The sequence below is a fragment of the Mauremys mutica genome, chromosome 14 (genome assembly GCF_020497125.1).
Source record: "Mauremys mutica isolate MM-2020 ecotype Southern chromosome 14, ASM2049712v1, whole genome shotgun sequence".
NCBI classification, from domain to species: Eukaryota; Metazoa; Chordata; order Testudines; family Geoemydidae; genus Mauremys; species Mauremys mutica.
Window position 1 is genome coordinate 18,172,944 of NC_059085.1, and position 143,155 is coordinate 18,316,098.

Below are 143,155 nucleotides of genomic sequence, written 5' to 3' on the forward strand. Positions count from 1 at the left end.
CTGTATAAAAACAGAATAAGGCACTCAGGAGTTGCCCTCAGATTTGTGATAGTCTCTCAGAAAAACAGCTTGTCATAAATAATGTGTGGAGTCACAGCTAAGAAGCGACTTTTCCTACCTTGCATAAATGTCTTCCAGGAGTATAGCCTCCAAGTGAATAGACAGATTTTGGTGCTTGCACTTGTTAAGCCTCATACAAAATTCTTCTCTCCTCTAGAAATTGGGTTGCCATCCCTGTCTGCCCATCATTTTTCTGTCAGTGTTGTTTGTGGATGAGATCTCCAATAAAATTTTACATTCTGAAGGGCCGTATGAAATCTGGAATAGGCTCTGCACTTCTGCTATTTTTTTCATTTTGCAAATGACTTATTTGTTTCATGAGTGTAAATATTTTTGCTACATGGTACATGTTGCGTATGAGTGCACTGTATACACACCATACGCATTTCAACCATTTTTTGCTTCCAGCATCAAGCATATAAAGCCGTGAGCAAGCGACCAGGGAGCTTTGCGAACAGAGGCCACTAACAGGGAGTTTTGTGAGGGAGTTTGGAAGGGGAGTGGGAAGGGGGTGAGGTATAGTTGCCATTCTTTAAAACCTTTAAACTAAACTATAATCACAACTTCTTGATTTAAACAAAAACCCTATCATTAACCTAGGTAGCTGTAGGAGAGAATGCAGGCAGAGCCCAGCAGCAGAGTGGGGGCTATCCTGTTTATTGCACTCAGTGTAGCATGTATGATTACCTGCCCTGTGGGCGGGTAGTGTATGTGTGCATTCGGTGCAAGGAGCTCCTGGCCCTCAGAGACCGAGTACGGGCTTTGGAGGCCAGGCTGGCAGAACTGGAGGAGCTAAGAGAGGCAGAGAGGTATGTTGATGAGGCTTTCCGGGACTCTGTAGATTTGTCCCACCTCTGGTCAGACAGTCCCTGCGCTGTTAAGGAGGATGAAAAGCTCAGAGAAGCAGAGCAGTCAACAGGAGCAGAGGGAAATCTTCCCATAGTTGGGACCCTCCTTCCAGATGATGTTGGGGTATCCTCTCACACTGAAGTTACCTCTCTGGGTGAGGGAACTCCAGTCATTAGGGAAAGGCAGGTGTTAGTAATGGGAGATTTGATCATTAGAAACATAGATAGCTGGGTTTGTGATGACCAGGAGAACTGAACGGTGACTTACCTGCCTGGTGTGAAGGTTGCGGATCTCTCGAGGCATCTAGATAGACTTATACTGGGGAGGAGCCAGTGGTCATGGTACATGTAGGTACCAATGACATAGGGAAGGGTAGGAGAGACGTCCTGGAGGCCAAATTTAGGCTACCAGGACAGAGACTGAAATCCAGGACCTCTATGGTAGCATTCTCAGAAATGCTTCCAGTTTCACACGCAGGGCCAGGCAGGCAGGCAGAGTTTCAGAGTCTCAATGTGTGGCTGAGATGATGGTGTAGAGAGGAGGGTTTAGATTTATTAGGAACTGGAGAAACTTTTGGGATAGGGGGAGCCTATACAGGAAGGATGGGATCCACCTAAACCAAAGTGGAACCAGACTGCTGGCACTTAACATTAAAAAGGTTGCAGAGCAGTTTTTAAACTAAGAGATGGGGGAAAACCGACTGCTGCAGACGAGCACGTGGATTGGGCAGAGACTTCTCGTAGAGGAGAGCCTATTGACAGAGATTTTCTAAGAGGAGAGGATGGAAGACGATAAAGTATGGGCCCAATCAGACAAGAAACATACACGTAAAAAAGAATCTGGCACATCAGAAAAGGGCAGACAAATAAACAGTGACAAGTTTTTAAAGTGCTTGTACACAAATGCTAGAAGTCTAAATAATAAGATGGGTGAACTAGAGTGCCTCCTGTTAAAGGAGGATATTGATATAATAGACATCACAGAAACCTGGTGGAGTGGGGACAATCAATGGGACACAATCATTCCGGGGTACAAAATATATCGGAAGGACAGAACAAGTCGTGCAGGGGCGGGGGGAGGGGAGGGGAGTGGCACTATATGTGAAAGAATATGTAGAATCAAATGACATAAAAATCTTAAATGAATCCACGTTCCATAGAATCTCTATGGCTAGTAATTCCATGCTCTAATAAGAATATAACAGTAGGGATCTATTATCGACCACCTGACCAGGACAGTGATAGTGACGATGAAATGCTAAGGGAGATTAGAGAGGCTATCAAAATAAAGAGCTCGATAATAGTGGGGGATTTCAATTATCCCCATATTGACTGCCTACATGTCATCTCAAGATGAAATGCAGAGACAAAATTTCTCAATACTTTAAATGACTGCTTCTTGGAGCAGCTGGTACAGGAACCCACAAGGGGAGAGGCAATTCTCGATTTAGTCCTGAGTGGAGCGCAGGATCTGGTCCAAGAGGTAACTCTAACAGGACCGCTTGGAAATAGTGACCATAATATAACAACATGTAACATTCCTGTGGTGGGAAGAACACAGCCCAACACTGTTGCATTTAATTTCAGAAAGGGGAACGATGCAAAAATGAGGAGGTTAGTTAAACAGAAATTAAAAGGTACAGTGACTACAGTGGCAAAGAGTCCTGTGGCACCTTATGGACTAACAGATGTTTTGGAGCATGAGCTTTCGTGGGTGAATACATGCATCCGATGAAGTGGATATTCATCCATGAAAGCTCATGCTCCAAAACGTCTGTTAGTCCATAAGGTGCCACAGGACTCTTTGCTGCTTTTACAGATCCAGACTAACACGGCTACCCCTCTGATACTTACTACAATGAAATCCCTGCAAGCTGCATGGGCACTTTTCAAAGACATCATAATAGAGGCCCAACTTAAATATATACCCCAAATTAGAGAAAACAGTAAAAGAACTAAAAAAGAGCCACTGTGGCTTAACAAGCATGTAAAAGAAGCAGTGAGAGATAAAAAGGCATCTTTTAAAAAGTGGAAGTCATATCCTAGTGAGGTAAATAGAAAGGAGCATAAACACTGCCAAATTAAGTGTAAAAATGTAATAAGAAATGCCAAAAAGGAGTTTGAAGAAGAGCTAGCCAAAAACTCAAAAGGTAATAACAAAATGTTTTTAAAGTACATCAGATGCAGGAAGCCTGCTAAACAACCAGGGGGGCCCCTGGACGATCAAGATACAAAAGGAGCACTTAAAGACAATAAAGTCATTGCAGAGAAACTAAATGAATTCTTTGCTTCAGTCTTCATGGCTGAGGATGTTAGGGAGATTCCCAAACCTGAGCCATCCTTTGTAGTTGACAAATCTGAGGAATTGTCACAGATTGAAGTGTCACTAGAGGAGGTTTTGGAATTAATTGATAAACTTAACAGTAAAAAGTCATCGGGACCAGATGGCATTCACCCAAGAGTTCTGAAAGAACTCAAATGTGAAATTGCGGAACTATTAACTATGGTTTGTAACCTGTCCTTTAAATCAGCTTCTGTACCCAATGACTGGAAATAGCTAATGTAACACCAATATTTAAAAAGGGCTCTAGAGGTGTTCCCGGCAATTACAGAGTGGTAAGTTTAATGTCAGTACCGGGCAAAGTAGTTGAAACAATAGTAAAGAATAAAATTGTCAGACACATAGAAGAACATAACTTGTTGGGCAAAAGTCAACATGGTTTCTGTAAAGGGAAATCATGTCTTACTAATCTATTAGAGTTCTTTGAAGGGGTCAACAAATGTGGACAAGGGGGATCCAGTGGACATAGTGTACTTAGATTTCCAGAAAGCCTTTGACAAGGTCCCTCACCAAAGGCTCTTACATAAGTTAAGCTGTCATGGGATAAGAGGGAAGATCCTTTCATGGACTGAGAACTGGTTAAAAGACAGGGAAAAAAGGGTAGGAATAAATGGTAAATTTTCAGAATGGAGAAGGGTAACTAGTGGTGTTCCCCAAGGGTCAGTCCTAGGACCAATCCTATTCAATTTATTCATAAATGATCAGGAGAAAAGGGTAAACAGTGAGGTGACAAAGTTTGCAGATGATACTAAACTGCTCAAGATAGTTAAGACCAAAGCAGACTGTGAAGAACTTCAAAAAGATCTCACAAAACTAAGTGATTGGGCAACAAAATGGCAAATGAAACTTAATGTGGATGAATGTAAAGTAATGCACATTGGAAAAAATAACCCCCAATATGATGGGGGCTAATTTAGCTACAACTAATCAGGAAAGAGATCTTGGAGTCATCGTGGATAGTTGTCTGAAGACGTCCACGCAGTGTGCAGTGGCAGTCAAAAAGCAAACCGGATGTTAGGAATAATTAAAAAAGGGATAGAGAATAAGACAGAGAATATCTTATTGCCCTTATATAAATCCATGTACACTCACATCTTGAATACTACTTACAGATATGGTGTCCGCATCTCAAAAAAGATATACTGGCATTAGAAAAGGTTCAGAGAAGGGCAACTAAAATGATTAGGTTTTTGGAACGGGTCCCATATGAAGAGAGATTACAGAGGCTAGGCCTTTTCAGCTTGGAAAAGAGGAGACTAAGGGGGGATATGATAGAGGTATATAAAATCATGAGCGGTGTGGAGAAAGTGAATAAGGAAAAGTTATTTACTTGTTCCCATAAGACTAGGGGTCACCAAATGAAATTAATGGGCAGCAGGTTTAAAACAAATAAAAGGAAGTTCTTATTCACGCAGTCCACAGTCAACCTGTGGAACTCCTTGCCTGAGGAGGTTGTGAAGGCTAGGACTATAACAGGGTTTAAAAGAGAACTAGATAAATTAATGGAGATTAAGTCCATTAATGGCTATTTGCTAGGATGGGTAAGTCATGGTGTCCCTAGCCTCTGTTTGTCAGAGAGTGGAGATGGATGACAGGAGAGAGATCACTTAATCATTTCCTGTTAGGTTCACTTCTTCTGGAAGGGGCGGCTCTAGGGATTTTGCCACCCCAAGCACGGCAGGCAGGCAGCCTGCCTGCAGAGGGTTCGCTGGTCCTGCGGGAGGTCCTCCGAAGCCATGGGACCAGCGGACCCTCCGCAGGCAAGCCGCTGAAGGCCGCCTGCCTGCTGCCCTCACGGTGCCGGCAGAGCGCCCCCCGTGGCTTGCCACCCCAAGCACGCGCTTGGCGTGCTGGGGCCTGGAGCCGCCCCTGCCTTCTGGGACACCTGGCATTGGTCACTGTCGGTAGACAGGATACTGGGCTGGATGGACCTTTGGTCTGACCCAGTACGGCCATTCTTATGTTACACTGTTAATTTTGATTTGTTGGAGGTTTGAAGTAGGCAGACACTGACTGAACCTGAAGTTGATTACAGTATTTTTTTATAGTATATTTTTTTTGCCTTATGCCATGCCTCTCTGGGATCAGCGTAGAATAAGGTGCAGGGATCTCAGCACTGGAGTCTTTCAACTGGGAGGTTGCAGTGGCTCAAGGCAACCATTACCTCCCCTCTCCTGGGATGTTTGCAGTCAACATGTTGATGGCTCTGGCTGAGGAGAGCCTATGGAAAGTTTGTTGGGGTGACGTGCTGATTCCTGCGGCATCCCAGATGGTGCTTAAAGGTTTTCCTCTTACGTGGACTCTATGAGAAGCAATCATAGGTGCTGTCATTTGGATTTCCCTGTGCTAGCAGGAGTGAATCGAGCCACAGGATGTAACAAATATTAAACTGGTAAGAGCACGATCGGGACAATGTCCCCCTTTTAAAATCCCATGTTTTCTTTCAGGTGTTTGCAAAAATTAATTTAGGACACATCATGATTGGTGCTGGTCATGTCATTTACAGTTTACAGCCCAATCTGCCTATACAATGCAAAATGGATCAGCTTCTTACACACACGTGCACACACCTATGTACATACACATACATATATAAGACCTGCCCACATTTGGTTATGAAATGATATAATGAGGAGGATTGTCAGTTTGGACTGTGCAAGGGCCAGGGTTCTGGTTGTATGGGTAGCTCTTATACTTGTGCAGTTCAGACCTCAGCTACGTAGATGTCTCTCCCTCATTTCCTCAGACCCATGAAAGTACAAGAAAATTGTACTTATCTAAGCCCTGGTCTACACACAGCCCCGGGGTCGAACTAGGGTACGCGAATTCAGCTACGTGAATAACGTAGCTGAATTCGAACTACCCTAGTTCGAATGACTTACCCGTCCAGACGCCGCGGAAGCGAACTCCGCGGCTCCAAGGTCGACTCCGCCAACTCCTCCTGCCGCGGTGGAGTACCGGAGTCGACCGCGGCGCTTCCGGAGTTCGAACTATCGCGTCTAGATCAGACGCGATAGTTCGAACTCCGAGAAGTCGAACTCGCCGCGTCGACCCGCGCGGTAAGTATAAACGTACCCTAAATTTTCTTGTAAGTTAGGAGATTTAGACACTAGCCTGGTGGACGCTAAAGTCTGCAGCTGCCTCCTTCTGTGGAGCCTTTCAAAATGAACATGTTTAAAAAATAATCTAGGCACTTCTTTGTATAACATATATTTTGTGCTGAAATCCTTTGCTTATTTTTTTTTAAATGATATTAAAAACCTTATGAACACAATACCATTTCAAGAACTGCAACGTGTACAGGAATATCCTCTCTTCTCAAGAGGATGAGCACCTTTGGACACACATCTGGCCAGTTTCTACTGGTGGTGGGTTTTGAAGGATTTGCAGTTGGGTGTTAGGGTGGACCTACACTCAAAGATATGCTGCCTCAGCTTCCTAACTGCTGGAAGTTGAGAGGAGGGGCTGCAGCCTTCTTCTGGATCCACAGATCCATCTTTTCTCTGTCCCTGGCTCCTTCACAGTCTGGGGTCACAAGAACCCTTTCTTTTTCTGTCATCTGGTTTTATGAAGGGTAAAATGAACAGATGTACAAGACATGTCCCCTCCTACAACAATTGTACAGAAATATGAATGCTACCATACAGGGTCTTGTTTAAAAGTTCTGTGACTAACATTTTCGGGATACAAAAGCTTCCATAGATCTCTATGTGACAGCAGTTCCAATAGTGTGGTGACTATGGTTGAGTAAACATATTTAGATTACTATTCTCCCTTTCACATTGGCTTCCTAAGAATTTGAGAGAGAAAGAGAGAGTTTTTGTGGGGAGGCTATTATGTTTTAAAGCCTTAGTCTGATATTATGCTAGAAGAATCTTTTTCTTTCTTCTACTTCCAGGTTCAGCTAGCTATGAATCAATAAAGTACATTACAAAACAAGCTGCAATTTAAAAAAATGCAGTGGTGGAAGTTACTCACCTACAATCTTTCAAGAAAATAGGACAGGAATTGAAAGGTCCGGTTACATCCAGTTATTGGAATACCTTTTGAATACAAAACAAGACCAAAAATAAATAAGAAGGAAAGAAAGTTTGTCAAATGAAAACAAACTAAAAGTATGGAAAATTATTAGAATTTTTTCAAGTGAATAATGGTCTTGTGTCTCTAGATACAAGATATGGAAAGTGTTGAGGAGGAAGGAAAGGAGTAGCTCTTGCTAGGGAAACAGCAGTCTGCTCTGAGAGTCCTAGAGTGGTGGATTAGTAAGAGGCAACTATGAAAGGGGAAAAACAAGATGGGAAACAAAGGAGCAGGAAGGACTCAAAGAGGTGGGGGAGACATGGGCATGTGGATTAAGGGAAACTGAGGAATAGATGTGGGGAAAGGGAAAAATAGATCAGAGCAATGGGGAGGGGTAGGCATGTGTGTATATATGTACAAACTGTTCACTATGTGTGTATGCATGCATTGTACACTTTGCATGAACTTTGCATTATGTTTACCTTGAGTAGGCTATGTACACTTGCATGTGTAGCTGTGTGTGTGCCGTCTGTATGCACTTTGCTTCATGTGTGCATTTATATGTTCACCATACACACACTGGGCACTGTGTTTGTGTGCGCATTGTTAATATTTTAAGCATTTATATAACACTCCAACTGTAGCTTTAAGCCCTGTGCATTGTATTTGTGACTGTGAGTGCACACGGGGTATGTGCTGTATACTATATATGTGACTGTGTGCAAGCACGGGGCTGTCTCTGTTCACTCCACACTTGGTATGGGATGGGGTATGTGCCCGCACTATATTGTGTGTGCAGGGTGTGTGCGTCTATCTGGGCAAACATTGTGTGGCACTGCCAGCGCACTCCAGGGATGGATGTGCGGTGTCCTCTGGCGCTTTTGGGCTGGGTCTCTGCTCTGTAGGTAGCTGTGGGCGTGCAGGTGTCCATGCTCCCCGAGTGTGCGCGCAGTGCGTGCGCACGGGCGCCGTGTGGCGGAGCGCTGGCAGGCAGCCGGGGCGCAGGGCGCGCCAGCTGCTCGCCGTGGGAGGGGTGGGAGCGCGGGCGCGGGGAGGGGCCCCAGTCCCTTGTTCCACCCGCTTCACTTCTTCATTCCTCCTGGGGAGCGGTGCCAGGAGCAGCAGCGGCGGCGGCGGCGGCTCCTCTGCTTCTCCGGCACTTTGAACTCCGCTCCGGGTAGCCGAGGGGGGTGGGAGCCTCCCCCCCCTCGCCAGCGCCCTCCCCCACCCGACCCAGCCTGGTCGCACCCGCTCCCGGGCAGCGGGGGTGGGCAGCGCTTTCTCTGCCGCTTGCCTTGCAGCCGGGCGCGGGGCTTGGCTCGTCTGCGGGACCCGGCTTGCTCCCCGCGGGCAGCGGGGCAGCCCTTTGTCCCCCCTCTGGCCAGAGCCCCGCAGCCCCTTCCTGGGGCCGGCAGGGCGCCGTGGGCAGAGCCGCTGCCTGATCAGCGCCGGGCGCGTGGCTTCTTTGTGTACAGCGGCTCCCGAAGGCGGAGGCGAGCCCTGGGGCTCGGCACCGAGCTTCCTCAAACCCTAGCAGCCCCTCCTGCCTCGCCTCTCCTCGCCGCCCCGGCAGAGAGAGACACCCACCTGGGCTGCTCCACCTCCTCCCTCTCCCGTGCTTACCTGCACTGTCCCACCGCCTTTCTTCTCTCTCCTCCCCCGGTGCCTTCCCCGGGCTGCCCCCCTTGCCTCGAAGGAAGATTCGGCTCCCTCGCTAGCTCCAGCAACTTGGTCCTTTCCCTGAAGCAGAGAGCCAGGGAAGGGAACGGAAGGTGGATCTGTTATAACCTCCCAGCGCTTTGCTCGAAGTGCACTTCTTGGACCAAAACCACCCCCAGCATGGATGTAAGATTTTACCCAGCTGCAGCTGGGAGCTCTCTTCCCGGAGACCCTTCCAATCTGGACTTTGCCCAGTGTTTGGGTTACTACAGCTACAACAAGGTGAACATTTCTGTTCTTATTCATTATTCTTCAGGTTGCTGTTATATTGCTTATCTCTGTATGTATTAGAGTTTGGTGTATGCCGGGGGGGGGGGAGGTATCCGGAGGTGGGAATTTTAAGTACTGATCCAGCAGGTTAAAACTTACTTTTCGAAACTGCAAAATGGGACACAATGTCCTTAAAAAGTTTAAATGCTCACTTTTCCCCCTGCCATGCATTGATGGAGAGAGCCGCTGTGATTTTTGCTCTGTGAGAATATGTCCATCTCCCCCCCAGTCTGAAAGGCACAGCTTTGTAATGTTGCATTTACATCTGTAAACACAAATGTGTTACACTTTGAACAGCTACATCATGTTACCGCTTGTAGCGTTTCATTGGCCACAAGAGAATTACTAAGGAACCAAGTGTTTTCATCTGGGCAAAGGATCTTGTTTAGTTTTTTTTTAAATATAACTTTAAGATGCGCTGCTTTTTCCCCGCATGTCGGGAACAATGGACACCTTCTTTGTAGTAGCAGAGTGGGATTTCTATCCAGGGCCAGCACTTCTGAAGTTTTTCAGGGGCTGGACCCACTTCTGCTCCCAGTGTTATGTTATAGCAGAGTTCTGATGGAAATGGTGCTTCAAGACAGTGCATCTCTGTTGTGGGGGAAAGAAAGACATTATTTTAATAACTCGTTCATTCTGTTCTTTCACATTATTTCAGATCAGTTTGATCAGTCTCTAAATAAAGGATTATTACAAAGTGGAGGATTATCTAGAGGTTTATGTACCTCAGCTGCTAACTTTAAAAGGGAATAAACATTTTGATTTGGATACTGTCAAAGAAGTTGCAGTACTGCTTACTTTATTTGTTTTTCACACCTTTCTTGTGGCTTGTGTGGATTTCAGAACAGATGTTGCTAGTCAGAAGGAGTAGATGTTCCCCAGTGGGTTCTAGCCCAGGAAAGCTTATGCCCAAATAAATTTGTTAGTCTCTAAGGTGCCACAAGGACTCCTCATTGTTTTTGCTGATACAGTCTAACACGGCCACCACTCTGGAACCCAATGGCTCAATTTATTCACAAAATACGTGCTTAAATAATATCAAGACGGTTTGTTTCACAAATTACCAAAATCTGGAAAATGCGAAGTTTAAGAATGACACTGTGACTCATGCTATTTTGAAAAAGACTTAGCTGTTTGCACTGCGATGTGTCAATAGCACATTGAGTTATTAGCACTGGGCCCTCTCACATGCACATAAAGATCCCTTTCACACTGTGTTTTGCTTGGTGCTGTGTTTGCCCAACCTCTGGGGCCTTTTGTGATGTACTATATGAAATGTTGGGGAAAGAAAGGGTGCTGCACAAAGTGTTAACTTATGTTAACTCTGATTCTAGAATCCTTTGCGAATGCCCCGTTAAAGTTTGAGGAAACACAGAGATCACTTTAAGGGAGAAATAATTTGAGATCAAAATAAATGGATGAAACAATATCTGAGTATGGTGAAACTTTCTCATGAAAAAATGACATACAAGTGGCTATCACAAGTATATTTTTCTGTTCCTCTTCAAATAATTCTAACTTCAGTTGCTGCAATGTTGAAGCATGTGAGTGCTTGTTTGGGGGGCTGCCTTGCTATTCAAAACAGATATACTTTCGCTGGGAGATGTAGAACAGACTTCCCGGGAAATGTACACGACTCACACATTGCGCATGCTCTCAGCGAATCCAACACAGAGGCTATTGGCATGCTGCTTTGTTAATAGTTAATATTAAAAGAAAACATGAATGAAGGTAACATAAGTGTCAAGCTTTGAATGCTGTTAAAGGCTTCAGAAATGCTAAAATGCCTAGTAAATATGCACTGTTGTTTGGTACGCCAACTAATTTTGAAAACTTGAGTCATTTACTTGACATAAAATTATTTATTCATTAACATTTTTATTGTATTATACACCTCATGTACTTATTTCAGGAGCCACTACAGATATTGTGTAAATTCTTCTTGATTCAGTGATTGTTACATCCAAAATCTTGAATAGCTCCAAAACCAGAAGTTTGTTGTGTAAACTCAGTTGGTGCACATGCATATAAAGTTCACATCTAAAATCACCATACTGATTACATTTTTATTGTGGCCAGGAAAGGAAATAGTGCACATATGCAGCAAACATTAGAAGTAACCAACTTCTCGACCTGTAAGATTTTTGGAAAACCTAATGCAAGTTCCATTTTTCTGTACTTGTTAACACACTTTTCGTAAAGACTAGTAGGCCAAGCTTCAACCTATAGCAGAAGACGTTTTTATGACCAGAGGGGAACTTGTAATAGATCTGCATTGTGTGAGTTGTTACAGATAAATCTTTGCATATTAAGGGCCTGATCTTGAGCGGATGTGTGCACTCACAGTTCCTAGAGATGTTATTGGGATTGATGGGTATCATTTCCCGTTAGGATCAGTCTGGAAAGCAATAGCATACTGTGCAGGTGTTTCAAGAACAGAAGTGCAGTCTGTGATTGAGTTCCTAGAAGGGAGGCTCCTGTTCTGTAGTAAGTTAGATTCAGCTTCAACCTATACTAAATAGCTCATCTAGTAGTTACTCTCCTGCATGGAAAATATACTCCCCACCCCTTAAAACCAGAGTTCACAAAAGAAGGTTAGACTAGACAATCACAATGAGCCCTTCTGGCCGGGGCCGCCCAGAGGATTCAGGGGGCCTAGGGTCTTCCCGCTGCCGAATTGCCACCGAAGGCCTGGCACTTCGGCGGCGGGTCCCGGGGCAGAAGGACCCCCGCCGCCGAATTGCTGCCGAAGATCCGGAGCGGAAGAAGCTCCGGGGGCCCCGTGAGAGTTTTCTGGGGCCCCCTGAACGAGTGAAGGACCCTGCTCAGGGCCCCCGAAAAACTCTCGTGGGGGCCCCTACGGGGCCCGGGGCCTGGGGCAAATTACCCCACTTGCCCCCCCCTCTGGGCAGCCCTGCTTCTGGCCTTAAAATAGATGCATCATTTCAGGTTTTCTTATTAAGTTTAGTTATGAAGGATTTTTCCCCCCCCAGATATGCTTAGCCAAAATAAACTATTTTAGTCACTGGGCTCTATTTAAAGCATAGAACTCAGGGGTGAAATCCTGGCACCATTGAAGTCAATGGTACATCTCCTATTGACTTCAATGTGGCCAGGATTTCATCTCAGGTCTTGAAGACTCCCAGAGTTCCCTGTCCACTTGACCACTCTGCCTCATTGTTACAATCTGTATTCATAGTCTTCTTGTAATGTGCCAGTGACATTACCTGCGACAACTGAGTTGCTGTGGAAAAAAATGGTGTGATTACAAGTAAAATGGTTTCATGTTGGAACATATCACTGCATAAACAACACAGTTTCTATGAAAATATTGCCAGTATGATTAAAAAGTGTAGTTGACGATTCATGAGTCAGCCACTGCAAATTAATTGTTGAGTTATGATGTCTAAAAATTTCAACACAAGCACTGATGTTGGGTAAATACACTATAAAGATAATCATTGGAGCAGAATTCTCTCTCTAACATACTGCTCTCACCCTCTGCCTAAGGGACAATCTCTCTGTCACTCCTCTGAAGGCCATGTGACTCTGCCTACCCCTAAACAGAGCTCTGGTATAAATGTCACAATCTGCAGGTATGCAGTACACAAGAAGGCTAACTTGATTTCTTCCACCTGAACAGCCTCTAAAAGTTGCTACTCTCAAGCTTAATGTCACCCTGTTGGTTACTCAGTGTGGTGGTAATTATTTCCAAGGGGTAGCACCTTGAATCATAGAAGATCAGGGTTGGAAGGGACCTCAGGAAGTCATCTAGTCCAGAGTTTCCTCAAACAGGTGTCGCTGCTTGTGGAGGGAAAGCCCCTGGAGGGCCAGGCTGGTGTGCTTACTTGCAGCTCCCATTGTCCCAGACCTGGGGACGGGGCAGATAAACACACCAGCCTGGCCTGCCAGGGGCATTCCCTACACAAGCGGTGACCCCTGTTTGAGAAACCCTGGTCAAGTCCAACCCCCTGCTCAGAGCAGGACCAATCCCCAGACAGATTTTTGCCTCAGATCCCTAAATGGCCCCCTCAAGGATTGAGCTCACAACCCTGGGTTTAGCAGGCCAATGCTCAAATCACTGAGCTATCCCTTCTCCCTTTGATTTTGAAGACTATTGGTTTTGGAAATCAGATAGGCCCCTCCTGCAGTATATTTAAGCACAAGTTTAACTTCAAGTACTAGAATAGTCCAAGTATTGTTGTTTGTATTATAGTAGCTTCTAGATATTTCTAGATTAGGATTCTATTTTGCTAGTCACTGTACAAGCACATAGTATGCTCCAAAGGGCTTACAAAATAAATAGCTAAAGAGCAACAGGCGAAACAGAGGAACAGAAAGGTGAAGTGATTTGTCCAAGGTCACCAACATAGCCAGGAATAGAACCAAGAATTTAGACCAGTGCCTTATCTGGTCCATACTGAATCTCATTTACTTCAATATGATTAGTTACATATTTAAAGTGAAGCATGTGCTTAAATGCTTTTAAGGATTGGGCCAGTAATTCATAAATTTTCCATACAGTTGTGATGGTAGTTGGGTAATCAAAGTACATAACCTGCCCCTCTGTGTGTTAGGACTGCTGGTGGTTCTCAAGGAGGAGATCCATCTCTGATTGGTAGAATTGTATGAGGGACTGCAGTATGCCTCATTTTAGTTCAGGCCTGTTATATTTATATGCACCTAAAAATCACCATAAAAGAGTTGTAAAAAAATTTATTAAAAGTTGAAAGAGACCAGCTGTTACACATTCTGCTTCTGTCTTGCTCCCTTTTATGGTTCTGCTGACAGAAAGTAATTTTGGACGTAGGCTATAGTATAATGTTTTTTTTTATCTAAATAAACTTTTTCCAGTTATTGAATAGATTACATGCCTTGAACTGAAAATATTTATGGAACTTTTTGTCATAGAGAATAAGGAAGTCTGTATAGCAGCCACAATTTTCATGGTGCTTTTAAAAAAACAAACCAAAAATAAAATAAAAAAAAAAGCACCACAGCCTGGTGCTTAAGTGAGTTATCATATCAGAACTGAACAAAATTTGCTGCATTATTTAACAGTTTACATTTTTATTGAAATACAGTGTATTTATTCCATATAGATGCTCTCAAACATTTCCAATTTGGGTGCCTATTTTGATGCCAGAGTTGGTGTTTTTAGCTGAAATATCTTGTATCGTATGGGTTTAACAATGAGTTTATCCTATATTTTAATAGAGTTAGAGAGACAGCAGTAGCCTGGGTCATGAGGAGCCTTTAGGCTGGCTGTACAGTAGTGAATGAAAGGAAAACTCTGTTTCCTTTTGGTGGCTGAGGATCCCGGGCACATAAGCTGAATGCCTTAAGACACATGCAGCAGTGTGCGTTTTCAGAGAGAAATATGAGTTTTAAGTTGTCTGTAACACTCTATTGCTGCTCAGTCATGTTTACGCTGATCATATAAACATGTCCCAGACAACTCATCTAAAGACAACGGTTATGAGATGGGAGACAATCCAAATAAGGGTCTGTGATCTCTCCCCTTATCACCTCTTTTTGGATTGCCATTTTATCACTAGTATAGTTCAGCGATCCTCCTGGACAGCTGACAAATGTACTGAACTGTCACTTGCCCAAAATGGTAAACAGATCTGTCAGCATTTCAGCACTGTACAGACAACTTCTGTGGGGAACCACAGAATAGTGCAAAATGTCCCCCCTGACCTCTGGGGACCAAGAATATTCCATCTGAAATTCCCTTTGCTCCAAAGAGGCATGAATTCCGATATCACTGAAACCTTTGTCAAGCAAGTGAGCTTTACTAATACAGACTTCATGAGGAACAGTGAAAATCCAAAAGTAGAATAAAAATTAGTTTGTGCCATCACTAGCTCTTGCAGTACGTTGTCTTTCTGAAGAATGATCTTCAGCTTTTCATGACTTGAGTCTTCTTGAACAGCTAGCTTAGAAAACAAGCCCCCTATATGTCAAGGGCAGCAACTTTACAAAGGACTGTGTTGTTTTGAAGGAGCTTGTGCATAGTGGTGACACTAATTGGATTGTGTAAAGTATAATTTTTTTGTTCAACTAATACAACTTTTGTATTGAATAAACCATTTGTATGTATGACACAGGGAGAAATTGGTTTTAAAAACAGTTAACATAGCAGAAGCTCTTTTCTCTTGATGATTTGTCAGCAAGTTTCATTACAACTAATTACAATTTAATCAGCAAGGACTTTTAATGAAGTACAATAGTGTGAGAAAAGTAAAGTGCGATAGTTTATTGTTAAAGGTTTTCTGAAGTACATTTAATATGGCACATGAAAAGCCCAAATGGGTATCATTTAAAAATTTGAAGTGATAGTTTGTAACAAATTAATTCTCATAAAAATATTTCCAAGAACAAGGAAAATTATTTTTAATTATCCTTTTGAGACCTGTTCTCATAAGATTGTTTACTTTAAATATTATTCTTTGATACAAGATGATCATGTTCAGTTCTACCGAGGAAGTGAGGTGACATTTTGGTAGCAATATTACAGGTAATCGCTTACATTCTACCACAAACACTTGTGCACGTGAGTAAACTTCTTTTAGATTGTCAGCTCTTTGGCTGGGACTGCCATTCACCGTAGAACCTCAGAGTTACGAACTAACCAGTCAACCACACACCTCATTTGGAACCGGAAGTACACAATCAGGCAGAAGCAGACACCAAAAAAAAACCCACCCAAAAATCCCAAATACAGTATAGTACTGTGTTAAATGTAAACTACTAAAAAAAAATAGGGTAAGTAGCATTTTTCTTCTGCATAGTGAAGTTTCAAAGCTCTATTAAGTCAATGTTCAGTTGTAAATTTTTGAAAGAACAACCATCATGTTTTGTCCAGAGTTACCAACGTTTCAGAGTTATGAACAGCCTTCATTTCTGAGGTGTTCCTAACTGAGTTTCTATTGTATTATATTTTTGCACAGTGCCTAGCACAATAGGCCAAACTGGTTGTAGCCTTTAGGTGGTACTTATTGCAATGTAAATATTATAATTATTATTGATTTGTTGTGTTCTTGTAGCCTTATTGGTCTAGGATATGAGACAGACAAGGTAGGGTGAGGTAATATCTCTTAGTGGACCAATTTCTCTTGGTGGAAGGGACAAGATTTTGAGCTTAATTATTATTATTATTGTTACTAATAATGTATTTGCGTAGTTTAATTGAATTCAGTGACACTATAAAAACACCCAAGTTATGTAGACATAAAATAGATAATTCAGTGGGATTATTCAAATGCCTAAGTGTTTGCAGAATCAAGATCTTAAGTGCACAATATGCCCTTTTGATCTGTAGACTCCCATTGATGCTTACAGCATGATGTAAAATTGGGTTCTGCACTGACAATATGCAGCCAAATACCTAATGGCAAGGCTGAGTACTCAGATGCTTAACTCTCTTATCTGATAGCAGTTGTCCATACTGTTACCTCTCTATCTTATGTATTTATAGAGTGCCAGTCACCATAGTATCTTGGAGATGATTTCTACCATAATTGAGAACTTCAGGGAGAAAAACTAATCAGGAATTTAACAAAGTCACACAAGACCCTTCAGGTCTCTACCATTGTTAAATTAAGATGAAGCCTTTGATGAGATCATGTTTGCCCATTATTAAATGTTTATTTTTATAATAAGGGTACCATTTCATATCTGTTTCCTTGTGTCCTAGTGCTTGGCAGCCCAAATCCAAATGATATTTTTGTGTATTCTCTCTACTTGCAATGAAAACAACATATTGAAAATACAGAAATTTAATACAAATATTGAACTTGTAATAACAGAGGGGAAAAATCCTTTATTCTAGAATTACTCCTCAAATTTGCAGTTTTCATATCAAAATAGATGGTTTATTTGACCACACTTGGTGTGTATATATAAAGTCATTTTCACTATTTCCCCTGTATAGTCAGTTAGCTGGTCCGTTTCTCTTTTATGAGCGACCCCTTACAAACATCAGCATGGGAGCAGAAAAGCCCTTATAAAGTTTAATAATTTCCTCTCCTCCTTCCACCCACCCCCCAAAAATTAAGACCTATTATTAGGTGTTCTTTGTCAAACAGGAATTTTTGAAATTGGTCAATTAAAAAAAAAATTCAAGTTGACTGTGTCCCTTTAAGCTGATATAAGGTTTCTTGGATAGAAATGCACTGTTTCCTTTCACTAGCACTTTTGGATTTTAACTTTGTTTATATTTAGGTCTGATCCAATGTGGGAATTATTTCATTGACATATATGAGCACTAGATCAGGCCAATTCTTGGTGTTTCATGGGAAAAATAATGTACAACTCAGTATTTTGTTTTTGCTACTGTAAAGTAGAATCCTTCTCAATGTGTGGTTCATCTTGACCCTACATTATTCTTCCGGGCCACAAGTTTGCACAGGGATATCCAAGAGCTAACTCTGGTGGAGGAGAGGTGGATGTGGCATACACAGAAGGTAAAAGTAGAGGGTATGTTAGTGTGCGACCGGGCAACTGCTAGCGGCAGGGATCTGTTTGAGTTCTTTTCCTGTATACTGCAACTGTTTTGATTTGGATCTCATCAGCTGCTGGTCCTGGAAGTTGCTGTGGAGAGGCAATGGTACATCTCTCCTTCTCTTTCTCCCCATTTATGTATAAAGTGAATGATTTGGGCCTCAACACCTTTACATCTGCATTTTCTTATCTTCAGTTAACTCTCGCCACTAAGACAGCTTAATGGAACTACCACATAAGTAAAGATACATGAGTAAATGAGATTCAGAAGCTTATAGCTACCTGTATTACAAAGTCAATTGTTCTTTCCTATTTTACTGAAAAATGCATCCAGTTTTTGGAGTGAGTGCCTTCTTATGAGTTGAGCTTTTGTGGATGTCTCTTATCCACTAAAGTAAAACAATAGTAAAGTTTACATGTAATTTTCAGTTTGAAAGCTACTTTCCCTTTCAAACAGTAATTGCAAATCCTTTTGTTGTTGTTGTTGTTTTTGTTGTGAAACTGCTTTTACTATGAAACAAACTCTTCACACCTGGTGTAAAAACCAGCCGTCCTCATTTGCACTTCTACTGGTGATGCTGAAACTTGGGGGTTCTATTTAACACTGAAGAAAGGGCACACTATTTGCATTGAAATCAAGTAATTTAAAAAGGAAAAAAAGAGCGTAATACAAGAAAATTAGCAAACATTTCAAAACTGGGTATCTGAAGTTAGGCACCTGAATCCATATTTAATCCCTGCAAACACTTACACATGTGAACAATTTTATGTGCATGAGTAATCCCATTAAGATCAATGGGATAACTTGCATGTGTAAAGTCAGTCACATATGTAAGTGTTTGTAGGATTGGGGCATATTTAAATACCTAACCATTGATTTAGATACCTAATTTTAATGTGAAATATTTTGTGATAATTCTGCAAAAATTGACTGAGAGGCACAGAAGAGCTGCTAATTTTCAAAGCAGAAAATATTTATCTCATGACTGAGCTCTTTTACAGTTACTCTATTTATAGTTTATCGTTCTACTTTTATAAATAGCTGCGTTTCAGATGGTTTAGGAAATTGGCATACTGTCTTATTCATAAAAGCATATTTGTTAAATTAAATTATACATTTATTCATAAGCTAGTTTCTGATTGGCAGAGGTTTCTTTTTTTAGCAGTTTCAAGTTGGTAGAATAAACAGTATTTAATTTAATTAAGTTAAGTGTTACTTAGGTATTGGAAAATTGATATTCAGTATGCTTTAGAAAATAGAATTTTTTAAAGAATAACTTTGTTAGGTTTTTAACCTGTAAGCATAAAGATATAATACTACTAATAGTTTCTTGTCTATGTACTAACTACAAAGATATAATTTCACTGATAGGCAGTAATAACACACACTGTGGTTGTGGTTTCTCACCACAACCCAAGATGGAGTTTTTTTCTATTGCATTGTTTAAGATGGTTAGGAACACTTTAACCTTGCACTTAAACAGTTACAAGTCAACTTTGGCCCTAGTTACTTCAGTATAAATTACAAACATATATGAGAGCACAACTTGGGCCTACAACATGAAACATTTATGTTGCATATAGTCATGGATCTCAGTGGAAACAAAGACTTGTACATGTGGAACTGTGAAGTCTGTGACTCTCTAAGAATTTGCAAAACTATATACAATGTGATGAACTGGCATAGTTGACTTTTTGCAGAAGAACAATGTATGCTTTGTGTAAGCTTTTTAAAAAATAAAGTCAAGCAACATGTGTTCCTGTTTTCCTTTCTTTCCAATATTTCTTTTAGACACATTTTAAGGTATCTTTCCTCTGGCACAGTGATGTAATGGGGCTTTAGTGTGATTGAGAGTTAGGCTCAAGAAGCATGTGTATCAAGCATATGAGTGTATATAGATGAATTACACATTACTTCTGATGGTGCAGTCTGACATCCTAACCTAAACAGAGACTTGCATGGTTGCTTTTTTGACAGAGCTCTACCTGTTGTTTGTGCCATAATAGATGTATATACAACAGATAAATTACGTCCTCTATTTTATTCTGGTATCTTTGTCTTTAGATTTCAGCATTTGAAAAGCACATTTCAGAATAGTTAGGCTGTATTACTCATGGAAGATGTTTACAAAAAAACCCATCTGTAGCTTGTTGAATATACATATAGAATTGTTACTCCAAGGACTCAGCTGATACTCGCCTACAGAATTATGCATTCTTCATGTGGGATTTGGAAGGTTCTAATATAATAGTCTTTTTTAAATGGTATATGATCAGGTGGCTTGATTCACTGTGGCTGGCTCTGGGGAAGTCTAGCAGCACCCCTAGATTATTAGGAGCTGCTTCAAGAGAATGAGGATTTTTGTCTGGCGAGGGCAGGTGGTGATTTGCTAGCAGAGGGCAGTTTTATGTTGTATCTTTGGCTCCCAGTAGCAAATGCTGTCTGGGGAATGTTCTGAATCAACCCACTCTTTGGGTGCTGTTGTCATGCTCCACCTCTGATAGTGCTTCCCACTTTTGACCTGGGTTGGCTGGTTCTAGGTCATACCAGCCACTTTAATTACTTTTAACTCCCCCAAACCCAGGCAGACTTTCACCACCCAGGCCTGAGGTATGTCTGTAAAAACTAGCATAATCCAGGGCTAAATATAGCCCCCAGTGTTTAGCAACAAGTTGTACAAAAGGAAATCATATTTGTTATGCTAAATGGAAGGATATGGTGAGGTAGACAAACGACTAGGCAACATAGATTTACAAAGCACTTTGGCACTGTACATATGCAAAGCCATTTGTGGGATAGTGTCAGATTTGCAAGCTTGAGATGAGTCTTGAACTTTCTACTTGAAATTTAGCTCTGCTCTGAAAAGTCACTGGAAAAATGGCATTATGCAGTTCCATGGTTATTGTGTCACAGTGATTTGCAGATCTAATTTGCTCATTTTAAATAACAAGATGTTTTTACTAAATGCAAATAAAACAGTGCTCTTTCTGTCTTCCATATTATGAAGTGTATGGGAGTTCTGCTTGAGTGACGACTGCAGTATTTCACTCTAAGTTCCAGTTGCAGAACTGGATTACTGGTGACACAACATAGGCTAGAAAGCTTTTTTCCTATATTACTATATCCATATCTTTAGCCAGTAGGAGTTTTGCTTGAGTAAAGGTCACAGAATTTGGTGCTTTAACAACTCTGATGATAATGTGTGAACCAGAAAAGAATCCAGCTCCCTCGCATATAGATGTGTTGACTCTGTAGGACTAACAGGAATAAAATAAACTTATTCTTTAGAAAGGTTTGCAACCATGACTTGTAATGCACACAGAGATGAAAATTGTTGAGTCAGAAAATGACACTTTTATATAGTCTCTTTTTAAAATGTTATTTGAATTTAAGGGTCTGACTCAGTTGAAATAAGCTTTCATAGCGCCACAAAAGTGGTAAGAGGCTACTTTTTATTGTGAAGGGTTAGGACTCTTTCTTTGCCTTCTCTAGAGTCATTGAATTTTTTATGGCATGCTTATGGTCCTAGTCCCCCATATACCTACTGTATATGACTTTCTGGCCCATTCAATGCTTGCCATCTCTGCATCACATTTCACACTGCTTGGCAATATGCATATGCACAATTATTTATAAATAGATGCTTTTAAAAGTTATCTCATCATGAGAAATGAGCAGTATGGTATGTGATGATAAAGAGCTTGATTCATGTGATGATATGTGTGAGCTTTATGCTATTTTAGACTTTATACACCTGCAGAGTTTCTATGACTCAAACAACTCATAATAGGCTCAATTAAAAAAATAAGGACATCAGAAGAGTTGGATAGGGTGTAGAAATCACAAAAATGTAACAGGAATCTATATGGCCTCAAACTATATAAAGTACTTGAGTTTAATTTATCTTCTGCGTGGATGAGAATTGACATCAGACATATTCCTTGCTGTCTCCTGCAACTACATTTCTTCCTCACAAAATGTAAACTTTTTCATTGAAAATAAATATGAGACTAGAAAGGAGTGTACATAATTCTGTAGAGTAAAATCAGTTCTGGACCTTCACAGTCACTAGTCCAGATTGATGGGTTGCAGCTGCTTTTGATGAGAGACAGGTAGTTCTGTTGTTGACATCTGGCCCAGAATTTTGACAGCAAGCATCTCCATCTCATACCTCTCACCATTATTTTTATGCTTTTTCCCTACTTTTCTGCTGCATTCCTCACCTTCATTCTCTACTTTCACATTTCTTTGTGAAGAGGCAGTCACACTAGTGGACATAAAATTCTGAAAAGGCCACGTATTTTTTAAGAAAGGAAGATAGCTGTGGTGAACCTGCAAGAAGAGTGAAAATAACAGAGTGAAGGGTTGGAGAGCATTCCTACAGTTAATAATTTTGGGGTTGATTTGTCTTTGGTGCCCCTGGGCTCTGAAACATGCAGTTTCTGGGACTGAGGATGCCTGCTGTCTTCCCAGAGAAGGAGAACTCCTCATTCAAAAAACAGAACATTGATAGTAACCAGACAGAAAAGGAAAAAATGGATTCATCCTTTTTCTTCTTTCATCCTGATACCTAGCAAGGGAGCTCACATTTGTAGCACTCCTCCCTTACCTTAGTAGTTCAGGTTATCAAAGTTGTTAGCACGGATGCTGCATTAATGTAGTTGAATTTAGAAACATTAAGAAGATTTCAGACAATTCATCTCTGTGTGGGTGGAAGCAAGTGAAGGGGAAGAGGCAGTTATTCTGTTCCAACTGCAGAAGTTTTCTCTTGGAGAAAAGCCCTTCTCTTAGAAGTTCTTATTCTGAAAAGAAGGATCATGACTCTTCCAGACATTTAACCTAGAGAAAGCACTAAACTTTGTGCTAAAATTTGTCAAAAACATGTGTGACTCCCTCTTCTCCAGCTCTGGTTTCCAAAGTCATCTAAGTGCAGGAGAAACTGGATAACATCACCCTCCCGTACATAGTTGTAAGTTCTCTGATGGAGAATCTGTGGCAGGTTGAAGATAGAAGTAGTTCTCATACTTCAACATTTGATCGAAGCTTTATAAACTACTTGCTAAAAAAGTAAACTGGGGGGTACTGTAGGAATATCAGCTGTCTCAGGCTCCGCAGACCTGGGTTCTAGTCCCCCAGTTCTTAGGCATCCATGATCTGAGAAGTTAAGGCCACTCCCTGATGCTGTTTGGAAAATAAATGGAATCCGTGACAATAATCTGTGCTACAAGAGCATCGCACAATGTTAGTAACCATCCATCTGGCTGTTAAAGCACCAATTTTCATACAACAACCACTACATGCAGTGTCTGTCTCAGCCTCACCTGCAGCAGCAACGTATCTGCCTGATAACGAAAATGGGTTATACAGCCATAAACGAAGTCATAAGACCTGCATTCTTACTTTATGAAGCGACAACTGTTGTTATGTTCTTCTACAGCAATAAAACATACAGAATTGCCTCATGTGCCATGTCCCTGCACTCTAAGGTGTTCTGAGTTCCAGCAGAAGGATTGGCTAATCTGGTGGGAGCAAGAGAGGTTTTCTGCTTTGACAAAGCAAACCATAGATGGGACAATAATCCAGAACCTGCAACAGAAGGATTTTAGAAATATCCATCAACCGTCTGTGCAGAATTTCAAGGAAATTAATTTTTAGAGGGCAATCAGGTCAACCAGTATTGTTTTGTGAGTCCACATTGTCAGACTGGAGGGAGGCTAAACAGGCGAGTGAAAGCATGAACCGATATTTCTGCAGACTGCTGTTTGAAGTCAGTAGTTAACAGAGGTTGTTTGTGTAATTATAGTGATTCCATCACCTGGTTGGTTCATTTCCTCTCCTGTGTTATGTGTTACAGACAGAGACAGATGACATCAAGCCTGGTAGATAATCTCCTTGGTATCCCGGAATAGAAACCAGTTTCTCCTCTGGAGGCATGCTCAATCATTTACTTAATTTATTTTGCCATCTCTAAAAGATAACAGAGGTAGATGGCCAATTCTAGATCAAATGGGTGACTCGTTTTGTAGTGAAGAAATGATTATGAATGGAAACTGCAAGGGCTCTGCTGTGGGTGATTATCGGGCATCCCTGGACTTGGAAGGATCACATTCTTGTTTCATTAGAAACATCCTGAGTTTTGCTCTGAGGGATGATTATCTACAATACTAGTCTCTCCACACTGAATTTATCTCGGCTCCAGAGTACTGTATAATGTACTGCTGGGGGGAGTCTCCAGGAACCTAGAAGGAAACTATCTAAAGTATCAGAGAGGTAGCCGTGTTAGTCTGGATCTGTAAAAGCAGCAAAGAGTCCTGTGGCACCTTATAGACTAACAGATGTATTAGAGCATGAGCTTTTGTGGGTAAATACCCACTTCGTTGGATGCATGTATTCACCCACGAAAGCTCATGCTGCAATACGTCTATTAGTCTATAGGGTACGACAGGACTCTTTGCCGCTTTTATCTATCTAAAGAGATTAAAGGAATTTTCCTTCTTACATTAGATTGTTACCGATGCCACTTCTTATGGGTATGGGGCAGATCTTCAGCTGGTGCAAATTGTCAGACCTCAAAATGAAACTTCGATGGTTTACATCATCTTAGGATATGGTCCATGGGACTTGAAGTGGTTGTTGGCTCAGGAGAGATGGTTCCTTTAGCAGTGTTTATAAATCAGTTTCAAGGCTTGGGAAGTGTTCATGACATTTTAAGGATATACCCTTAAGAAATGAAGCCCTCATTAATTTGGGCAATGGAAAAAAATAGATACCTCTTCACAGAGGATATGTGAAGTGATTGTGAGTTCAGCTGTCCATAGACCTGTTTGTGTACGAGGTCAATGCCAGACTGTCTTAGTTCTGTGGAAAGTAGTTAGAGCCGGAAATTAGCACAGTGTGTGTCTTTCCCTTTTTGCTAGTCCACAGGGATAGACACACCTTAACTCTGATCCCATTAACGTAAAAAGTGGTTTGCAAGATGCAGAAGGGTTTGGCCATAAGCATTCTAGGAATTCCACCCTAGGTACTGCAGTCTGAGTTTGATCCTGTGCAATTTTCAGTAAAGGAATAGTGTTCTTTCCTCATGTTTGGATTGAAAGCTGGATACTTAAATCCACCCTGACTATTGCCAGGGGTAGTTTGTGTGTGGCAGAGACAGGAAAATCTCTGTTTGCCCAACAAATTATTCAGCATTTTCTAGTTACAATCTGGTCACTGATATTTTTATTAAAGGCAAACAGAACTGTTGATGGTAACATATATATATTCATATACAAGTGATCGTATAGTTTATCAGATATAAAAGTAAAGGATTACAACAGAGTTGAGACAATGTTATAAAAGTTATATCAAGGATACATTTAGAACTACTTAATTCCACTATGACCATCTATCCTCAAATAGTCCACTAGCTAATCTGATTCAGACATAAATTGTTCCATTTCATTTAATGGCTTTATTCTTGTCATCCTCATATGTATAGTAGGTATTTGTTTTTTGCAGCCATAGTAATTAAGTGCAATTTTTTGGCTTCAGTTACAAGGATTCTTCTGCCTTTGTTTAACTTCAGTAAATCAGGACATTGCCTTAACACCATAATTAACGGAATTTGGAGCTTCTTGAAATGCCTCTTGTATCCATTGTCTAACAGCACATCGGAATTCTTTCAGTTTGGTACATTCCTGGAAGAGAGATAAAATGATCACTCATACCATGGCGCACTCGCTAGAATTTTCTTGTGAATTTTGCATCGATTTTGCTTTTTTAAGACTAGTGTACAGAAGTTTCCATAACTAATTTCCCACCTCCCACAAAGTGGGTGAAGTTGTACTGTTCATAGCGATTAGGGTTATATTCTCTGAGATATGCTTGTTCCTTTCCTTTCCTAACCTAGTGTCATGTTGTCAGTATTGCCCTCTAATTCCATAGAAAAATGTGTAGCTGTGTATTTATTTATGTTTATCAGAGATCAGATTATTTTATAATTTCCTAACATAGTCCTCTTGTTGGGATATTGATAGTTTAAGCTTCCTCCAATTTATTTTTTTCATTTCAGAAGGGATCACCAAGCAAACCCTGTCCACCACTTTCCAATACTTAAAAATTCACTTCTGCCACGAGCCTACAGGACGAGAGGGGAACTAAAGAAAATATTAATGAAAAGAAAAACAATCATGATGTGTATATGCCTTACTAAGTAACTGCATGGTATGATTGTCAGCCCACTTTTCCCCTCCTTTATTCCCCCCTCTTGACTGTTTGAGTCTCACATGTTGTGCATGACTGATTTAGATTTCTTTGGGGCCAAGGACATGCCTTCATTTTCTTTTTGAGGTTTCTGTCATATATTTGGGTACTCTATCATCATCATCACCACCCCTCATCCATTGTTCATCATTGTATTATGAATTCAGAGGGAATTCTCCAACAGGTAAAATGGAAACGTACTAATTTAAGCACTAATTTAAATTTAAGCACTAATTGGTATTAGTATTTATTCAGGAAGGCTTGGACAAAGGCTAGTACTTTCAGAATCCACACCTCTTCTTTAGTGCAGTTCAGGGGAAAAATATCTGGTCATTAGATGGAATTCCATCTTCTTGTGGTCTCTTCCTTAAGAATGTGGCTCAGTTTGTTGTTGGAGTCAAAAGCTTGATTCTAAGGCTTTGACAGCATCCAAATGGTGATAAATGGGATATATGGGGTTTCTTCTAGGTTTCACTTGAACAAAGAGATATCTCTCCCTACTTTTTACTTGCACACTGCTTATTATAGGATTGTATTTGCTACTCCCTATATGTCAGAGGGGTGAGTTGTATTTGAGGATGCGGGGGGTGGGGGTGAAGGAAGGAAGAAGAATAAGAATTAAGAATATCAAGTCATCTTTTTATCCTGTGAAGAGATCCTAAAAAAGGAGCCATGATGTCCAACTTTATGATTCCCAGATGGATTAATGGAGGGATTTTGGAGGCATGCTTGCAGAAGGGATCTCTGGCTGATGATCAGAGTACATCCCACAAAGAAAGTGGCCTCTTCCTGGTTGGAGAGATGAGGTGAAGGAAATCTGCAAACGCCCTTCATCTCTTCATTTTGTTTTACCACCATAATATAAGTTTTGTCATCTGGTGACTGGTCCACAAAATGGAAAAGGAACTTACTATGACTTACATGCCAGGGAGATTTTCCTTTACCTCAAATGGTACATAGCTGTGCTTTCAAGCTGAAGCACTGGGATTCCAATCCCAGCTCTGCAGGTGTGTGTGTTTGTGTGATTTACCTAGTAATTGTGACTGTTGTCTGCAACATATGGATTTGTTACACCAAGCTGGACGCTTTTGACTCTGCAGTTGTGTGTTCAGGCATGACATCCCAAAAGCAATGATTTCTGTTTAGCTCCACTTAATCTTGCTGTAAGAAACTGCTATTTAGAGCCCATCAGCCTGGGTTGGTGGATCTAACGGTGTAGAAAATAACAGTGTGTAAAGGCTGTTTATCTCAGATACACCTGTCTGGAATATCCCACACTGATATCTGTGCACTATTTTATACATCTGAGTGTTAGGGCTGCTGTTTTCATAATTCCTTGTTTCCCTTTAATGATTACGATAAAGTAACATTATAGTTTTGATCCTTTTTAGTCAGTTTTTATTACCGCTGACTGCTGTAGTAATCTCATCTAGGGAAAAGATAGTTGAGAACTCAGGTACCAAACTTGTAGGCTAGTTCTCATAGATCCTGCTACTTTTAACTCACAGAGAAAGAAATTACAGTTTGTCAGTACACACTTGGAGAAGCAGAAAGTGTCTTTATAAAAAAGAGTGCTACTTTCCAAAGATAAAGATAATGGAAAATAGGTCTCTTGATAGAAAAATGTTACTTTTATAGTAGGTACGAGTTAATGCATTCTTCCTGTCCTCCTTCTCCTGTGTAGTTCTGTCCCCATTTTGGATTGCATACTGATGGGGTGCTTTAACAGATTGTGGGGACTCATGTACAAAGAAAGCATAGAATCCAGTTAATTTTGAAAGGAGACACAAAGGCTGGGTGATATATTTTCATACACTAGTTCCCGATAAGGTGTTTGTGGAATTTAATTGCAGGGCCTAAACTGCAGAAAGCGAGGGCCTACATTTTTCTAAAGTGACTAATGTTTTTGGGTGCCTCCTTTTTGGGTGCCAAATTTGAAGCACTTTAAAAGTGACCTAATTTTCAGAGGAGGTCCACTATATGGTCTGAAAATCAGCCCCTTGAGGTGTCTCAAGTTGGTTCCCAAAAATTGAGAAACTCAAAGTCACTAAACACTTCAGAAAATGTAGGCCCTGCAGCATTTTAATGAACTGGATGTATGACTACTCAAGTTATGAGAATCTCAGATCAATTTTTAGCATGAGAACCATCATGATAATGGTACAGATCTGTCTTACCAAGAGAAGATCATAATCACATGATTCCTGTTTAAAAAAATAATTGGAAAGAACTTGTCACTTACAAAACTGTTTTACTGTTACTTGTATTTATTCTAGTCATGTATGGGAATGGTAAGTTTAGCAGAAAGTATTCAGCATTTTTATGTCTGTCTTAGTAAATTTCATAGCTACTTCTTAATTCTTACTAAAGGACTTTGTAATCACAGACATTTATTAATCAGAAATAATTAGCTTTTCCAGCTTTACACATGTAAATCACAGAAGTCCTAAAGAGTAAGAACCAGGACTCTTACATCTGACAAATACACCGGGCATCATTTCCAGAAATAGAGCTTGATGTTCTTTCTTCTCAGATAACTCCTCCTTCTTGAAAAAGATGCTCATCAAAGAATGTTTTATGAAACAGAAATACACCACTCACAAGCCCCGTTGGATTCCACAAGTTATTAAATTTCACATCCGATATGGTTTATTTTTCCAGATGCACACTTCAGAATAATGTATTTTTAATACTACATACAGAATTCAACAGATTCATAATAACACATGACATCTTAATATCCTTTGTGACATCCTATTGGTCATATCCAACTGGGCTAAACAGTTGTGTATGCTATAAAAATGACATCTATTATAAAAATAAGGATAATGCAAAAAGATACAAACAATCCCTTACATTTGTGAAGACTGTTACAAATCTTGAATGTTAATTTTGAAGGAGAAAATACATGCTAATGCCAAGTTTATGCCTTCAGTTAATAGCCCTTTATTCCTCCAGGAAAAAAAAAATCAAGCAGCTATGCTTTAAATGAATTTAATGAACTGCAAAGACTGACATTTTCACTATAAAAGTCACACTTCATTTAATGAAGTAGTTAAATATTGATGCTATATTAAAATACAGGCTGAATAAAAATGGCAATATGGTTTTCAAAATAGGAATTCAAGGTTTTTCTTTGTTATATTGAAAATTTCATGAACTGAGAAAAGGGAAGTACAGTACAGCAAGATATCTTCATGATAAACACAAAATACAGGGTTGAAATAACATTAAGGTTGAAAGACATAAACCCATAAAAGCAAGGAAATTGAGTTAAGCCTTTCATTGCACTCTTAACTCAGCCCCTTAGTACTTAAGCATTGCAGTGTTATATGAATGGATCCCTCGTAATTCTCCAGTGTCTGCGTCTTCTGTGGGTCTAGAACAAATGCCAACAGATTGTAACCCTGTAGTACAAGTGGTACCCAAAAGAATTAGCCACATATTTAATCCATGTCATTAAAATAAATATTTCCCCACATGTTCTATATGTTTCCTGGTTTGGTGTTGGTTCAAAAAAATTTTTTTTAATGTTCACATTTTGTGACAATAGTCTGACTATATTATGGGTTTCTATTAATGTGGCCTTTTTCATTTATCTTCATTTTTGTATGTAGACTTTCATCATCATGATCTTGATAAATTTGTCATGAAGCAAATAAGGTCAAAAAAAAAAACCTGGATAAAGAAATATCATTGATATCCAAAGAGCTTGACAAAGAGGGGAAAAATGGGAATCTTGCCACTGACTTCAGTGGGAACATGACTGGTCCGATAATCTGAAAATTTAGGACTAAATTTTGTTGTTATACCATTTAAAGTCATAACTCCACTGACTTCAGTTTTCCAGTGCTGTAAAACACACAAGGTGAAATCTTAGCCTCATTGAAGCCATTGGCAAAACTCCTGATGACTTCAGTGGACCCAGGATTTTCGCCCTCAGAAGTTAACTTGTAAACCAATGGCAAAGAGTTCTAGCATATTATTTTCTTGTGTCAGATCTTCGGTTGGTGTAAAATGATTTCTGTATTTTGAATTTAGTAGAGCTGATTTACACTAGATAAGAATTGTGCCCTTACGCTGTAAAGTAAGAGTTTCTAATTTTAGGAATAACCATGGTCTCATTTTGTCCCCGACCGACTATTTCAGAACCAAAAGATAGTGATGGGTACTGAGAAAATGGGGTTGTTTAAAAAAAATAGTGTTAGGTATACATTTAGTAATACTACCCAATAATAAAGACTGGTTAGGGAACATTAATTAATTTATTTCCATTTCTAACAGCTGCCATGAGTGGTCTATCTGTGTTGGACTGGTTATTTTTTCTGATACATAAAACACAAGTTTAACAATTTGTTTTTAAGTGCAAGGTTGGAATATGCAGACCTTGTTACATATGTATGTGATAGAAACTGGGTTAGGGTTAGTGGCCATCATAGTTTCCACTATGTGTCATAGTGTGTTTACTGTGTCATAGTGTCTTTACGTTACTGCTAACAGTGTTTTGACGTGGCGGTGGCTGAGAAGGGAAGCAATTTCAGTCAGATCAGTGGAAGTTGTCCTTTTGTAAAGCAGTATTGACTATCACTAAATTAATCCAGAATATTATCAGAACATTGAAGAATAAATTCTCAAACTAGAAATTGTTCCAGAGAAAGGGAAGGAAATGCAAGGATATAACGACTGTCACATGTTCATGCTATCCATTGTTCTCAGAAAGTAAACCATTGTGCAGTGTTTGGTGCTGCAAATGGATTCATTTTAGTAATGCTAGCTGTTGCCAGATCCTCTTGCCATTGAAGACAGTGGCAAATTTCCCATTGAATTCAAAGGGAGCTGGAAGTGACCCTAAATACATTTTTGGGGGTGTGTTTATCAGTGTATGTCCTTCAGAAATGAAAACCATTTAAAATGGTAATTGAGTACTTGAGAAATGTGGCATCCATAAGACATTATTGTAATTATTCAGCAGTTGTATATTAGAATACTTTTATTAAAACAGCAACAGTGCTGATATCCTTAACAGTAATACAGGGAAGAAAATGTTTTATTAAATGCTAATTTCACTTGTTATTTAAGAAGTAGCTAGCTTTGAACACGTTAATCTCTTTTTCTTTTTAATTCAAGGTTGATGGTCTAGGTCTTACACATTGTATCTATGAATAGGGCACTCAATAACTATGCAAAATATCTATTTCTCCCATGGGTATTTGGGCTTTGATATATTCTGATCCTTATTAAATTTAAACAGGATCAAATTTATACAGCTCTGGCAGAGATTTATTAAAATACACTGAGTGGACAGCTTGTGGGAGTGCAGTGTACAGTAATAACATATGCCTTTTACCAGAGAATAGTAATTATGGAGAATCAAATAAATCTGTAGGAGGTTAAGTATATATGGAGTAGATATCAATTGTAGTTTTCTAAAACTAGACAGAAATACTATCTGAAGATATTACTGTATGAAGTAATTAACTTCATCCTTTAAAAGTCCTGAACCTTCAGTAGTATTTGGATATGTCATATTCCTTACTAACAGATCTAATATTAAGAAAATCTTCAAAAAAGAGTAAAATTAACACTTGTTCAATGACATTACATACATTAACATTTAGCAATATCCATCTGCATAAACACCCGTTTCCTCACTTATTTCATACTTTTATTAAATGTAAATTAAAACCACATGCTCTGGAAAGTTTTTTGCTAATTCTTTTTCTTGAACAGAATCTTATTCCCTTTGAAAATGAAAATCCAAAATAAATGATTGCAGATTAATGAAAGAGAAAATATCTCTTTTTTTAAATGGATCGTATAATGTAAACATTTCATTCATAGTTCAGTAAAGTTCTACCTAAAATTAGTTCAGGTATTTTTATTATTTAGATTAATGTCTGCAATAACTCCATTGATGTAAAAGTATGGACCAACTATGGTAGTGGCAGTGCAAATAATAAATATTAAGTATTGACATGGGTATAAATATAATACTTCTAGCTATTGTGGTAACCAAGGTTACTTTCTTACATAGCTAATGTTTTGGGATTCTGGAGACTTTCATGACAATGGAAGTTCAATTAAAAAAATAAGGAAAATCCTTTTTCAATTAACATTTCTTACATTTTGGAATTTTAATATTACAGCGAAGCCCACTTAAGTACAAAACTGTTTCATATGCCTGTCCGAGCTTCTGCAGTGGTTGAAAGAATTGCGGTGAATAGACAACATAAAGTAAACAAAGACCAAACCATTAATGATAATTTTTCATTGGCTTCAATGGGCTTTGGATCTGGCTCAGACCCTGGTCTCCAGACGGGCCCCAGGCAGTGAAGTCAGTGTTCAACTGGGGAGGCAGGATTTGAGCCTCCTTAGCCAGAGAGAGAGGAGAAGGGGTCACTCTTGTGCACCATGGCACACTCTGTTGGGGGAATGGTGCCAGATTAAGGTGGGCAGTTCCATGTTAGTCACTGTTTGGATCTTTTGCCCTTCACTATGCTGAGGGGTCTCTCTTGGAGATGAGATTACTTCAGCCATCAGCCTAGAGTAACCTCCATGGAATTGTGCTCCTGTCGCCCTATGGCCTTGAGGACCCCAGTCTTTCTCTCCAGTATGTCGGCTGGCACCCTATGGACACATTACTGGCTGGGGCCTGAAGAATGGATTTCTCCCATTAATTGAACATTAATTGAAGCCTCAGTAATTTTGATGACATAATCAATTTGTGATAGGTCACTATCTAGGTCTTAAAGGTGAGAGAAATTATCTTCCAAGCTACCTGAAGGTAGTTAGCACTGGAACTCATTTGTAGTGAGGGTCTGCAGGGTATATGCAAAGTGTGTCCCAGGAATCCTGCCACACTGGGCTGGGCTACACTGAAAAGTTACAGTGGCAGAGCTACCTCTCTCAGGGGTGTGAAAAATCCACAACCCTAAGAGATGTAGTTAAGCCGCCCTAACCCCCAGTGTAGATGGCTCTACTGCCTCTTGGAGAAATGGATTACCTACAGCGATGGGAGAAATTGCTAGGAAAAAATGGTTAAATAAATTGTTGTTTTGAGAAAGTTCCAGATACGTTTTTCCTTGTCTCAGAAAAAGAATGTTATAATTCTGCACAGAAAATAAATTATACATACCATTTAGTATTTTAAGATATTTTCTTTTATAGGAAAGTAAGTATAGAGGAAGGCTGTATTAGATTTAAAATTGGATCCTTAGTATACCAAATTGTTGTTTTTCATTATACACATCTAGTGTAAGCAATTTGGCTTTTCTTGCAACAAATGAAAAATATGTCATAATGTGGATAAAACATATATTTCTGCGTGTGTACGCGTATCCTTTTTTGATTGATCAAGCAGTGATTCTCTAAATGATACTACCTAGAGATTGTTCTTTGAATTTGTAACCTGAGACTTATCAATGCAAGACGTACATCATCTCAGTATTTTCCTTAAAAAATTCATGAAGCCTGATCAGTTCCCATTTAAGTAAAAGTTTTTGTTTCTTTCCTTTTACTATAATAGAATGATTAGAAGTACTTGGTGCTTAGAAGGAACATATGGTGTACTGGTTGAAGTAAAGGACTAGAGAGTCAGGATATTTGGGTTCTATTCCTTAGATTGCTGTGTGACCTTGGGCAAGTCATTTACCCTTCCTGTGCCTCAGTGTCTGTATCTGTGAAAAGAGAGACATTAATACTTCTCATCCTTATGCTAGTGTTGTGAGGCTCAATTCGTTAATGTATATAAAGTGCTTTGTGAGTCCCACTTCGAAGACACTGTACAAGTGCACAGTAATTATTACTATATGTATAAATGTACTTGGGTATCCAATATTACCTCAATTTGTTTTAACAAATGAATGTTTCAATACTGTTGCAATTTTTGTTCCTATCTAGTATTTCAGTAAAACAGTTTAAAGATGTATCAGGTTGAAATAACACTGATTTACTGTATCTCCTCCTTGAAGGCCACAATTTTTTGCAGATGTCTAGTCTTATATGCTATCTGTTTTGATAGGCACATTATTACAATATATACATGGGATTTTAATAATATGAAATGAATTAAAAATAAAGTGTAGTTCTTAGTTTAGCCATCTTTATTGTATGTTAGGTAACTGCAGAGTTGTTCTAGATTTTTTAAGTTAAAACTATATAGAATTAAGCAATGATGGAATAAAAACTGAGAATCTGTTGTTCTGCAGTTCTTCGAAAATCTCTTAGTGCTCTTCTGTTAAATATTTCTGAACCACTCTTTTTCTTTCCTAATGCAGTTTTTTAAAAGAACACTGTTTTGCAGCTGACTTTTGCTGTGTTTTCCTGGAAACATACTGATGCTTTTGGTATAACATGGATTAGGGAGTCCTTGCTCTGCCTGTGGCCAAACATAGAACATCGTCTGGTTTTCACATGGTAATAGGAATATATCTGTTAAAAAATTGGACGTTATCCTTTGATAGCGCCTAGCCATATGGCTTTGTGTTTTATGTTTACCTCTCATTAGATATCACATGTAATAAAAACTCAGATTTCTTCCTATGTTTAGTTTCTTAGGAGGAAAAGTATATTTTACAAATCATTTCATATTTTAACTTCTCAAATTACTGTTGTTAAAGGTTTTGCTACAAGCTATTAGGCTATGACTTTATTTGTTCATCACAGTAAATCAGTTTGGCAAAATGGTTTACCAATATCGACCATGATCTCTCATCTCTTTAGGATCAAATCATTAAATCTTTGCACAGTTGGAGTTGGCACCAACTCTTATGTGGTTTGGTACTAATTCTTGTTTAGTATAAATCTAATAGCAAGGAATAGTCCTTGATTCTGGTTGAGGGAAATATTAATTTAAGGAAATAAAGCAGAATCAGTCTTGTTGCTAAAATTATTCCTACATTGCAACAGTTGTGCAATGCAAAGCATTTTGTATATTCTAATCTGTGTTTTTGTGTACAAATAAATACTAATCCATTTGATATAAGAACACATACAATAGAGAGGATATAGTTATGTGGAGGAAGAGTGGGCTGAAGGCTCATACCTGTGTAATATTTTTTTAACAGTTATCTAAATGTTAGGTCTAAAAATTTGATAGCTATGATGACATAAAAATATTGGTTATTTCTCTTGAATTATGTCTCTGCACTCTTAGAACATTGATTAATTAATATGGTTTAAATAGTAAAAGTTTTAATTTGAAGGTAACATATTGAAGTACAAGATATTAATTGCACCAAAGATAACATGCTAATTAAAAGGTTCATGCACAGTTGTCTAAGGTTAACAGTGTGCGTTGAAATACTTGGAATGGAAACCTAATTATATTCTAGTCTCAGAATGCTGTATTTTGCAAGGGAATGAAAGACATGTCTTTTGTGCTGTCCAATTTTCCTTTTCCTGAGAAGAAATCTTTTTGCATGTTGTTCCTTTGTAGTGAAGCTGCACAGATAAGAAAGAACAAACATTACAAACCATTGATTTGGGCAATATAAATAGATTCACATTCAGAATTAGTTCCAAATGCAATTGCAAGGATCGTGTCAAAACAAACTTGATTTTTATTTACAGTTTAAAAGAATAAGCAAAATACAGGCCTCTTAAATTTACCCATGTACTTACTGCAAGAAATCACAACATCCTTAAGAATATCTAAAAGAAGCATTTGTGTTTCTACCCATTAGACATATCAGTTTGGACAGTGGATGCATGCACACTGTAATCTGAGAAACCAATCATGATTTTAGAATGCTGGTGCCTTAACAAGTCAAGTGGTACACCCCGTCTGTGTTCAGGGCCAACTTCAGGTCTGTAATTTTAACAAGAAAGGAAAGGAAGAAAATGCAACTCCTGTGACCGTGCTATGATTTATTTCATTACAAGACAATTCTCAGCCACACCAGTTTCCTCAGTTTTTTCCTTTAGGCTCAAAAACCCTTCAGGATCTGAGTGTCATCTCAGAGGAGGGAAATAAGAGCTTCTGGCACTATAAAGCCACAGGCTTCCTCTAAAGGAAAACTGCACCCATTATTGGCTTCAGTTTTCAATGACGCCTATTTGCAGATCAAGCCAAACAAAATTAAAGTAAATAGGAGATATAAATGCATATGTTAGGTTAAAGACAAAAAGGTTTGTTGAATTATCTCCTCTTGGACATTTCCTTCTATCCATTCCCCACAAAGGCAAAGTTCTGGAATAGAAATAAAGCTTCAATTTACTTTTTAGGAGTTCTCAGTAGAAGAAGGTGAGACAAACAACCTCCACTGGCGTAAAACTGGATTAAACAGTAGTGAATCACCTAGGTATCTAGGTAAGGATTCAGGGCCTAAGTCCCTCAGGACTGATTTTGATCTCAGACCAGTATTACGTCAGTGTAACTCCACTAACTTTGATAGAGTCCCTCCCAGTCATGAGGCAAAAATCAGGACGTAAAACTCTCTAGCTCATTGTTAAGATTTAATACCCCTAAAAATGTAATTCTGTAAGGAGAATCATGGTATTTGTGATATGATTAAAAAATACGTAAAGAAAGGTTGAGGCTCACCTGGCTGTAAATGTCCTATGATGAGGGAGGAACAAAAGCTTTACATATTATGTGACTCAGGCCAATGAAGTTCAGTACCAACCCCCCCCCCCCAAACCCATCAATGACTTCTTGTATCCATGAGTGGCTATTCTGTTCTGCTCACTGGGGTTCTGTAATATTGAATGAACTGATTCACTGAAAAATGGCTCTAGCCCTTAGAAAAGGTTATGACACACTAGCTAAATCTTTGAGTGTGAATGTATTATGTATCTGTTAATTTTCTGATTGGTTTAACAAACTAATTAAGGAGCCTAGCACGAAAAAGTGTAGAAAAGATTAAAAAATCACTGTTAGTGATTTTAGCTGTCAATTCCCTGTATATTCATGCTTCCATGGATATTGTCATCTTTCCATCCCCAAATTTGGCATATAATTTGGTGGCCCTCTCTGTATTAGACCATGGCCCGGTGGTTTAATTTCCATGGTTGGCTTGGTCCTGTTGTTTTTACTTTTTTGGGGGGTGGTCTTGGTTAAACGACTTAACACGTTAAAAATCCTTCTTCCAGCAATCCTTAGACCTTTCCTCACAAACATTACAAATTCAATCTCACAGATTTACCTTTTGTGGGATAGCGAAGTATTATTATCCCCAATTCCTAGACAGGTAACTGAGGCAGAGAGAGTAACTTGCCCAGTGTCTCACAGGTATTCTGTTACAGAACTAGGAACAGAACCCAGATGACCAGATCTCTTGAATCCACTCTAGTGATTTAATCAAAATATCATCCTTCCTCTCCTACTAAAGCGTCTCTGGAAGATGGGGTAATAAATTTCCCACCAAATTAACTAAATATAACTTTAACAATATCCATGGAATATTACGTATAATTCTGGAAACCCACCCTCCACTTCCCTTCCTCAGATGATTTCCTTGCACGTAAACAATTAAATGATCAAACTGAGAAGTCTTTACAGTGGTGAAAAATCTCATTGGGCTTTCTAGGAATTTTGTCTGCGTAACAAGTAAAAATAAGAGCCCAGTTCTGAAAACACTTATTGCTGGGAATAGTGATTACTACCATAAAGCAATCCCATAGATCACTCTACAGCAAATCGTCCCAAACAGATGTGAGTAATGGCAACTTGAACCAGACAAATAAAAATTCACAGGAGGACATACCCTTTGTTTTGATCTTCTGAGAATAGACACCTAAGTGCCTGACCTAGACCTAAAATAACTCAACAATTACACACTGTTCAAAAAGTTATAAATGCAAATTCTCCAGACACTGATTTCACCCAAAAAACAGGACTTTTTTAGCATCAGTAAACTTGCAAGGAACAAGAGGTATCTCTGTTTTTTCATAACATTCTTTTACTTTGTTTTCTTTACCCTTTAGACTTGCCACAGCTCTTTGAGATTTTTTAATTTTTTTTTGTTTTTTTTACCTCAAGAGAAGAATTTGCAATCAATCAAGAGCATGAAAACCTATTCCTTCAGCTTCAAAAAATAAAAAGGTTCCTGAACTACAAAGCAGGTGCTGACTCTGAAAAGACACATTCAGTAATACACACAGATGGCTTTACACTTACACAAATTCAGTAATAAGACAAAGACTTCACCTTAGTATATAAACCAATGCATGTGCATGTACACTTTGTCTAGTTAGGCTTGAAAATCCAGGCCTGTGTTTATAATTTTTTTCCTTTTGTTTGTTTAAAGGGTACACTCAGCCCTACAAACAACTAGTAATTTTTAGCAAAATGTATACATTTTTCTTTGAGAAATACAGAAATGGATTCCATATCCCATTAAATTAGTCACTTTATGTAGTATCCCAAATACAACTTTTTCAAATGAGACTGTGGTAGCACCTCATTTTTTTCCCATGAAAAATCCTTGTTTGAGTAGCAGTAATTTTAAGATAATGAAGGATTCATCTTATACTTTGTCCAAATGACTGGTTAACAAAAGCTTGGTCATTTTGAGCAGTTGCCAAAGTTCTGGATAATTTACAAAGTCTCAAGTTTCTGGTAAGTACCAAGAGGAGTGCCTTTGTTTTTATGCAAGCTCTGTTCATTATGGAAATGAGCACAGTGTTCCCCAAAACAGAGAGGATACAAAAATACTAGTTTGAGTGAAGCAGATTCAATCATTCTGCAGCCCTAAAGCAACAGATATTTTAGTTCTTGTGTCTGAACATTGCCCAGTGGACATGATTACTTCCAGCCAGGGGTACAACAGCAGCTAAGATAGGTTATCTGAGGGCTTGTCTTCTGGTACAGCGCTACAGTGCTTTAGTGAAGATGCTACTATGCTGCTGGGGGAGCTTCTCTTGTCAGACTAGTTAATTCACCTCCCTGAGAGCCGTTAGCTATGTCAACAAGAGAAACTCTCCCATTGACAATAGCACTGTCTACATGCAGAGGTAGGTCAGTATAACACGTCACTCAAGTGTGTGGATTTTTTTCACAGTTATATCCATATATGTCTAGTGTAGACCTGCCTAAGATGGTAATGATAGCTTAATACCTCAAGGCTTTTCTATTGCTGTTGACTATACCAGAAAATCTGCAAATAGGAGTTCCATTATAAGAATTGTCTTGGCAAGTTTAATGTACTTTCAGTTCCAAGTTGTGGAGCGCACTGTCAAGAGAGATCAGTTGGGTACCATACAAGGAGAATGGTCAAAGGAAGAGAGGAAAATGACAGATATTTTCTAGTTATTAGTTGTGTCTTTTGATCTTCCAGCTCCAAAGAGCTGTCTTTGCTACAGATGTTAATAAGAATGATTTATCAGTGGCAGTGAATTTGAATGAAGCAGAAGACGTCAGCAGCAATTCTTACCAAACAAGAGTCCTTCCAGATTCTGTTCTGGACAGCAAAATACCTATTGTCTATAAAAGCTGTATATTTGGAATGTTCATTAAACAAGAATGTGGATTAGCTGTGTCACTATTCGTTCATTTGGGGCTGCTCATGGAGTATTCAAAATGAGAAAGGAGGGTAGAATGGGGCCCCATGTTGCAGACAGCACATGTCGCACGTGAAATGCACAGAGGATACATTTGTCTAAGAATATTAGGGGTTTTTTTGTTTCAATTTATTGTAAAGGGCCTGGGACAGAATTTACTGGCACGGTTGACTGTTGGTGGACTTCCTAGATAAAAATGAGTTTGCAAAGTCACGACTGAACTTTCTGTATCTCAGAATACCCTCCTTTTATGGTTAAATGGTTCTTTAGAAGTTGAGCTTTTCTCCCTTTAAATTTTTAGCCCTTGTTGGCCTTAGGGAATGCAGTTGGGGGTGGGGGATCCCTCTCTCCTGACAACCCCCACTTACTGAAATGGACCTTGGGGGTTGTTCAGGCAACTGGCGCAACTTAGGGCAGATCTACACTGGGAGCTTACATAGGCATAGCTATGGGGAAAAACCCACACCCTGAGAGATGCAGCTATGCTGACCTAACCCTCACTGTAGACTGGGGTAGGCAACTTATGGCACGCGTGCCAAAGGCAGCATGCAAGCTGATTTTCAGTGGCACTCACACGGTCCGGAGGGCTCTGCATTTTAATTTAATTTTAAATGAATCTTCTTAAACATTTTAAAAACCTTAGTTACTTTACATACAACAATAGTTTAGTTATATATTATAGACGTATAGAAAGAGGCCTTCTAAAAACTTTAAAATGTATTACTGGCATGCGAAACCTTAAATCAGAGTGAATAAATGAAGACTCAGCACACCACTTCCAAAAGGTTGCTGACCCCTGCGGTAGACCATGCTAAGTCGATGGACGACATGGCTGCTATAGCATTTTAAATGAACAGTTACCATTATGTTACTCTCGTGGGCTAATCTGGCCTGCCAACTCAAGGTTGTTTAAAGATGCCTTTGTGCCCTACCTTCCTGAGCTGTGCTGGGTGTTCCTCAGTCCAAGCTCCGAGTCTGAACTGTAAAGAAGAAGGAATTTCTTAGCCTCTAAAGGTTAATCAGCTCATTTTCAGAGATGCTATTGGATATCCACCTATCTGGATTGCTACAATGGACATGTAGTTAAGGAGTGTAGCTAAGGAGCAGAAATTCAATTTATAGGCAAACGTTAGGTTTCCATTCCATTAAAAATTGTGTCAAAAATATGACTCTGATTTTAAAAGTAATAACAATATGGTTCATACTCCAGTTCTGGTTTGTTGGAGGTTTGCTACTCTATTCACAGAATCTGCCTACACTTCAAAATTCGGTTACCAGATTTCACTGAAAAATCTTTCATTCTTCCCATGTTTATCAATCCTTTAAAGAAGAAAGGAGGAAATGTTGTTCTTTCCTATGCAATGGCAACATATAAGGTCAGCTCCAGTTTTTACAGAAGACAGTAACTTTGGTGGGATTGCTGGTGTGCAGTATTTGTCCCAGATTCTAGATTAGTTTGGAATAAGTTATGGAACCAATTAATTATAGTGCAACCTTGCATACTTTTTTTGAACTAAATTTACTAGTTTCTAAATGGATTCAGTATCACATTAGAATATCTTCCAGCTTAATTTGTTAAGTGCAAGAACCACTGAACTGTAATGTCAAACTTTAAAGGCCCAATTTTGAACAATATGGGAGCATAAATGTGCCTGCAAAAAATTAGTGTGCAAGTACAAGTCAATTTGCAAATGCAGCTTACCCTGGTTTCACATACAACTTGAATATTTGCCTAGGCAAATGCAGAGTTACAGATCTGTCAAGCTGTAAAAGATTAGTTGGCCTTTTACTCTGAATGTTTCACCTATTTTCATTAGTGTTCTAATTAACTTATTAACTTATTTTTTTCCACCTAGTTTCTCCATGTTTCTGCTTCTGTAACAACCATGTGTAAATCCCGCTTGAAAATTTATAGACATTTTTTTTCTTGACACCACACTCTTTCATATTTTAAAAATAGAATAAGAAAAACTGAGGAAGGCAAAAATTGTTTACTTTTTATGTAATAAGTAGTGAAAAGTGCTGTTAAAATGTTACAGCAGAGGATAAAGAACATCTTAACAAAAGCTTCTTTATATTGTTTTTACACATTAGAAGTTCTAAATGTTAATTTTACAAAAAGACAATAACATCATACCTTCCTGTAAAATATCAGATGATTTTCTCCATTGTTTATAACATCTGCTGAAAAGAATCCCTAAAGTGCCATAAATATTTTAAATATTTTCACAAATGTATATTCATATTCTCTTGAAATGTTGCACATCATTATTTTCCAAATTAAGTCATTAGCATTGATATGGAAAATGTTATTTTATTAATTTTCAGTTTGATATTTTTTTCATAACAAGTTTAACCACTGTTTCCACATGTACAACATTGACACAGTCTAATAAACGCACTTGAATTTAGTGTGTTGGGTATATAGGACTCTGTTTTGATGGTTGATAACAATCACGCTGCAAGATATGTTTTTCACTGCATAATGCAGAATACAGGTCACTGTAGGTAAACCTATTTTAATCATAGTTTCTGTGAACATAAATCCATTAACCTGCAGCGATAACCTCACTTTGAAGATTTGACATAAACAATACTGCATTGTAAATTGTATAGTTTCATGACTGAACTGTATTTGGAAGGGCATTCTGAATAAAGTTAACAAAGTTATGAAGAAGAAGTTCACTGGAGTTTAACCTCAATTGTCTGCTGTTTAGATACAGCTGAATACTCAAATTCTGTATAGTGAAACGCTCCTTCCATATATGCAGAATCTTGCATTTATGGGTACATAAGCATCATTTGTCCAATATGGTACACTTTCAATGTGCTTTTTTTCTTAAGGTGTTTGGCAAATTTTTTTTCAAGTTGCTTCAACAGTGCTCAGTCTAAGAGTCTCTCAAGTTACTCAAATCATCAAAGGCCATAACATTATTTTTCCTGACCGATAATGGGTATGTAATGGTCGTAGTGTTATGACAACACAACATTGCTGCTTCTTCAAATGATAGTCCCTATTATATGCCACTCTATATGCACATGTGCTCTGTGCACGTGAGACTAAAAGACTATTGCTTGCTTGCAGTATCCATTGGTCCGCTCCTGCTTCTCTCTTGTGCGCTGAACTGGGGCATAAAGCATGGTGCAGACTGACTGCCTTTCGAATTTCTTTCTGCTGCTCGTGGACTGAGACCGAACATCTTCAGTGTCCGCATCTTTAGCTGGCTTACGTATGCTTAAACTCAAGTTGTTTAAAAACTATATTTACAATAGTTATTTACCATCTTTAGATGGATTATAGTTAGTTAGTTGTTCAGGACCCTGCCCTCTTTTTTTAGGGGCACCTATAATGCCCAAGGTCCTGAGTTTCAAGAATTGTGTGGCTTGCCCGCAGCTTTTCCAGGCAGTGACTTCTGTGACACGTCTCTATCTCAAGAAAGCCCACATCCTCTCTATGTGCAGCATCTGCCAAGCGGAACCTGTCCAGCCTGTGAGTACAGACTTTGAAGATTCCAAATGAATCATGCTCTGAGACCCCAGTCCAATCATGGCCCATCAGACCACACTGTACCTTGGGCATAGGCACTGAAAAATAACCCTCCGAGCATGTAGATCTCTGGCTCCAGAAGTGATAGGAGTAGAACAAAGGATTCCTCCAAATAGATATGAGGAGGCTAAGAAACGCTCTCACAAGAAACTAGAGAAATCCGCCTGTAGGTCCTCATCCAAAAAAAAAAATAGACTTCCTCCCCAACACTCTGCAACTCGAGTGAGATTCTCCACCCCAGTATGTGAATGTCAGGAGCTCATAGGGAGCGTATCCCTGTATTTACAGCACCAAAATACAAGAGCACCCCAAAACTGGCACTAAATGAAGGAGAGGGACCATCCCTGGTACCAGTGAGGAAAAAATTACAGTGTATGCCTCCCACACTGGCTCTACCAACATGATATGAAAAGGAGTCGTATATAGTGAAGACCACAGCAACACCAGCTCCATAGAAAGAAAAATGCCTGAATTCATAAAATACCACCGGGGTCAAGACAATCCTCTCCATGCAGGGAAGAACCTCAGCCGCCTCAAGAACTAATCAAGGAAGAGGAGGATCTGAATCAGGAAGAATCAGGTTGCCTGGCCTCATCATCTCCACTGCATAACTAAAGACAACTTCAAGGACTACTAAGGAGAATCCTACACACACTCCAGATCCCTCATTAACTACTATAATCCTCCAGAGTGCTGATCCTGTAGGGTGGCATTCCCAATTAATGAAGCCATTTTAGAACCAACTGCGACAGTCTGGCACAGTCCCACTTGTGCTCCCAGTCTGAAAAGAATAGAGAAGTGCTTTGTGCCATTTAAGGGAGCAGAATACGCACTATGCTCTGAACAGGCTAGTGGTGCAAGCCATTGCTGAAAAGAGCAGATAACCCCACCCTGGAAAAATGTTTAGCTTTGTACACTCTTTCTATCACCAAAGGGTGTACAAGCCACCCAGGAAGTGCCAGAGAATGCAGTACAGCAGACATAATCTCCCACTTCATTCTCCTTCCAACTCTGACCTCTCTCTAAGAAATACTCTAAAAGATTTTGACGGGACTTCTGAGAGCTTCAGGTCAGTCCCTAAACCACATCTGTGTGTTCAGGACTCTGTTACCCAGTTTGGTGGCTGCCTAGTCCATTTTTTCTCAGGCTTTGCACCTGATCACAGACAGGTGGGTTCTGGAGATAATCACCACAGGTTACATCCTTCTCCGTTTATTTTCAGGGACCTTTTTCATGGGAGGATGCTCAGGGAGCCATAGATTCCTACTCAGCACAGAGGGAAAGGATTTTATTCAAGGTATTTCCTTCTTCCCAGGAGGAAGGGAGGATGGAGGCCTATAATAGATCTCAGATTGCTGAACATCTTAATCCATTGCTTGAGGCTCAGGATGATCACCCCAGCCTCTAGAATTCCCTCACTGAACAAGAGTGATTGGGTCACAGCTCTTAGACATCCATCCTGCAAACAGGAGACTCCTGAGATTCACTATGGGCCAGTACTACTACCAATACAGAGTGGTCCCTTGGCTTTGTAGGAGTGCCAAGGGTATTCACAAAGGTGTTATTGATAATGTCTGCGCACCTCCACTAGCAGGGGTTCACTGTGTTCCCCTACTTTGATGGCTGGTTACTCACAGGGAAATCTCATCAGGAGCTATGGATGACAACCCTGTCACTGTTCAGTCTCCTACACTCCTTTTGGGCTCCAAGTAAACATAGAAAGGTCCACTTTAGTTCCCACAGAGAAAACAGATATATTTGGGGTAGACCTAGACACAATCTGTGTCAAGGTATATTTGCCTCAGAGCAGATTCCTGGTTATGAGGAATCTCATTACTCATCTCTGGCTGAGCTCCGAAGTGTCACAGACAATACTGGTTCCTGAGTATTCTCCAGATGTCCATCTGCCATACCTCCATATACAGCTTTCCTCCAGACCTGTTGACTCAAGGCAGAGGTAACATCAAACATTTCAATCAAGCATTCTTTCACTATAATGAGGTGGTATTTGGATGGAAAACAAACCTACAAAAGTCATGTTTGGTGGTGGTACATACTTAGCAATAGTAGGAAGAATGCTATGAGGAAATGCTACACCTCAAAGTGGAAAAGATTTTCCATCTGGTGCCAACATCATTTGAAAACCCCAGAGGATGCCAACATCTTGCCGTTTTGGATACCTTCTCTCCTTAAAAACTCCAGATCTATCCCTTAGATCTCTGCCATTTCACTTCACAACTGTCAGTGTCTTTTACTTTCTGGTGGACAACCATTCAGTCTTTGCCTGGCCTATTATAGTATGCTTTCTAAAAGGCCTGGTTAGAAACTTTCTTCCAATAATAAAACCTACCCCAACATGGGAGCTCAATCTAATCATATTGGCATTGTCAAGGGAGGAGAAGCGATTTCTTCTCAGAGACTTTCCATATGGATTCCAGGCTGCATTCTGCTTTGCTATGACTTAACAGCAATCCATCCCCCACAAAATAAGGGCCAACTCAACTAGAGCCTTGGCTGTATTGGTAGCATCACTTTCTGATGTCTCTGCTAGAAACCTGTAGAGGGGCAATGTGGGGCTCCATTCACAGCTTTGTGAAGTATTATGTCCTGGTGCAAATTTCTACTGCTGATACATCCTGTAGCAGTGACTGCAGGACTGCTGTGCTAAAACAGGTGTCCTCAAACCCACCTCCTCAGCATATATTGCTTCTTAGCCATCTAAAATGGAATACACATAGAGACCATCACTTGAAGAAGAAAGAAAGGTTAATTACTTTGTCCTGTAACTGGAGTACTTTGAGATGTGTGGTCCCTGTCTATATTCCACTACCTACCCAACTTCTGCTGCATAATTAATCTGGGGGTGCAAGTAAACCCAGTTCTGTTGAAGATGCTCATCTTAGAGGAACAGAAATGAAAGTTAACAAACACATATGGAGGATTCAGCGTTTCTCAGAATCCACAAGCCAGTTTCTCTTGAGTCTCTCCATGTTGAGGGTCACCTGTGTGGTGCTGCATTAGGCCAATCTACCCTTGTAATAATCATCATAACTAGGGCCGTACCAAATTCATGGCCCATTTTGGTCAATTTCACCATCAGAGGATTTTAAAAATCACACATTTCATGATTTCAGCTATTTAAATCTGAAATTTCATGGTAGTGTAATTGTAGGGGATGAGTTGGGGGAGGGGTCGCAAGGTTATTGTAGAGGGGTTTGCAGTACTGCTACACTTCTGGGCTGCTGCTGGTGGCAGCGGTGCCTTCAGAGCTGGGCAGCTGGAGAGCAGTGATGGCTGGCCGGGAGCCCAACTCTGAAGACAGAGCTGCTGCCAGCAGCAGCATAGAAGGAAGGATGACAGTACTGTAACCCCCCTAAAATAAACTTATGACCCCTTCTGCAACTCCCTTTTAGGTCAGGACCCCTAAATTGAGAAACACTGGTCTCCCCTGTGAAATCTGTATAGTATAGGGTAAAAGCACACAAAAGACCAGATTTCACGAGGGGAAACCAGATTTCGTGGTCCATGACACCTTTTTCGTGGCCGTGAATTTGGTAGGGCCCTAATCATAACCATTGTCAGAGGGAAGGATGCGGTGCCTACTCAAACACAAGGAGAGGCCAAGGCATATAGCCTCACAAGTAGAGAAGACAGCAAACACTTAGAACTTCGAGACATCCAAGAAGGTCAGAAGGCCTTCAGTATCCAGACACATTCTAATAATAGGAAACAAATCCTCTGCCATTGCATACTTGAACAAGTAAGGTGAACCGATTTCCTCATTTTTCAAAGAGAGGCTCAGTTTCTGTTGATATGGGCATGTATAATGCATATCAAAGGGGAAAACTATCTAATAGCTCATAAACTCAGATGGAATGGAGCTTGATCAATCAGTTTCTTATGAATTGTACATTTTCTTCTAAAAGTCTGGGGAAAATGTTGACAGGAGTTGCTCCTGTTTGATCACTTAAGATAGTGTACTGTCAGCAAAGCAGTATTTGGATAGAGGCTAAAATGGAGTCCCAGCTCATGCATACTACAGTATGTGCTATAATTATGTATTATTTTTATGGTAGTGCTCAGTGTATGCTAGGTGCTTTTCAGACAGACACGAAGAAAAGGTCCCTGTCCCGAGATGCTCACAAGATAAGAACAGAGAGAAATAGGGGTTAACCTTGTATTCCTTACTCACACAAATATTCCTTTTTACTTGGGTAGCTCCACTGGCTGCAAAGGGATTATTTGTGTGAGCATAATAGACCCAGAGAGGCTTCTGTTTGGTTAATTTTTTCCTTCATCATCTGGTACTGAACTAGATTTTTTTTCCCCCAAAAGGAGCTGCTTTTTGTGCCATAGATTTAGTTAGCCTGTTGAAGTGTCTGCCATGAAAGGAATCTAAAAAATTACATCTTTGTCCTTTTCCATTGAATGTAATGAAATACATTTTACTAATGTGTACTTTATTTATGCAATCTTAACTCATGATGAGTAGCACTGCACTTTCACATGTACGTAGTTCCAGGGAGGTGGTAGTTCTTTGGAACTTAAGTGTTACTCAACATGAATGAATTGGATCGCTAGTCGGAATATATCTGGATACATTTTGACTGATACGGTACTTTGAGTTTTTTACACCAAGTATACAATGTAGATACATTTAGAGGATCCTTTTAAGAGAAATGATCAAGTGGTTTGTATGGTAAAGAGAAGGATAATCTGTTTACATATCTGAAAAATACTGTACATTCAGCCTGGCTTAATTGCTGCAATAGCATGAATATCCAAGGTACTTTTGATGTCAAAGGTTTCACTCCCTTTCAGTACCTTTTGCCTTTTTGATTTCCCCTTGTGATCATAAAGCTATAAACATTCTTTCCAGGGGGTCCCTGAGAATCCTATTAGTAGCTTTTTATTATAGTGGCAAATTCATATTGAATTGGTATCCATTTTCACTAATACAGCATAATCAAATTGGTGTCATTATTATTGTACTGTTCAAAAAGAAAATAATAGTGTAATGTAAAACTGTCAATGTGGTGAAACTCTCTTATTGTGTTAGATTAAAAATGCTGTTCCAGCTCACTTAAAGCAGTGATTGAGTAAGGAAATGGAAGACACTTCATTTGTGATAAGGTCCCATGTACATCCCTTATTTGAATGTGCAATTGTCGTTTTGTGGCCAAAAGGGTGATTGCTCATGAACATATGTGCTTTGTGTGTCAGCCATCATGTTGGTTTTAGACTTGTGAGCATGATACTGTATATCTTATTTTATGTACAGTGCTGTGATTTCCTTTTTTAAATCATGAGTAGCATTTGATGGTTCTGGCTCCAGAAGAAATACTTTATATATTCTTTTATGTTCATGTGAGCTTTTTAAAAAAAAGGGGAATAGGGCCTTTAGAGTACATTGTTAGAAAGTACAACAAGCCCCTGAAGGTTCAAATTTGACAGGGATGTTAGGAGGCAGGTCAAGTGGCTGCCTAATGAAGATGAATGGAGAAAATTGCTGGTACAAGAATCATGTGGTGGGTGCTCAGCCCAGGTTGCTGAAAAAGTGTGATGGAATCTCACAGCTTCATTTATCAGTGTCATATTTGGGCTAAAAGTGAGCAGTATTGTTCTCATTTCTCCCAGATGGATAGGTCAACTTTAATATTTATTGCTCTTGTAGAACATTTGTTTGATGTATTTCCATTAGCTAGGCAATAATAGAAAAGCAGTGGAGAGAAACATAAAACAGCTTCCTTCCTCTTCAGTTGAAATACAGCATACACTAATATGTAAGTATTGCTAGGAGTGACATTGATTTTTTTTATGTTTGATTACTTGATCATATATATATTAAAGATTCTTGTAAAAATAATGGGGAAAGCAACATCAAAGAAATATAAATTATACATCTGTTGTAGTATAATTTTTCATCACATAATATTTTCCAGGATTCTGTAGTACATCTCATGCATGTCTGTGCTATAAAGATAATAACTTCTTTGTTGTATGCTGTCCTCACAAAACAAGGCAAAACCACTGCACTACGGACTGTTACAAGAGCAGAAGCTAATTTTAGTAAAATGTTCACACCAGTTTGGATTTGTCAAATGGAACAGAGAGACGTTTAGGTTTTTTTTCTCCTTTGTGTCCTGATAATGTTCAAATTATTTGCTTTAATAGAAAACCAACTAACCATAACCCAGATTGTCTCCTAATATTGTAAGTAAAGAAGGAATTTACGTTTTCCCAAATGTTGGCACTGCATAAAGATCTACTTACCAATGTATTAACTTTGTATATATTTTATAGTAGTCTGAGCACCAGGCCTAAGGTGTTTGACACATTATTTATATTGTAGAAGGAGCCTAGCTGTTTGTAAAGCAGGTGTTGTGTTAAGTGCAATGCAAACATCCTAGCCATATGTTTCTATAATTTAAATTAATTTGGTACAGTCATACTGTTAATCTTTAGTGACTTGTTGATTGGCATTTTGCAGACATATTTCTGGAAGGCACCCAATACCATTTTCTGCAGTCTTTCTGGCAGTAGCAGAGAGCAACATTTCCACAAATTGGAATCTTGTACCGCACTGGGAAGTGAGCCAAGATTTAAATTAGACAATAACCTCTGCTCTGTATATAGCTTCTATTCTTCAGCTGTAGAGAGAGTGATTTGTTTAATACAGTCAGCTCTGTAGCATATAATAGACTGATATATGAGTCACTCCTTGGCAATGTGTGTTTCTTAAATTTATATAGATTGAACAACTGGTTGGTAATGTACTTAGTTACAGTTGTGCAAACAATAACTATTAGCAGGGCAAAGCAGGCCTGGAAAAACTGCATGTGGAGAGTGTTTATTATTAAGGATTCTGCAGAACTGTTGAATTTCAGAACAATCCTTCTTTTCAGGTGCAGAGGAAGCTATTTCATAAACATGAGTATTGTATGTTACTTTAGAAAAGCAGCAAGAAAAGTTTGTATCATAATTTGGTGTTTCTTATGCTTTGTGCATATAAATATTGACATTGGAACATAATGTTCCTCAAAAATTAAATTTAACATCAATCTGTATTTGTAGCTACATAATTAGTTTGCAGTTCTTTTTGGTTTGCCCTTTTCGTTTCCCCCCCCCTCTTTGCATGTTAAAATGTATTACTGACAATTGATATCCATGGATGCAAAGAATTCTTTTCTTTCCAAACAGCAAGAGTCTTTTTTTTTTTAAAAGGGGAGCTCTTTACATCATGTCAGTTCATGTTTATTTAAAAGCTTAAAATCATTAGACCAAATCTCACTTTTTGTCCCAAAGAAAATTGATTTTGCTTACAAAAATGTGTGGGTCTGAGAGAGAATATTCAGAAATATGCAAATATAGCAGAGAGAGAAATCTGTTTGAGCGGCTGAACAAAGCAATCACATTTTTACCATTGAAAGTTTATTTAGTCTTAGTGTGAACATTTCTGAACAAAATTGTCAGCTGCTTTTAGTAAAATACTTCTTGTAGGAAAGGGGGTACTCTTTTTAAAGCTGAATTGTTTTTAATACCCTACATTTTCTGTCATTTAGAAAATAAATGCACACTGTAAATATTGAACGATACAGAGATATCTTTCATAACAGTTTATGGTACACTGCACATTCTGGATAGATGCCAAGCAGTAGTTAGTAAAAATTAAATGCCAGTCAAAATTATTATAGCAAGTATAACCTGTTATAATGCAGTATCTTATCTTAAAGTGTCAACTTGATATAAGCCAGATCTTTTTCTTAAACTCTTACATGTATAATTCTGCTTGTACTAATCCTAATTCCCTCCCATAGGCTCATTGGAAGTGCAGCATAGTGAAGCATAAACTATCTGGCAGTTGTATACATTTTAATCAGTGCTGATGATAATGGTCCATGCATGGTCCATGCAGTTTATTCCTTAGTCAGGGAAGAGTGCTATACAGACTAATTGCAAGATATTAGAAGAGCTCATTTGCCATTTAAAGAAATGAGGGTCAGATTTTCAGAAGAGTTCAGCATCTGACTTCTTGAAAATCTGGCCAGCTATGTTGGTCCCTAACTGGAAGCTGAGGTTTTTTGAAAATATGGTTCTGAAGGGAAATCCTGACCCATTGACGATAATGGGAGTTTTGCTATTGACTGTCAGTGAGGCCAGGATTTCAACTCAGCTATTCACTACCATGTGGCACAAATGGACTACTGTGTATGACCTTTCCTTGCATGCTACAGATACATTAAAAAAATCTCTTCCTCATTGCTGGTGCTTGTTTAACATTCTGAATGTTGACAACAATATTTAGATGACCAAAGAAGCTATGTGAAGAAACCCTATTGTAAGTCCTTTATGCTTTAGAGCAGCACTTTACAAACATACTGGGTTTGACCTCCCTTGTAGTTTTGGAGGAATACATGCGTTTCTGGTCTCTTGTGAAATTTCATCATTGAGATCCTAATAATAAAAATCTATTCAAGTTGCTGAACTACTGTGGGCCTAACAAACTGAGCTCAGAAAATGTCCACACTGTAGCACTGAAGAAGACAGAGACTTGTGCAGAGCAGCAACACCTAGAGCCAGTGATGTGACTTCAGAGGTAATGGAGAAGGCCAACAAAATGCCCATCTTACCTGAAGCTAACCTTTGTAGAAGGCAAGTCTGCAGAGGGGAAACATGATAGTTCACACTCAAGGGTGCTGAAAGCCTTCCATAGGAAAATAAGACTTTGCCACTCCAGAAAAAAATCTGTTGTTCAGCTAATCTGTTTCTGAAGCATCCTGTATAGGCTACCACTATTTGAAAGGAGTGTAATTGCCATTCACACGTGTGCACACACACACACACACACACAGCATTTGGTTAAATCATATAATGGGGTAGGAATTTCTTCCTGTGATCAAAAGATGATCTGTTTGTACCCTAAGCATGAAAAGTGGTAGCTCTTTTACTTTTTTTGGTATCAAATAGTATAGCTACAGATGATATTCCCATAATACAATACAGCTACAAACATGTGAATCAAAGATTATTGCTTAATCCATGTGAGCAAATGGCCTCTTTCCTCCTTCCTCACCACTAGCACTACTTGCAGGTGTTTTATTCAGGCATTTCTTTATTACTCCTTATTTTCCTGCCCGACCCTTGCACAAAAGGTTGCTTGCAGTTTGATTTTCTATGAGTTTCTTTTTTCTTCTGAGTCGCTTTGAAACCAACCCTGTAATATTACCATTATCAGATTCCCTTGATGATTCATTTGTCCTAGCAGTCCTTATGAAATTGAGAACTTGTTTCTTCCTCCTCTTTCTCTTAATACTTGCTGTTACAGTCACTCTGTACTTAATGTAGAAGAGGGAGGAAAAGATCTCTTATAAAAGCATTTTCATGGATCGCCAATTTTGCTGTTTTAAGAGTGTTGTCTGAAACTTGTTTCACTTTCTCAAATCTCCGAGTCTGAGGCAGTGATGCAGGTTTTAAGTTGATGATGCAAGATAAAGAAACAGGAGGAAATAATATGAGGTCACTTCTATGGAAGAATGTGTTTTTACTTTTTTAACTTCAGACCAGCCCAGAGCCTTGAGTAGAGATTTGGGTGAGTGGAGAGGCTCTGCCCTTGGGAATATCACTATTTTCTTATCCAAATCTTGGGCCAAAAATCCCAATAAAAACACTTAATCTTTATGCACATCTATAAGGAAGTGCCCTTTCCCTTAGGATTAAATAGTCACAGAAATATACTTTGGCCATTGTTTACTAGGGCTTATATTGCTTTTCCTATATTAGAAACCAAGTGTGGCAAAGAAGATAATTATATGGGTTACCTTTTAAAACTTTAATATTTGAAAACCTTTTCACTGAGGCAAAGTTCTCAGCCTGGACTTTACATCTGTCTGCTTCTTGTACAACCACCTCTGTGACTTCTTCCATGTGACCCTCCGTGCATGGTATGACCTCCCTGATCTCAGCTGCAAAGCTACGACACTGTCCACATTTAAGACCCTCTAGGAGGCCCACTTCTGCCTTGTTGCCTATAGTGAATCACATAGACTTACATATAAATGGATTGCTGATGCTCCCCTTCCAACACCCTTTGTCTGCTTGTGTGTCTTTTCTTAAGCTTATGAGCTCCTTGGAGCATCATTCTTGAGTATTTGCAAAGCACCTAGCACGTAGTGGGTGCTGTTGTAAACAAATAATGTATAATAATATTGAGAGGGAAAGGTTCCCCAAACCCATGGAGGGATATTATGTGGGGGTGGAAGCAGGGCTGCCCGGGGGGGGACGACAAGTGGGGCAATTTGCCCCAGGCCACCTAGGGGCCCTGCGAGCCCTGGCCTGGCGGCAGTCCGGGTCTTTGGCCGGCATTTTGGCAGCAGGGGGGCACTTCTGTACTGCCGAGGACACAGAGCAACTGAAGGGCTCCCCGCCGCCGAAATGCCTCCAAAGACACAGACTGCCGCTGGTGAGTACAAGCTCCGCAGCTCCCCCACTTTGCCCCAGGCCCCCTGAATCCTCTGGGTGGCCCTCAGTGGAAGAGCCAGGTGAAAAGGTCTCCCATTTCCCTGGAATGATTTTGGGTGGAGGGTTCTAACTCTGGTGGTGGTCTGCTCGTCTGTCTTCAGTGTGTTCATTGTAGGGCCAAAATCATAGTGCTGACAGCTACCGTCGTCATGTTACTAGATGCAGGCTTGTATACAATGAAGTAGAATTAATATAAGATTTAAAAAGTAAAATAAAATGTGCTGATTTTTCATTTGATACTGAGCAGTGTTTAATACAGGGGTCGGCAACCTTTCAGAAGTGGTGTGCCGAGTCTTCATTTATTCATTCTAATTTAAGGTTTCGCGTGCCAGTAATATATTTTAGCGTTTTTAGAAGGTCTCTTTCTATGTCTATAATATATACCTAAACTATTGTTGTATGTAAAGTAAATAAGATTTTTAAAATGTATAAGAAGCTTCATTTAAAATTAAATTAAAATGCAGAGCCCCCTTGACCGGTGGCCAGGACCCAGGCAGTGTGAGTGCCACTGAAAATCAGTTCACGTGCCGCCTTTGGCACACGTGCCATAGGTTGTCTACCCCTGGATTAATAAAATGGAGACTATGCCATCACAGAAAAAAATGAAAGGAACTGTAGTGTCAATGTGACTAAGAAATGAGATATTTAAGATTGCATTCATGTATTGTATTTAGCCTAAAAAGTGGCTTGACTAATCTTCCATTATGATCATTATAAAATGTCCGTATGTGCTTCACTCTTTCTCTATCAATTTTACATTTAAAACTTGATATAATTTGTTACTGTGTAGTACAGTTGAAACATAGTCCAGAATGGAATTTACAATTTTTGCTGAAGTGAGTGAAATTCGATATAAAATTCTAAGAAAAGCTACTTATAGACCAATTGCAGAATAATCACATCACTTTAAATTCATGTGAGAAAATGTTACGGTAATCTTGAATGTAGTGAGATAAAACTATTTCTTGGGATTCTAAGAATAAAATGCTGTCATTATGTTAAGAAATACTTACATTCAGTACTTAGACAGCTTATATAAAATGCTAAAATAAATGACACCTGATTAATGCCTTGATTGTATTAACTTAGTGCCTTGAAGATGAAGGCCAAACCCCAAAAGTTCATATTGTGGCAAGGCACCTTCTCAGTCTCCCCAGCCTCTGCTGCTTTTAGCCCTGGTGAGACAGGCTTGGGTAATATGGTCCCCCTTGGGACACTGGGGAAGTCTGCTCCCCGTATCTCCACCAGTCCTGTTTAGAGTCTTTTTACTCCCTTGTGGGAGACAGTACTACCTCTCCTCCTGGTGAGGCTCGCTGTCTTACTGCTCCAACACTCCTGGCAGTAGGGCTCCTTCTCTCTCTACTCTGCCCCTCTTTCCTCCCAGGGAAGGGTTTAAAAAGGTCTCAGGCAGCTCTAAGTTGGAATCAGCTGATCCTAATTAACCTCAGGTAGCTCCCCCTCAGCTGATTCTAAGTGCTACCTTGGTAACCCTTTCTCAGCTGAACCTGATTGACCTGTAGTTGCCTCCCAGTTGATAAGGAGGAGGGCCTTTTAACCCTCTGGGACTGATTCCTACCCCTCCCTTGCAGCTGTCCTGAATTTATCACAATATAATGATGATTGATTCCATATTTTATGGTATTGCTTTCTTTTAGGAACTGTCTCTGAATTACAGCCGACCAATTAAAAATAAACGGTTGAAACAAAGTGTATTTAAAGGAAGTGAAGAATAAAGGGTCAATTGATTGACTCTGCTTGTGCTAGCCAATAAAAGGACTATAGAAAGGAGAGCAGGACCAAGCAGACTTCGAAGCTGAAATCTGGCGACACCACTGTATGATTTCTGTCCTCTTTGGAGAAGGCATAGCCTCAGTTGGAGTAGCCTTACAGCCATAAGGCCAAATCCAACTCCTGTTATAATCTTGTAAAAGACTGCCATTGACTTCATGGTGATTTGCACTGGGCCTAAGGGCCTCACAAAGGGAAGGGGTAGGCGATCCCAGAGCTAGATCCACAGAGTTGTGCTTGGCCTTTGCTGCAGATCCTTTTGTTGCACAGAATTTGAAAGCCACATCCATTCTGTGGGGCTGCAAGTCCTTCTCCATTGATAAACCTTGCAGAGGTTGGAGTAATTAATTTCCATTCTCCCGTAGGTGGTTCTGTGGGGAGGGAACAATATGGCTCTATCCTGGCTTGTGCTCTTTAGAGAAGTTACAGGGAAGAATGTAATTTAACCTCCTCCTGCCCCTGGATCTCATCAGGAATGAAATCTTATGTCTCATTTGAGCTATTTCTTGGTAAAAGATTTTAGATAAACAAACCAATATTACTGTTAAATATAAAGAACAAATGAAAAGTTTGGTAAAAACTTTTCCCTGTGGAAATCCAGGCAATCCTAAAGACATAGAAAAATGTATGTAATCAAGATGTTTTGCCATGTGAGCAAAGACCTTCTGTTATTTTGCTGTATGTTCCCTTCCTTTACATACAATCAGACTGATTCCAACAGGCAGACATGTGCTCATGAGATTCATCATTAAAACAGTTTCCCAACTCATCAGTGAAAAATCTCTGAAAAGTAAAATTAGGATAAAATTAACAAAGCAGTGAAAACATTTAAAAACACAATTCTCAAGTTTTAATATATTTTTTTTAAAATGTATTGTCTCGGTAACAGTGGGTCTGTGTGTGTTTATCTCAGCATTTGGTCTTGAAAGTGTTTTAAGCCTTGGGTGGCAAGAGGGTGTGATGACAGTGACTGTAGAACTTCTTGAAATAACATCTGTAGATCTTGTTGAGATAATTTTTAAATGAAACGTAGGGTACCTGGTTTAGATAAGCTTAATATTTGTATTAACCTCTGAAAGAAAAAAAAAGTGATATTAAGTGTGGTAATAAAAGGTAATAATTGGAGATATACCCATCTCCTAGAACTGGAAGGGACCTTGAAAGGTCATCTAGTCCAGCTCCCTGCCTTCACTAGCAGGACCAATTTTTGCCCCAGATCTTTAAGTGGCCTCCTCAAGGATTGAACTCACAACCCTGGGTTTAGCAGGCCAATGCTCAAACCACTGAGCTATCCCCCCCCCGTGTGTAGGTGAGTGTATTTGGAGGTGCAGATATACTCTCACAAAAACATAGTGCCTGATTCTTTATTCCATTACACCAGCTTTACCTCTCTATAGCTCTTCAGAAGTCAGTGGAGAAAACTGGTGCTAAAAAGTAGAGTCAGGCACAGAATACAAACATATTAGATGGTAAGTTGGAGCTCTGAACACTTGACAGCAAATGGAAAACAAAGATTTTATCTACGAGATAATCTTTAGGTCACCTTTGGAAATGAAGTAAATTAATTTAGTGACAGTTAAGAAATAAAATTTGATTATATAAACTAACTTACTAGATTTAATAATTTTACTCACGCAGCTGTGTGTAATGAACAGCGCTGCACAAGTCAGCATAAGAGGTCCATAATAGAACATACTGTATTACTTCCAATGCAAGCCAAACAAAACTATCATACTACGGTATATGTCCTTATAAAAAGTAACTTATTTATAGAGATAATGATTTTTATAGACTGTACACTTCTTAAAGGAACTGAAAATGGCTATAATTTGAGACCATTAAATATTCCTCATTTTGCTGTTCCAAGAGTAGAACAGTCCCATACTTGGCAAAATATAATTAAGTTACTGCTGCTGGCCATGGAATTCGCTGAAAAAGGATTTCATATTAAATGGTTTGGCTGGAATTACGGAGATTGTCAAGGGTTTTTTTTTATTATTGTTGAAGATTTTACTTACTTTTAAATGCCTTTAGCCAGCAATTTTAAATATGTTCACTTTAATTGCTTGTTGAAAACTTTTAAGTCTTTAAATTTGAAAACAGTATGTTTGATAGAGACTGAGAATGTATGAATACAATTTAGTTTACCACTGTTGTCTTCAGGACATTGCAATAAAGTATTTTGTCTCTTTTGAGATTTTCTTCCTTTATTTAAAAAAAATGTGTATGATCTAGGTTGCAGTACTGCAAACACATATGCACACGGTCTACTTTAAAATTTGAGTAGTCCCACTGAAGTCAAGAAATTTTTAAAACTATGGTTCTGCATAAGATCTTGATCCTTCAAACACTTATGCATATGCTTAATGTTAATGAACGATTAATGGGACTATTTGCGTGCTTAAAGCTGAGCACGTGCAAATGAGATTGCAGAATCGGGGGCAGGAGGTTAGGTAATACTGTAATTTATTTTAAAACATTCTAGTTGTCTGAACACTGGTGGCTTAGTTGCAGATCACTGGCATAGTTTCAGTCAAAGTAAGGTATCAGGGTGTAATGGAGTTTTCCCATTGACTTCAGCATTTCACTCCTGATTTTTGAGCAATGGAGGAGTAATCGAGATGGAAATATATTACCTGAGGGAGCTCTGTATGTGGATGGCTGGTAGTATAAGGATTGGATATTAACTTCTTTTGACCAAAAAATCTTTAGAGTAGCTTCTGGTATGAACTGTCGTCTTTTTACAAGGTTCTCTAAAGTTTTCCTGTGGGAAATTTGTGGACATATGCAAATAGGAAATGAATGTGTTTGCAGAAGAAAATGTATTATTCTGTGTTTTAACCTGTATTTTTAAATGATAATATATCTCACAAAGTTAGAATTAAACTATTTTTATTACACTGTGCCTTAGTGGATCTCTGAAGGTAAATTGCATTGTATAAGCTTTCAAAATATATGTAGAAATGCAGGAAGGATGAACTCACTAAGTATACCATAACCTGCTTGTTGACCAGTGACCTAGTACTTCATGCAAATACACACAAATGCTCGCTTTTGATGATGTGATGTTTACTAAACCAGAAGGCTGTTAACCACTGCATAATAATTCCAACATCCTTTCCTCACCATGCCTCATTGTATGCCCTGCCTGACTTCTTCAGACCCCAACTGAACACCAGTTGGTTATTTCTCATCTAACTCTCTTACATCCTGAACGTCCAAGTTTCTCCATGTTGAGCTGCAGTGGCTTGTCTACTGTTATACCCATCATCCATAGCCTTTATTGTAATTTACAATTTCCTTATTTCATAAGTTTTGCTATCTTGCAAGACAAAGTACTGAGATTTGCAGGGTCCGCAAGCAGCCACAATATCCAGAGCACCATTTTGGATTCACTCTGAGATGGAATTGACATCCCTTTTGATTTTTCTTGATTATTTTTAAAGAATTTGGGCCAGATTTTGAACTCAGTTATAACAGTGTAAATCCCAAATAACTCCACTGAAGACAAAGGATTTACTTTAGATTTACATCAGTGAACCTGAGAGCCGAATAGGCCTCTTCACTTTTAATTGCAAAAATAAAATGAAATAATTTGCAGTATAACCTAAAGCTTCTGAAGCATTTAAATGGTTGTGGAGACTTGCTCTTTCAGGGAAATACATCTAAAGAGCACTATGTTCCTTGGTTCATGGGTCCAGGAGCTATATGTCAACTATACTTAAAGTGAAGACACTACTTAATAATAATTAGATGGATAGGTGGTAACTGTTGGTGAATTATTTTGCATTGTGGTTGTGTGAACTGAAGAAGTAAATTGTTTTTCATGATAGGAACAAATAATATTTGGTTTATAATTTTCTGTAGCATTTAATTCAGTTGATTACAATATTGGTGTTTGTAGATATTAGTTGATCAAAACCTCCTCCCACACTTCACACTTTGTTGTCAGAATGATTTTAATGTATATTGTGGTGTTTGGAGTAATCAGACTGAAGTAGCATTAGTCCAGCTTCTCATCTTTTAATTACAGACAGTTTATTGTCTATGCTGTCCCACTTTCTGCATGGCTCCCCACCAGCTAGCTAGATTTAGCAATCTCCATTAATTTAATTTGGCATTTCATTCAATCAGACAGGCTGTGAACATGATGATTTAAAAAAAATAACACAATGCTCATTCTTAATTGATGTCCTTATCAGACATTGTATTTGCCAGAGCTGTAATTATTGGTCAGGCAGCAAAATCAAATCTGCCCAAATGCAGTGAAGATGTTCTCTAGTGGAATTATGAAGATACAGTACTTAGACCTGCAAAGTAATTTAGTTCTGGTCTGTAATTACATCTTTTGGGATCATTATCTTTCTTCTTATTCATAAAGATAGTATAGCCTCTCAGGAATTAATTTGCCAAAAATGAAGATAGAGCTGAGATCTTTGCCATAATAATAACTGTATATAATATCTACTTCCACAAACATACATATATTTGTGCAAGTAGATGTTTTTCTACATGAAATGAATATATATAATTAATGGCTATATTTAGTAGATATAATTTATAATATCTACTTGCACAAATATACATATTCTTGTGCAAATAGATACTTTTGAATATGAAATTGATATATATAATTTAATTAATGGCCATATTTAAAAATTTGGCTTTTTGCTTTATTCTAGAGAGTGCCATTTTATAGGAGCAACGAAATGAGAGCACAAATGATAGAATGGGGCTATGAATGAGAGTTTGCAGGAATTAGGCGTAAGGATTTGCAGAATACGGTGTTTAAAGAGCACACTGAGAACCCATTAAATATTTAGCGCTAAATATTTATTTTGGATATTTATTTACTAATAATTATGAAGGCACTGGTTATAGCAGTAGTTAAATGAGTTCCATTTTCACCTAAATAAGGGATTCAAAATATTTGTTCTGTAAGAGAAGTATGTTATCTCCTAGAGGCCTAAATCCATTGAAAGTCCATTGGACTTAGGCTCTTAAGTCACCTAAAAGTGCTTTGATGCAGACATAGCGGCAAAATGAGGACAGACACATGCGTGGAATTAAGTGTCAGGTCGCAACTTTTATTAAAATTTAACACAGGGAAGGGGCACTACCTGCCAATCACTCATACTCTCCTCTACCAAACATTAAGTTTGTTCCCATGCCAGGGTTATAGGGATCATTGCCAGATAACCCATAACTTGGAATAGGCTCTTCTCAGCCTATGCTCCAGGACTCATCCGTCTCTGAGTCCTAGTACCGCCTCCCCCCCCCCCCCACCAGGAGAACAGGGGGTGCAGAAGAATGGGACCTCAGCAAGTCTAATCTCAGCCTGCGAAGGCCACAAGGTCTCACCCTATCCCATGAGCCCAAGGCCTATCACCAAAATCCCAGGTCTTTTATCTTGGAGAACTGTTCATTTTATCCTTTTAACTGCCCTAGAAACTGGCTGCAAGTTGCAACGAATAAACAACTCAACCCGAGTACCTGTGTTAGGCACTAAACGTGTTCCTACTTAATCTGCTGCGGCTTGAAGATGCTGTGAGGAAGGCAAAAAACTCCTTGTCCTCTGCCAATTGGCCCCTGGGAGAACAAATTCCTTCCTGACCCCACCCCCAAAGGGTTGAATGTCTATACCTGCAGCATCTATCCGACTGGATTCCAATTCCTAGTTCAGGGTGACTAGTGTGAGGCCACTGGAATGGAGCTGAAAGAGGCTCCACATAGGGTGACCAGACAGCAAGTATGAAAAATCGGGACAGGGGTGGGGGGGTAATAGGAGCCTATATAAGAAAAAGACCCAAAAATCGGGACTGTCCCTATAAAATCGGGACATCTGGTCACCCTAGCTCCACATGGCCTCCGCTCCAGGTTAAATCATCAGAGCTGTGATTTGCTGGCCAATCAGCACCCTTCCTCCCTGGTGGCCAATGGGTGCCAGAGACTTCCAGAGTGGAGGAGCGAGTGTCTCCCTCCCTTGCTGCTGGGACTGTTCCCTTTCACTGCCAGTCTCATTGAGACAGGTGGATGGCATTTTGAAAATTTTACCCATTTGTCTATCTTCAAGTTACTTGCTGTATTTCTCTGCTTCTTTCTAGTGTGAATACCAGGGATGAGTTCTCTCAAGACTAAATGTTCATTTTTATTCACTGATTTTCAACAGATTTATACTAGGGTTTTGGTTTTTAAAAGGATGGTAATGTGTACAGTTAAGTTATTATTTAAGAATTGCTAAGTAGTATTTGTAAAATCCTGGCCCCATTGAGATCAGTGGCCGTACTATCATTGACTTTAGTGAGACCAAGATTTCATCCTATGTATCTAAACTCTCCCCATCTCACTCATAGTTAATGTTCTGAAAATCATGGGATATTTTAGAGCGAATTATTCTCCACCATATTTTTCATACTTTGAGATTTGAGGCTTATTGGTACAGCTGTGAAAATATGGTAATGTTTTTAGAACAGGGTCTAATATAAAGTTGATTATGTACTGTAGCTTATATTTTACTTTCTGGAAATGTGTTTTGCCTCATCACTGCTACAGAAGAAAAACACACTCTATAGTCCATATTTAATTTTTTGAGGTTTTTGAGGAGGCTATGTTGGAGAAGAAGCCAGACTCTGTATCCTCTCACCTGTGATGTGTTCCTGACAGTATTGCCTCAGCTCCTAGTTTCATATGAATTCATGAGAATTTCAACTTTCATTAAAAAAAAAAAAAGTTTCTAGCCCTCCTGGCTTCAGGGAACAGATTGAAAACCCTAAAGGCAAGTACACCATGAAGGTTCAAAAACCAGAACACAAATAATCAGAATCTAAATTATTGTTCTTATAAAATCTTATGATTTTTAAGCTAACATCACGATGTTTTAGGAGCTGATTCATGATTTGTGAGTGTCTGAGGTTGGCAATACTGCAAGTGAAAGGTATAAGTTAAAAAGAAGGGGTGGGGTTGTACAATATTTAAAGCCTAAGCATGCTTCTTGGGTTGATTTGACTTTGTCCGTTAGGACAAGCATGTAGGGTGGGAAAGAAACTTTAACCTAGTGATACTCAGACCTTAATGGCTCAGGAGCCAAATTAGCGATCAGCATTACCCAGAAGAGCAACAGTAGTGTGAATTAATTGTTTCACTTACTATATCGTTCTTACTTTCTTATTCTGACCAAGTATTATTATTTTATCAACTACAGTAACATAGTAAAGCATCCTGACTGGTTAATAACTTAGATTGCTTAATAGTTAAATCACACAGTGTTTTAATATCACGTGCTGTAAAGAGCTGCAGGATGTGCATTACAGAGCCTCTTGCCGCTCCTGAGCCTCAGTGTGAGTATCACTGCTTTAACCTAATATAGGAAAAATATTTTTAAAAACTGCAATGTGTAGTGAGTTTAGACATTTCAGTTCAAGCTTTGTAATCGAAAGTATGTAACTGAGAAGACCAGCAATGGTGGTCTACTGGAATACAGAATGGCAATTACTTGACTGCTTTGGATTGGCACTAATAACGAGCTACAAGAGATTTCTTACCATTCCCCAAAGTGAAAACACACCCCACCTGCCTAACCTTATGATAGAATAAAAAAGGATGAAATCCTGGCCCCACTGCAGTCCATGGCTATTTCACCCCAAGGACTGCTGTAATTTTAAAGACATAGGACCAAATAATGTCATTAGTTTTAATGCAAAGCTCCCACCCACTTGGATGGGCACTGCTAGGGCCCCTACTAAAGACATGGCCATGAAAAATGCATCACAGACCGTGAAATCTGGTCTTGTGGTCTTGTGTGCTTTTACCCTATACTATACAGATTTTCCAGGAGAGATAAGCGTTTCTCAAATTGGGGGTCCTGACCCAAAAGGGAGTTGCAGGGGGTCAGAAGGTTATTTTAGGGGGATTGCAGTATTGCCACTCTTACTTCTGAGCTGCCTTCAGAGCTGAGTGGCTGGAGAGTGGCAGCTGCTGATTGAGGACCCAGCTCTGCAGGCAGCAGCACAGAAGTAAGGGTGGCAATACCACACCATGCCATCCTTACTTCTGCGCTGCTGGTGGCTCTGCCTTCAGAGTTGGTCTCTCAGCCAGCAGCTGCCACTCTCCAGCTGCCCAGCTCTCAAGGCAGCGCTGCCTCCAGCAGCAGCACAGAAGTAAGGGTAGCAGTACTGCAACCTCTCCCCTCCTCCCCCTCCAAACACAATAACCTTGCCACCTCCCCACAGCTCCTTTTTGGGTCAGGACTCCTACAGTTATAACACTGTGAAATTTCAAATTTAAATAGCTGAAATCATGAAATTTATGATTTTTTAAATCCTATGACCGTGAAATTGACCTAAATGGCCTGTGAATTTGGGAGGGCCCTAGGCATTGTACATGCAGAATGAATGAAAGAGATGATTTGTTTGTTCAAAACAGTTTTATCTTGCCTGCTTTTCTTTTTTCAATGCATTGCAGAAAATGAGGGTGCATATACAGTTTCTTTTGCTCCATCAAAATTCAGTGTGCATATGTAAAAGTGAGACTGCGTGCAAATCTTAGGCTTTGGCTACACTTACACTTCAAAGCGCTGCCCCGGCAGCGCTTTGAAGCGCTAAGTGTAGTCAAAGCGCCAGCGCTGGGAGAAAGCTCTCCCAGCGCTGTCCGTACTCCACCTCCCTGTGGGGAATAACGGACAGCGCTGGGAGCCGCGCTCCCAGCGCTGGGGCTTTGACCACACTGGCGCTTTGCAGCGCCGCAATTTGCAGCGCTGGAGAGGGTGTGTTTTCACACCCTGCTGCAGCGCTGCAAATTTGTAAGTGTCGCCAAGCCCTTAGTCCAGTGGTTCTCAAACTTTTGTACTGGTGACCCCTTTCACATAGCTAGCCTTTGAGTGTGACACCCTCCCCCCTTATAAATTAAAAACACCTTTTAATATATTTAACACCATTATAAATGCTGGAGGCAAAGCAGGGTTTGGGGTAGAGGCTGACAGCTCGTGACCCCCCCATGTAACAACCTCATGACCACCTGAGGGGTCCTGACCCCCAGTTTGAGAACCCCTGTCTTAGTCAGTATTAGAACTGGACTTTGTGTGATGCTTGAAATCAAACAAGCATGAGCTAATGGCTAAACACAGGATTGGCAGCCAGTAAAACTTGTTCTGTTTTCAGTTGGGCCGCAGACTTGCTTTGTGACCTGAGAAAGTCACTTATGGTTCCTCTGTTTCTGCGTAACTGGGATAACGCTGCATGCCGCTTCAGAGACTTTTATTCATTAATAGTTGTAGAGTGCTTTGAGATTTTCAGGTGAAAGACACTGTACAGTATTACAAAGTATTACTGACTATTATTACTAAGTAATTTTTAAAACAACAGATAGGCCAACTCAAACAGTAAGGTATCAGGGCTAGATCCAGCAGCTGGATCCACCTTAACACCCCAGTCAGTGAAATCAGTGAAGCGTCACAAGCGTTGCGCTCATATGAATTAAATTGCAGGATCTAGTCCTCATTTTGTCCCCCTGTTCTCAAGTATGTAGACTACCCGTATACGTTAGTCTGGGCAAGTGAGTTCCCAGAAAATAAATGGAGATAGGTGTTGACTCATTTCACACAACACATTTGATTTGTATGCCTATTCTAAATTAAATATTTTACTAAAATAGAATAGAACTCCTTGTTCTATTTAGAATGATTTATAACTGTTCCCAGATGATCATAACGTGTTTCTAAATTAAAAGCCATTAATTATAGCTTTATATAGATACAAAAGATATGCAAGAAGTGCTTTGTAATTCCAGCTCTGCACTTCAGGTGAGAGCTTTTAAAATTACTTGGACCATTGGAGCCACCTGCTTGACTAACTGCTGAGGGCCCTGTGTTTCAGTACTCATCAGTGCATTGCAGTGTTAACATTGTTACTGATTTTTCTCATTTCTCCAGGGCAAATACTAATTAATGGATACAATTCACAGCTGATTAGCTGTAGTTTCTTCAGTAATTACATTCGCATACTAACTGTTCAGAAGAGGATTTCTAACCCAGTTCTTATATCACTCTAAGCTTAATTTGTTTTTTGAATTGTTTAGGTCCTTAAGATAATAATCATTTTATTTTCTTGTGTCATTTGTGGTTACTATTAGATAATAAGTAAGTTTAATCTTTAAAATGCTCACTGATAAAACATAGTTTGTCTTAAATGGATTTCTAATTCACAGACAAAAATCTACAATTAAATAATGTAGAAGTTGTAATACACACCGACAAAAGCACAGGTACTGCATGGTCTGAGGTTAGTTCCTGAAGTTATGTAAAATAGGAGCTGCAATTCTCAATCACAATAGCAAGTTAAAAATGTAGTTGCAACCTTCACTTTGACTTTCCCTGTTTTCTCATTTTGTTCCACATTCTTAATGACACACAGACATAATTTTCAATCTGTGAATTGCTTTTTTTTTTACTTTAAGAGCATAAAGTTGAGGAAAAAAACAGTTATGGCATTCATATCTGCTGCAACCTATGTTGTACTTACGTATATGAAGACGAAGAAAGTACATCATTCTAACTCTTCTTAAAGGTATATAGCCAAAACCTGGCCTGTTGCGCGCAGGTCCGACCTCAGGAAAGATACGCTCATTTTATAGTAGGGTTGAATTTGGCTCTACCCAGTAGAGTATGATAAAATCACTCTCTTGTACATGACTGTATTTAGATATTATTTTAACAAGTGGTAGTGGTTTTTTTTTTGTTACTGTAGAAAAGAACAGCTCCTTTGGAGACATTATAGTTTTTCATTTATAGTAAACATTTATAGTAAATCCTTCTTAGTTCTCGGCTCACTGACATGAGAAATCTATCATGTCAGTCTCACTGCTGTGCATGAGTACTAAGTCTGTATGCTAAAAATCCACACAAAATCTTGTCTGGAAAAAATTCCTGTGAATATGCAATGGCTGACTCTAAAAACTAAGCCTCTGGGTGAATTTTATATGTACATCATCTTTAGCTATATAGTTAGTTGTAGTTATGACACAGTATATGTTTACCATAAACACCAGTTTTACTTAGACCATATCCTAGATACAGTTTGTGTATCGCTTCGTATTTTGGGGTGGAGATTTTACTCTCTGATTTTGCAGTTGATCTCTTCCCTTCCCTTCTCCGCATAGTTCCTCCCGTTCTGTCTTCTACCCTGTTTCTAAACTGCTATCTCCAAGGGCATGATCCACAGGCCAGTGAAGTCAATGGAAAGACACTCATTTTACTACAGTGGGCTTTGGATCAGACCCCAGTTCCCTTTACCCATCTTCCTTTTCTTCCCTCCTCCCAATGCTGCTGCAGTTGTCCCATATTTGAGTTTGGGAAAAGGTTCTTGTGAAAGTCTTTCAGGGAAATTCGCCCTTTCAAGAAAAGACCCAGTTTTCTTCCCCCCAATCTCATTCTCTGATGCTGCAGGTATGAGGGGCAAGGTCTGAAACCTCTTCATCGCCAAGACCTCCAGGCAGTAAGTTGGACAAAGTACTGAGTGAAGGTGGAGGACATCCCTTTTCATTATGGATTCATCCTGCTCTGGCAGCATTATAGGATTCTCTCATTTGGAGCAGACAATTGTGGGGTTGGCTGTGGAAGTGAATAGTTCCCCATTCTCAGACACTCATTTTAGAGCCCTGTAGTATCAAAAATGTCTATTTTAAAAAAAATCATTTCAAATAAAATGCACGCAGGACTTTGTAAGACAAGGAAAAGACCCAAGGAAAGATTTATATTTGGGTTATAAAACTCAGATAATAGGAGGTCAGGATAGAAATGCTGATGCAACCTTAACTCTCATGGTGTGAGAAGGCCATGTTAATGACAGTGTATAAAAAATTAATGTGTTCAGAGATATCAGCAATCCCTTTTTTCACTCCCACAATGCTATGTTAGGTATTAAATATTAGTTTGCAACAACACTAATGAACCTAACATACATAAATGTGACCAAGGGACTCTTTCCATTTTTGCTACCCTTTATTATATTTTTTCATTATGCCTCATAGTAAATAGAACCTTAGAAACACAATGGAGGTTTGAAACTCCATCGCTTAGTGTTTCAGCTGACAACACAAACACACCAATGGTATTTGTTCTTGAAAAGCAAAGCTTATGAAATGCTCTTGTGTGTGTGTTGAGAATACATATAAAGATAGTTACCAGTCTACCTATTTTCCTACAAACATTTGATTACTGCCATTTAAAAGAGCAGTGCATGTAAATCACCAGTTAGCCAAATGCTGGTAATATCCTCTTTTCCATACTAGTCTCTAAAAAGAATAAATATTTCTCAAATACAGTCAACTGATATTCATGATTCAGAGTTTGAAGGAAGGAAGGAAACTTGGGGGAGAGTATCTCCATGAGGATACCCGTTGATTGCCCACATGTGTGGGAGGAAGTGGCCCTCAATGGAATGGGGCACTGACCCACCACAAACCTGGCAGATCCCCTGCACAATTCCCATTGGCTCCCTGACAGTGTGACTCCACTGGAATGAGAACTGAGCAAAAGATTTCAAATTTTTGAATGGGTGGGAGGAGACGAGGGAGAAGTTTAAAAAAAAAAATCTTGCAGACTTCCTTCATCCTCCCTCTCCCTCTTTCCTTTTTAAAATAGCTCTAATTGAAACCCTGCTACTGGGGACTCCCCTGGCACTGGTTTCCCTCTGGACCTCCTGAGTGATGGGTGGGCCTTTGCAGAAACATCATAGAGCCTGGGGATGAATTATCTATTTCTGAGAATGGACCCGTGAAGTGCTTGGTTGATAGAGGTGATTGTGCTGCAGAGTCAGCTGACCCTGCCTTCTGCATGAGAAGGGGCAGATTCCATGCACAGAGTGGACCCTTCCTATGCAGAACTGGGGGACACAAATGATCCATACTAATTCAGTCAGCAATATAATAATCAGAATCATCCAGCTTGGTTGTGACTATAGCAGCTCCAAAAGAGCTTGTGCAGATTTACATCTTATCTTTTTTTTCAGAAACAGTTCTTTTCTGGGTAGTTGATGGGATAAAGAATATATTTTGACTGTATAGTCATAAAGGTTTATCATGGCATATATTAAAAGCCAAATATCTATTTTTCTTTCAGTTTGGAAACAATAACAACTACATGAACATGACGGAGGCAAATAATGCATTTCTTTCTGCAAATGAGGTAGATGTTTTTCTTTTTATCTGTGTTCATATTCTGCTGTTTGCTTTGATAATTTAACAGACTTTCAACAGATGAAGAATGAAGTGCTGAATTTGTATGTGTTTTATGGAGCACAAAATAAAGACTTTAATGAGAAAGAAAATAACCTGACAGCTCTCCATTACTACTCAATTTAGCTGTCCATAAGGCTGTTACTTACATAGCATGTCAATAGAAACAAATCTGCTTTATGTATGAAAAAAATTATAAACAGAAGGAAACAAATAAAAGGCACAGTAGGTGTAGATTTTGAAAGCAAGCCTAGTAGAAGTCATTAGTAGCTAATATGCTAATTTCACTCATAGATACAAACATTTTAATTTGGGTTCTTAACATTCACATAAGTTAGAAAACAAAACAACTTAGTTGGCTGCAATGTTTGTGTTGAGGGAAGGAGGAACAGACTTTCAGCCAAGTTTTACACATGGGCTTGGGAACAAGCCTTGGGTCCGAATTGATGTCGGCTGACAGGTCACTGAGGTGATACATTTGGCTGCTAGCTTTTAGGAGTGGGGCTAGTGAAGGGCTGTATGCACCAACCACTGCTCCCGTAGTTGTTTTTAGACCACGATCTACTGTCAGCCAGTTGTTTAGACTATCGTTGCAGTAGTGTTGGCATCAGCTCCAGATGGAGCTGCCTTTTGGGCATACCTGGAAAATAACAGCGATTGTTCCAATGAGGGTGGAAAGATAAAAAGGGCAAGATGTATTGCCTAAAAAAGTATGTGCATGCGTGTGTAATATATTAATATGGAGAGAGAGGCAGAAACTGGTAGTAAGTAATATTTAATATGTACATAAGGTGTATATCATAAATCTCTCAAGGGCGAGGAAAGGTTAGAAAAATGAGCAGCCTTGACCTTATTCATTGAAAGTGACAACTCTGTCATGACTGTGCTCGTTATAGTAAAACAGAAAGTGGTGTGGAATTAAGTGGCAAAGAAGGTGTTACAATAAAGATGAAGGTTCAAATTAAGAGTATTATTTTATGAATCATTTTTACAATGGTCACCATCTCTTTTTATCCAGCAAGACAGCTTAGATAAGGGAATATTGTTTGGCACTGGCTCCAGTGTTGTTTGTGATAATGAACACAAACCCCATCTGTAATGACAACATGATGTTTCATTCTGTAGAATTTCTTTCCTACATTTGAATCAAACATTGATGAAAGCTCTGCTGCCAGCAGCTGTTCAGAGACAATTTAATTCCAGCTGTGATAATTCACCGTGTCAGACATTGGCTGTTATATGTTGATACAACAGTTCTCCAGATTTGCATTTTTATCAAAAGGAACAAATGTTTTGAACATTTCAGTACAGATGGCATTTAACTATGCACACACTTTTTTTTTTTAAAAAGTAAGAAATAAATATTTGAAAAGTTAATAACTTAAAAAATACAATTGGTAAGATAACCCCCAGAAAAGATATACTATCTTGGTTATAACAGCACCTTTCTGCAATATCAAATCACATACCTCTTTCTACAATCTGAATAGCCCAGTGATTTGGATTAAGACGACATCACTAGAATACTTTTTTTTTCTTTTAGATTACATCTATTTTATCCTCATTCTTGGATCATTTAGAGATATTTTTTAATGTATACTTATTTCAAGCAATTATATTGTGAGAATTACTTTTATGTAAGTACTCATCAGTTTACTCGTGATTGTCTCTCTGCTTCTCGTAAGTTATAAAAATGTTGCATTATATATTTATACAATTGTAATGGATTTATCCCTTTAGATGAGGAAACAAAATCCCATTCTCATACTACGACCTCATAAATATGACACTTAAAACAGAGTTTCAGAGCTAGTCTAATAATGCTGATTTCACTGCTTGGAGAAAGAATAAGAATATGATTAAGTGTTAATATTTGCATTATAGTGTGAGCCTAACTTGGCAATTACTGCATTCAGTGTGTGTTTTGTTATTCAGTTTTTACATTTAAATGAGCGCAGCTTATTCATTAGGATTTTGCATATGGATGCCGCCGTGCTAGAAAACCATTTTATTCTCGTAAATAATGCCCTACAGAGAGAACAGTGTAAGCACTAGAACACCTTCATGTTTAGAATCCACACGTTTGCTTTGTTTCCTGTCTCTGTGTCATGATGATTACCATGACCCATTTTAAAGCACCTTAAATATTTATTGAAATAATATTTCAAGTGTTAATTACAGTGGTAATGAAAACAGCCAAATGCCACATATCAAGAATGAGTGTTTATCCGTATTGTTAATGTGATGTGTTAGATTTCATTAAGCAGTAATGGGGTAGCAAATGAGTCACAAATTACAGTTGCATCTGTTACTAGACCACATTAGTGCCAAAATAACTGCAAATGCAGCCATAGGGTTATGTTCATTAGCCAACCACTTCTCATGGCCAATCCATCCTTTGTGTCTGTGAACTCAGAGCTCCACCGTAAGAAAATGTGCGCCTTTTGTAACATGGCAATGAAAGTCAAATATCTCCCTAAAGCAGGACCAGCTTTCAAATCTGGAATTAAGTTGCAATATTCTGCATCAAGCGAGACTGCTAGAGTCTCAGCAGACTCTCTCACTATGCTCCTGCAGACTGTAGCAGTCTGGGACCTCATCATTTCTGGTGAGAGACCAATAATGACAGCTGACAGGTTCTGTATGCAAGCAAAGGTTTTACTTGTGTTTCGGTTTCCATCTTCTCTCAAGCGGTTATTAATTTATATCATCATTAACAGTTTGAAGGATGACAATTTACAGCAGTTAATGAGATCTTTCACTGAACATATCATTTTAAAATTAACTGGAATTAAGACACTCTTTCAAACAATGTAAATAATACATGAAACAATTTTTTGCCCCTCTCAACTAGAATTTTGAACTAAAACAAACAAATAAATCCCAGAGCAGTGTTGCATATTCAAAACAAGACAAAGTGCCTATTTTAGGATTGCCAGCTGCCCAGTTTGATTGAGATAGTCCTGATTTGGGTACATGTGAAATGGCCTAATTCCAAGTATTAGATTTCTATTATTAAGCAGCAGTGGACCTGAAGTAATATACAGAAATTCATTTAGCTAACAAGAAAGAAATCTGAATAGGCATAGTTCTTTTTTTTTTTTCCCTTCAAATAAAAGTCAGCAATGTAGAGGCCAGATCCAGACTGTAGTTGAGTAAAGATAATCTTAGACACACACACAAACATACACATACAAACCCTGAAGATAACTGGCAGTAAATGTTCTGCTCCAGGCATCTTAACAGGTGTTTACTTAATAAAAAAAACCCCACTGTTCAAACATGCTGGCTTGCTTCAAAAAACACTGGAAGCTACTATAATCACCATTGCTATTGTATAAATATCTGTACTCCAAATAATAACCCTTATGTAAAGGGGTCCGTTATATTTCATGGATGGAGTAGAAAAGAAATCGAAAACTGAATTATAATATTTCATGTTTGTTCGTTGTAAAAAGGAAACAAACATGTGCCATGTTCTGTACTGGATTAATGGAGTGTATGTGCTACAAAATTGTCAGTATTTTATGAAGCATAAGAATAATGTAAGCCATTGATGCTATTTCAAAAACATATAAATAAAGTGGCAATTTGTTATACGGCCAAATCCAGTGTGGCTGATGTTCAGTCTAACAACAAAGACAGATGTTGCTAATTAAGTACACATTAAAAAACTGTTAATACTGATACTCCATTAAAACCATATGATAATGAGACTTAAATCTTTAATCAGAATTATCCACAAAGCCCTATGTATATGAAACTTATAAAATTTGTTATTTTCAGAGTTTTCATTTGAGAGCTAAATAATACAGAATTCCTTTGGTTTGCAAATCCAAAAATGAATATTTAGAATGGTGCACTCTAATATGGTTGCTTTTTCTTTTCTTTTAGCAGACATTCCATACTCCAAGCCTTGGAGATGAAGAGTTTGAGATCCCACCAATTACGCCCCCTCCTGAGTCAGACCCCACGCTGGGAATGGCAGATATACTGTTGCCCTTTCAGGGTCTAGGCGACCAGCTGCCTGGACAAGGAAATGAATTTACACCCCAGTTTCCTCCACAGAGCTTGGATCTTCCTTCTATTACAATATCACGAAATCTTGTGGAGCAAGATGGTGTAATCCACAGCAATGGATTGCATATGGTAGGCATGGTCCTTTGTATCTTTCAGTGAATTAACAGCACCTGTCAAAACATAAAAATGCAGATTTTTGTAATATGTAAAAATACCTATTTTCATTGACCTCTCAAAATATCAGTCTGAGTTAGTAGAACAGTGGTCACCCTTAAACACTTGCCAGTATTAAATAGATCATATTACCTGCGTATCTGCAGCACTTTACATATGATAGGAAATACTACAACTAACGGAATAGCATTATTTGCTTCACTATGGCAACTGGAAAATGTTTAAAGGTAACTATTCAGGAATGTGGGCTTTCTTATTAATAAACTATGTATTGTTGAGCTGCATATGAATGGATGTCTCTATTTTACAATAAAGGAACCAGCCTGGTAATAGTGTTAACATAAGAATTTGCAATCTGGGACTGGATTTAGAAACCCATGTCCATAGGCCAGATTTTACCACTGAATGCACTCAGGACTGCTGAGGAAGTTCATGAGAACTATATCCGCGCTTTTGAGGGCAGAATTTGTCCTATAGAATTGAAGGAACTGGCTCTTCCCCTGTAAAAATTCCTCCTGTGTTAGGCCAGTTAGTTCTAAAGGAATTATTTGGCTATATTTTGGAAGGTAAGGGACTCCCTTGACAGTACCAGGGATGGTTGGCTAGCATAATACAGAGAATGTTTCTTCATTTCCTTTCCCTTTTGAACCAACCTATCGACAGTAAAGGAAATATTTGACTATACTATGTATGTATATTCCATGGAGTTATTCTAAGAGCCCTGCATTTAATCTTTTTAAATTAATAACTTGAGTTTGTTTTCAGTATTTTGATTAGGCTTGGAAATACAGAATAAGATTGTCCTTGGAGGATCCGCAAACACAGGGGCACGCTGCTTGTGCATGCCCGTGGGAGTGGTGATAGACTGAGGCCAGGCATCATCTACCCCTTGGCCTCTGGGAAGCCTGGGGTGGGGTGGGAATGGGGTGCGAAGTAGAGATCTGACTGTGAGGAAAGGTTCAGCCAGCATGATAGGTACACTATTAACCCCAACAATCAGAATCCACTAAAAAATTAGTAAAGCTTTAAGGTATATTAACTTTTCTACAGAGCCTTTTCATGCTGTGAAGCTCCCACTTTAGTGGGAAGTCTCTTGGGATAGCAGTGGATTGAGGAGTCTCTGGCCAGAATGACTCTGACCATATGGCTGGGAAAGTTGTAGGAGGAACTTTCAGAAGACACAGTTCCTCAAACAGACTGCCATGGTGTCTAGTAGATCTGCATGTAGCTTGCAGGGTCCATGTATTTTATTGTCCACACTGTTTGCTCATTCCAGTGTTCAGGGATTCAAATCTCACTTGATCTGGCAGGGAACTCTGCAAAAGGGAACCTTGTAGATTTTTCTCCTACAGGTCCCATTTTTTGAGTGGTTTTAGGGTTAGGCTATCAGATCCACAGTTATTTCCAATCTCAGTGGCACATTTACTGTACTTAGCATTTTAAACTCCTTGGCTACAGTTTGAATTAGTTTCTGTATTTCATAATAAAGAACGGCTATATATACAGCTAGACATGTTATACAACTAATAGTTATTTAGTCAGATTAGCAGTTTTCTAGGAGCTTCTGCTTAGTGTGGTGAAATTAAAATACAAGTTTACTGGTGATCTAGAAGAAAGCAAGTCATATTGTCAGCTTACAGTTTTGTATAAATTGTCTTATTTTTTTAAATTAAACACTCCAGATAAGGTAAAAGCATGGAAAGATTGGATTTCCACAGAGCTTCAATAATTTAAAAAATTACAAATACACGTGCAGCAAATATTTCTTTGGATTTCTCCATTCTAGCTGAAAGCCCATTACAGCTTGCTGGCTTCATTGCAAAATTGAATGTTCCCATTAAGGTCATGATAAATAGCTAATGCTAAAAATAAATAAATAAATAAAAGCATCTCAGTGCTGAGCAGGCAGAAAGTCCAAATAATTCCATGGCCAGGAGTCATAACGTTCAGAATACGATCCCTCTCCTCTGATCTCACCCTGCCTGTGTATGTATTGAGCACAAGGAGTGATTAAACCAGAGAAAAAACGTTTAATAAAGTCTCAGGCTTTGGAGTAGAAGTAGGGAATTATGTGCCCAAGAAGTAGGGAATCCTGAACTGTTGTGATTTGTATGGATATATAGTTAACACTCCGCAACCAGTTCAGGCACAAATAATAGAATGTTTTTTACCACATCCTGCATACTTCCCCTTGGCGTTACCAGTTGGATTGTGTGACCAAAGTGACCAGGATTTGTCCTTTAATTTTGCATTTTTCATATTTTGTGATTCCCCACAAATAATGGTGTTGGCTGATCCCCTTCAGATCTGCTTATGGAAGAGACCCTCTGATTGGATCACTTCTTCTCCACTGGACCCCCTCACCCCCCAGGTTAGCTATGCTTCTGCAGAATCACGTCCTTCATTTTCCAGGGCCCACTCTGGGGGAAGGAGTAGACACTGGAGGCTTGATTGTGTGCCTATTGAATTTGATACCATAGATACCATTGATTGATTGGTGCAGGATTGGTTCCTGGTGGGCCAGGAGGAGACCTCGGCAAGCATACACCTCATCCTCCCACCAGCCCCTCTGAGATTTTCTGAGGAGACTGTCAACCCAAACCCCGCCCCCCGCAATTCAGGTGGTGCTGAGGAAGCTGTACTCTAATGGAGCTGCCTTACTAGTTAGCTGATGATAAGTTGTGGGGTAGGTCCCATAGCCTGACCAAGGAGGAACTTTGCAGGGGAATTCGTGTGATGATTTCCTCCCCAGGACTGCCCCCTGTGGGTTTTACTGTGGGAGAGCCAGCCCATATTTTTAAGTGATTTACATTTTTTCTCCCCTTTCTTCTTAAACCAAACTCTTCCCCTGCCCAGAAACACTGGGTAGCTTAAGGATCTTTAAAAAAAATAAAGAATGGTCATCATGCAGGTTTCCCAAAACTCCTTTATCTCTATCTGTTATTCAGATACATTCCCAATTGATCATCTTTATTCTGAAAATAGATAATGAAAACAGTATATAATATTTTATATTGAAAATGGGCACTTTATTAAACTGGTAAATATTTATTAATAATATTAGAATTCATCTTTAAATTAGACATTTCATGAATTACTTTGCCTGGGAGCTATAAAAACTTTATTACAGCAATAAAAAAATGTAAAGGAGGCATTTTGAGTATGAAATTTCATTTCGTGGTCAATTGAATTTACTGTATCTGACAGAACTAAAGATGGGGCCATAAAATAATTATGATATTCATATACGCTTACAGAACAATGCTCTTATGCAGTGATTTTGGGTAGTCTTACTTTAGTGCTTCATTAATAGTGTATGGCTAATTACAAAAGGAGATAGTTTCTAGATACTAAAAGACAAACAGTAGTTTCCTTTGCTGAATACGAACAGTTAAAATAATTTGAGATGCACCACATCAAGTTCATTGGTCGTTTTCTGAATTATTAGAGACCTTACTGTAAGTGATAGTTATTTTAGCTTGAGATAGACTTACCTTGTTGAAAAATCCAGTAGAATTTCACCTTGAAGAAATGTCATGAGATTTTAAATCACAAATGTTGAAAAAATAAAATGTGCTTGGACAGAATTATGATTAATACAGTGTGTCTTTGGCTTTGTTCTATGTACTACCTGACATGTTCACCTATAAACTTGAACGCAGAATCGCCAGAGGCATGGTTAAAAATAGGTTATGTCAAGGCTCTCCTATGTCTCCCTTAGGGCACAGAGTTGGCTAGCTACATCACAATACTTTTGCAGGCTCCTCAGATATTCCCCATAGGAGGACCAGAAAAATAATAAATAATACTTTACATTATATTCTTGATTTATTATTACTTAGATTCTTCAGTTCATGCAAAGTGCAAGCAAGATGTTTATTACCAGAATAAATGTGGTCTAGCAGTTATTAAAAGATTGTATTGATGGATTAACAATTGTTCATGCTATTATGAACAAGATAGTTTATGATGTATTGGGACTGATTTCCTACCCTGTCACATTGGTTTTGCTTTAGAAAAGAGTGACAATTTGTCACATTGCTGATTAGCTTCATTATTATTGGCAACAAGCGCAACACATTTATCTTACTTAAATGCATGCTATTACATTTAAAACCAGACAACAGCAACAAAAAAGGGGAGATAAAAGGAGCGCAGTATGATTAACAGTCACATTTTAATAATATGCAAATAAAATCCTAGTATTCAAAAATGTATTAATGAAAAATTGAATGTTGATGCTTTTTGGACTTCAAAGAAACCCTTGATTTACATGATGCAGATACTAAACTTATAAATATCTGACTCAAAATAAGTAGAAATCAGTAGCAATATTCTGGCAAAAACCTTTTACACTGAGGCTCTGTTGTCTGTTTAGATGATCATCTGAAAAATTATTTTAATCTACAAAAGATGGCAATTCTATAAAACTACAACTTGTGCTCCTGAGGGTTCCTTTTTTTAACACCTCTCTATAATCTGCCCAGCCTGCTGAGTAGCATTGACATCAGTAGTACATCAATTTCAGAAAGTGGATTATTTTTACTAGACAGCTATTGTGACATATTGGGTCAGTCATAAATGAAAGATATTCATGCAAGCATGCAATACTTGTAATGAAGTCTCACTCTGACCTTCTGTATGATTGATTCTGTAATTTAGTTTTCTCAGGCAGTGCCTGAAATGAAATGAAATCATGTTGAACAAGTTTTGAATACCCACAGTGCACCAGGAGAAGAAAAATCTGCAGCCCCAGAGGCTTGAGAGAGAGCAGCTGAACGATTTATCTCCATGCTATTATAGCCTTTGCCAGCGTTCAACATTTCTTTCTTTCTCTCTTTTTTTTTCTTATTTGGCTTAAGTACTTAATTCTGCAGGTAGCTGTAAATGGGAAAATAAAATGCTGTTCAGATTTAAAATGACAGGACAGGAGTATGTGCAGGGGACTGATAAAATATCTTGAATAGAACTGACCTTTCATGTAGCTGAAAGTTACTGGGGGATTCATCCTCATAATTACCATATAGATTATTTTTATTTCTTTCCTGCAATGAAACATTTCAGAGAGCAGTAGTGCTGATTGAATGAAAATTGAACTTGTTAACATTCTTTTCAGCTTAGCCTGTTGTACATAACAGAAGGTTAGCTTTGATGAATTTCGAAATTCTCTTTCTGATATCCAAGAAACAGACAATAAAGTAATTTTCTCTTTTCAGTCTGATTTTTTTATCCAAAAAAGTATAGAATTGACAAAAACAAACTGATAAATTTACATATATTACTTGATATATTTTACTGACTGTTGGAGAAATTGTGTTTTCTGTTTGGTGAGGATTTGATCCTATTTGAGTTTTATGATTGTGACAATACCCTGATTACATTTAGGATTCTGCCCAGATACACTTAATTCATTTTGGAATAAACTCATCTTTAATTATGTTACAATTTAAATGTGGGACTGAGGTCAAAAATCAAAAAATCATGGTGGCTATAACTGAGATAATAAGAAGAGACTTTTAAATAAACAGTGAACCGATGTCATGGCCTTAAAGAATTTAGTTGCAATTTTTATCCTGTTAGAGGGTAGTAAATACGCAAACTGAAGAAGGAAATGTTATGAACATCTCAAAATAGTGGTGCTTTTTACTTAAAGATCTGAATCTTACTGTATTTAATCCCAAATTGCTAATTTAGTTTTTCAGTGACTAGATTAACTCAAAAAGCTTAAAAAAAAAAAAAACTAGTTCAAATGGCAAAAAAGTCTTCATTTCAGGCAATTACTTCGCCACACATGACTGCATACCTCTAATTTATATCTTTAATTTTCATTTACAAAGAAACTTCCATGTAATCTTTTTTTAGTATTCGGTTTATAATTTTATATTTTGAGAGAAAGAAGTAGGTTTTCAATTAATACAGAGTTATAGCTATGTTGTTTAATGTGTTACAGATAAAACAGTTATTTCATGGGTCATTAATGTGTTTAATGCCTGGAACGTTCTATTAAAACAAGCCCTTGTTATTGTTATGAACATGTTTATTGCCATCCTTAATAGGAAAAAATACAACTAATTCTGGAAGGTGATAATTATTCATTTATAGGAACAGTGGCTATTTCTCACCAGCAGAGATCTTTTATGTTCAGTGATTTGATTTTTTTCTCAAGAAACTGTGGGCCACTAAATTTCAGATTAAGATAAGTAGTATTAATCTGTTTTATACTTGAGTTGTACTTTAGGAATAGTCGTTTTTATAGTCACCCCTTTCAAGAAATACAATACCCACAGACATGATCTCAAAATAAATAATTTGCTGTTGACTAAGTGTAACTAAAAATAAGGGGTACTCTTAGGGACCAATCCTGCAAGAAGCTGCATGTCTTTGGCTCTCATTGAAGTCAGTGAGCGTTGTGTGTATTCAGCGTCTTTCAAAAGATGCTTAGCACCTTGGAGGAGTAGACCCTTAATTCTCAGTTAAGGTGTCATAAACATACCGCTAAGGGTAGCATAAGATCCCTCTTTACCATGTAAAGGGTTAATTCCTCTTTTACCTGTAAAGGGTTAAGAAGCTCAGATAACCTGGTTGGCACCTGACCAAAAGGACCAATAAAGGGAGAAGATACTTTCCAATTTGTGGGGGAAGGTTTTTGTTTGTGTCTTTGTTTGGTTCTCTTGGAGTCAGCAAAGGAACCAGGGCAGGGTAAATACATCTCCCTAAGCTATATCTGGACTAAGCATCTAGTATTGCAGAAATAGTAAGTAATGGCAAAGAAATGCATTAGATTATCTTTTGTTTTAGCTTGTGAATTTTCCCTGTGCTAAGAGGGAGGTTTATCCCTGTTTTTGTAACTTTAAAGTTTTGCCTAGAGGGGAAATCCTCTGTGTTTGGAATCTTTTTGTTACCCTGTAACCTTATCTTCCATCCTGATTTTACAGAGGTGATTCTTTTATCTATTTTTTTAAAATAAACTTCTTTTAAGAACCTGATTGTTTTTCAGTGTCCTAAAGACCCAGGGGGTTAGATCTGTGCTCACTTTGTAACCAATTGGTTAGGATATTATTCTCAAGCATCCCCAGGAAAGGGGGTGTAAGGGCTTGGGGGGATATTTTGGGGGGAGGTAGGGCTCCAAGTGGCCCTCCCTGAATGTTTGTTTAAATTACTTGGTGGTGGCAGCGATCGAGGACAAGGTGGAACTTGTGCCTTGGGAAAGTTTTAACCTAAGCTGGTAAACATAAGATTAGGAGGTCTTCCATGCGGGTCCCCACATCTGTACCCCAGAGTTCAGAGTGGAGAAGGAACCCTGACATAAGGCTTTGCAATACTATTGTGCATTGGAATCATGATAACTGGTTTTATACCTGCAGATTTGAGTTCAAAGCTCAGTTGAACAACTTTTGGGATTTCTAGAGGTGGAAATAAACAGTATATATAGCCCACTCAATTTACAGTAATAATCCCGGCTACAGCAGACAACCACTGCAGTTTGACACAATACTAAAGCAAATACAATCCTTCCCTATCTTGGTGATGGACTAAAACATCTAACTGGTCTTTTTAGACTCTAGTTTATTATGCTCTCAATGCCATTTTAATTTTGTATGTTTCAGTGTAGACAAAACAGTCTCTTTGCTATAAGACGTGTTTCCTCCTTCCTCTCCTCTTGATACAAATTTAACAAATCCAGGTGCTAGTGAACTTGTTACAGTACAAACAAACAAAAACACCAAATGCATCAAAAAATTATGCAACTCAGAGCAAAGAGGAAACTGAGTATATTGAAATGAGAATCCCCATTTATGATCCATTAGTCAACATGGACTCCTACCATATCATAGAAACCTTAGATTGAGTTAAGTAGCAGCAATATGATACAGATTGGCAGTATTTGCCTGAGACACCCATCCAGTGAGCTGGTGATGTTGCTCCTAGTAAATATTATGGGGTTTTGCTGAGTCACTGGTGCATGTGACTTATTACACCTTCCAGATATGTGAGGGGCTTTCTAGAAAGAGAGAGGAAAGATCTAGGTTGTGAAGAAGAAAAATTAATTATTTAGCATGAATATAGCAGGACTGCCTTTAGGCCCGCCAGGCTGAGACAATATTGTGATAGGCACTATAGGAATATAGAGAAAAGTCTGCAGTCTAGGAGCAGCCACGCCTCGGATGAGTTCTGTGGAGTGAAGGAGTGAGTAGAATTTGTTACCTTGTTAATTTCTGTGTTAATAGAACCAAGCTCCAAGACAGAAGTGGGATCTACACCAGTGGTTCTCAAACTTGGGCCACTGCTTGTTCAGGGAAAGCCCCTGGCGGGCCGGGCCAGTTTGTTTACCTGCCATGTCCGCAGGTTCAGCCAATCGCGGCTCCCACTGGCCGCGGTTCACTGCTCCAGGCCAATGGGGGCTGCAGAAAGCGGCGCGGGATGAGGGATGTGCGGGCCGCCCTTCCTGCAGCCCCCATTGGCCTGGAGCAGCGAACCGCGGCCAGTGGGAGCCGTGATCAGCCGAACCTGCGGACGCGGCAGGTAAACAAACCGGTCCAGCCTACCAGGGACTTTCCCTGAACAAGCAGCGGGCCAAGTTTGAGAACCACTGATCTACACCATATACGGATTGCTTTTGAAATATAGTTGGAAAAGGCAACTATCACATAGTTTAAGGTGTGGTTATTTTTTTTAATCTCTTTGCAAAAGTGGTATAAAAGAGGAAAATTGGAGAAAGTCTTGACTTAGATGATGATAAGCCACAGCAGACCCAGGCTGCAGACCAACAAGAACAACCAAGATAGTTCTAAGAATAGTAGCAAGCCCAACGTGCAGCCCAACTCCAACAGCAGCAATTCCAGGAGCAAATGTTCCAGACATACCATTCAGGCTACCAATAGCCATCATCCTTTCTCTGTTCAAGATGGGACCGAATGATGGCCGTGCCTGGTCACCTTTGAGCAGATGGATACTGCTGTTGCCTGGGAGTAGTCCTGGGCTGTCCATTTTGCTCCTTTCCAAGTTCTTTTCTGGCCTTTGGTAAGAACACTGCCACTGACGACCTTCATTGTCCCTGGCGGCCATCCTAGACTGGGTTAGGATCTTTGAGGAGAAGTACCAGCAGCATTTCTGGGGGAAGCTCTTTTCCTCAGGGTTGTGGCTGCACTCCTTCACCTAGCAACTAACCTACGAAGTGACTTGCTGTCTCAAGCCTGAATATTAGTCAGTGGAAGAAATTATGGATTGGTTTTAGGCCGTCGGCTCAAGAGTTGCAGATTTGGGTGGACCCACGTTAACTGTCTATGCTGGCGGAGGTTGTGCAGCCCACATAAGACTACATGGAGAAGCTGAGCTACCAGAGGGACCACCACAGCTATGCTGCAGCCCAAGCCTGAAAGACAGTACAGGAGCCAGACTCAGAAAACATCAGAGAAAACTGAACGGACCATAGGATTAGAAGTAGGGAGATAAAACACACTCTCTCCCAGACTGTAGGGAGAGCTGGCCACACCTCCTAACCCATGTTTTGTTTGTGAAGGGAGGCATATACAAAAATTCTGTGGCATAAGCAGGTGTGACATGGAGATATGTGAGATCAGGCCGACAGAAAGGGACACTCACCTAGATTTAGGGGTGATCCAGCAGTTGCTCCTTTGTCTGCTCTTTGTGTGAGAAAGGAACTGAGATATATCCCAAACTTTCTCCCTTGCAGGCGTATAATGATGGGGAGATATGTGGTCTTGCTGAGATCTCCAGGGGATGAACTGTGCCTGTATGAGTGGCTTTTTGACCTGAGAGACTTGTAGTGCACTTAGACCAAAAGATTTAAAACAGCCTAAGTGGTTTCAGGTAGCAGAACCTGTGCATGTCTCCTCTGTCCAGAGGAACTTCTAGATGTATCTTGCATCCTTAATTCCCTGTGAATGGAAACTGTCATTTATCCTTTCCCGTTTTTGTGGGACAAGGCTAGGCAAACTTTCCTCTCTCCAGGGACATGAGACTGTGGCTCATGGCTGTGGAACAGGAGATGCTGGCAACCACAGCTGGGCTGGTGTTTTACTAATCTGTATATTTGAAAACATGAAAACTTCTTGAATTGTGGCAATACTGAGCAAAGCTTTGTGTTGTATTTCATAAAACAAGGATTGAATCTATGACAGATAAAAGCATCCTGTTAGTATGATTTTTTTTGATGGACGGACAAATTCAAATCTTATAAAACTTTGATAATGGATTGTGTTATCTATACTGCAGTTGTGAAGAGAGAGCATGGACGATTTCCTTCAGAGAGATGCTGACTTACAAAATCTGAGTAATTTACAGATAGGAACAACCGATGGTTTTGCTTTTTATATTGAAGTAAATTTATCAGTTGGTATATTACATTGGCTTATGTTATCTTGACAGTGACAAATCTGACTGGCAATAGAATGCGTAATGTTTTTAGTCGACTTTCAAGGTGGTAGTTGGTATACCCACAGAGTAATTTGCACACATAAGTGTATGATCTGGAATACATACTTTTGTGGGGACATTTACCATAGCCTTCCTTAAAAAACTGACCCACCAAGTTCAGAGTTTGAGCCTGGTCCTATATCTTTATATAGTCAAAATATCTATTGGACTCAGTCCTGACAGTGTTTTTTCTGCAAGACTCCCACTGAAATTAAGTGGAAGTGTTGCCTAAATAAATTATTCTGGATTGGCCCCATTGATTTTAACATTATTTTTGAAGGTATCAGGACTTCAGGATTGCTCCATGATATTCAAAAGAGTAATTTTCTAGTGATTTGATCCTAAAATTCAGAATTGTATTTTTAAAATATCATATTAAATGTTCATGTAGGGTGAAATTCTCCTGCCTGCAGAAGACTAGTGCAATGCCATTACTCCGAAGTCACCGTCAAAATAGGGTTTAAATGGGACATAAACAGCGTACAGGTTCATGCTAGCCTCTTGCACCAGGTGAATTTCACTCTCTCTTCTATCAAGAGGAATGGTAAATTGTTTGCTTTAATTTCTGCTGGATGTTTTGTGAGTTTGATGTTACAAGAGCAACATCTAGCAGTGTCCTTGGTTGGAAGGAAAGGCCGTATAGTGCCAATTTTATCTGCATTGCAGATCATCTACTGAAGTCTGCAACATTGTGCTGGTGCACTGCAGTAGTTGCCTCAGTTCCTTGGTGAGGGAAGTGGGAGATGAACAATTCAAAAGGACAATCCTTTAAAAAAGGATGCTTACAGAAAAGACTATTAGATAGGTTGGCAAAGCAGGGAGCAGTCTGCTGTCTGGAGATCCTCTTGGTTCCTTTGATCTTGCCTTCTGTGTATCACATTACACTGAGATAATAGTGCAGAGCTCTAGGACTATGAACAGTTAAATTAGTCACACATATATAATGGACACTAAGATTTGCTTGCGGATAGTTTGAGAGAGGAGAGTTTTGATGGTAAAACATTTTGGGCTAAATATTGGTTTGCCCCCAGCATGGGTGTTCTTGAAGGGGCAGGGTTTGCTGACTCCCTCACAACAGTGCTTTTGCACCGGACTTCATCGTAACTTTATCTTTAGTGCACTTGAGGGATATTAAGCAGAGCTGAGTGAAACTTTGGGTATGTCTACACTACAATAAGTACACGCAAATGGCCCATGTCTGCTGACTTGAGTTCCTGGGGTTTTCAGTCTGCAGGGAGTTCATACAAATCCTTTCCCTTTTTTATTTCAAATTCATATAAGTTTGCATCCCCTGAATTCTTATGATAGTCAAACCTGATTTAGCCTTCGTGCTACTGGACGCTTGTGTTTTGTCTCATTTCAGGTCAGAACCATGAAGTATTGCCCAATTTCAACCCAAAACCATAAATCAGACCAGGTTAACTCAAAACTTGATTCAGTTCATCTTAAAAGGTTCATGAGTATTTTGGCAAACCTGATCTAAGTTTTGAGTTACATTATGAAAGTTGTGCACATTTCAAATAAAAAACCACACCGAACCCCATGTACATTCATAATACGAAATTGGTAGAGCCCTGCAAATCTGTGGATATCCGCATCCGTGGATCATTTTTGCAGATTGGTTCGGATGCAGATACAAATTTTGTATCTGTGCAAGGCTCTAGAAATGGGCACATATTATTATCTGTTATTTTGACTATTCCAAAAAGATGTATTCTGAATATGTGAGCTTTGCTGTTTCACTTGTCAGTGTTTCAAGTACTAATGGAATTAAAATTTCACATAGACACTGTGATCCAAACACTGATTATATTCTTTCCATGAATACTTCTGATATGTGAAAGTTTCTCATAATTCTCTAGATAATGAAGGAAATATTACTGATTCTGTTGACTCTATACGGCTACCACTCTGAAGTCTATCGGAAGATAAGGACACCACCATGTTTAAAATATTTGAGAATAAAATAAATAATTAAGGTATCTTGGTGGAAGTTTACGTGATAATGGTGTCCTCAAGTTGATTTACAAGCTCAGAAGGAATTCACCAAGGCTGTGAACCAAAAAAATTAGGACTGTGTATATCCCATACCTTAATACTATCACATCAGACCATTATAAAAATACAAAAAGCTCTTCCACTTCCTTTTCTGAAATCTCCTCTGCATGCAGTTATGTACAGTATTCTACTGAAATTCACAATGACGTATATCCACAAAATCATAATTGCATTCACACTCCATTCATCATGCTATTTAAATACATATATTAGGGAATATAACTTTGAATATAAATGCAGAAAATGTATTGCTGATGGTTGTCACATGACAATAGAAACTATTAATTTTACCAAATCAGAATATAAGAACCAGAACCTTTAAAATATTTTCTTTTTCATATCAGATTTTCTATTTGATGCCAGTTAGCCATTTCCAGTTACGAAATGTTACTTACTTTCCAGTTTGTGTTTTTGCTTAAATTTTTATTGAGGCAAAACAGGGAAGGGAATAATAAAGAAATACAAAGAGGGGAAAAAAAGAGAACTCCCCCTCTCCCACACAAACATCTCAAAAGAAGGAACAGTGAACAATTCATGGGCTTGTATATAAAATTAAATTCTCAGTCAATGCAAAGTCAAGAGAATTTAGTTTCAATAAAATCATAGACTCAACCAAAATGACAAGACTTAGAGTAAATCATTTGTAACCCAGGGCTTCGTATTCTGCTGCTTTGGTATAAAGACTGTGAAAGATGGTTTTGTGTAACAGCAAGGAAGCGAGGGAAAACTAGTCTTTTAGAGGTAGAATACTTCCTAGAAACTGCTTTGTGCATGACCCACAAAGAAAGCGAATTCTGATGATCTCCACCTTTATTTTAACAGCAATTTTTTTTCTTAATGCAGTAAACCAGAGTATGTAAAGCAAAAGGACTGAATTAAGTGATATCCCTTAAAAAAGTCTTGTAATGACTTCCAGATGCCACTGTCAATATAACTCTAAATCAGAGTGACCCTATAGTTAGTGGTAGTAAATTTCACAGAAAGGTGCCCTGAAGCAAATAGGCATTTCAACTAATCAGTCTGATGGTTTAAACATTTCTATATCAAGTGCTTCATTTTTGGCACACACATTCATTTCTAAGGGAACTAGGCTCCTTTTCTTGGTGGTGGGAGATAATAAAAGCATTTGAGAAATAAGAAGAGAAATGAAGCCCAACAGGGATGAGCAGCCCAGCTGGCAGCAGCTCGTAGACCACAGGAAATTTGGGGGAGCTCTTGGTGGGTTCTGAGATCCCAGCATGTTGGATCTGTACCTTGAATTTGGAGGGTTAGTGCATCTGTGTTGGACCCCAGTGAAGTACTTCTACTAGGTATGGTTGAGTGTTTTGTGTGGCAGATAGCCTTGCTCTCCCACAACCTGGTGTTCTCTGGCACTGGAAACATTCATGATCCCATAGCTGTGTGCTAGACCATTCTGCAAATTGAAGGAGGCTTCCACAGTGGGTATCAGCACAAAAACAAGAGAACCCTAGATTCAGTGTTAATGTAGAAGGGGCACTTATTTGGTGCTCTAAGAGAAGTGAGAGATGCTGGGAAATCTTGTTTCCAACAGATGAGGAGGATGGAAAGTTGAATGAACATCACCTTCCACTACCAACCCTTGCAGCACTTCAGGCCAGATTTTCACACCTTGGAACTTTCAGGAAATGGTTTTCCCATAATATGAATATTTTTGAGACTTTAAAATTTTTTCCTAACTTGAAATGGAACAAAATATCAAAATCTTAAACAAAAAAAAATGTGCACAAAAATGTTTTGGTTCAGGTCCATTGAAATGTTTCATTTTGGTAACTTTTTAAATTTAAAAAAGTTGACATGAAATGTTTTAACCATTTCTGAAACTTTTTTTCACATTTTTTTTTTTTAGTCAGGTGGTTTGTTGAATATGAACCTGTTTCATAAACACTACTGGTTTGGGTGAATTGACTTTAAAAAAAAGAAAAGAAAAAATGCTTTGTTGAAAATTCCTGACCAGTCTAGTCAGACTCTGTAGAGGCAATTCTGAAGGAGTTCAGCCTTATTTTAGGCACTTAAACTCCAGATTGTCAAATTAGTTCAGCACTTACCAGGTCCTACTGAGATGCTTCTGGCCAGTTTTTCAAGTAAGCTCAGCACCCAGCAGGGAAGTTGGGGATGGACTGTAAATTGAGCACTTCATGAATCTGCAGTTTGCTGAGGTTCAACTGTATTTCTTTAAGTATTCCTTCATGTGCAACTAATTATGGTATAGGTTATTAGCACTGAAAGAATGTTCAGAATCTAATTTACTTCTTGCATTTCCCTCTGTTTGAACAATATAGATTAGGCAGATTTCTGAATCAATTTGTGAGATTTTTATTCTCTCCATTTACTAAGTGTGGTCTATAAATGAGCATTTTTTTCTTTCATTTTTAAATATTCTTTTATGGAATATTGATCTTTATATACTTACAAATAATAAAACCTAGTTCTACATAGACAGATTCAAGTTCATTTTACATTCAGGATCTCTGTTGTTATTTATAAACATGCTAGCTACTGTACAGATTCATAAGAAAGCAGTCCTGGCCCTCAAGAGTTTTTGATCTGTAAAGACAAAAAACCCACAAACGGTGGGAGTCAGAGACACAATATGCAAGAAAAATAAGACTGATGATTAGGATGTAGTTTGTTAGTTCCATGTGTACTTAGTTATTTGGTTTTTATTTTTATCTGTGTATATTTACTTTTTTGTAGGCTACCTGCAGAATGTTTTTTTTTAGCAGTGATTTGAATTATTTGAACTGTGCACTAGCATGCTGCAATGTCTGAGTTCCAGACTCCACAGGTTCTTTGCTTAAAATAACTTGGATTCCACTTCAGTCTGAATTATTTTTTTACCTATGTTGGTTACAAATAAGAACTATGTAACAACTGAGTTGCCATTCAGTAGAGGAAAATTTTTATTTTTTTTTCATTTTGTTTACTTGGTGTGTGGATAGCAGCAATTTGTGTCTAGTCAGTTTCAATGTTTCCCCTGCACAGTCAGTCAGTGTTTTCCCCTTGTTGTTTGTGTTGGTAATCTGCACAGCAACAACAAGAGGTGGAAAACATTTTAAAGACTAGGGAAATATGATTGTAATGCCACAATAATGGGTAGGGGGACTCTGGGGAAGGTGTTATACCTCAAGCTGCTTTTAACTGATTTTTTAAACTGACTAGATTTCAAGTTGACAGTGTCAACTAAATAAGACTGTTAAAATGATCCATAAGATTATTTTATGGTCACTGCTAAATATTTGCTCTTTCCATGCTTTTTAGGATCATAGCCACTCACAAGTTTCACAGTATCGCCAGGATCATTCTTTGATTATGAGATCGATTGTTCATATGACTGATGCTGCTCGTTCAGGAATTATGCCTCCTAGTCAGTTAACCACCATTAACCAGTCTCAGCTAAGTGCACAGCTGGGACTAAATTTAGGAGGCACTAGCTTGCCACATACTTCTCCTTCACCTCCTGCAAGTAAATCAGCAACTCCTTCCCCATCCAGCTCTATAAATGAAGAGGATGCAGATGAATCAAACAGAGTAAGTTATGTGTGTTAATATATATGACTAGATATAATATAGTTTTGAATATGTAGCAGTAGAACTGCTGACTTCACTGCAATGTGGCCAGGTAAAATATACAAGTATTTCAGTAGTGGAGTATATGATTGTGGCAATATTCATAAGCTCTGGGTGACTTCTTTACTTAGTAAAATTATATTTGCCTATTTGCTACAGAGCTAGAGGGAACACACACTGCTATCACACTCCAATTCCACCACTTCCTGTGGGTTGATGGGTGGAGAAACAGTGAACTGATAGATCCATGTAGTCATCAATTCCCTGCCAAGGATCCTCCCCAAACCTCCCTGAGGCTGGCACACAGGAGACCCTCCTGAGGACCCCTCCAAGAGTCACAGAGGGGGCTTCTTACAACATAGATGTGCTCCTCCATTCTACCCCATTCTGCTGTTCTAGGGATACTCTGTGGCAGCAGAGGGATATGGTGAAGAAAAGACTTTCTCCATAATAGTCCTGTGACACCTTGTAGACTAACAGACGTATTGGAGCATAAGCTTTCGTGGGTGAATACCCACTTTGTCAGACACATGCATCTGACGAAGTGGGTATTCACCCACGAAAGCTCATGCTCCAATACGTCTGTTGGTCTATAAGGTGCCACAGGACTCTTTGCTGCTTTTACAGATCCAGACTAACACAGCTACCCCTCTGATACTTTTCTCCATAATATTACTTTGGTATATGACGACCCTATCCTGCAGAGCTTTCACTTGCACAGTTCCCATTGGTTTCATCAGGAGATCTGCCTGGGTAGTACATGCAACCCTAACCCTTAAGTAAATTCTCATTGCTCAAATATTTGTATTAATTTCAGTTGATCTGACCAGAATAATTCCTTTGCTAACAGGTCTATTTAAATCTCAATGGAAATGAACTCCAGGCATACTAACACTTTCATAAAAAGGGAAAGGTCAACCTTTATTTCTAGCAAAATGCATGTATATTTTAATATATGACACTAAAGAATGTTAAAATGTCAAAACAGTTATAAGATAGCGTAAACTGACTGATCACATCTATAAAATCTGAAATTTGTCATAAAGAAATAGGCCTATACATGCATATATGCCTAAGCAGCAAGGAGTCCTGTGGCACCTTATAGACTAACAGATGTATTGGAGCATGAGTTTTTGTGGGTAAATACCCACTACGTCGGATGCATGCTCCAATATGTCTGTTAGTCTAATAAGGTGCCACAGGACTCTGCTGCATTTACAGATCCAGACTAACACGGCTACCCCTCTGATACTTGATATATGCCTAAGATATCCTCCTAAAATCACTAAAGAGCTATATTATGCACACTTCTGAAGAATGACTCCACTATTGCTCTGTAGCCAGAGGAAAGTATTCGTAACCCCTGGTCCAAGTGGGAGTTAACAGGCTTAGCCAAGGGACCAGGAGGTGCCCCTAAGCTTCTTATTTTTGAGTTTCTATTGCTGAAATCTATTCTTTCATGGAGAATGCACAAAATATGTAATGTATCCTGTATTAATTTTTATAGAAATTATATCCAGGACATGCTCTTCCCATCTAAAACTTAAGGGACTGAGTCTGCAACCCTTAGTCATGTTGAATAGTTATTACACACACATTTAGTTCCATTAAGGCCAATGGGATTAAACACCTGAGTTAATTCTACTTAGCAGGAGTAAGGGTTGCACAACAGGATTCTAAAACATTACCTGTCCATTAATCTTATTCATTTGTTGTTTAATAGAACTTCTGAGGATTTTTCATACACATTTTATCTTCCTAACTATATTTCAAGTGCATATACCATGTAGGCAATGATTTCTGTTGCTGTTTCTTAGGCTACTGGAGAAAAAAGAGCTGCTCCGGATTCTGGCAAGAAGCCCAAGACTCCAAAGAAGAAGAAAAAGAAAGATCCCAATGAACCACAAAAGCCAGTGTCAGCATATGCTCTATTCTTCAGGGACACACAGGCTGCAATTAAAGGGCAGAACCCTAATGCTACATTTGGAGAGGTTTCAAAAATAGTAGCATCTATGTGGGACAGTTTAGGAGAAGAACAAAAACAGGTAATAAAGAATAGACTGCAGTTATGCAATAGTATATTGTGAGAAGTAAAATGACAAGTAAATAGCAGGAACTAGATTGTCAGCTAGTGTATATCAATGTTGCTCCACTGAGCTATGCTGATTTACATTTCCTGAGGAGCTGACCGCAAAACAGCATGTTGTTATAGGAGTCTGACGGTGGTATCGAACTTTGGTGTCCTATCAATTCATGTTGATAACTCTGTTGCCATCAAGTCCAGTCTACAGGTCAGTTTGGAGAAAGCTTGGGTGATGGCATCCCAGTACCCTGTTATATATAATTAAATAATATATTGTTACACTTTTTTTCTTTTTACTTTACTCAAAATTTAGACTAGAAGGGAAGGTGCAACACATTTGCCATTTCCTTTGGTCTTCTTTATGATCCTTTGTTTCAAAGATTGTTGGTTTCAAACCTTTGAAGCCCACCCTGTGTGCCTCATTATATCAGCCTAGTGTTTGAAATTTTATTCATAGCTCATTTTAAAACTTAGTACAGTAGAATGAGTTTTCAGAGATTAGTGTTTCCTTCTTAGGGGTTGTATTCCTCTCCATATCCACACAACTCCTACGCATGAATTGAGAAAATAATAGAGTCCTTGGGGGTCTGTTCTCCTGTTGATAGTTCTCCTGTTGATACTTCTGCGCAACCCCCATTATTGTTAATGGAAGTTATGTTTGCATGTTGATAGAAGAATAGACCCCTTAGTGATAAGCAGAACAATGTGAAGAAGGGAGAGGCATACTTATTAGCCTCGTGTTACAAAGCACCTGCTACCATGTAAAGTGGCTGATTCACCTGGTTTTGGTTTAATGGTGACTGCTCTAGTTTTCATTGGTTAGTGAAGTTAAAATCCCCGATCCTAAAGTATATTTTGTCTCTCAATTCTGAGATCTCCAGTCACCCCTTAAGCTCCTTAATTTGGAAAACAATTTTGTGGCAAGCTATGAACGGTTCTTGTTTTGGACATACAGTGTATGATTTCTTTGGAAGATTTTCAGCCTGCTAAATGTTAGCTGTTTAAAGGTGATTTTTTTCCATATATTGAAAGTGAGATACACAAAAATACAGAGGGCTCAGCTTTGGCTTAACTCTGTTTCCATTAAAGTCAGTGAGAATTGAGTTAGGTCAACTTTGTACACTTTTCAAAATCCGACCCTTAATAGAGTGTGATGTTTTTCTACATCTTCATCCATACTGCCTAAAAAAAAATCTTCACTCCCTGGAGATTTTCACTAGTTTTTCAGACTTAATTTCATTCTCTTCTCTTCTACCAGCAGTTGAAATTGCACTCCTGCCATATCTCCCTGATAACTGGGGTCTTAGTACAGTATTAGTTCCTAGAGAGGTGAGACAAGCCTGGAAATCACGTCATGGAGAAGGAAACATCTTGCTGAAAGAAATGTCATACTTAATAGTACTGACCACCAGCTAAGACCATGCACTATAGCAATTTGTAGCAGCCATAGAACAATAATATGATTAGTGATAACAAGGATTACCAAAGGAAAACATTAGGGTACCGTGGTTAAAATCCAAACAGGTAGGCAGTAAGCTGAAAACTGATGTTCATCTACAGGAGTAGATAGTGTACAGTGTAAGGTAAAATGATTTTCAGTGTAAGGCTAGTTGTCAACATTTTGTATAGGGTGTATAGACTGAAAAGCAGGACTATATCTTTAATTTCCTTGCATGTATACAAGCATGACCCCATTGGGGCAAGTGGTGTTTTATGGTGAAAAATGTATACGCTGAAGTTGGTGTTAATTGTGGTGTCTTTAACAGGTATATAAAAGGAAAACAGAAGCTGCCAAAAAAGAATACCTAAAGGCACTTGCTGCCTATAGAGCTAGTCTTGTTTCTAAGGTAAGCCTGATGGTGACTTCAATCAAACATAAGGTAGAGTTTGCCAATGGTTATTTAAATGTGAATTTTGTCATGTGATTAAAAATAAATCTAGAATCCCAGAGTTTCTTTAATATAGCCCTGAAACATTTTGTATAACAGCTCAAATGACATTCTGTGCTTAGTTCTTGCACAAAATTTTTTCATAGTCCTAAAATCACAATAATAAATGTCAGACAATAATTATGCAAACACACCTTGTCTCTGGGTTATTTTTAGAAGTAACATAATACATGCCACTATGGTGAGTGACAGTTTGTAAAAGTAGAATTTGATAATTAGAAATGTATTGACTTTTAAATACTCAGATTTACAAGCTATTTGCAGAATTTTCCAAGTTCCCACTTTTTAAGAAGACACAGACTATATTGGATATGGGGCAAGGTGGAAGATGAGCTGCAATGAAGCCTGTGTATTTCTTGCTGTTGAATTTAGAAAGTACCTGCAAATGGACAACCAGGATCCATACTGAGTACTTTAGAAGAAATACAATTATAAAATCCAACTTGCAATATGAGGAAAGTCAGCCTATAGCATTCTTATGTAAGAAGTAGCCTTTTAATTGGCATTCTTAGATTGGTTCTACTTCTTTCACATTTGAACATAAGCAAGAGATATATGCATGCATCCAACTAAAATATCTATGGAAGAATTACTAGATACAATTAATAGTCTGCTTACATGTCTCATGGATTAATTACAAAAGAATCCCTAACTCCAACAATAAAACATAAGGAAACAGTACAAGAAAATGATGAAAACCAGCTTTCAAGATCACTTATATGAATAGCACAAGAGAAAGTGTTGAGCATTTCATATAATTCAGATTACAAATATCAAAACACCAGTAGTTGAAAACTTTGAGCTATATCTGAAGTTATATTGTCCGCAGGATATGGCTCTTTATTATCTCAAGGGTTTGTAAAATGAGGCCACTAAGTCACTTGGACACTTTTGAAAATGTTACCCTAATCCTCTTTTCAAAAGCACCAAGGTTGCTTAGGAGCCAAAGTATCATTGTCTTTCAAAGACAGTGGGACTTATTATTATTATTAGTTGTTTATATTACTGTAGTGGCTAGGAGCTCTAGTTATGGACCAGAATCCCATTGTACTAGGTACTTTACAAACACAGAACAAAAAGATGGTCCCTATCCTAAGGGTCTTATAATCTACATACAAGACAAGAGAACAGATGGATATAGACAGACAGGGGAGTACACAGAAACAATGATACACTATTGGTCAGCATAACAGGCCTGGATTGTTAAATATATTTAGGTGCCTAAAGATGCAGATAGGCACTGACTGGGATTTTCAAAAATGCTTAGGTGCCTAACTCTCATTGAAATCCCTTTAGACTTTAATCATCTGTAAAGAACTCCGACTTGGTACACTAATGACAATAAATCGTTGAGAACCATACTCTACAAGTCAGTTAAAGAGGTTTTGCCCTTCAGTGCTGTGTCATCATGTAATTCCATTCACATCCATCACAGGAAAGTTTTGTGGAAAACAAATATGCAAGTATGCAACGTATTGTGCCATGATGTCCCTGTGGGTATTTATCTTAAAGCCGCTGGGCCAAATTCAGGTCTTCCCCCATGCAATCCCATTGACTTTAGCAGGATTGCAAGGGTTCAGGGAGAGCAGAATTTAGCTTTCTGTCAGAATCAGAACTTTAGTTGCTTGTGATACCAGCTAGAGCGGTGTATTAATGCAGGATGGAATGAATCTGAGCCCTAATGGTCTCTTCTCCCTGCTAATTGATATTTTCCAGAAAAAAAACTCTCTCTTTCCTTGGCAGCTTCTGGATTTTCTCTTCACCTCAACAGAACCCCTTTTTATCCCTGTAAAAATGTGAGGTCCCTTAAATTGATCTGGGTAACTCTTAGCCAGGATCCCTGCCGGCTCTCTATCTTGTACAGATTTAATTTAAAAGGGAAGAAATAAGAAATGAGACAATAGATCTATTGAAACTGCTGTTCAATAAAGGAAATCAGCTGTATTGTGCAAACTCTTAAGAAGTGTTGTGACTCATATCTGCTGCATGAACCACTATAACAACTGTAAGACTGCTTAGGATGAATTCTCTTTCCTACTTCATGTTAAGCTGTTTACATTAACAGTATATGAGGGCAGAAAGGGACTTCATATAATTTGTGAGCCTGATAATAATGCCCTTCTCTGTACCAATATCAGCTCTTGAATGTCTCTTTTAAATGCAGGCGGCTGCAGAATCAGCTGAAGCCCAGACAATACGGTCTGTTCAGCAAACGTTAGCGTCCACTAATTTGTCATCCTCCCTTCTGCTGAATACTCCTCTCTCTCAACATGCAACAGTGTCTGCATCTCCTCAGACTCTCCAACAGTCCCTTCCCAGGGCAATTGCTCCAAAACCTTTAACCATGAGACTGCCAATGAATCAGATTGTAGCTTCTGTTACCATTGCACCAAACATGCCAGCAAACATTGCAGCCCCATTGATAAGCTCTATGGGAACAAATATGGTCGCAACACCATCTTCATCGCAAGTAAGCCCTTCAATGCAAACCCAACAGCATCAGATGCAACAGCTACAGCAGCAACAGATGCAGCAAATGCAGCAGCAGCAACTACATCAGCATCAAATGCATCAGCAAATCCAACAACAAATGCAACAGCAGCATTTTCAGCACCACATGCAGCAACATTTGCAGCAGCAGCAGCATCTTCACCAGCAACTTAATCAGCAGCAAATACAACAGCAGCTACAACAGATACAGATTCAGCAAATGCAGCAGCAGCAAATGCAACACATGCAACACCAGTCCCAGCCTTCTCCTCAGCAGCATTCCCCTGTAGCCTCACAGATGACCTCACCCATCCCTGCCATTGGGAGCCCTCAGCCAGCATCTCAGCAGCACCAGTCACAAACACAGACTCAAGTATTATCGCAGGTTAGTATTTTCTGAAGATAAATGTTCTTGCAACATTGTTTTGCATTTATCAAGGGGGTAGGGGTAAACCATATTTGGCTGAAAACTGTAAATTGTTGATGGTAGTTATGCAGAGATGCATAACAGATCAAACGATCCTCTAAAGTGTCTATTAGATAGGCAATAAAGAACTACAATGTAGCTGTGTATCATCTTTTAGCTGACTATAAATCGTTTTGTTAAAAAAAAATTAAAAAAATAAAAGCTGGGCTCCTTTTCATGTGATGGCCTTTTTAATTTATTTAAGCTTTACCTACAATATGTGAATCAAATGGCCTAATAAATACTTGGATGTTATGACTGCAAAATGGCCTTTCGGAGTTATATAATGTAACCTTTCTTTCTCTAAAAGTGAGTAATGCACTTCAAGGCAGTTTAAACTCATGAAACTCTTAAAAGCACAGTTGTAACAACCTGTAAAATAATGATTGGATTTCATACAATCATACTTGTATGACATGAGTAGTTGATGGCATTTTTTTGTCATGAAAATAATGTAAATCAGATTTTTGCCAAAGCTCTTATTTTTTTTTCTTTCCTACACGTCTTCAGAAAAACAAACGCAAGTGACTAAACTTAAATGGTTGACCCGTCCTTTCACTTTGATTTCTCCAAATAAACCTACCATACTTTGTAACAAAATATATATCAACCGTTACCCTATTATGTTAATTCCAGTTACAAAACAAATGTGAATATTATATTCTGTGTTTAAGTGATGAGTTTCAGATTTAATACACTGTATTTTTAAAAGGGAAATGCACTTAAATAAAACTGTTATTACAAAAACTGAGATTAAAAAATGCAAGAGGTTTTAATATGCTGTAATACCAGTAGAATATATAAAAGAAGCTCCACATCTGAATAATCAATGTAAATATTTTCTTTAAAAGTTGTAAGTTTTCATATCATGTGTTGTAAAGTTTTCATAAATGAGGCTTTAATGTAAACACTGGTAACATGAACTATTAATTGCTACATTGCTTATTGTGTTTTTAAGCTGTTTTATACTTTTTTATGAGTTATGATAGCAGCAATTAAGTTGTTTGTATTTTGCTTATCTAAAATAAATGCTTTTATCTTGCTATAGAATAAACACATTTCAGTAAAACCAGTGGAGTGGAAGTGTTTGATGCAACAACCAAAAGAAAGTGTTCACTTTTAATAGTACTGTCTTTAAAAACTTACTTATTCTCCCTTCAGATTTTTATTTTCTCAAGCACCCTGTGTAACTAGGTACTGTGCAAAATTTGTTGGTATTGTATATGATCAGTTCTGGTATATGTACAAGTGCCCTCGTTAAAACATGTGAAGAACAGCATATGACTTGTTTAGCGTCTCTGTGACTAACTGCACAGGCAGTGTATAGAGGGTGGGATTATAAAACTTTCACAATACACGGATGTTGCATAATATCAAAGGCACTACTTGAGGAGACAAGGTAGCAGAATCGGGCAGACTAGTAGTATTTCAAAATGGTCTCAGTCAAAATTCTGGATTTAAAAAACCCCTGAACTTCATTGCTACAGACCCATAGTTCTGTAACAGGCTGATTCAAAACCCTGAACTTTGTGATTCAGGCTCATCTCTATTTCTTATTTGCATATTTTAGCATATGAGCACTGAGTGATATATAGGGGTAAAAAACATAAGCATGTCACGTGGCAGGTTTGGAATCTTCCTCTACTGTAGTGTTAAGATGCTGGTGCTTTTTATACATTCTTATTCTTGAGAAGGAAAAGAACTCTTTTTTTCTTTCTCTGATTTCTTTCCCCGTAATAGCTGCAGTATGAGTGCACTGTGACCACTATCCCCAGTTGTCTTGCATGATTAATTACAGCATCTGTCCTGTCAGAAACTATAATGAAGAGGTCTTGATAAAAATTGCAAATTACCACTGGCAACAATCTAAAACTGCTTATGATAAAATGAAAATTAAAAACAGCAAGTGTCAAGCCTGAGCAGAATCCTAATCTGAAAAGAATGAGCATGTTAGAGGTGGTGTCCATGGCTACTGAGCTCAGGACAGAACCCAACAAAATGGAATATAGATTCCTAAAAAGTTGCAGTTATAGTTGTGTGAAGATTTACTATATGTTGTGAGTTATTAATAATGAATTCAGCTTTCAATATTTCATAATCTGGTACTTTGTTTATTATGTACAAATATTGAACAGCAGGAGATTCTAATTATAAATTTATAGATTTCTTGGAGCAGAAAAAGTCATGTATAAATTGAAGTATTTCATAATAGGTGTTAGTTGACAGGTACCAGTGTTTGAAATAGCCTTACTATGATATCTAATTACGTCTGGGAGGGAGAAGGTTTATTCCACACATGAGGAAGTCTGCATGCATTAAAAATGTCACAGCAGAGGTTGCCAGTGAGAGATTTTTCTGTGTGTCAGTTTTAACCAACGTTACATAACAATGGGAACCATTTCATAATCTATTTTAAAACCTTTAGACAACTGTCTTCAAAAATAATTGCTAAACTCCATGTGACAGTAATTGTGTATTAGTTTTATAATTGTCATTTTGAAGACCTATGAAGTATTGTTGGAAAAATGTCACTAGTAATAAGAGCTAATTACAACTGAAGTCTGTTTTCAACTATTTGCTGTTAGAATCAGGTGTTATTACACTCATTAAATGATTTCATAAATCCTGGGTGGTATCCCATTTGATTCAGTGCTGCTGAACTATTGATAGTCAATTCCAGGAAAAATAGTTTTAATTACTGCAGTTAAAAACATTAGTCATTAAGCAGAACTGTACATATTAAATGTCAAGATTTGAATCATGGAAAACTACTTTCCCCCTGCTTGTTACAAAATTATATTTCACATGGTCCACAACAGCATATTGCAGAACATCTTGTGTTTCAAATGGTACAAGTTAGCATTCATATGCTCCAGGTTTGAGTACATAATTTTGCTGTTAGAGGTCAGAAATACAACTGTTAATATACAATTCATACAGGAAATATGCCTAATGATTTTGGTGTCATACACCTATTAAATAAAGTTTTTACTCCTATCATTAACAAGTACTTAACTACCCCCTTCATTTCCCAAGGTTTTAGATACTTTATCACCCCAGTTAACTACATTCTACTTTCACATTAACCTAGGCTGACATATGATGAAAGAACATAAGGAGGTTTAATTTTTAGCTGACACGGGGTCATTAGTTTCCAACTCAGAGAACAAAGGCTTTAAATACCTTTATGCAGCATAATTTCAACTATATATTATCACCTGACCATTGTGGTTTGAAGATTTTTCTAGCCAGATGGATTAAATATCTCAAGTTTAACCAGAAGTCTGGCGCTGATTCCTTTCAATGGGGTTTGGACATTTGAATGGCTCCTTTTCCATTTCTCACTTCATGGAGTATTTTTCAGCACTGGACTTCATTCTAACCTTTCCCTCTCCCCTTTGTTTGGCTTTTGTTTTGCAACAGCTGTTATTATCGTTTTTGGTCAGCTGTGATTGCTGGAGGCAAAATAGGACCAGATGGTGTTTTGCTATGCATGAATGGAGAGTTAGAGGAGTTTGGATTGAATAGGCCAAGTTTGAATGGTGTCTATGCACCACCTGCCCCCTTCAGCCGCAGCATACACATCATAGTAGCATGATCTGTCTCAGACCTACTAGAATTGGATGGGAATAGAGAAAGCCTTGTTGGATTGTCTCCATATTTATTGATCTTCCATGCACTAACAGCATAATGCAGTGCACAGTCAATTTGAGCGAATTGGATATGACACAGCATGTACATGTAATTTATCACTGTAGTCTCTTGGTACACTTTAAGTTTTTCTGCTACAGGAAAATGCACACTCAGTAGTCGCCTGCATTAATAGACTAAGTAGATGGAAGTGAAATAGGATAATTGTACTGTTTGTGAACAAACTATTCTCAAAATACACACTTTAAACCGTCAGCGGAAGAGATTAATTCACAAATCTAATTGGTAAAGAACAGATCCAGCATTTTGGCACAAATAAAATGCCCTTGTTTTTTATTTTTTGTTTGGTTGGTTTGGGTTTTGGTTTGCCTGTGAAATATAAATAATGAATTTGTTCTATCTGGTAATAGGATCACTAGAGCAGAGTGAGAACAATTCAGAAAATCTTTCAGTACATGTATGTGCACAGGTGTCTTCCTGCTTAGTAACAGGGAGGATATTTTACTAACTGTACGTCACTTACCAGCCATTAACACATGGTCATTCAAATTAGCCATGCAAACTGGTTTTGGAAGAGCACAGCTTGAGCAAAGGACTCCTGGATTCAATCAGTGCTGGCAGCAGTGATGGGGTCAGATTTTCAAAGAAATTAACAACTTGATGCACCTTTTAATAAATAGAAAAAAATGGAGAAACTCATAGCTGCTACACTAAGGCTGGATCTGGCCCTAGGTGAACAAAATGTATATGCAATTGCATGCCTAAATTGCCTATTCTGTTATTGTGCTTGCACTTTCAAAGCCCCAGTTCGATGTGTAACTGGTCATTTGATGTGCGGCGTACAAGTTAGCGATGCAGTTGCGACCCTCGAAAATCAATCACTGGCTTTGTCTGTGCCACTGGATAGAAAAAACAAGCAGTTCTTAAAAGTCAGCTGCTTGCTTATGAAAAAGCTTGAAAAATGAAAATCCCTTCAACTGAAAAATGCGTAAGTGTTTTCAACCACCAACAAATTCCTGTTTTTGAAGGTTGAGGAGGGTTGGGTTTCATGCTAGGTAGGTGCCTCCGAGGGACAGAAAAAAGACAGTTTTTTGTTTTGTTTTTTGTTTTAAAAATACTAAAATCTAACAAGGATGTACTGCTTTGGATGAGCTTTTCTGACAGTTAATTACTAAACAACTGTGATGTACACTCTATTTATCTCTACTACAGAGTAGAGAGGAAATATTTTCAATAATGTTTTCTGTCCAAGCACACAGGGTATTCACTTTTTCAACTTCTATACCAGCAGCTCGGTCTACATACAGGTTTTGTACTGATTTAACTACAGTGACCAGAGATGTGATTTTTTTTTTTCTAACTGAAAAAATTAAATTGGTAGACGGCTTAGGAATGAACTATACTCATATAAACACCTTTGTATCAGTATAACTGCATCCACACTAGTGTAGATGGACTTCTATTACTATACTGGTATAGTTAAAGTTGTACCACTTTTGTGTGTAGCTAAGCCCAAGGCCCTGGTCCAATAAAGCACATGTGTAACTTTAAGCATGTGAGTAGTAATTTCATTGACGTGACTGCTCACATGCTTAAAGTTACACACTTGCATAAATGCTTTGCTGGATTAAAACCTAATTGAAAAATGTATCTTTTTCCAGAAATAGTCCTTCAATAACAATAATAACAACATCCTGAAGATAACATAGAGCAAGAAAAGAAAGAACAAGATTTTTCCATATTGATGTTTTTCCTTTTATTAGTTTCTATTCCAAACCACTACAGGGCCTTATTTGCAAATGTGCAGGCAAATATATACACCTACGTTTTATGCTTGTACAGTGATTGTACACATTACAACCGTGAAGTAAAATAGCCATCTAACTTATTTGCATGCTTAGTCATGCTCAATGTTAGTTCTGCATTTTTTGTGTGCAAGGGTCTGAAAAGTCTGTCCTTGTACTGGTGTTCGTCTCAGTTCTCAGAGACGTTGTCTTGACCAAATATTTAAATTCTGTATAAAGAGACTTTACAAAAATGAAGATGAGGAGAATATATATTCCAAACACTGCAGCATTATAGTCTCTGGTGATATTTGAAAAGTTCAAAGTGTATTGTTGCTTCAAAGTCGGAGCTCTTTTTTTAATAACCCAGCCCCAGGTGCACAGAGAGCAAACAAGTACTTGTCATTAACATAAAGCGATGAAAAAATAAATTCTGTATACTAAAGTATAGCCCCCATTCGTAACTGCCTATTTGAAGTGTCTCAGTTTGAAGTTTCTTCTGGCTTTCAGTGCACCTCACAAAATGTACCTACGTGGTATGATAAAGCGTTTTTTTAAAAATGGCCTGTGATTTTGGTTACTCAACTTAAAGCACCTTGCACCTAACTCCAGTTGAACTGGAGAGGTGGGTGTCCAGCACATCTGAAAATCAGGCAACTTTTGAAAAGTTTGGCTTACATCAATAAATTATCTCTCTGATATCTAGGCCATTTGAACACTGATATCATTTTATTAAAAACAGCAAGTGGCCTGACACATCCAAAATAAATTTGCAGTCAGGTATCACCACCCTCACCTATGTGTACGCGGGTATGTGCTCTCTGTGTTACTCTCAGAAGTGCCAAAGTAAATACATAAAAGGTACAGCCTGGGTCCCACCCTTGTAAACTTTCAGCGTGTTCCATTTTAGCTACCTACCCTGACTTAGAGGGGCTTGGCACGGCAATGCCTCTGCAGCTGTCACTGCTGGCTGCTGTTACTGAGTGCTGAGATACTGTCATGAAAAAGAACCTCCATAGGGTCTGAACCTGCATCACCGCGATTAATGAGAGCTTTGTGCTTGACTTCAGTGGGTGCAGGATTAAAGCTCTATAAAGAGCAGCATCGTGACACATCCGAGTGGTGGAGTGAGAAAAAGTCATACTATACTACAGAGCCTAGTAGTGGTGCTACCAACTACATCAAGTTGAAGCTTTACATATTAACCTTCAAGTTCCTCTCCAGTGCTGCTGCTCCCTACTTCTGTTCTTTTTCTTATCCCAGCTCTCCCCACCATCCTCTCTGTTTTGTCAGTGATGACAACCTTCTCCACCCATTTTTCCCACAACTGTCCTGGCACCTGTTTCCAAACTACATGGAAGGCCCACCTGAAACTGATCCATGAAGCTTCTCCCCCTCCAAATCCCTCTTCAAGACCCATTTCTGCTTTGATGCCTACAAGAAAATGGCCAAAAAGGGAGAGGCAGCTAGCTATAGCTGATGTGTATTTATGAACGAGAATAATGTATATAACATATATAAAACTGTGTATATATTTCATTGTGTCCCTTCTGACCTTTTATACTTTGTCATTTTAGATTATAGCCTCTTCAGGGCAGGGACTATCTCTTTAGTGTGTGAGCAGTGTTCGGCCCATTATGGACACAACCAGAATACAGATAATAATGGTGATGATGATGATGTATTGACTTTCTCCCTATATCTTATTGTAACAGACAGGTTTAAGGCTACTTTGTGCATTTGCAATGAAAAAGTGAGGTCTGGAACTCATGGTGACAGTTTCAGGATACTGGTGTTACTATAAGTGATTGGACAACCTTGTTCTCTCTCTCTCTCACACACACACACAATACATGAAATAATGTCCCCTCACCTAGGAAAATCTGGCCAGCGATTGCTAGCTGGCATGTAAAAATTAAACAACTTTGAATAAGAATAGCAATAAAAATTTAATAATACGGTCAGTTCTGAGCAAATCAGTGGAGTGGTACCAAGGCTGAATTTGTCCCAATTAGTTCTTTTCATAGCAGTTGACCAATGTGAATTAATTAACAGATGTATGTGTAGCTCCATCTGTGTTGCTTGCAAGATAGTCATGGGGGAATCCACTTCAGAATTAGAATCCATAGCGCAGGTAAGGAACACATCAGAGAATACTAGCTTAGGAGGAGGGTGACACTGGCTTCCTAGATGAGGTACTCTGACCTCAGGCCTGATCATGTTCCCACTGAAATCAATGGAAGGTTTAACCGTTAACTTCAGTGGGTGCTGGATCAGCCCATGGTATAATCAGTTTTAACTTCATTAGTCAGTGGGTGAAATCCTGGCACAACTGAAATCAATAGTAAAACTCCCATTGCTTCTGTGGAGCCAAGATTTCACCCAACAAGTCACTGGGCCAAATTTTCTGCTGGTGTAATGCCATTGAAACGCTGAAATCCATGGAGTTATGATAGCAGAAAATCTGGCTCATCAAAAGCAGTTTTCTAATGTACTTGGGGCCTGTTTCAAAGCTCATAGAACTCAGTGAAAGACTCCCATTGATTCCAGTGGACTTAGGATCAGGCCTGTGTAGGGTGACCAGACAGCAAGTGTGAAAAATCAGGATGGGGGTGGGGGGTAATAGGAACCCATATGAAAAAAGCCCCAAATATCAGGACTGTCCCTATAAAATTGGAACATCTGGTCGCCCTAGGCCTATGGTGAAAGCTGGCACAAAAGTGCAGCATTTTAAAGCACACTTATATTTCAAATTATGCAGGAATAATTCTTTTATAAAGAGAGAGAGAGAGAATTCCAAGGGGAAAAAAGTAATTTCCTGCTGAACTGAGAAAATGAAATGAGCCTGTGTTGTTATCACAGCAAAGTGTTTGTATCAACCCTCTATGCTTTCACATATAAACAACTTTCAAGTGAAATCTGTAGAGTGACTGTGCAGAGCATCTGAGAAAATACTCATGATTTAAATATATTACATAAAATGATAATGTTACTTGGCTTTGGTTAATCAATAACAAAGGAGAACCGTAATGCTTTAGTTTGATTAACCTTCTGCTGTGCTCTACAAAGTCAAATGAAATCAGAAATATTTTCTCTTTTTAAATTTGCACAAATTGGGTTTTGCAGACTGAGGCCTCATCTCTGTGAGTTTTTTCCCCCCTCCTGTCATTTATCTGTGTGTTTTATCTGAAGTTTGTTTGTTGCGTTAGAACAACGTATTTGTCTACTCTAGACAAAACAAGCTCTTTGTTCAGTTCCTCACTTGAGGTCAAATTCTCTTGAGGAGAACAAGTGTGGGTTGTGTAGCTGTCAAAGAAGGTTTTAGTGCTTGACCCTAAAAAGCATTCAGAGCCCAGAGTCTTTTTTTTTTTTATTGCTTTTCATTTTCATTGTTTGTACTTTATACTTAGGAAGGGGCCTCTGCAGAGGGAAAAGACCCTGCTTTGGTATTCACAACTAGCAGAACCTCCAAAGCTATTCACTGCAAGAAATTTGGGAACCACTGCTCTGTGTCAACCTCTAATGCTTAATCATAATTGCACATAGAGAGGGCGTGGGCCAGAATGCAGGAGTGCAAATTAAGGATGTTTAATCCTGGGGAAAGGCTTGGTGGAGGTGGAGTTAGAGATTCAGGGCTTGTGCCTATAGATTTCTGCAGTAAACAGAAAATGGTGCAAGTAACTAAGCCTGGATTCAACGAAGCAGGAAAGTGAATCTAAAGGGGTAAATTGTTGACTTAATGTAGATTACAGGAAGTTGCAGAAAATAACTGTTTAACTTTATGCTCACATTTTTGCTCACATTGATGATACATTTTTATATATCTGTATTCAGATAGCAGTTGAATGTCTGGTTTTCTACAGATGGTGTTTATATAGTGTACACAAGCTCACTGTTAGAAATAGCCATAAAAAAGACTGAGATTTTGTATAATCATTCACAATTACTATTGTTTAATTGGATTATGCTACTGTTATATTACATTTTTATGGAACTACACTGCAATTATACTTCAACAATAGTTATTAACAATAAGAGGTGCTTGCTTAAAATATACAGCGTATTTTATGGTGTTTACTAATTGGACAAGGGATTTGGCTAACCTGGGAATGAAGATACTCAATCCTTTATATGCCAATAGGCAAAAGTGCTGGTTTAAGCTTTCTCAACTCAGGTAGTAACTTGAAGTTCTCCCGGGGTTAGTGCGGGGGAGAAAGGGCTGGTGCCAACCACATCCCCTGTAGGTGAATAGCCTCATAGAGTTTAAGGCCAGAGGGACCAATAACTCATCTAGTCTGACCTGTATATCACAGGCCACCAAGCACCTGCACGCTAAACCCAACACCTGAGATTAGACCAAAGAATTACTGCCCACAGGAGACTAGACTGTTATGTGCTACAGGCAGAGAATAGGAGGGACCAAGACACACCAGTGCCTGAAGCTCCCGCAATGGCAGGGAAAAGATTGTGAGATATACCCAGCTAATCCTGTTACTGCCAATCTGACCTGGGGGAAATCTGCCAGCCAGGCACCTGAGAGACATAAACCAGAAGTGAGCCCCGGGGCTCCCAAGCACTGCTCCCCACCATCACAAGCAACCCTCTCATACAAAGTGCACTCAGACATTTGTCCAGCTTGCTCTTCAATCTCATTAAGTTGTTTGGCCCCACAACTCCTAGGGGGAGACTGTTCCAGAACACACACACACCCCCCCCCATTGGCTGGCTAGAAACCTTCTAATTTCCAGCCTGAACCTGTTCATGGCCAGTGTATATGCATTTGCTATGGAAGCCAATACCTCTTATACAGTGGGTGTGACAGGGTGTTCTCTCCACACTGGCCCTGAGAGGGTAAATTAGGCCCAATTAGCTTCCCAGGCTGCACCTGGAGGAGGAGCCGGGAGAAGGGGCTGATTAAATGAGGCTCAGCTGGGCAGGAACAGGAGTGGTCTGTATAAAGCCCAGGAGCAGGAAGGAAAGAGGCACTAGGTTGTAGATACTTTCTGGGTGAAGGGTGATGGTTTGGTGCTACAGGTCAGTAGCCAGCATATAGCTCTTCCCTAAGAGGAGGGAGTTTAGAGCTGACAAGCCCAGAGGAGTGAGGAGAGTCAGTGAGCAGGAGAAGGCTCTGGGGAAAAGCACTAAGCCATAGGTAGTGTGGGCTGTGGCTGCTGACCAGGGAGTCCCTGAGCTAGTAGCTGGAGTTGGGGACAGGTCTGGACTCCTGTACTGGCTGCTGATGAAATGGCACCAGCAGGGCAGTGAGCAGGCCGACTGCCTGAGCCCATTTGGTGTGGGACTTCATTATTCCGCAAGGGGGGGGTGGACACATGATGACCTAGCCAGAGGGCTAAGTTGTGAAGAGGAGGCTGCAGCTCCTGGAGTGAGACGGGTCTGCAAGGTGAGAGGATGACTAGAGAGATGCCACTGGAGGGGGGGTCCGATGTCTGGCAGGAGCTAATCCCCAGGATGTCCAGGAGGTGGTGCTCCCAACAGTGAGTGAACCCCATGACCGTGGGAAGAGACTAAATGGGTTTATGTCCCATCCTTATCTCCATTCCCTTTGGGGTGGCTTGCACGCCCAAGTGCATGAGGAGGGCAGGATCACTGTGCCGCTCTGAGCACAGTGGCTGCAAATGTGTGAAGGCTTTGTATGGTGAAGCCCAGTTTTAGTTGTACAGCCCTCCATGTGCTCTGTAACCAAAGGGGGGGTGAGGTGTGTGTGATCCCAGGGAGGTGCAAAGATTTGTGAACACTGCATATCCCCTATCTTCAGTCTGACAAACCCCAAACGTTCCTTCTAGTGCTGTTTGAAATAAACACCTACTCAAATAAAAGTTGAGAAGTAAAAAACCATCTAGAACAGATATGTCTGGAGCGAGCCTCATTCTACAAATCACTTTCAGTTTTTTTGTAATTGCATCTATGAAGCAGAGAAATGAAAGGGCTGACACGTCCTTCTGCTTGCTGCAGAACATCATCTTTTTTTTCCTCCAAAAATGGTATTTGTTGTTCCTTGTAAAACTTACAACAATCAACTGGGGGGAACATGGCAGACTCAGTGTTCCTGAGACACCTTGGGCCCCGGTGTGTTCGCTCTTCCTTGCTTTCACAGAGCAAAATATCTGGAAAGGTGCCTAAAAATAATAGCTGAGTAGTCCCCTGACAGTGACTCCCGGGGTGCTGTAGAGCCAGGCTAGTTCTAGCCAACCTAGGCCCCCCACACATAGGGGTCATATCGGGGACAAGGAGCGGCATGGGATCCGTGAGAGAAGTGCGTGACCCTTTGCCTGATGCTTGGTCTGCCTAATGGATCCTTGGCTGGCTCTAAATTATGCTGGAATTGGAAAGGGGGCTGTGACCCTCCCTTGCTCGGGCAGTTCCTCACTGGTAGGTATGTAAACAGTTCCTTAGTCCCACTCACTTCTTTTGCATGAGTTGCAGAATAAGGCACTGCTATAGGAGGTACCTGTGAAGAGCTTTCATTGAGAGAGAAAAGAGCACAAGTTGAAAGGACGCATTTGTTGCCATGGTGCTGTACATGGGCTTTGACTGCCTTGTGGGTGCGGCCTTGCTTTTTGCTCTGAGTGCTGAATATGCTCCCATATCTGCTGCATTGTGGCAGGAGCTATAATGTGCACATAGACATCACAGTATCCCAGACTGAAAATCTTTTTGCAATTACCAGACACGGAAACGGTTTCATAAACTGGTTTCATAAGAACTATGTAGTGGGCAAGCTGAAGGGCAAGACTGGCAAAGGAACAACTGGTACTTGAGCACTTAACTTATATCTGTGCCTTGGAAAATTGACCCCAAAGGTAATAGGCCTATAATGAAGAATTTAGGAAGGACCAATTTATCGCAGTGCACACCAAATGTCATGGGGCACCTGTAAGATTAAGGTTAGAACATGGTAATAGGACAAGGGCCTGGAAGGAGCCTACTGGGTAATGGAGTCTGGTTCCCTGCTGTGGCAGGCAACCATGGGGGGAGGGAATTGTGGCCTGACAAGTTCTGTACTTCTGAACAGTTGGTTTCTTTGGTGTTGGTTTATCTCTTTCCCCTGACTTTAGATTATAAACTCCTTGGGGGTGGGGATCATCTTCTGTTCTTTCTTTGGACAACAGGACTCTGATCATGGCTGGACCCGAAGTGCTACTAAACAGTGATATTAGATCATTAAAATAGGAATTACAAGGATGAAGGAAAAATGGGGCTCCTCTGACATGTTTGGTTGGGAATGCCTAGAAAAACAAAACTGTTCCAAATGATAACATATCTGCAGTGAGAATTGGTTTGGATAGTTTCCAAAAAGTGACATATTTTGGTAAAAATTCAACTTGGTAATTTTGTGATGGATGATAGTGACACTAAAGCATATATGGTGGCATGCCTTATAGGGGACCTGATTCAGGAGAGCACTAAACCACGTGTTGGAGTCTGTCCCTATTCAGGAAAGTAATTTAGCATGTGCTTAGCTTAAGTACGTTCTCATTTTCTTTTTTTTTTTAAATCTTTGATAGTAAGAAACAAACACCCTTCCCCCCAGTCCACTGAGATCTAAAATACACACCAATGGCCTATAATGTGTAATGAACCCAAGGACAAGTGCGAAGGTCATGCACTTCAGGCCCCCATCTCTGGGTGCCAGAGTCCCAATCCCATCCTCTTCCTCGTAGCTTCAATGAAACTTAAGCACATGTTTAAAATTAAGTCCAAGCTGAAGTGGGTCCCTCAGTAGGGATGCTAGTTAACATTTAACAGGAGAGGTTGAGGAGGACTGCAACTGTCCTTTCTTCAGAAGCCAAAAATAAGGATAACAGATCATGTGGCAAATCTCATGTTATGCCTCTTTTGTGACTGTTGAAGATTATTCTGTCTGAAACTGAAATGAAAATAAGTTTATTAAGATGAGTTTTTGTTAAAGCGAAAGAGGCAGATTAAATATGTGATTTCTTGAAAAGCTGAACTGAGGGGTTATTAGTACTGCTGATTAATTAAAGTCTGGAATGTTAAAGTGCTGATAACTGTGTTTCCCTTGCAACAGTCTCCCGGGTCACAGATGTGGAAAAGCAAAGGATGAGTGGCTAATCGTCTGCAGCTCAGGAATGAAGTATTGTTGTGACTGACATTTGTTGGTCACTGAAAGAAACATAGGCCTTGAGACACAGTTGTTCAGCCAGCTGGTAATAGAAGGGTTGGTGATTCCTGTGTGAACTAGCAAATAGTTGATTTAAAAAAAAATTCATTAACCCACTAGAGTACATCACGTTCTATTTTCCTCCTATGATTTACTTTCAGTGATTTTTACCTACTTATGGGGGAGGGGGGTCTGATCCATGACTCCCATTGACTTCACTGGAGCTCAGTCTGACCCGGAGAGAAGGGTGAAGCAAAACTGTTCTGCTCTCATCATTTTACTAAATAAAAGAACTGGCACAGCTCAAAGCAGTGCTTACGCTGCTGCTCCGTTAGGTGAAGGCCATGTTAGTCCCTAGCCAGGTTATGCTTAGAACCACCTTTGACCCTATCCCTCAGTTGCACCAGCTGCAGCTCAGGACTAAAAACTCCAGCTCTACACTGGCAAGGTGTCGTGTAATCTTATGGCATTGTATAAATGATGAACTGACCTCTGAAGCATTTTGGGATACAGCTGGTATGAAAGAATTAATACTGTGCTGATATTGTTTCATTGTGAAGCAGGTTTTGATCGAGACATTTGCCTGGGCATTATCTTGACATCTGCAGATAAGCTACCATTAGTTACATAAATTATATTATCTGCTCACAAAGCTGAATCAGTCATACCAAAAAAATATTCAAGACCAGGAAATCTCAGTCTTTTCCAACCCACACCCACCTCAGAAACTGTCCTCACATGTACCTGAAATCTAGCTGGGACCCCCAACCCTCTTTGGAAGGGCAAGTAGCTGCAAATTACTGACACTTGTTCACATGACCACCACATTGAGATACAGATTAGAATAGGGGTTTCTCACTTTTGGTCCCTATATAGTCTGTTTTAAGCAATGAGACTATTTTTTTAAGAAAAAGATTTGATGTAAATATTTTGAACAGCGTAACTTCTACTTATAATTTTTATACATCTTGCAATTATAGAGAGAGCATGCCTCGGTATCTGGAAGGCACTTCTAACAATTATAAACCATGCATTTTTAAACCTCTTTTTTTTTTTTTAGTTTGCAGAGGGCTTCCTAGCTATTTGCATGGAATCATGGCATCTTTATATGTACCTGTTTAACAAAGGTGGTTAGTGCACCTGCGCAGCAACAGGGTTGTTAATGATTATTTGCTGTAATAATCTGCAAGCTACAGCAAGAAAGACATTCTTCAGGCCCATTAAACTGGGTCAAAAATTAGTTGAGGCAAAACTTAAAATCTTAAAGTGGCTAAATAGCTATTGCAATTTCAGGTAAAGACCCACTTAGACATGTGTTTAAGAATGGTTAAATCCCTGTGCTGACACCACTGTTATCTATAAAGCACCATATCTACTATTGTATCATAGGAATAGTAATGATATTAAGGATCCAAACCAAAGCCCATTCTACCTTTGGGGAACTTCAAAACTGGTTCAAGAGCTGAACTTGGTGGCTGACTCCTATGATCAAGATTTGCAAAAATAGGAGGCTTATAGTTAGGATCCTGAGTCCGTAGTTAGACTCCTAAATATGTGGGCTGATTTTTTTTTCAAGTATTGAGCACCCAGCAGTTCCCATGGGACTCCTTTGAAAATCAAGCCACTTATTTGGCAGCCTAACCTTCAGCTCTTTAAAAAAAAACATAATATATAATATCATGACCAGGATTGCATTTTCAAAAGCACTTAAATCTGCTCCAATTGAAGTTCAATGGTAACTGCCAAATAATTTCAGTGGAAACAGTTAGGCCAATGCTAAGTGTTTTTGAGAATCCCACCTTTACTGTGTAATCATGCATAGCCCAGCATTGCATACCTTAAGCTTTGGCGCTAGCTTATGAGCAGTAATTCTGTTGAACTTCACTGTATATTTGATCATGGATATACTCTAAAACGTCACATTTCCTTAAACAAAAAGTTTGGAATGATGAACTGGTATAATATAAATAACTGGCTTTTAACATCCATGTTAAATGCATAGTAAGAATATTTAAGAAGCTTAATTTGAAGTGTTACTGATTGATTTGCTGCAAGTTACTGTGAATAAGGCCTGCAAGGAGGAAAACAAAATTATAATTTAATGATTGTAATGAGAATAGGTTACAATTGTACTATTTCCCATTCTTATTATATTAGTTGAAAGAGAACGTCAATCTGTCACATTTTTAAACAATTACCAGAATAATTGAGATTTATCTTTTGTTGTTAGTTATTTTAATGTAGGGTTGCCAACCCTCCTGGACTGGCCGGAAGTCTCCAGGAATCGGCTTCAATCTCCTGGTAGCTATTGAAAGCAATCCGGGAGATTCTAATAGGCCAAAAGCCTGGTTGGCGGTGCAGCGGGGCTAAGACGGGATCCCTACTTGCCCTGGCTCCGTGCGGCTCCTGGAAGGAGCCAGCATGTCCGACTCGTAGGCACAGGGGCAGCCACGGCATCGCTGTGTGCTGCCCCCACTTGAGCACCAGCTCCATAGCTCCCACCCCTGTGCTGTGAGATCTGGTGGATGGATGTGGTACTATAGAAACACAAAATATGACTAGTTATTGCGTGTATTAGCCACCAAAAATAAAGTGGCCAGCTTGTTATAAATCTGTGGCTGGCACAATTATTAACGCCACTGAAAATTAAACAGGTACATGTATGTAGATACTTTATATATTTGTAACATATGTTTCCATTTTTATGTTCTATTTTGGCACTTCTCAAACATTATTCCATAAGGAAATAAACGTACCTATATTTATGCACATAGTGCACCTGGTTATAAATGGTCATGTATAGTTAATGTATAGCAGTGATAAGGCTGGCAATGCATTGCTTGTACCAATTTATCCAGCTTGCAACACTGGCTTTTGGGAGCAAATGTCCTGTTTTCAGGAAATAGGAGTTCAGTACATGCAGAACAGAATATCTGTTGCAATATACAAAACAGTGTTCTCATCCTTCAGTTTGAGTATGGTCATTTCATTAATGATTAAATATGGGAACTGGCTTAATTTTTCTAAACAATAAATCCCAACATATTCAGCCATGTCACATGCCTTTCTGGCATTTCAGCATATGCCTACAGCACAGAGTCTATTGAATTTGGACTGTGACTAAGATCTAACAAAGAACACTGTCTACTGAACTCTCGTCTTTCAGATCTGCTCAGTTAAATCATTCAATGTGCTGTACAAGTTATTGTTCAGCTGAAACTGAAAATACAGTCCTTACAAAATATAGCTTCTCCGTGCCTAATCTGGAGAAGGATCTTCGTTTCAGACACATCTTCAGAGAATTTTAACTACAGTGTGGAACTGACACTGTAAAAGCAAAAATTGCTATTTTGTACCATTTCAGGGTCCTTATTTAGTTTGCTTGTTACTTAGCAGAAGCCCCTTAATTAAGCAATTACGTTTTGAGAAATGTCCCGTGGAGTCCTGTGCCATAGATTCCCCAGACTAGTTTTTACTTGAACAAAACTCCCATTTACTCCAGTTGCCTGAGTAAGGACTGAACCAGGAGTTGGCCCAATATAGTATCCTGAAAAAATATCTTTATTGCAAGTGAATCCATTCCCTGGGTTTCCTGGTGCTTCAGTCCTTCAGACCAGGGCCACCCAGAGGGGGGGGCAAGAGGGGCAATTTGCCCCGGGCCCCACAGGGGCCCCCACGAGAGTTTTTTGGGGCCCCTGGAGTGGGGTCCTTCACTCGCTCGGGGGGGGCGGAAAACTCTTGCGGGGCCGGGCCCAGGAGCTTCTTCCGCTCCCGGTCTTTGCCGGCGGGGGGTCCTTCCACTCCGGGGCGGAAGGACCACCCGCTGGCGAATTACCGCCGAAGCGGGACCCGCCGCCGAAGTTCAGCTCAGTCTTCAGCAGTAATTTGGCAGCGGGAGGGCCCTTCCGTTCCGGGACCTGCCGCCGAAGTGCCCCGAAGATCCGCGATGGGGGCCCCCCCCACCACCGAATTACCGCCGAAGACCGGGCTGCGCTTCGGCTGCGGCGGGACTCCCGCCGCGGGTCTTCGGGGCACTTCGGCGGCGGGTCCTGGAATGGAAGGGCCCCCCGCTGCCGAAGAACCCAGGCTCCCGGAATCCTATGGGCGGCCCTGCTTCAGACTGAGCAGTACAGGGGCTTCTATGTCTTGGTACTTTTGTTTTTATGTATTTAAACAAAATCATAGTAGGGAAACATCCTCTGAACTTTGAGGAATCTACGTATTTGATGCTAGAAAGTGAAAGAAGGACCAAGGGGTCTGAGCAGCAAACTAGATAAATACTTAAAAGAATCTTTGACATTTGATGAAATGTCAGTTGATAAAAACCTTGGGCTAAGTTCATCTCTGGTCTAACTCCACTGAAATCAGTGATGATTGGAAATTTATGATCTATTTAATACAACAGTCTGAAGCCACACTAGACCTAAGTGACCTGTTATGCACAGAAACGGCACCGTTCCAATTATACTGAGACTAGCCAGTGTCCCATCACTTTTTGGTCAATTACCCTAGTTAATGAATGAAGCTATTTTTTATTGTAATTTAATTACTCAGCTCACATGCAGCAGCTGGGTTTCAGTGAGGGCCTACTTTTGAACCCAGTTTTACAACTGGGGCATCTAAGGCACAAGAGCCTTGATCCGGCACAACACTTAGACATGCATAACTTTAAGGATGTGAGATCAGGCCCAAAGAGAACTGACTTGCCTAGTGTCCCAGTATGAATTGAGCTGTTAAGCTCTCATCTGAATCTGAACCTGTCTCCCAGCTGTTTCTAATAACCAGTTGAGCACAGTGCTTGGTTTTTTTCCCACCACAAAACCTGTCTGTCATCAGCTAAACAATCTGATTAATATAAGCATGCTGTCCTATTTCAACCCCTAGCCCTATAGCATGTAAAGTCAATTGCCAGAAACAGTGAAGAAAGAATTCTTCTTAACAGTAAGTTTTCCTTAATGACTTAATTCACTGCCATGTCTGTTGCTACAGCATACAGCGTTTCAATTTGGACACTGGATCAAATTTTAAAGCAGTGCCATAGACTTACCTCTGTGGACTAAAATTGGTTTTAAATATTAGGGACCTAGTTTCTACCAATGGGGCACCTTAACAGGACTCCAAATGCCACATGGACACTTCAGTGTAATAAAAACAGCTATTGACACATTGCTTGCTGATTACTCTCATAGCTTTGTATACTAGCAAAGACCTGCATATGTGGTGTAGTTAAATTCTCTGTTCAGTGTGTAGTTGTGGCCTTGTTGGCAAGAATTACTAAGTGAAATTTTATGGCCCGACCAGATAATCACAATGGTCCCTTTAGCCTTAAAATCTATAGGCTTAATTCTCACATCGTAAGGCCATTCTTCTAACAACATAAAGGGAGCGTAAGATTGGAGTAAGTTATTTAAACTACTAGAGTGGGGCAAAGTAGTCTTCATGTAAATGTGAATTAGGTGCTATGAAGCCAGGTATGACCATATCGAAAGCGTGGCTTTATTACAATTGATTTATATGACTTTGCTAATGTCCTTGGAGCCTGGGACAGTTGTAGTGGACACATGTGAATAGTTAATTAGTTATTCACAATGACTAGACCCACTTGCATTTGGTCTAGCACACTAAGCAATGTGCACATAGTTTTAGGGTGACCAGACAGCAAATGGAAAAATCAGGACGGGTGTGTGTGGGGTGTGTGATAAGAGCCTATATAAGAAAAAGACCCCAAAATCAGGGCTGTCCCTATAAAATCGGGACATCTGGTTACCCTACATACTTTCAAGATATGAAATGTTATGCTAAAAATTTCTGATCCAAGTGAGCCTTTATAGGCACAGAGTAAAGGGAAGAAGCAAAAAAGTAGATCTTTTAAAAAGTAATTAGGACAACTACCAGGTGCTGATGTCCCACAGGTGGCCTGTACTTCACCAGTGGTCAATGGGTCACACTTTGGGAAGATGTTGTTTAGATCTTCTATGATTTGCTGGCTAGAAAAGCCTTGTCTGCCAGACTTGGGCTACTGTAATGAGTAGAGCCCAAATAATGCTAGCCTCAACTTTATGGGCTTAACTTTCAAATTGTGTTGTTAGCACCATGGTGCAGGCATTGTGATGGGAGTTAGGGGCCAGATTCTTGGCTGGTGTAGATCAGTGACTTCAATGGAGCTGTGCCCACTTATCAGCTGAGGATTTGGCCTTAGTTGTGCTGACTACTTATTTGGTTTTTATTGTGGCAGCACCTAGAGACCTTAGCCTCATTGTGTTACAAATTATTACACAAGGATGGACCCTGCCCCAAAGAGCAAGCCATACACAATGAATTGCTTTATTCTTCCTGTGCATTAAAATTGATCTTATAGTAAACAAAAAATAAAAATGGTGGTTGTCCTTGGAAAGCAGGCTTCCTCACGTTGCCACCAACCTAGAAGATGTGTTGGAGCAACACAATGTGAGCTTTGAACAATTTTTATTTGAAGCTTCACTTTTTTTAAACAGGGTTCCAACTGAAAAGTCCTTATAGCAAAATCCAAGTTAGCTATTCCTTCACTAAGCGAAGTTTTTGGCTATCAAATGGGTTGGAATGCTCCCAATGAGTTTCTGGGTTTTTCAGTCCCTTCGAGGTTGAAGATAGTAGTGGGTATTTGGATTAGTTCACAGCTGCTCTCCTAAATGTCTATAAATTATACAATAACGCTTTCCTGTGTGCCCTTCTTTGCGATAGAGACAATAAAAAGAGAAATTCAGAGGCTATGGTTAATTACTGAATAAGTCTGTCATTCACTGTGCCCTATAAAACTGTACAGTGCATCCCGCACAGACTCTTTCACTTAGTTAAACTCTGCCCAAATATCACCTTCAGGGAGTGTCTCCTGCTTCACTGCTCTTTTATGCAATATAGCAAGTCTTTGCTTCTGGCATGAGAAAAGAGGGCATTAGGTAGAGCTCCACTTATTCCATTCTGTAATTCCACAGCTGCAGAATTTGCTGGAGAATCCAACCCTTCCTACAGAATGCGATCTCATCCCCCTACCCCTTGTCCTCATGGTTGGGAAGAAAACCGTGACAACTTGAAATGAGTGTGAAGTGATGTGATGTCTTCCTCTGTATACAGACAGACTGGAGCAATCATTCTCAGAGGTTTCCCCAATACTCTCAATCTGTTAAATCTGTCCAAGTGGCAAAAGCCTCAACTGCCCCCTACTCAGCAACCTAAAGCTTCATTCTCCTTCTGGCAACATAGTTATGTCTTCTACAATACAGTTAAGTCTTATCAGTGCAAATAATGACTATGTGGGGATAGCAAAACCTAAAGCTATTTGCAGAGTACAATGCTATGCAGCATAAATAAGCATGGCAGAAGCTGTCCCCCTCCCCCCCTCAAAAAAATCACGGGACAGCTGTGACTGTTTTACTTTTACATTAAATTCATTTAATTTTTTTCATTTAATGTAAAATGCCACAAAGTCCAGCCTGCCCCACCAGAGTCCAGCAAAATGTAGAGACCTTGCTGCAGGATTTAGGTTTGGTTTGCAGCAGAGTGCATGGGTATCTTCATCATAGTACTATTCACCTCTGATAATGCAAGCACTTTAAAGAGAAAATAGGGACCTTAGAGCTCATTGCTTTGGATTACAACATGTCACTTCGTGTTACACTGCATTGGGTCCTAAGCCGACCTGACACAATGTAACTCAAGGTAACTTGATGTGGAATGACATTACATGATGCAGTGTGTCAGAAATTCAAACCTCCCCACCCCCGCATCGACTACTCACTATCAATACCAGTAGTGACTATACAATCTAGATTTCTGGCAGCGAATTAGTGGTTTGGATATCTGAGATCTGTTTCAATTTTTATTAAGCAGTTTCAAATCTCATTAGCAGATTTTCATCTGATATCAGTGTTGTAGCATTAGCCTTGTTAATCCAATATGAAAGTCAACAGCAAAAGAGTGAAAAATGTCAGCCACAAGCCAATATTTCATATGGAGTGATAGCACTTTGTATGAAGTTTTCGTACAGAAGCCATCATTCTAGATACCTTCTCATGTTCTTCGGACTTTCAACACACACTAATCTTTGGAGTGGGGTGAATTAAGACTAATGGACACAATCCCAAAAGGTTTATCTACCTTTATCAGAATAAGGGATTACCTGCTCAAACCCGGGGATATTTTGCTTACTGGTAAAAAGATGAGAAACTTTTTAGTTGCACTCACAGTAAGCTTTCATAGCCACAGAATAATTGTGGTGTGGTTCAGAATAAGTCTCCCTACAAAGGGATTTCAACTGCTGGTGTAGCTGCACTACTGCAAAGCCCTAACATGCATCTAATTTACACCAGTGCAACATGATTTGCCAGTCAGCCACACTGGTTTAAACACACTGCGTTGGTGTAAAACATGCAATACTGTGATGAAGCTTACAGCAGTGGCTGACCTCTCAGTGCAGATAATGCCAGGGCGTATGCTCTCACTTAAGGGTTCCCCAACTCTTCTCCTTGCTAGTGTGTAATAGTGACCATCTCTACTGTTCAAGATTGAACAGCCACAATGTGGAAAGATTTGAGGAGAAAATCTAAAGAGAATTAACTTTTTTTCTATGTTATAGGGACCCTTTCCTGATACTTAATTTGCATCTTTAAATGCCCAACATTTGCTTATTCAAGGGACACTTCCTTGTAGAAGGATGAGGAATTTTGTTGGGCTTATTTGTTAGCCTCTGTATCATGCGTCCTTCACTGGAGTTGAAAATAATCACCCCAATTTTAATGTCCCTGGGTCTGGCCCCTGGCATGCACAGAAGGGAATCATAGCCATTAAAAAGAAAAGCAGAATTCTAGGCTCATCTTTTTGCTGTTTAAGTGGTTTTCTAGTAGCACACTTAAAATAATGATGTTAATGTTAATTAATGCTCAATTAAAGTAAAAATCCTATAGAAGTACTTAAGGCAGCTACATGAATACCAAATGAGTTTTGTCCTGAATCATATTATTATTGTATATTGAATAGCAATCATGCCATTATTTTTAAAATTGTTACTAGATTTCTTTAAAAATACCAAAACACCAGTGCTGTATGATACAGGTATCATACATATCAGAGTGTAGAGCAGGGATTCTCAAACTGGGGGTTGGGACCCCTCAGGGGTGTCATACTTGCTATGGGAAAGGGGTCACCAGTGGAAAAATTTGAGAGCCACTGGTGTAGAGCAGTGAAATAGGAGGCCCTCTTTGGTAGCTGCACCGAGATCAAACAGTATTAAATGCAGGAGGGCTGAGGAGAGTAGAACAGAATACATACTCAATTTCACCTTCAGTATCAGGCTCAGCAGCAAGAATAAAATATTAGAACAATGGCAGAGTCGACAGTATGCTCAGACTAAGCCAGTACTTTTCCCCTGGAGAGAAAATAAATTATCAGTCTCTTAGATTCCACTTTTCTCCCCTAGATCTTAAAGCACTTCACAAGGAAGGTAAGTAACCATGTGAATCTGAACATAACACACTTTTCAAAACTGTCAGTTTAAATCTTAATGCAAAATAGTTTTGAATATTCTATAGAATATTTCAGCTAAAGCAGTTTATACACGGGCTATACACTTATTCTAGAACCTCAGAGATTTTTCTATTGACTATTCCAGACATGACTCCATTTTATAATCCACTTTGATCTAGTTCAGCACTGTCCATTGCAAGGAATGATTTGAAGCTGCAAGGCCTTAACCCAGAGGCATCCTGGCTTGTGCAAACGGGAAAGTAGCTTTCTCCATCCCTATAAGAGATGCAAAGTATCTGCCCTAAGAGTAACCAGGGCAGCTGGCCCGGAAATGTGGTGTTCTGGTAAAAGAAATTGATGAGGGGGGTTTTGTTTTTGTCAGCATTTCCCCAGTTTTTTGGGGGGGTTCATCTAAACCTGGGGAGGGGGGAATGGTTTTGTTTTTTGCTCCATCATCAATGTTTTTTTTAAATGAAAGTCCAAAAACTCTTGTCAAGAATGGACATTTCCTGGCAAAATTTCCATGTTGATGGAAAAAGCCATTTTTCAACCCAAAACCATTTTACATTTAAAAATGTTGACCCGCTCTAGTAACCGCCCAGCAATCCTAACCAGGGCCTGAGTGTGAGGGGACAGAGACATGACTCTGCCTACACCCCTCTCCTCTCCTCCCTGGCCTCTTTCTGGTGAATAGCACCTGAGAGGCGGAAGCAACTCAATAGCAGCGTTTAGACTCCCTGAAGCAGAGGGATGGCTATCCAAGGTGGCCCATATATGAACGCCTTGCTGCCACCTCAAGCTGTCATGCATGTGTTGGAGGCCCTGGAAAGCATGGATAACTAATTGCACTTAACTCAGGGACCAGGCCTGTACTTGTTGGCTGATACAGAGCTTTGACTGATGTCAAGGCTTGGTTTGGATTTGCATATGGATTACAAATACTAACATCTACCAAATTCCTCCTTTATAACATGTTTTGAGATCTACTGATGAAATGAGCAAAGTAGCATTATCCCTGTTTTACAAAGGGGGAAATGACTGGCTTATTGTCACCCAGCAGGCCAGCACTGAAGTTAGGAATAAAATCTGTGTCTTTTGAATCTCACACTGAGTGCGCTGGCTACTAGGCCACACTGCCATTCTAATAGGATGACTCATTCATTCCTGCAGGGGTCACTATATAGAAGGTTACTGCACAACAAACTTAATTAGTTGCCACTTTTCTTAGCTAGCTCATCAATTAGTTTGTCAAAAGATCAATAGCTTTTTTCAGACCTCTGAAAGCCTTATTTATCTAATGGTCAACCAGGTGGTTCGTGGTCAGAAATGACATGAACAGGGGGATGATTCAAGAACATTCGCAGAAGTTGATTAGTACTTACTCATGCAAGTAACACTACGCACATGAGCAAGCGCTATACAACTTCAGCAGCGGTTGCAGAAATATGCCCTATGTAAACAATGTGTTTTTGTTTTTGCTTAAGGCTTTCTAAATTGATAGGCTTTTTTTGTTAACTGGAATTGATTTCATATTTTCCTGTTATCTGACTAGATCTTTCAGCAATCTCAAAGTTTATTTTGAGGGCACTTAGGCAGAATGTAACAAATACAGTAGCATAAAAATGATTAAAACATAATGAGCAAAGCGCTGGAGATAAAAAAAAATGAGATGCAAACAGTTAGAAAAGTGAAAATGAATAATCTCTTTGATACTAAAGGGTCTGTCTATTTTTCATGTTTACTCCACTGTGTCTCTTCTGTGTTCATAATTTTTTGCTCCATCATCAATCATTGTCAATTTGAAAAAGTACTATACTTAAGGTCATTTATCCAGACCTATTGGAGTCTAAAATTATGCAGCTTCAGTCAAATATACATGAATAAAGACTGTCATTTCTGATTAATGGCATGTGACTTCAGTGTCTCTCAGAATCATCTTGCCATCCAAGCTTTACAAAAAGGTTATTAGGTAAGGCCTTTTCCAGAATATTTCTACTTTTTCCTCCAAGACCTCTGCCGGGGCCATTTTATTCAGACTAAAATCAGTAAAATCCCTTATTCCAGTGGTAATTGTTACTCAAATAGATCTTTAGAAGATTAAACTAATGCGATTTTTTTTGGGGGAAGGGCTGGAAATTATTTTATGAAGTATGGATGGTTTACGAAGTATGTGGTTTGCATTTTAGAATTTCTTTTGTTTTAGATGCAAAAGATAGCTCGGCCTGCTACAGAAAAAATAATCCATGTAAAGCACTAATCTCATTCAATATATGCAAAAAAAGTGCTGCATATGCCACTTCTCTATAAATTGCTATTTTTCATGATTCATCACCTTCCCTATCTCCCTGCACATAATGGAACCCTGATATGTATCCATCAATGAAGAAGAATGAGCAGGAATTTGGCAAATTTCATAAAGCAAAAGGTGGGGAGGGGCACGGAGGGAGGGAGAAGGGAAGAGGTAACAGTGCTTGATGGCTGTAATAACTTCCACCCTGCCTGTTTGTTCCTAAATACATGCACTGGCACTTAAGTTGCCTCTGAAACACAATGCTCCAACAGGTCTGAAAGATGTGCAGACCACAGCATGCCATATACTCTGTTAGTGTTTCCTCTTAGTTTGCATCTTTTCATTTTAGGAAGAGAGACTGTGTGGTAGTGATCATACGCTCATTTCAAGTAATTATTCATTTTTAAGTCAATCATGCCTCCCCATCACAAGCTTCCCCTTGCAATCTTTCCTACCACTTCTGGCAGAGGCAAGCCTTAAGGTCCAATTCCAAATATTGCAAATCCACGGGATGCCTGATGCAGAGGATGATCAATGAAAAAGCCTGGTGCTTCTGCTCCAGGGCTGCCTTTTACTCTCTCCATGGTGAACCCCGCTGGTTGCAGTCCTCTTAACATCTGAGGGCAGTACTCCATAGCGTCCTGGTAAGGGTTCTCTTGCTGTCTGTTCGTTTATTCCTCATTCTCCCTTTCCATGTTGCCTGGAACTGATCTCCTCCTCTGGAGAGAGAGAGAGAGATGGGATGTGGTCTTTCCCTTTGCTTTTGAAGTAGCTTCATGTCTATCAAAATAATATTATCTGGAATAGGAGACCAGGATAATTTTCCCCTCCCTACTGCTGCCCAGCTTGCTTTCTGCTGATAGGTTACTATCTTCCACCCAAGGTGTGGCCTCTGTAATCTTCTGCCAAGTGTTGTCAGTGGCATGGGCTGGGTTCAAATATATAGGGCTTTGTCTTAGGGCTCTCAATTAATTGCAATTAACTCACGCAATTAACTCAGTTAATCAGGGTTAAAAAAATAATTGCTGTTAATCAGTTTTAATCACACTCAATAGAAACCAATTGAAATTTATGAAATATTTTGGATATTTTTCTACATTTTCATATTGTTTTCTGTGTTGTAATTGAAATCAGTGTATATTTTTATTACAAATATTTGTACTGTAAATGATAAAAAAGTGTATTTTCAATTCACCTCATATGAGTACAGTAGTGCAATCTTCATCGTGGAAGTGCAATTTACAAATGTAGGTTTTTTAACATGCACTCAAAAACAAAACAACATAAAACTTCAGAGCCTACAAGTCCACTCAGTCCTACTTCTTGTTCAGCCAATCACTAAGGCAAACAAGTTTGTTTACATTTACAGGAGATAATGATGCCCACTTATTTATAATGTCACCAGAAAGTGAGAGCAGGCATTTGCATGGCACATTTGTAGCAAGCATTGCAAGGTATTTACATGCCAGATAATGAACATTCATATGCCCCTTCATGCTTTGGCCACCCTTCCAGAGGACATGCTTCCAAGCTCATGATGCTCGTTTAAAAAGATAATGTGTTAATTAAATTTGTGACTGAACTCCTTGGGGAAGAATTTTATGTGTCCCCTGCATTCTGCCATATGTTTAATGTTATAGCAGTCTCTGATGATGACCCACCACATGGTGTTCATTTTCAGAACACTTTCACTGCAGATTTGACAAAATGCAGAGGTACCAATGTGAGATTTCTAAAGATAGCTACAGCACTTGAACCAAGGTTTAAGAATCTGAAGTGGCTTCCAAAATCTGAGAGGGACAAGGTGTGGAGCACGCTTTCAGAAGTCTTAACAGAGCAATGCTCTGATGCAGAAACTACAGAACCCAAATGACCAAAAATGCAAATCAACCTTCTGCTGGTGGCATCTGACTCAAATAATGAAAATGAACATGCATTGGTCCACACTGCTTTGGATTGTTATTGAGCAGATCCCATCATTGGCATGGATATATGTCCCCTTGAATGGTGGTTGAAGCATGAAAGGACATATGAATCTTTAGTGCATCTGCCATGTAAATATCGTTCAACACCAGCTACAATCGTGCCATGAGAACACCTGTTCTCACTTTCAGGTGACATTGTAAACAAGAAGTGGGCAGCATTATCTCCTGCAAATGTAAAACAAAAAAAATTGTTTTGAGCAATTGGCTGAACAAGAAATAGGACTGAGTGGACTCATAGGCTCTGAAGTTTTACATTTTTATTTTTGAATGCAGATTTTTTGTACACTTCTGCATTTGTAAGTTCAACTTTCATGATAGAGGTTGCACTACAGTACTTATATTAGGTGAATTGAAAAATACTATCTTTTTTACAGTGCAAATACTTGTAATCAAATTGAGCACTGTACACTTTGTATTGCGTTGTGTTTGAAAATGTAAAAAAAAAATCCAAAAATATTTAAATGATATTCTATTGTTTAACAGGGCAATTAATCACAATTAATTTTTTTTACTTGCTTGACAAAGTTTGACAAACTTTAAGACAAAGTTAACACACACTACTAGCTTGAGCTCCCACCCAGAAACCTGGGACAAATGCCATATCTTCCCACGGCATCCTTAACAGACAATAGTTCCCTGTTCACAAGTTCTGAGTCTGTGTATGAAAAAAGGACAAACTTTTATTAGGGGTTGTAACAAAATAGCTTGCTCCTGTAAGAGCTAGGAGCCTGGGGCCAGCCAATCCCAGTTACTAAGTGATCATATCTGAGTAGGGGATCACTGATTGCTCTATAAAGTGCAGCAGGAAGGGTCAGAGGGAGAGTTCTCAGGGATAACGGAATGGAGTATGATGAAGAATAAGACACTGGCAGAAAGGCCTAGGAGTAATCTGATATGGAGGTAAACAGAGTTGAGAACTTTATTTTGCATGTGTGTTAACTTAATAAATCAGAACCTGAGAAGGGGGATGAACGGGTTTGTGAATTACTGAAGAACCTCTGGTGAAAGGAAACTGAGGCAGGGGGACTGCTTGGGCCACTCTAAGGCTATTGTTTGTGGGAGGCAGCCTGTCATGTGATGGGGGACAGAAGAACTAACAAAAGCATTAGCACATACTTAACAAAGTGGGACAAACATTGTAAGACTAAATCAACAGTGTAGTCTTAGTCTGGGAGTCTACTCAGGTTGGTCTGTCTCCTCAGCTAGGGAAAGTGCGGCTTTGTCTGGTTCTGTGGCTTCACCACTATAGAATATCAGCGTTGGAAGGGAGCTCAGGAGGTCATCTAGTCCAACCCCCTGCTCAAAGCAGGACCAATCCCCAACTAAATCACTCCAGCCAGGGCTTTGTCAAGCCTGACCTTAAACCTCTAAGAAAGGAGATTCCACCACCTCCCTAGATAACCCATTCCAGTGCTTCACCACTGTCAGGGTTCCTTCTCCACTCTGAACTCTAGGGTGCAGATGTGGGGACCCACATGAAAGCCCCCTAAGCTTATTTCTGCCAGCGTAGGTTAAAACCTGATACGCTGCCACCACCAGGTGATTTAACAAGAAACAGGGAAAGGACCACTTGGAGGTCCTCTTCCCCCAAGCCCTTATACCCCCTTTCCTGGGGAGGCTTGAGAATAATATCCTAACCAATTGGTTACAAAGTGATCAAAGACCCAAACTCCTGGGTCTTTGGACAATGGAAAAATTAGTTAGGTTCTTAAAAGAAAGATTTTATTAAAAAGAAAATGTAAAAATCATCTCTGTAAAATCAGGATGGAAAATAACTTTACAGGGTAATCAGATTGAAAGAGGCCAGAGGAACCCCCTCTAGTCTTTGTTTCAAAGTTACAACAAAACAGGGTACCTCCCTCTAGCAAAGGTAACATTCACACGTTGAGAAAACAAAGATAAACTAATACTCCTTGCCTTGCTGTTACTTACAAATTTGAAATATGAGAGACTTGTTCAGAAAGATCTGGAGAACATGGATTGATATCCGGTCCCTCTTAGGCCCAAGAGCGAACACACCCAAAACAAAGAGCACAAACAAAAGCCTTCCCCCCCAAGATTTGAAAGTATCTTGTCCCCTTATAGGTCTTTTGGGTCAGGTGTCAGCCAGGTTACCTGAGCTTCTTAACCCTTTACAGGTAAAAGGATTTTGGTGCCTCTGGCCAGGAGGGATTTTATAGTATTGTATACAGGAGGGTTGTTACCCTTTCCTTTATAGTTATGATAACCACCCTCCTAGTGAAAAAAGATTTTCCTAATATCCAATCTAAACCTCCCCCACTGCAACTTGAGATCATTGCTCCTTGTTCTATCATCTGCTAGCCCTGAGAACAGTCTAGATCCATCCTCTTTGGAACCTCCTTTCAGGTAGTTGAAAGCAGCTATCAAATCCCACCTCATTCTTCTCTTCTGCAGACTAAACAATCCCAGTTCCCTCATCTTCTCCTCATAAGTCATGTGCTTCAGACCCCTAATCACTTTTGTTGCCCTCATCTGGACTCTTTCCAATTTTTCCACATCCTCCTTGTAGTGTGGGGCCAAAACTAGACACAGTACTCCAGGTGAGGCCTCACCAATGTTGAATAGAGGGGAATGATCATGTCCCTCGATCTGCTGGCAATGCCCCTACATATACAGCCCAAAATTCCGTTAGCCTTCTTGGCAACAAGGGCACACTGCTGACTCCTATCCAGCTTCTTGTCCACTGTAACCCCTAGGTCCTTTTTCACACCTTGGTCCCTAGTCTGTAGCAATGCATGGGATTCTGCATTTGTTCTTAATGAATTTACCCAGCTATAGTGGATTAAACTTTATTGGTGCAGGATGGGGACCATCACATGAGTCTGTCTCCCTGCAGCTTTAGCAAAGGGTAAAGTTCATCTAATTGCCATTTTCTTTCTCGTCTTTGCCTTGATGTGAGGCCAAAATACTGCCCCATGAATAGTAAAATGTAGCAGTTTAGCCATTGCCCAGTAATTGCAGGAATCACATTAAAAGGAACCATCGGTAAACCAAGGTTTCATTACTGTTTGCCTAAAATTCAAAGAACAGAGGAGAAGCTGGCCATTTTGCTTTGGATAGTTCATGTAGTGTTTATGAGCTTCAGGTGTGGTCAATGAGCTAATTCTGTAATCTCTCACCCCCTACTGGAATGAATGATAGGTTATGTGAGTATGTTTGTACAAGTCAAAATGTAGCAGTGTGAAGCACTGTAATAACATGCTATTGTAATAGATTATGAATGGGTACAAATGTGGCATATGCACATTTTGAGAGATCAGATATGTATCCACTGCTCTGAAGGCTTGGATGCTCTCATTGCTCATGTATGGCTGTGTTCCTTGTAAATTAGCTTAATCTGCCTCATGTACATAATGCCTAGACCTGCAGGTAGATTTTTAGTACCATACGTCTGAATGGATTAATACACCTATAACTAGGGTTGGCAGAATCCAACTTTTATTTTTTGTAATTTTCATGGATGCTATAGACTATTTTAAAGCTTTTTTTTTTTTTTTAAATCTTCACAGTTCTGGGAAAGAAGAGGGAGAATCAGACAATTATTTAATGACCAAAGCTGTAATCCCCAAACACTGCATGCAATGGTCTCAAAGGTAAAGCCACAAGGCAGGGAATGCAGACGTGCGGCTTCATCTCCACTCCCAGACATGGCAGTATAGACTGGTCCAAACCCACTGTCCCATTGACCTCAGTGGGACATCTCATGAACAGTCAATCAGGGGCCAGCAGGCTCCATTACGGAGCTGCAGGGGCTTAGCAGGTCAGTTACTGGCTGGGACCTGTGTGGCAAGGAAATTGCATTTTGCTTTCTGCAAGGAGAGTGGACCTGAGAACTATAACCCTAATGTAATGGGTGAAAGGAAAGAGACCTGGTGGGAAGAATCCCAGGGAAAACAGTAGCAGCTAATTGAAGGAGATGAAGGAAGCAGTGCATGACTGCTGTTCATAGGGTACCTGCAGTAGTGGGCAGGTCTGGGTGCCCCACACTGGGCAAGTGGCCTAAGCCCTGAGAAGGGGATAAGGTTTGTTTAGAAGCCCAAGCATGGGGCTGGAATTGGGAGATGACCTGGCTGGAGAACCGGGGGAGTGAGACCCAGTGAAGACCAAGAGTCTCCAGGGAGAGAGCCTGGGGCTGTGCTCTATAATAGGGCAGGGAAGGACTAAAGTTGGCTCAAAATGGGGGCTGAGAACTGAGGCAAGAGACAGGGCTGAAGACACTAACAAGGGCCCAGCAATAGTCCTTGCTGAACCCTTGTTACCCTTGTTGACCATTTGTGACTTGGTCGGAGGGCTGAACCACTGAAGACCCATCTAGTGCGGCCAACCACCTACTGGGGGTGCCAGGATCGGGGGGGGAGGGGAAAGGTCGCAGCATCACACCCAGCTAACAGCAGATGCTCACAAGAGGCGTGTCCCCCGTCATAGAGAGCATTACATTACAGCAGTAAGAAACCTGTGAAAAATCCTATTTGCCCACTGTAGTATTGTGTGTGGTGGTTTTTTCCCCTGTAAATCATTTGTTAACCAGAAACAAGTATAGAATAGTTCAAGTTTTCTCCATCTACTAAGTCTAAAGAAAACTACCAGGAAAGTCTAATGTAAGTCTACCAATATTACTTGTGATTCTGATGACATCAAAGCTAGTTAAGTGTTATGCTTGTTAATCTGATAGTGAGTCCCTTAACTGTGATTGTTTATACCTCTACAATACAGAGCCAGATTGCGCGGCCCATACTCACATCAGTGAGCACGTAGTCCCACTGAAGTAACAGTTGCCCAGTTGTGTGGAAGTATGTGAAGCCAAGGTCTATTCACCTTACAATAGTATAAATTTGACATAAATCCATTTAAGTTATTGGGCCAGATCACTAACTGGGGTAAATCCCTGTAGTTCCACTGACTTCACTTTGTAAGTTAGTGGAGCTGTGCTGATTTATACCAAGAAGATCTGCCTCATTAGATTCACACTGTGGTAACTTAAAGGGCAGAATTTGTTCCACTGCCAGGATAGCTGCAATTAATTTCACCACAAAAATGTTATTTTCAACACTGGTGTGTGTGTGTGTGGGGGGGGGAACCAAGACAACCTCTTTGTACAGTATAAACAAAGAATTGTTAGAAACAAGAAGGTTTGAGATTCACATTTCTTAACCTTTACACTGACTATGAGTACATCAGCTCCTACATGATGAACTGCATTATAAAGTAAATAGATCTGCTTTAAGAAAAGGTCAGGACACATGTTCTGCTAAAATCTAATTTCAATCTATTGCCCTATAACTTATTGTATACAACAGATATAATGGTAAAGAGCCTGCATTCAATTATCTATGATATAAAGGCTTCCTTTCTCTCAAGAATATGCATGAGAATAATAGAAGGTATATTACAATATTGTATTTGGTCCTGTATAATGAGTGCATTAGGTTTTTTTAAACTCTCTTCTGTTCTGTAGGAATATTCTCCCAGAACACTTTGCACCTCTTATTCAGAGCAACATTTCTTTTAAATATTGAATGATATTTTTTGTGGTTTCACACTGAAACTTGTCTGCTTCGCATGCCATTAGCAAAAATCAGATTCTTGGAAGCATATTAACAACAAGCTTTGCACATCATCCTGATGCATTAACTGTTTGTCAGTGCCTTCTTTTTAAGATGAAGTACATTAAAATTCAATAGCTTAATAACATTAATTTTTGCCTGATATGATCCTGAAAATTTTAAAATGAAGAGACTTGCCACAATCTCAATGTTAATCTGGCACAGACACAGCTAATGATAATGTGTAGACTTAAATAAAAGAATAATTAAGGCAGCCTTGGTCATGTTATAAGAGATGTGTCATAGTACTAAATCAACATGTCACTTACATCCATTTTTCTTGTAAGTCAGTTTTTATGCAGATAGGATAAGCACCAAGATGACACATTTAGAGCAATGAAAGACTACTAAAACTTTCAGAGCACAAGAGGCAGAAATGCCAATGAAGGATTTCATCTTTATTATCTCTTGTGCTTGCATTCACATCTGTCCACATGCACATAAGCTCAGACATGAGACAACATTTACAAGCCAAATTCTCAATTGGTGTAAACCGGCACACTTAAGTCAATCCAGCTACCTCATTTTACACCAGCTGAAGTTCTGGCCTGTAATCTTACCTCTTTGATAGCTAAGACAGGATTCAACATATCCTAAACATATCCTATTGTCAGACACATAGAAAAACATAAATTGTTGAGCAATAGTCAACATGGTTTCTGTAAAGGGAAATCATGTCTTACTAATCTATTAGAGTTCTTTGAAGGGGTCAACAAACATATGGACAAGGGGGATCCAGTGGACATAGTGTACTTAGATTTCCAGAAAGCCTTTGACAAGGTCCCTCACCAAAGGCTCTTACGTAAATTAAGCTGTCATGGGATAAAAGGGAAGGTCCTTTCATGGATTGAGAACTGGTTAAAAGACAGAGAACAAAGGGTAGGAATTAATGGTAAATTCTCAGAATGGAGAGGGGTAACTAGTGGTGTTCCCCAAGGGTCAGTCCTAGGACCAATCCTATTCAATTTATTCATAAATGATCTGGAGAAAGGGGTAAACAGTGAGGTGGCAAAGTTTGCAGATGATACTAAACTACTCAAGATAGTTAAGACCAAAGCAGATTGTGAAGAACCTCAGAAAGATCTCACAAAACTAAGTGATTGGGCAAAAAAATGGCAAATGAAATTTAATGTGGATAAATGTAAAGTAATGCACATTGGAAAAAATAACCCCAACTATACATACAATATGATAGGGGCTAATTTAGCTACAATGAGTCAGGAAAAAGATCTTGGAGTCATGGTGGATAGTTCTCTGAAGATGCCCACGCAGTGTGCAGAGGCGGTCAAAAAAGCAAACAGGATGTTAGGAATCATTGAAAAGGGGATAGAGAATAAGACTGAGAATATATTATTGCCCTTATATAAATCCATGGTACGCCCACATCTTGAATACTGTGTACAGATGTGGTTTCCTCACCTCAAAAAAGATATTCTAGCACTAGAAAAAGTTCAGAAAAGGGCAACTAAAATGATTAGGAGTTTGGAGAGGGTCCCATATGAGGAAAGATTAAAGAGGCTAGGTCTCTTCAGCTTGGAAAAGAGGAGATTAAGGGGAGATATGATAGAGGTATATAAAATCATGAGTGATGTTGAGAAAGTGGATAAGGAAAAGTTATTTACTTATTCCCATAATACAAGAACTAGGGGTCACCAAATGAAATTAATAGGCAGCAGGTTTAAAACAAATAAAAGGAAGTTCTTCTCAACGCAGCGCACAGTCAACTTGTGGAACTCCTTACCTGAGGAGGTTGTGAAGGCTAGGACTATAACAATGTTTAAAAGAAAACTGGATACATTCATGGTGGTTAAGTCCATAAATGGCTATTAGCCAGGATGCGTAAGGAAGGGTGTCCCTAGCCTCTGTTTGTCAGAGGATGGAGATGGATGGCAGGAGAGAGATCACTTGATCATTGCCTGTTAGGTTCACTCCCTCTGGGGCACCTGGCATTGGCCACTGTCGGTAGACAGATACTGGGCTAGATGGACCTTTGGTCTGACCCGGTACAGCCGTTCTTATGTTAAATACCTTCCTAGTTAGCTTATGTCTTCGTGTGGTAGACTCCTTTTAAATGAAGCATGTCCAGCTTCCCTGTGTGGGTCAATAAGAAGGCAGGGCAGCACATGGCTCTAGAATTCCTGACAGCTTGCGAGAGGCTCAGTCCCCTGCACAGGGAGGAAATGGGAATCAGCTGGGGTAAAAAGGGCCTTCAGGGAGAAAGCCCTTGGAGGTTGTACTCCTTGAAAAGGGCATGGAATAATCCTGTAGTGCTCCCTGAAGCAGGAGGGACTGAGGGGCAAAGGGGAAAATTCCCATGAGCTATAGCCCAGGGTGGGCTGAAGAACTGTGTATGTGTCTCTAGCCCATGTCTGAAAAATAAAACTTCCTGGAAAAGGACTCTGGATGTGGAAGTCGGCGCTTTGTGGGAGGGGACAAGCCAGTGCCTTACAATATGACTTAACACTGTCCTGATATATAGTGAAGATGTAAAAAGTATAGCACAGCATACATGACTCTTAATGTTGCCTATTTTCTGTTTCAATAGGCCATAGGATGATGGCTTCATTCATTCTTCCTTCAGCCTCCACCATCTCTAGATGTCTGTGTGTGTGTGTGTGTGTGTATTTAAACTTCCTACATTTGTACAGAGTCTTTTTACATGGAAAGCAATCATAGGGTATTATCCTAAATGACTATCATTCAGCAGACAACTCTCATTGAGGTCAGTGGGTGTTTTGTTTTAAGAATGGCTACTAGCTATTACCCTTTGTTTTCCCCAGAGTAGGGTGACCAGATAGCAAATGTAAAAAATTGGGATGGGGATGGGGGGTAATAGGCACCTATATAAGAAAAAGCCCCCAAAATTGGGACTGTCCCTATAAAATCAGGACATGTGGTCACCCTACCCCAGAGACAATCCTATCTGTCTGAATTCCTAGGCCTATAAACAGTTTACAGATGTGACTGGAAATACCTATACTACTGCTCTATAAAAAGAGATGGCGATGACACTTTTCAGAGGTTTACAGAATGGTTTATTACGTTGAGTAACAGTGTTATTTTGTTGGCTGAAGATTGTCATACACCATGCAAGAAGCTAAGTGTAATTAGTACAGGACACTCACTGTCTCTTCAGTGAGAGCTGACGTTATATATCAGATGGACTTCTCCACTCTCCCACAAACCCTACCTAGTAGAAGAAAAAGAGGAAGTCATTTAATGGCCAAATGTAGTATTAAAGGTATTGATACATTTTCTTGGCTGTCTCCCCATCTTCATAGTTTACCACTGAAAGATCATTTAGTCAGACCTTCTGTACATCACAGGCCATTAAAATCCACCTAGATAGCCCTACAGTAAGCCCCAAGTCTTGAGTTAGATCAAAACATTTCAGTCTCCAGGAGGCATAACTGTGTGCACCAGGCAGAGGAGGGGAAAAACCCAGGTGTCACCAGTACCCAAGGCCCCAGCAGTGGTGGGGAGTTGAGATGCCTAGATGATCCATGCTGTAGAGGAAGCCAACCCTCCACCTCCAGTTCCCTGCCATTCTGACCTAGGAAAAGTTCCTTCCAGCCCCAATCTGATGATCATTATGACCCTGAACCAGGTATACCAGCCTTCTCTGAACCATCTCCTAGCACCAGTCCACCTATGACAGCCCCCATCTCCACTGCAGCCAATTTCAGAGGCTCCAGAACAATTTTTAATGTGAATATAATTTTCAGTAGGGTTGAGCCTGAACTGGAACCTGGTCTCAGAGCTCTCACCCTCCGCAGATACTGAGGAAACTCAGATTCATACTGAGATCCAAACTTAGTGGATTGAGTCTATCACTATAAAATGGTTCAAATCAGAATAACCAATCTGACTACATCAAGCTGTGGGCACATTCAGATCCATATGGTACACCCATGATATGCACTCCTATCTCAAAGACTTGATGGGAATTTGAATATTGTCATTCTATCAGGGCTGCTTAGTGATAATATCAAGGCATAGGAATGAATTGTCACAATTTCTAAATATTGGGCATTAAATGAATTGCATAAGGAAAGAACTGTTCTCTTCCACATACAAAGACTGATCCTCTACTTTAAGCCTGAGCGTACTGTATTTTAAATTAAATAGAACAAAAGTAAGGTCTCCCCAAGAGAACACATTGTTTGCTCTTTTGTACTTCTCTGTGCAGACTTTCACAAGATGGCTGTTTGACTCTTTAAAAGTGAAGGTTGAAAATATGCCATTTGGAAATCAAAAGACAGACTTATATATATATCCTGCAAGAACAGCCCAAACTTCAAAGTGAAACTATTTTTTAAAATTAAAAGTTCACACACCAACTACCACTTGTCACCTGGAGTGGCAGGTCATTTGGAGGCAACAGCTGAGCCACCTACTATGTGCTCCCCGGCATTGGGGTTCCTTTGGAATAGCTAAGGGTCTACTCTGCCATCCAGCATTGGATTGCTTAGTATTCACACTTCATACTCCATAGGGGAAGGGATAATCCCTCACGGTGGGGTCTGCTTTTTCCCTTTGGGTCATTCCTTTCCTCTCCCCCACCCCCAGATCATGTCAATTGGTGCAAACTGATATTTTTTAGAGTTAAAAAAGAGCTGTTGAGAATACTATTATTGGATAGAAATAATAGTGACAGTGGGACTGGTTTAACCGTATCCAGAAAGGGAGATAAAGTCAACCAGACGTAGGACAATACCTCCAATTCTCCTTTCCTTGCCTTCAGGGGACACCTAGTTAATGAGCTTTCTTGCTCCAGTGCAGTGGGACCTAGTAATCCTACTGTGGAGCCCACTGACCTTACTGTTCAATTTTTTTTTAAGGAAGTTTAGCATTTCCTCATAGCTGAGTTCATGTTGGGACTGTAAAATACCAGAGCACGTAAGAACTCTCCCCTGGATTCCTACAAAACTAATCGTAATTACCCAGAATGATTAGCAGGTTCAATGCTTATTATTCTTTTTTAGACTCTGAAACAAATGTTTCTTCCTCCACTGCAACTGATCATTTTAATTTCCCTGTTTTGTCTGTAATAAAAGTTGACGTTAAAGGATGCCTAAGGCAGTGTAATGAGAAAATGAAATTAGTTTTTCAGTTGGCTGATCAAAAGCATTTTATACGTGATAATAAACAGTTTATTTTACTCTTTTGCTTATGGCATAATAAATGACAAATACTTTTGTGAAATACGTATTGCCCACTTTGCTACAGAACAAATCTCAGTCTGAGGTCTTCTCCATGCCCGCAACCATATTACAGTGTAACTTTACTGATCCCCACTGATGAGACTTTCATTTCTTTATTTGCTTTGCTTAATTTTTTCTATGCTGTGGATATCTGATACAGAGAAATATTAAATTTCTTCCCCAGAAATAGAAGGGCAGAGTCTGTCAGTTACATTGATGTACACCAGTAGTAATTCGATTGAGTCCAATGGTGTTACTCAGAACCTTAAATCTGGTCCTGAAAACCTGGGCCATAATGACACCTGATTGTATGATACATTGAAAATAGGTTATCTGATTAATGTAGCCCTTGTTTTGGATTGCAAGTTCATGAACTGATCCTGATGCCTAAAAATGTATTATTCATAACTATTTACTGAAGGCCCACAGTGAATCCCACTATCTTAATCACATGACAGATCCCATTGAACTCCCTGTGACTGAGTGTTTGAAAACCCTGCTTGATCACCATTTGACCAGTTTTACTCCTATCCATGTGTCAGTGTTTTTCAGGCGTTTTAAAAGCCTTGACTTGTCAAAGTGCTATTCCTACAGTCAATGTTTCAGGATGTTAGAATAGGATTTGTTGTGTTTCAGATTGATCACGATGGTTTTATCATAGCAAAGAATCTGAAGAAATCACCTAGTGGTGAAGATGGAGATGAACACATACCATGTTAATAAATGTAGTTACATAGATGAACTGAGCAAGGAAAAGAGAGGAGCTAGATTGCTCACCTGTGATTCTTACAGTATTTGACATGTTAAATTCTCACATGGCTCAGTAGTTCAATGCTGGGTTAGTGTGATTGCCTGTTCGGTGGTTCCTGTGTGGTGCAGACTTAGTAGAAAGAACACCATTCAAAATTTTGGGACAATTTGTGAAGCATCAACTTCTATTGGTGATCCTGTTACAAAAAAATCAGAGTTGAAGCTGAGTCTAGAAAAACAAATATGTAGCTGGCTGTATCCTCTCATTGGCCAAACCAGACAGCCTCTACGCAAAAGAATAAATGGACACAAATCTGACATCAGGAATCATCACTCTCAAAAACCAGTAGGAGAACACTTCAACCTCCCTGGCCATTCAGTAACAGATTTAAAGGTGGCAATTTTGCAACAGAAAAGCTTCAAAAACAGACTCCAAGGAGAAACTGCTGAACTTGAATAGATACTATCAATTTAGGCTTAAATAGAGACTGGGAATGGCTGAGCCATTACACACATTGAATCTATTTCCCCCATGTTAAGTATATTGTCAAACTGTCTTAAATGGGCTATCTTGATTATCACTACAAAAGTTGTTTTTTTCTCCTGCTGACAACAGTTCATCGTAATTAATTAGCCTCTTAGAGTTGGTTGGGCAACTCCCACCTTTTTATGTTCTCTGTAAGTATGTGTGTGTGTGTATATATATATACACACACACACAATCTCCTCACTATATGTTCCATTCTATGCATCCAGTGAAATGGGCTATAGCCCACGAAAGCTTATGCTCAAATAAATTTGTTAGTCTTTAAGGTGCCACAAGTACTCCTGTTCTTTTTACGGATACAGACTAACATGGCTGCTACTTTGAAACCTCTCATAATTAGTGTCTTTTATAGACAGGTGTACAACAATGGAGAAAAACATTTTGGAATCTTTATGGTTGGTATAGAAATATATTATACAGTTTTGCTGCGTCTCCAGCATTCCTAATTACTGACACAAGAAGGAATAGTAAAATGGAAAAATCAGTTTCTTTACCGCCTGGGTGAAATCCTGACTCAAATGGCAAAACCCCCTTAACGTTATTAAACCCAGGATTTCATCCTCTATATTTAGGGGACTGATTTTGTTGTATTTTTGGAAGGCAAAATTCCCATTGAAGAAGGTGAGAATTTCACCTGCATATGGCAAAATTCCCTTTAGTATGTCCTCACTTCCAATATGCATAATAATGTCTTTAATTGTAAAACACTTTTTATAAGAATGTTTGAGATCTTAAAAAGGCACCTACAATATTAATATTCCAGCTAACATGCCACTGGTACCAATTTTTAAAATTTACTAGTAAACTTTTTTATTAGACTAATCGGAGTATAAAACCAAAGAATCTGATCTTGTAATCCTTTCTCATGTGAATACTCCCATTTACATCAATTGGATGATTCCTCAAAGTAAAGATTACTCATATGAGTAAGGGTTGAAGGAGTGGCACCAGAGGAAGAGAGATGTAGGCCAATAGACATAGCATCCCATAGAGTTTAAGGCCAGCAGGGACCACCAGCTCATCTAGTCTGACCTCCTGTGTATCACAGGCCACCAAAACCACCCAGCTCCTGCACACTAAACCCAGCAATGGAAATGACTAAAATCCAGACAATCCTGGCAAGTAACTCACTCCCTTCAGAGAAAGCTGACCATGACAAGGAAAAAAGTCCTTCTGGACCCCACCATACGGTAATCAGTTAGACTCTGAGCATGTGAGCCAGATCTAGCCACCCACGCACCTGAGAGAAAGAGAATGCTCAGTGCTACCTCAGAGCCATGGCCCATCTCACCCAGTGTCCCATCTCCAGCCATGGCCATCCCTCATTCTTCAGAGGAAGAAGATTTAAAAAACCTCCCGGCATACTTGGGGGTGGGGGCGGGGAATTTTCCTCCGCTGACACAATCCAGGGGCTAGCTGAAACCCTGAACCATTCCTAAAGCTCATGCAAGACATAAGCCCTGCTCCCCAACATCACAAGCAACCCCCTCATAAATTGTCTCTTAAAACTAAATTAAAGTGTTTGTGTCCTTCCCCGCGCCTCTTGGGAGGCTCTTCCAGGACTTCTCTTCTGCTGGTTAGCAACCTTTGAATTTCCAGCCTGAATTTGTTCATGGCTTCCATGCAGAGGCTCACTTCAAACTCACATCTGGTTCCTAAACAGCACTGCTACCACAAGATCCATGCTTCAAGGGACTGCTGCAACTGTGACTGGTCTTGGTAACCCCCTGGCACTTAAGTGATATTCAAATAGCTGATGGGGCACCCCACCCAAGTTACCTATGTCTGTGGTAACTTAAATGCTTTGTGCTATAGTGTTTTCCTTTGGGGGACTGGGAGGTAGATGGGTGGGATCAGTGTTGGAATGGGATCAGATGTTGGAGAGAGTCATTAGAGCTTCTGCTGCATTGGAGCCAAGCCACAGGTGGCACTGCCCCTTGCTGTGCCTTCCCCCATCCAGTCTAGATCTACAGACTGTGGATGCAGAGGGGAGCTGTCATAAACATACAGTTAAGGGTTAATTCCTCTTTTACCTGTAAAGGGTTCAGAAGCTCCCATAACCTAGCTGATACCTGACCCGAAGGACCAATAAGGGGACAAGATACTTTAAAATCTGGAAGGGGGAAAAAGTCTCCTCTGTGTGGTGTATGCGCTTTTTCTGGAGACAGAGAAAGGAGGAGCCATCCCACTCCCATCGGGTAGTGAGCATTTAGAGAAGGAATGTATTAGATTACTTTTATTTTCTTGTTTGTGAGTTCTTTTGCAAATAAGAGGGAGGATAAATTTGGGTTCTTTGTGTAACTTTAAAGTTTTGCCCAGAGGGAAACCCTCTATGTTTTGAATCTGATTGTCTGAGATTCTTTCATTCTAATCTTACAGAAGTACGCCTTTCACCTTTTTTCTTAAATTAAAATTCTTCTTTTGAGAACCTGATAAATTCTTCATTGTTTTAAGATCCAAGGGTTTGGATCTGTGTTCACCAGGACTAAGTGGTGAGGGGATATTTTCAAGCCTTCTCAGGGAAAGGGGTGTAGGGGCTTGGGGAGGATTATGCTCAAGCCTGTCCAGAAAAAGGGGGTTAGGGATTTGGGAGATATTTGGGGGAAGGCAGAGTTCCAAGAGGCTCTCCCTAAATATTTGGTTAACACTTGGTGGTGGCAGTGTACTGTTAACCTAAGCTGGTAAAAATAAGCTTAGGGGGTCTTTCATGTGGGTCCCCACATCTGTACCTTAAAGTTCAGAGTGGGGAGGAAACCTTGACAGGAGCAAAGGGGCCTCTCCCATGCTAATGCATTGAATAAGACAAGACTGCTTATATAACTTACTCTGTCAATTTACTTACAATAGACTGATTAGATCCCATCATTCTAGAAATACTCCTTGAGGGCTTGGCTACACTTACAAGTTGCAGCGCTGGGAGTTACAGCGCTGGTCATGCAGCTGTGGAAGGGCCAGCGCTGGAGTGTGGCCACACTGACAGCTACCAGCGCTGCAGTGTGGCCACACTTGCAGCACTTTCCAGCGCTGTATTGAGAGGTGCATTGTGGGCAGCTATCCCACAGAGCACCTCGTCCCGTTTTGGCGCCGTTTTGGCGCTGAGTATTGTGGGAAGGGGAAGGAAGTGTGCGGGTCATTCCGCTTCCTGTTTGCCAGCGCCCCGTGGTGCATCGCTTCACATCCCAGCATTCACTCTTTCCAGCAGCGTTTGGCGCCATTGTGAGTGTCTTTCTGTTACTCTCTGTGTGAATCGCGATTTCTGTGGCAAATGGAGCCCGATCTGCTGAGGACTCTGCTGATGAGTGTCACCAGCACAACACGTTTGGCAGTCCAGCTATTCCTTCAGCTCCAAAGTGACAGTGAGGATTCCGACGATGATATCAATATGGATTTGCCTGCCGCGTGTGACACTAAAGTGCTTGCGGCATTTACGGAAATGCTCAGCACCGTTGAACGCCGCTTTTGGGCTCGGGAAACAAGCACTGAGTGGTGGGATCACATCGTCATGGAAGTCTGGGATGACGAGCAGTGGCTGCAGAACTTTCGTATGAGAAAAGCCACTTTCATGGGACTGTGTGCTGAGCTCGCCCCCACTCTGCGGCGCAAGGACACAAGATTGAGAGCTGCCCTGACGGTGGAAAAGCGAGTGGCTATTGCAATCTGGAAGCTGGCAACTCCAGACAGCTACCGGTCGGTCGGGAACCAGTTTGGTGTGGGAAAGTCGACCGGTGGAATCGTTATGATGCAAGTTTGCAAGGCAATTAATCGCATCCTGCTAAGAAAGACCGTGACTCTGGGGAGCGTGCAGGACATTGTGGATGGCTTTGCACACATGGGTTTCCCTAACTGTGGAGGGGCGATAGATGGGACGCATATTCCTATTCTGCCCCCCCCCCACCTGGCATCAGAGTACGTTAATCGGAAGGGGTATTTCTCTATGGTTCTCCAGGCGCTTGTGGATCACCGCGGGCGTTTCATTGACATTTACACAGGCTGGCCTGGAAAGGTGCATGATGCACGCATCTTTCGGAACAGTGGCCTGTTCAGGAAGATGCAGGCAGGGACTTTTTTCCCAGACAGGAAGATCACAGTAGGGGATGTCGAAATGCCCACTGTGATCCTTGGAGACCCCGCGTACCCGTTACTGCCTTGGCTCATGAAACCCTATACAGGGAAGCTTGACAGGAGCAAGGACCGGTTCAACTACAGGCTGAGCCGGTGCAGAATGACTGTGGAGTGTGCTTTTGGGCGTTTAAAAGCCCGCTGGCGTTGCTTGTATGGGAAGCTAGACTTGGGGGAAAGCAGCATCCCCGCGGTTATATGCGCTTGCTGTACCCTCCATAATATTTGTGAAGGGAAGGGTGAAACATTCAGTGAGGCATGGACCACCGAGGTTCAAGTCCTGGAGGCTGAATATGCACAGCCAGAGAGCAGGGCTAATAGAGAGGCCCAGCACAGGGCTACAAGGATTAGGGATGCCTTGAGGGAAGAATTTGAGGCTGAAAGCCAACAATAATGTTTGCTGCCTTGCATGGGAGTGAATTGCACTGCTTACACTGTTATGCTATTATCCATAATAATAATATGATTTGTAGTGCCTCTTTCTTTACTGGGCTAAGGTATCTTTCACTATCTGCTATAATAAAGATTGTTTTCAAAGCCAAGAATTGTTTTATTGAAAAGAAAAAAACTTCCTTGACAGACAGACAGACACACAACATTTCATGAACACAAGAGGGCAGGGGTGTGGGTTGGTGAACTGTACAGTCACAAGTTTGCATATGCCCTGTCTGGATTGCTGTTTAATGAATCCTGCACTTCAGGGTTCATATACTGCATGGTGATGGGGGTTGAATGCAGAGGGTAAGGGTGGTGGTAGGTATCAGGGCTGGTTGGGGAACGTACAGGTGTTGGAGGCAGCTGGTGGTGGTAAGAACCTGGATGCTGGGGAAAGGTGGTTTGAGCTGACATTGGGGCACAAGGCACAAAGGACGGGGCGGGTGGGGGAGTAGCACGGTAGTGCTCTGCTTGCATGGCAACGAGTGACTCTATAGACTCCGCTTGGCGCTCCAGGATGCTTAGCAGCCGCTCCGTGGTTTTCCTCTTGGCCACTGCATTTCTCTTGCGTGTCCTGCTTTCTTTCTCTCGCCAATCCTTCAAGTCCTTACTCTCTCGAGCAGACTGATTAAGAACAGTTTTCAGCATGTCTTCTTTGCTCTTTCGGGGATTTTTTCTCAAATTTTGAAGCCTCTGTGATGTTGAACATCTGGGCAGTCCAGTAGTCAAGGTCACTGTAGAAACAGAAATGACAACATTTAACACGGGCAGCATTGTATCCACTATCTCCAGACATGAATTGTTACACTGAGGGAGTGAGTTCTTATTTAAGCATTCTTTTACCCACACGCATAACACTACAGAAGCCACGACATGGTGAGTGAGCAGTGCTTATATGGGGAGAAGTGGGGCTTGGGTGTAAGAGGGGAGCTGGTTGCTTCGGGTAATCTGGAGTGCTAGAGGGGTTGAGTGAAATGAAGATGCAGATGCAGGGGTGATCTTATCTCCCTATCTCTTCACTAAAGAGTCTCCCAACATTTTTCACAGGACTTAATCCTGGAAGATGTTTCCCTACTGCGAGTCACTAGGGAACAGCGGGGGGCTCTTTTAGAGCAATGTGGATTCCGCCCGGGACCCTATGCGGCTTGCCTGTGTTCAGAAATGGTCCCCCCACCACTGGCAGAAGAGTGGCGCGGACGCGTCACCGTCACTGGGACAAGGGACACAGTGGCTCTGCCTATAAACCTGCGCAGGCATATTGCCCACGCTCTGGATGAAGCTTTTGCTGAGATAACTGAGGCAGATTACCGCGACGTGATAGACCACATCAACGGGCTATTCCACATCTAGAGGCTGGCATGCATGCATCCATAACCCCCCCTCCTCTCCAGAAACATTTCACCCAGAAAATAAAAGCCGCTTACCGGTAACACGCTCCTCTGCTTGTCCTTCTGCAACTGCTGGCTGCTGCGATTGCGTGCTTTCCTCCTGGCTTGAGAAGAGCTCCTGGCTGCATGCCTCCAGGGAATCTGCGGTTTCTTCCCCCATGCCAGGAGCTTCACTCGCGGTTTCCTCCCCCCCCCACGCCTCCGCCTCCGCCGCCTCCTCCGCCTCCTCCTCCTGTCCCCCAGCCTGCTCAGAAGTGTCCATCGTTATCCTGGGATTGGCAGTGGGGTCACCCCCAAGTATCTCATCCATCTCCCTGTAAAAACGGCAGGTCGTGGGAGCAGCTCCGGATCGTCGATTCCCCTCTCGGGCTTTGTAATAGGCACTCCGCAGCTCTTTAATTTTCACCCTGCATTGTACTGCGTCCCGATCATGGCCCCGATCCAGCATGGCCCTTGATATCTGCTCAAAGATATCGTAATTCCTACGGCCGGAGCGCAGCTGTGCCTGAACAGATGCCTCACCCCAAACACTGATGAGGTCCTGCAATTCACCAGTGCTCCATGCTGGGGCTCGTTTGCCGCGTGGAGGCATGGTCACCTGTAACTGATTAAAACTGATTGCACTCCACACCTGGCTGCAGCAAACAGGAAGGAGATTTTTAAATTTCCCGGGGCATTTACAGGGCGGGTCACCTGAGGCAAGAGCAGTAGAGTGCAAACTGATGTGCAGAGTGGCTGAACAGGAATTCTGGGATAACTACTTATTCCCTGGAGGACAGGTAAAGCGCTGGTGAGTGTCTACACCTGCTGGGCAGCGCTGGATCACCAGCGCTGCACTCCTTATACCCCTGCCGGGATGGGTTTTCAGCCAGCGCTGCAACCAGGGAGTTGCAGCGCTGGTTGTGCCCTGCAAGTGTGGACGGGGTGTTGTTGCAGCGCTGGAAAGCCTCCACCAGCGCTGCAACTTGTAAGTGTAGCCAAGCCCAGAGTGTCTAATTTTGGTGGTAATGAATTCCATCTCTTGAATTTCTTGGAGCTTCTTTAATCACATCATTATCCTGGAATGTTCTTTGGACAATGGAATGTCCTGTCTTAGCACACTTGAGCAGTGTGATGTTAGTGGCAAGAGTGATGCTCCTAATATGCTATTTTAAGTAAATCAGTTTATTTCTGTGGAACAATAACTAGCTCTATTACAGACACATTTAAACTCCTTCTCTCCCACTTAAGAGTGATTTGCAAAGAAAAATAAAATTGGGGTTGCCTTCTTTATTTAAGAAGTGTAACTCCTCGCCCCTGAGACTTAATTATTTTTTTTCCTGTTTGCTGCTTTTAAATTCTTACACAACACTTGCATGAAAAGTTGTCTTTGTTAAAATTCAAGACCACTACCCCTTCAAATAAGATCTGAAACAATTCACAATAACTTTCAGCTGACCTTCAGTTAACCTCCACGAAACACCAACTTGGCATTCTTGCTGTTTTTATTTCTTGTTTGTTAGCTTAAAAATCAAACAATAAAAACCCCCACAATTTGTGGGGGGGAGGGGAGAAGCCCAGGGAAAATCACTTTCAAGCATTTAATATATATGATAAAGAAGCTAAAAGAAAAGTGTGAATCTTTTTTTCCTTCTTCACAGCTCACCTTTGATTCATACATGTGTGTATATATAAATATATATGCTTACAGTTAAATCCCTTCTAACATCAAAACATTCATATTCTATTTCAGTTCAGCATAATTAATTTTACTGACTTCATGTCTTCAATAACTGTCAGCTGTCTTTGGGTTTACAAGGCATTCAGATCAGATAAGTGAGCCTTGTGTTAGCGCTGGGAGGGTCAAAGGGCCATGTCAGGTCATGACCTCTGCCCTGTAGG

General features: G+C 39.8%; 1 protein-coding gene across 4 annotated transcripts; it reads left to right on the plus strand.

Annotated features, from left to right (window-relative positions):
• Positions 1–8,636: 8,636 nt before the first annotated feature.
• Positions 8,637–96,822, plus strand: TOX3 (TOX high mobility group box family member 3). 4 transcript variants are annotated; one of them, XM_044986758.1, is made up of 8 exons: positions 8,637–9,210; positions 68,476–68,541; positions 72,486–72,740; positions 75,091–75,156; positions 88,560–88,829; positions 90,686–90,913; positions 92,718–92,798; positions 95,065–96,822. In XM_044986758.1, the coding sequence occupies exons 1-8, from the start codon at positions 9,109–9,111 to the stop codon at positions 95,788–95,790; spliced, it is 1,794 nt and encodes a 597-aa protein (XP_044842693.1). In that variant the 5' UTR covers positions 8,637–9,108; the 3' UTR covers positions 95,791–96,822. The 4 variants fall into 4 exon arrangements, with proteins under 4 accessions (XP_044842693.1, XP_044842694.1, XP_044842696.1 ...); XM_044986759.1 differs by having other exon boundaries at positions 72,489–72,740; XM_044986761.1 differs by lacking the exon at positions 75,091–75,156.
• The last annotated feature ends 46,333 nt before the right edge of the window (positions 96,823–143,155 follow it).

What these genes read in the sequence shown, in the direction of transcription:
- TOX3 (XM_044986758.1), top strand. Translation starts at nt 9,109, where the DNA reads ATGGATGTAAGATTTTACCCAGCTGCAGCTGGGAGCTCTCTTCCCGGA. An exon ending in TAGGAGAAGAACAAAAACAG is followed by an intron (nt 90,914 to 92,717) that starts GTAATAAAGAAT and finishes TGTCTTTAACAG; the next exon opens with GTATATAAAAGGAAAACAGA. An exon ending in GAGCTAGTCTTGTTTCTAAG is followed by an intron (nt 92,799 to 95,064) that starts GTAAGCCTGATG and finishes TTTTAAATGCAG; the next exon opens with GCGGCTGCAGAATCAGCTGA.